The 141878-nt window shown below is 49.3% G+C and overlaps 4 protein-coding genes across 5 annotated transcripts in view; all 4 read left to right on the forward strand.

The window, feature by feature from the left end:
• The first annotated feature begins 47379 nt into the window (after positions 1-47379).
• Positions 47380-76758, forward strand: Slc25a33 (solute carrier family 25 member 33). Its single transcript, XM_021160437.2, has 7 exons — positions 47380-47636; positions 57893-58072; positions 64110-64187; positions 66178-66278; positions 67585-67651; positions 70808-71088; positions 76510-76758. The coding sequence occupies exons 1-7, from the start codon at positions 47581-47583 to the stop codon at positions 76707-76709; spliced, it is 963 nt and encodes a 320-aa protein (XP_021016096.1). The 5' UTR covers positions 47380-47580; the 3' UTR covers positions 76710-76758.
• LOC147004051 (glyceraldehyde-3-phosphate dehydrogenase-like) lies at positions 74164-75616 on the forward strand. Its single transcript, XM_085838569.1, has 2 exons — positions 74164-74969; positions 75178-75616. The coding sequence occupies exons 1-2, from the start codon at positions 74202-74204 to the stop codon at positions 75403-75405; spliced, it is 996 nt and encodes a 331-aa protein (XP_085694695.1). The 5' UTR covers positions 74164-74201; the 3' UTR covers positions 75406-75616.
• Positions 76759-83117: 6359 nt separating the features above from the next.
• Tmem201 (transmembrane protein 201) lies at positions 83118-105586 on the forward strand. The gene is made up of 11 exons (XM_021160550.2): positions 83118-83341; positions 89197-89317; positions 89914-90108; positions 91286-91462; positions 92726-93075; positions 93544-93747; positions 98520-98752; positions 101379-101450; positions 102004-102297; positions 102790-102927; positions 103919-105586. The coding sequence occupies exons 1-11, from the start codon at positions 83229-83231 to the stop codon at positions 104014-104016; spliced, it is 1995 nt and encodes a 664-aa protein (XP_021016209.1). The 5' UTR covers positions 83118-83228; the 3' UTR covers positions 104017-105586.
• A 15450-nt stretch (positions 105587-121036) lies between these two features.
• Positions 121037-141878, forward strand: part of Pik3cd (phosphatidylinositol-4,5-bisphosphate 3-kinase catalytic subunit delta) — a 54746-nt gene continuing 33904 nt past the window's right edge. The window contains exons 1-2 of one of the 2 annotated variants that reach the window (XM_085838570.1): positions 123840-124078; positions 125347-125524. The gene's annotated coding sequence lies outside the window, so the exon portion shown is untranslated. Of the gene's footprint in view, positions 121114-123839; positions 124079-125346; positions 125525-141878 lie in introns of those variants that run through there. The other variant, XM_085838571.1, reaches the window with a different exon arrangement.

Consider the following 141878-nt stretch of genomic DNA (forward strand, 5'->3'; position numbering starts at 1 on the left):
TGAGGGTCCTGGGTCCCCACCTCAGCACTGCCGGCTGACACATCACACCCCGGGCAGGAGCTGCAGAGACGGCTCAGCAGTGAGGAGCATTGCTGCTCGGGCAGAGGACCACAGTTTGGTTGCCAGGACCCAAGTCAAGTGGCTCACAACCACCTCTAACTCCAGTTCCAGGGGACATAACACCCTCTTCTGGCCTCTGTGGGCACTGGCGTTCGTGCACATACCCACACACATATACAACTTGAAAACAAATCAATCTTCAAAGAAAGAAAGCCAGGCGGTGTTGGCACACACCTTTAATCCTAGCATTTGGGAGGCTGAGGCAGCTGGATCTCTGAGTTTGAGGCTACAGAGCAAGTTTCAGAACAGCCAGGGCTCCATGAAGAAACCCTGTCTCAAAAAACTATAAACTAGAAATAATTTTTTAAAAAGGAAATAAAAGAAAGAACAAATGAATGAACAAAAGATAGAGAGAGAAGGAAGGAAGGAAGAAAGAAAAAAAGACAGACAGACAGACAGGAAGGAAGGAAGGAAGAGAGAGAGAGAGAGTAGAGACTGACTCCAGCCCCTCCTAGACCCAGGGCAGAATGAGGATCCTGGCCCAGGGTTTACAGCAGACTCGGTCTCAAAATAAATTCTTAGTTTCAGACTGCTCCTATTCCAGGATGCCCTTTGGTTCACAGATGTAGAGCCTCTGGGCCTCAGTTTCCCCATCTGTAAACCATCATTTTTACAGGCAAGAGGCAGGAGGGACTGAGTCTTGCAACGCTGATCCCAGAGCGCTTGCTCTTTGCAGCTGCAGCAGCTGCGTAGCTTGTATTCCAGAGTTTATGATCCCATTGCCCTCTGGGAAGTGGAAACCATTCACCTCGCCCCAAAAGCATCTAAAGTCTTGGCCCAAATGTCTGCTTGTCCTGCTTGTTGGCCCGAGTGCGCCGGGGAGGGGTGGGGACAGCTCCCTCTGGGCAATGCTGAAGCACTGGGCGGTACTGGGAGGCTTGCTGAGTGTTTGACAACCAGCATGAGGTCACTGCCCGCCTCCCTCTGGGGTGTGATGTGTCAGCGATGGCCATTGGCCTACATGCCATGACTCAGGGTGGTAAGCATTCCTCCTGAAGGCCTCAACCCAACCCTGCTGCTGCCTTCCCCAGCTGCAGACTCCGCCCTCTCCCTCTGGCTCTGTCCTTCCAGGGCTCCAGCCAGGAATGCTAGGCAAAACACTATGTCAGCTTGAGTGACTACCCTTGGAGACCCAGGGTGTTCCTTGTGCTACCTGGGTCCCCTGCAGGGTCACAGGCTGTTCTCTGAAAGCTCGCATAGATGCCTTGATGTTGCCCACAGTGTCCTCAGGAATGGTAGCACAGGGGATTCTGGATTTTAATGAGCATCTACTGCGTGCTCTAAGGCAAATGCTTGAGAGACAGCAATCTCCCTCTCAGGGATGCTGCCACCCATCACAAATTACCATAAACTGGGTGTCTGAAAACATCAGAAAAGTACCCCTTCCCATCAAGCCAAAAGGACAGAATCGAGGCATCAGCAGGTCTATGTTCTTTGCGACACACGACACTGCAGGGTTGGGAGGAAGCTATTCTGGCCTCTCCAGCCTGTGGAAGAACAATTTCCTCAGCTCATGGCTGTAACTATACTCTCCAGTCTCTGGTCTCAACTGGCCTTGTCTTCTCTCTTAGCCTCTGGGTCCAATCCTCTTCATAGGAAGACATCGGGGATGGGATGTAGAGGTCACGCAAATCCAAGATGACTGCATCCGAAGCTCTCTAGTCACATCTGCAAAAGCCCTAGTCCTGAAACAGGTCATTGTCATAGACATACTTGTGTCTTCCCTCAATATCAAAATGTATCAATTAGTAATAAATACACAAGCCAGCCACAATTTGCCAGGTGATCCCAGTCTCACTTGGTAGCTGGCTGGCAATTGCAGGTTGCCTGATTCTAGTCGTAATTACTAAACTCTCAGACCACCTATCACAATATAGTCGGGATATCTAAGAGAGGGTTGAAGAGGCAGCGTAGGTCAGACAGGCAGTGCTGAGGTTGGAAGCAGAGCCAAATGCAAGCCGAACAGGTCTGGGGGCGGGGGGGGGGGGGGGGATAGATGAGGGACGGGGGACGGTAGGGTCTGCGAGGGACTGGAAGGCTCAGAGCCATCAAACACAGGGTCAGCTTGAAGTGGGCTGAGTGCTGCAGGCAGGAAGCTGCATTTGAGCAGGAGACCAGGCTGCAGGCAGGAGGCCTTTGCCGCAGTAACTTTCATGGGCCAGTGACTCCAGCGCGCATGCGCGTTTCTCCCCCCCACCCCCCCTTCTGTTATAATCCTGGCTGAGGACTTCCATCTAGTAGGGGTGAAAAACACCTGTGGCTGCGGTTTCTAATATGCTTAGGTGCAGCCTTGGGTGTTAGTATTTACTGGCATAAATAATTACCAATCTGAGCTTCCTGGGGCCGATGCCAGAAGCCGGTGGCAGCTTACTGCTGTTACCGTGTGGAGTAGGCCAGGCATGGTGGTGGTGGTACATCCCTTTAACCCCAGCACTCGGGAGGCAGAGGCAGGTGGATTTCTCTAAGTTTGAGGCCAGCCTGGTCTACAAAGGCAGTTCCAGGACAGCCAGGGCTACACAGGGGAAACCTGTCTCAGGAAAGAGAGAGAGAAAGAGAGAGAGATTGAGAGAGAGAGAGAGAGAGAGAGAGAGAGAGAGAGAGAGAGAGAGAGAGAGGTGTGTATTATGTGTGTATTATGTATGTGTGTATGTGTGTGTATGTATGTGTGTATTATGTATGTGTGTATGTATGAGTGTATGTATGTATGTGTATATGTGTATATGTATATATGTATGATATGTGTATGTATGTGTATGTATGTGTGTGTATTTATGTGTGTATGTATGTATGTATGTATGTGTGTGTATGTATGAGTGTATGTGTGTATTATGTATGTGTGTATGTGTATGTATGTATGTGTATGTGAATTCCAAGTGTGTGTCTGTGTATGTATGTGTTTGTGTGTATGTATGTATGTGTGTATGTATGTGTGTATGTATGTGTGTATGTATGTATGTGTGTATGTATGTATGTGTGTATGTATGTGTGTATGTGTGTATGTGTATGTGTGTATGTATGTGTGTGTATGTGTGTATGTATGTGTGTGTATGTGTGTATGTATATGTATGTATGTGTGTATGTATGTGTGTATGTGTTGTGTATGTATGTATGTGTGTATGTGTTGTGTATGTATGTATGTGTGTATATGTTGTGTATGTATGTATGTGTGTATGTGTTGTGTATGTATGTGTGTATGTGTTGTGTATGTATGTATGTATGTGTATGTATGTATGTGTATGTGAATGCCAAGTGTGTGTCTGTGTATATATGTGTGTATGTGTTGTGTATGTATGTATGTGTGTATGTATGTATGTGTGTATGTGTGTGTATGTATGTATGTATGTGTATTATGTATGTATTATGTGTATGTGAATGCCAAGTGTGTGTACGCCCAAGGGAGTCAGAAGAGCGCATCAGGTCCCTTGCAGTTGGAGTTAGAGGGAAGCAAGAACTTCGCACTGCCAGTGCTCTGGAAGAGCAGTATAAACTCTTAGTTACTGTCATCTCTCCAGCCAAAGACTGCTGCTTTATAAAGTGAATTTAGCCCAGACTAGCCCTAGCCTGCTGATACATCATACAGTCGAGAGGAGCTGGAAGGAGACCCAGCTCAGTCCCCCTGTCCTATCCTGAGCTTCTAAGTGGCCTTGAATTGGGGGTCACTGCAGCTGTGACTCTCAATACCGCTTTGACATCTAAGGAGTCAGAGGAGGAGGTGGCACATTGAGAGTCCCTTGGCTATAGGTGGGGAGGCCAGGATTTGAAGATGGATGAGATCCTCGTTCTGTCTCCTTCAGAATCCACACCAGAGAGAGTTTCAACCCTGCCACCATCTGACAGGGCTGAAAGTGGGAGAAGCTATCAGCACCCAGAAGCTAGGGGTGGTCCCATCCCTGAATCTTCCTTTCTCTTCAGGTAGGACACAAGACCTCAAACAGATCTTATAAAGCCATAATGAGATTTTGAACCAATGTGCCCTCAGCATTGTATGGTGAGGTAGGCCCAGGAGACTCAGTGCAGGTGGGCCCAGGAATCCCAGAAGCCTCTACTGAGGTAAGACCTGAAGCTACAGCCGAGCCCTCCTCCAGCTCGGAACAGGAACCACGCACACAGTGCAGCCAAAGGGACTGTTTTGCATGCTCTCAGCAGATGAACCCAGCACTAGCCTGCTGGGGACCAGAAGTCCTGCCTCCACCAGCTTGCAGGGAAAGAGAGAGTAGGGTTCAAACTGGATTGAAACATCCATTCCTGGAGGCTCCTTCAGAGAGCCACCAACAGCTCTGAGTTCTGCCCAAACTCCAGTGTGCAGAATGTGCACAGGCTCAGAGAACGAGGTAGACCTGTTCCCTGCAAAATTCCAGCGTGACCTTGCCCAAACCAGCCCTTTCCATGGTGGCCTCACCAAGCACCCCCAGTGCCAACTGAGGCGGGAAACCAAAACCTCCAGTATCCCCAGCCAGCTGGAGTACTGTGGCCTGGATAGGTACAGTCCCTCCCGGACCTAAAGCCAGAAAGAAAACAGGTACCAGTGCTTGAGAGTGTCCCCAGAGAAGCACAAGTGCCACCTCTCCCCTGAACAAGATGTCCTTGGCACCAGGCTGAGCCTCGCTTCACCAGATCTCATGAAAATACACGCCTCTGCCTCTGGACAAAACACCCAGGCATTTCCGTGTCCCTGCAGTGGGCAGTGACCCTGCCAGGGCCACGCCCTGCATTACCCGGAGAGTCCCCTCTGGCCAAAACCCACAGTGAATCCCAAACAGCAATCGGAGAAGGAAAAAGTCACAAACCCCGTAGCCCCAGAAGGTGATGAGCACCCCAAGATGCCTGAGATGGGGGGGGGGCAGGGAGGATGGTTTCTTTTTATTTTGTATTGAGATGATAGTTGGTAATATAAAATTCACCATTTTAAAATGAATAATTTGGGGCTGGGGGTGTGGCTCGGAAGCAGAGCACTTGCTTTGCGTTCATGAGACCCTGGATTTGATCCCCAACACAAAGAAAGAGAGAAAGAAAGACAGAAAGAAGAGAAAAACGGGCTGGAGAGATGGCTCAGCAGTTAAGAGCACTGACTGCTCTTCCAGAGGTCCTGAGTTCAAATCCCAGCAACCACATGGTGGCTCACATCCATCTGTAATAGCATCTGATGCCCTCTTCTGGTGTGTCTGAAGATAGTGATAGTGTACTCACATGCATTAAATAAACAAACAAACAAATCTAAGAGAAGGAAAGAGAGAGAGAGAGTCTACAAGGTGAACAACTCAGTTGCATTTGACATAATTCAGAGCACTGTGTAAACCACCACCCTACCCAATCCTCCCAGAATTATCATCACCCCAAAAGGAAACCCCATCCTCATTAAGTGGTTACCTCATCACTATCAAGAGTCTCTCTGGAGTTTCTAGTCTGTATATCTCAGACAATCAAAACTAGAAGATGTCTCACCAGACAGCCCTGCTCCAGCCTGCTTGCACCTGCTCGCACTCACAGCCGCCACCCCCCCCCCGCCGCCGCCCCCATCGAAGCATCTTCATTTTACAATCCTTTCTTTCCGCTCACATGGCTGCCTCGCCCCCTCCCTCCAAGAGCAGCTCACACCTCACATCCTGTCAATCATCACCTTGGTCACCCGGGAGAAGTTAGTGACCCAACCTCAGCCCAAAACAACCTCAGCGCCAAGCCGGAACGGCCCGGCAAGGGGCAATGTCTGGATCCCTTATCGGCAAGCTTCTTGGGGTGCTGGGACAGAACTCGGGGCATTGTACACTTGTCAGCCACCCTACCTCTGAATATATGTGTGCGTGCACACACTTGGGAACGCACAGTGAGCATTGCGTGGTGTACAGGTGGAGGTCAGAGGACAACTTGTAGGAGTCGGCTCTTTCCTTCTGCGGTGTGCGTGATTCGAGGGATCGAACTCGGGCCACAGTTACCTTCATTTGCCAGCCTGGCAGACACCCACTGTTATGCACAGGGGTACCTACATCCACTCTGAGAAGCGTTTGCCGTCCTCTGTGTGTGCGTAAGCTACATGAAGCACGCATCTGTTGCTGGAGGAAGCAGGGTGGCCGTAGTTTCCAGCCTCAGCTTTACACACGGTTGTGAGCCCTTTTAACAGAGAGCACGCAGAAGATGGCAGAATGGCAAGGTCTAGTGCTGGATGGCCAATGCTATCTTCTAGGCTGCCTAGTGGCCATAATGCCCAAGCATATATACCGGGCCGAAAGATGGTCATTGTGCGTTTTGGTGGCATCAAATTTTCTGGAAATTTCTCCAGGAACAAGTTAAAATACCTAGGCTTTCTCCAATAGCAGATGAATACCAACCCTTCTCAGGACTCACGTGACTTCCAAGTCCTGCATTTTCTGGCGCATGGTGCAAGCAAGGCATGCTGCCCCGAAAGACCCAGTGAGGCCAGGTTGCCCTGCACAGCATCAAGGTATTGAATGGACCCCTCTACCTATGACAAGAAAAAGCAGATGGTGGTCCCCACTGCCCTCGTGTTGTGCAGGTGAAACCTCACCAGAAAGTTTGTTTTCTAGGGCATGTGGCTCATGAGGTCACCTGGAAGTACCAGGCCATGAGAAACAGAAGGGTTCCAATTCCAAAGTACCCATTATCAGAAGCAGCAGCAGCCTAGGAAGCAATGGAAACAACAGAAAAGAACACGGACGAGAAAATCAGTAAGCTCACAGCTCACAGAGACTCTCAGGACCAATGGACTCCCGTGAGCCTAAGACTCAGAAAAAAGGAAAGAAAAGCGCATTACCTCCATTTAGTTGGTGAGGCTTGAACTCATGGCCTTGCATATGCTAACACGTGCTCTGCCACCAAGTTACATCCCAGCCTTACCTGGTGTCCTTGATCTTCCCAGCATCATTCAGGCCTTATAGTCCATGCCTCTCATTTAATCTGGCACCCTCAGCTGCCAGATTCTGTGTACACTTGGCATGCATAACCACACACACACATGTACACACACCAGCACACACACATCACACAGAAGCACACACACACACTCGTGCGCACGCACCCTTCCCTGCCTTTGGGTCTTCTTCACTCTTGTCTCCACTTCCCAGAATGCTCTTCCCATCTCCCCACAGACCCATGTGCTTACTCAGTCTTCCACCCTCCAGTCAGGCATTACCTTTCCCATAAGCCTCTCTGACTAGGGCCCCACCTCTCCTCTATCAGCAGCCATGGCTATGAGCTCCTCACACCCCTGCCTGTGATTCAGACTCAGCCTTCCTTCATCTGTCCACATCCAGGCCCCCTTTCTCAGCCACTATAAAGGCTGCCTCTGCTGGTGCTGTCTCTAGCTGACAAGCTACCTTGTAGGCTTGACAGGCCGGTAGAGGACAGAGTGTCTTCCAGCTCCATCCATGTGACACAGGTACCCCGACTTCAGAGCGCACTCAGCAGAGGACTGACAGCGTTCATACAGAAAACCTTCAGGTCAGCCTGGCCCTCATGGGACCCCAACAAAGCATCCCCCTCTCTATTTACAGGCCTGTAGAAGCAGCTCCCAGAGTCACACGTGTCCCTTGGGATCAGCGTGGTGGCTTCCCCCACCCAGCAAACAAGATTTGACACCTGTCCTTGTGTGAACAGCTTGTTCCTGAAGGGAAAACCAAAACAATGAGTCAGACTCTAGGTAAAGGGCCCGCTCATTCTACCAGCGAGAGGGAACACGGTCACAAAGAGGACACCTCATGGCCCTTTCATAAACAACAGGCCAGAGAGAACATTCCAGATGGGGTGGGGACCTTCCGAACTCACAGGCTTGCTCGTGACTGTTGGCTGTGATGGGAGGAGGGACTGATGCAGCTCTAGAAGCAGGAGTGGGTCACGTGCCAAATGGTCTCTTCCCTCACACATACACAGGTGACTTCCAGGGAGTGACTCCCATGGGGTCCTGACTTCTTCCTGTCTTATTCATCAAAGGATCCCAGTATCCCAAATTTTATGTCACTGAGGGCTGGAGAGATGGCCCAGAGAGTGAAGTGCTTGTTGTAGGAGCACACGGACCTGAGTTGGGGCCCCCAATACCCATAGAAAAAGCCAAGCACAGTGGCTCCTGTCTGTAGCCCCAGAGAGGAGGAGACAGGAAGATCCAAGAAGTTCACTGCTCAGCCAGACTGGCTGAATTAACTAGCTCCAGGTTCAAAGACTGACCCTGCCTTAGCAATAACTCGGAGTGAGACTGAAAAAGACACCGTGTGTTGACCTCGGATGCATGCACACTTGCACACATCCATAAGAACACATGCACACACACCTAACACATATGAATATGCAAACACGCACACACACCACACAAAAGATGTCGGAAATGGTGTGCTAGGACTCGGCCAGCTGGCTCCCTTCTCAGCTGTCTGGTCCAGGCTCCCAGCTCATTGCGTATTGTCACATTCAGACTAGATCGTCCCCTCAGGCAATCCCTCACCTGCCTTCCAGGTGACTTTAAAGCCAGCCGTGTTGTCACGGAAGATTATCACAGATCTGAATTTGAACTATAGCACATTCAAAAAATAACTTTCCCCAACCATTAGAAACGATGTAAACTCCCCTTCATCTTACTGTTCTCTCCAAAACCAGAAACGGGCTGAATCTGGCCTGCAAGCCGCTGCTGACTGACAATGGCCGTAGCCCAAAGGCTCGAATCCAGACACAAGTCTCCACATGCTCTGCCAATCAAATCAGACATGCCCCCCCCCAAACCATGAAGTCCCACTTAACATCCACAATGCTTAATTTATTTCTCTCTTGTGAGTTCTTCTAGAACATTCTTCCTCCTTCCTTTTCGAAACTGGCTTTTTTTTTTTTTCACTCAAATCAAATGTCCCCAATTCTGGGAACTTCTGAGGTTCCCTATGGAGTCCGGATGCTCTTCTCATTTCTGCCTGAGTACCATACAGAGGACGTCACGATGCTTGCTGCACAGACTGCTGATCCTCTGTTCCTTGCTCTCTTCTGTCAACCTCAAAGCTCCCTGGGGATCCTTGTCACTCTACACACACAGCCTCGTCCGTGTTTGCAACATAAGAGATACTGGCAAGTGCTTGTCACAATCATATCCGCTCTCTCCGGCTCCTCCCCTTCTGTGTTTCCCACACTCTGGGACTGGCCACCTGAAACCTCGAGTCTGAGAGTCTTCATCCAACTTCACCTCCTCTGTCAATCACCCCACATCAAGACCTTCATACCATCCATGGGGACAACTCCCAGATTAACATATCCAGTCCCGGCTTGAACACCAAGGACCAGACTGTCATGGCTACTCTTGGCGTCAGCTTCCTAGTGACGGCAAATACACAAAGGGTAAGACACACAGCTGTCTGACAACTACATGAGGCTGGTCAGAAACACAGACATGCCTTGACTTCACGGGGTGGGGGAGAGATTCTAGAAGTAAAAGAGCTGGCCCAGCGGGGTGCAGAGTTGTGCCGGATTGTTCTAGAGTCATCTGAGAGAAGAGGGGGGTGCTTCTATTGAGGAACTGCCTTCATAGACAAACTGTGGGCAAGACTGTAGGGCATTTTCTTAATTAGTGATTGATAGGGGATGGCCCAGCCCTTTGTGGATGGGGCCATCCCTGGGCTAATGGTCCAGGGCTCTATAAGGAAGCAGGCTGAGCAAGCCATGAGGAGCAAGCCAGTAAGCAGCATCCTCCGTGGCCTCTGCATCAGCTCTGCCTCCAGGTTCCTGCCCTGCTGAGTTCCTGCCCTCCTTGCTGATGCTGTTGATGATGCACAGTTCTATGGAAGCTGAGTGAAATTAACCCTTTCCTCCCAAGTTGCCTTTGGTCACGGTGTCTCATCACAGCCATAGTAACCCAAACTAAGACAAGGTGGGCTCTTCTGTGGGAGCTTGGGAGTGGACTGAGGTAGTTTAAGAGGAATGTCCCTGTAGTCTTGGACATTTGAACACTTGGTGCCCAGTTGTTTGGATGGAATTCGTGTGGTGTGGCCTTGCTGGAAAAAGTATGTTACTAGGCTTTGAGATCAAACACCCCAAACCACTTCCAGTTTCCTCTGCTTCTTATCTGTGGTAAAGGAAGGGTTCTCAGCATCCTCCTGCCGCCTACTGCCATGTTCCTCCAGCATCCTCCTGCTGCCTGCGGCCATGTTCCTCCAGCATCCTCCTGCTGCCTGCGGCCATGTTTCTCCCGCACACTGGACTCACACCTCTGTAATCTCGAATAACCCTTTCTTCTGTAAATTGCCCTGGCCTTGGTGTGTTACCACAGCAGTGGAAAGTAAATAATACAAGTAGCATCTACCTGTGGTCCCAGCACTCTGGATGCTGAGGCAGGAGGATGAAGAACTCAAAGCTACATAGCAAGAATTATCCAAAAGAGAAAGGGAAGGGCCAGTCAGGTGGCTCATTGGATAAAGGCTTTTGCAGCCAAGCTCAATGACTTGAATTCCATCCCTAGAACCCGCATAAGGACGTTCACCCACAATTGCCCTCTGACCTCCCCAAGCACGGTGGTGCATGCACACACAATTAGAATTTGATAATTTGGAAAAACATGGTGCATGCCTTTAATCCGGCACTTGGGAGGCAGAGGCAGGCAGATTTCTGAGTTCGAGGCCAGCCTGGTCTACAGAGTGAGTTCCAGAACAGCCAGAGCTACACAGAGAAACCCTGTCTCGAAAAACCAAAAATAAGAGAAAAAAAATGGGGAGAAAGAAAGGGGAAAAGAGGAAGCAAGAACGGAGGGAAGGCGGGTAGGAAGGAACAAAAGAGTAAGTTAGGAAAGGGGGAGGGATGGGAGGATGGAGGGAAGGAATGGAGGGGGAAGAGGAGCCCAGAAGAACTGGTCAAATGCCTGTCAGTTGACTAGAGCCTTTAGTCACCCCTAGCTGGCCGTGCTGAACGCAGCTCTGACCAGTGTCTCCAGGCTAGAGTCCATGTATAACCTGGAGGGCCAGGCTGCAAAACCAACCAGTGCTTCCAAAAAAGCTTGAGAAGGAGGCAGTGTGTCTGGGATGAGCAGAGATGGGAGGGATGTTAGCCCCTTAGCATCTCCACAGCCCTCCTGGGGCCACTGCTCTCTTAAGTAGGCTCTGTGCCCAGAAGTCCTATCACTTCCTTTCCTAACACCTGCCAGCTAGGCTCCCCCACGCTCCCCACCCCCACCCCAGCCCCACCGCTCCTCTAAATCAACCCAGAGGCCAAGTCCTCTCATCTCGCCTCATCAGTGGGCCCTCCAGCCTCTCCATCATTTTTATTGCCTTTTCCTGGCAAAACTCCCTCCAAAATTATCAGCAAACTCCACATGGGAAGGCCTGAGAGAAAATCCCCCTGGTAAGGACTGTCTTCTCTCCCAGAGCGCTTTTCTCAACTCTAACAATCCTCCTCAGCTGATTACAGGCGCGATTTGGGCCAGATGGGAGGACCCGTGATTCCGTGATTCCCGTGGGCTTCTGCATGTCTGCGCCTGCATCCTCTCGCTCTCTTCCCCTCCTCTCAACCTGCAGCCTCCCCACCCCCGCCCTCCAATCACCCTCAGCATCGCTCTGTTCCTGCCCCAAGCACCTTCACCCTAGATAGCCAAGCCAGAGATCCTGAACCACAGGGCCCACCTGCTTGCTCGCCAGCATCCTAGGACGCCTGTAAATGTCTGCGGATCGTGCTCCACCCAGCCAGAGCGCTTTAGCACACGATCTCATTTCATCCAGAAAGACATTCACGGCTCCATTATAGGGAGGTGGGCACAGGTTCTGGCGGATTAAGTAACAGCAGGGCCTCGACCAGCTGGGCAGGAAGTAACAAGACTGCAGACCAAGGTCTCACCTTTCCCAGGGAACCCACAATCAATCCCTCAGTGCTGTCCCGGGGCAGCACGGAGTGTGTAGTGGGGCTCAGATCTAACTACTGCTGACTCAGCAGGTAGCAACCCTGAGCTCCCAGTCGCTGGTCCAAGCTGGGTTAATTACACTTTCCGGAAAGTATTCCCTGGTCTCCTTCCCATCTGACACCCTGGTTCTTACTGATTTGGGTTACAAATCTGATTCTACCTCTGGCCTAGAGAGGTTTTCTTCTTCTGGGTAGAGCTTTGCATTGCATTAACCCTTTAAAATTAGCAAGTCAAGGGCCAGCAACACCGCCCAGTAAGCAAAGGGTCTTTCTGCCAAGCCTGAGGCTCTGAGTTCAATCTCTGAGACATTTAAGGTCAAAGGAGAGAACTGACTTCAGCAAGTTGCCCTCTGACCTCCACATACGTGTCCACACGAGCGCACACAGGAAGGAAGGAGAAGTGTCATTAAAGTTACACATCTCGGCAGGCCAGTGAAAAGATCAGGGTCAAGGCCCTTGCGGCCAAGCCTGACATCCTGAGTTCAGTCCCCAGAACCAACCTTGGTGAAAGAAGAGAACTGACTCAAAGTTGTCCTAACGTCCACAGGTGTGCCGTGGCACACTCACACACACATTTGTACAGACACACATAACATGTAAAGATATAAATGTCTCAAAGTCATTAAAATTAAACAGGTCAAGCAAAAACATGTGCAAATATTATAACGGCACTATAACTATAAGTGATAAACAACTTAATATCCACTAATGAATGAGTGAGTACAGACCACACATACTTAGGGCATTACTCATCCTGAAAGGAGCTAATGCTCTGACACCTAACACTCGGGTGAGCTTTGAAGTCTATCTCGGAGAGAAGGAAGGCAGAAGCTGAGAGTCCCCCACTGTGTAGCCCACGGCTATGAAATGCTGAAATGCACAGGGTACACAGACCCACAGAGACAGAAGAAGGCACAGTGGTTTCTGGGGGCTGAGAAGGAAGATTCCCTAGAGGCGGGACTTCTGGGTCAGAGGTAACTCTGCTCAAGTCTTTGAAGCGCATCCAAATCCACGGAAAACCTAGCATGGAAGGATGCAGCTGACATCCTCGAATCCCCATGTGGAGATGGCAAGAAGAGATGGCTCAATCCCGGGAGGCTAGCACACGGGCCAGCTAACTCGCTTACACAGTGGGAACAACACAGACCCTGTCTACACAATGTATTCACGAGCGCGCGCGCACAAACACACACACACACACACACACACACACACACACACACACGCACGCACGCACTAAAGTGTACATTTTCAATAGATGGATTATATGATATGTGAGTTATACCTCAACAAAAGTGTTCTCCCTCTTGCTCTTCCTTCCCCCTCCCACATGGAAACCAAAGGTTCTCAAAGTGACGCTCAAAAAAAATAAGAAGAAAAAAAAAGGCAGCAGGAAAGCCCAGTTCTGCCAGTAAGTTGTCAGCCACCCCCGTTTCTCAGCTCATGGCCGCGGCCCTGACTTTGCAAGTTTTTGAGCAAACGGGCCTATCCTGTATGGATTAGCATGGTCTCGGGCGCCCCCTGGTGGGCAACACGCATTTACTCCATTGCCAGATGCGGGTGCTGGTTGCCTGTGGTTGACTGAATTACCCCTCAGTCATCTAAGCCTCTTTAAACACCAAGAACGCTAGTCCTGCCTCCTATATAACTTTTTAAAGTTTTTTAAATTTCAGGTATTTTTTAAAGCAATTAAAATAAATTTAAAACACACACACACACACAACTCTAGTCTCTTTTCACCCTGACCTCTGCCATCTCCCCCAACAGCGTCATCTTAAAGCTGACTCCAGAAAGCATTCTAGGCCCACTGTAACTATTTAATCACAAAAGATCAGGAAACCAAGAGACTCTCGCTGCCCTGTGAGAGGACCTAGGTTCAGTTCCCTGGGCCCACAAAATGGTGCTCGGTCACCTCTGACGCCAATTCCAGTGGGAACTGCTGGCCTCGGATCAGATGACAACTACATTCATGCTCGTACACACACATACACACACAAGCATACACACACTACACACAGAGACACACACTACACACATACACACACATAGCAACTGCATTCATGCTCACACACACACACACAATATAAAGAAACTGCCTTACTTATTACTGACATTAGAACCGGAGTCCAATACTGATACCACTGGACCGCCTCACCAGTGATAAAAATATTAGCTATTTTTTAATCTGTCAGCATCAGAATCTCCTCGTCTTTAAGGTCTCTGTCCACCTTCACTCTCTCACTTGGAACCTGTTGTTAGGATGAGAACTGTGTCTATTCTAACCCAGCCTTTGTCCTCGTGAACAATGGAGCAAGCTGACTGTTTCACGGTTAAAGCCAGGGGGGTTCAATGGTCCCCAGACCTCTGTTTATGTTACTTTTATCATTTAAAATTTTTTTTTTCCAAGCAGGGCTTCATGCAGCCCAGGCTAGCCTCAAATTGTCCATGTAGCCAAGGGTGACCTTGAACTTCTGATCCTACCCTCCATTTTCTGGGAGTGTAGGCTTGTACTACCATGTCTGGTTTTATGTGATCCCAGGGATGGAACTCAGGTCCCTTTGCATCCTAGACAAGCCCTCCCGCACCGAGATACAGTCTCCTAAGAATGGTTTTTTAAAACAGACATTGGGAGCTGGAGCAATGGCTCTGTGCTTAAGAGCCCTTGTTGCTCTTGCAGAGGACCTGGGTTAAGTTTCCAGCACTCACACAGTGGCTCACAATCACCTGTAACTCCAGTTTCAGGGGACCCAACACTGTCTTCTGGCCTCCAATAGCAGTGGATACATGTGGTATCCTTATATGCCTGCAGGCAAAGCATTCATAGCATAAAATTAAAATAAATCTTAAGTCTAAAATAAAAACAGAAATCACACAGTTGCTGTCATAGAGAAGTTACAAGCTCCACATCTTCTTTCAAATGATGTCAACCTGACACTTGTATCTAGATAACGCTGAGGTTTCTGAGCAGCTAAGGACTCTGTTGCTGGCATATGCCTTTAACCCCAGCACTCAGGAAACAGAAGCAGGAGGAGGATCTCTGAGTTCGAGGCCAGCCTGGTCTACAGAGTGAGTTCCAGGACAGCCAGGGCTACACAGAGAAACCCTGTCTCGAAAAACAAACAAACAGGGCTCTATTTTTGGATGCTTCTGGTGAGACAAAGGGGAGAAAAAACCCCTTCTCTGTCTCTCTCCTTCTTGCTCCCTAACTTGACCTAAGTCCTAGGAGCCTGTGACCCCTTCTCACTTAACTGTCCCTCTGCCCTGATTTCAATGCTCTGGAATATTCCCTTACCCCCAACCCTTGATCACCTACCCTGTACCCTGTTTCTGGTCACACCTCGATTTCCAAGGAGACATCAATATTCTTAAATCTACACATGAGGGGGGAGGGCATGGGGGACTTTTGGGATAGCATTGGAAATGTAAATGAGGAAAATACCTAATAAAAAAATATTTTAAAAAAAATCTACACATGACCACCTCTGGCGTAGTGGATGGGTTACTCAGTTGAGGTGTGATCCACTCTGCTGATGTTGGTTATGAGCAGATAAAGGCATGCTCCTTTAGACTATCCCCCACACGTGTCCATCAGTCTTGTCCTGTGATGTGAGAGGGAAGGAGAAAGCTGAGAGAAATGCAGCCAGGGCCCTGGGGACACAGAAACAAGCTTCCCAGACTGATGCAGTCCAGCCCTAAGTACCTCCATGGCTACCTTTCCTTTGCAGCCACCTGAGGACACAGTGGCGCCAGAAGGAGCCTCAGGGACCCATTTAGCCCTCACTCAGTGCATGTACTGGCCTCTGGGGGGCAGCTCGTGTTACCTCTGTGTTTCAGGGAGCAGAGATAGGGGAATGGGTTTATAGTGATTCAACTTAATGAGACTCCCAGTCAGCAAGCAGTGGGCCATGGACCTTAGGTCTCAACTGCCCTATCCAGGGGACAGAGACCACCTGTCCTTGCTTCTCAGTCACCGTCAGTCCTCTTGATTGTCCCTGTGGTGGTTTAAATAGGAATGGCTCCAATGGTCTCATGTGTTAGAATGCTTGGTTCACGGGTGTGACACTATTAGGAGATATGGCCTTGTTGGAGTCAGTGTGGACTTATTAAGGAAGTGTGTCACTCTGGGGGCAGGATTTGAGGTCTTCTATGCTCAAGCTATGCCTAGTGTGGCTCACAGTTTCCTTTTACTGAGGAGATGTAGAACCTTCTCAGCTCTTTCTCCAGCACCACACCAGCATGCCTGCCTGCCTGCCCTGCCTGCCTGCCTGCCCTGCCTGCCTGCCTGCCGCCATGTTTCCTGCCATGATAATGGACTAGACCTCTGAAACCATAAGCCAGCCTCAATTATAAGAGTTGCTGTGGCCATGGTATCTCCCCCCAGCAACAAAACCCAAACCGAGACAGTCCCCAAGCCTTTATCTAAGGCACCTCCCTTTACGCTTGGCTCCACAATTCTGGAACTAAGGAGGCCACACACACACCCTCAGCAACCTTCCCCTCTCTCCCTAGCCTCCAGGCTACTGACAAACTCCTGACTGAGTGCCTGGCTGCAAACTGGTACCAGACTTCCCTGGGTACCAGACTCTAAGAAAGAAATACCAAACCAGACTAACTCTAGTCCGGTTCTGTCCGCCTGTAGCTCTCCCTGCCTTCCATCCTCAGAGTTGATTCTGGAATCCCTTGCTGCACAAGGAGAGGACACTCTACTGAAAGCCTGGCTAGAAGGATGGAAACTGACTCCCCGTGCCTGGACACCAGTACTATGCTTCCTTCCCCAAGGAAAACATGCAGACCTCAGGCTGCCAGACTCCAGGGCATAGGAGGACTACCATTGGCCATACATTTCCCTGTGGTATAACAGGTACCCCTTATTCTTTCCCCCCACACCCTTGGAGTCGTATATTTTCATCCCCCCAATCCTCTCTGGTCCCCTTGTTACCCAGGCATCAAATGAAACTTGAAGAAATCAATCAAGAAATAGCTTGGCTTTGTGACTCCCCACCGCCTTCCCCGAGCCTTCCTCTGACAGCCCAGCTACATGAATCCCCCTTCCTCCGAGATCTGTAGAAAGACAGGATTCCCACATGCCTCGTGGGCCAGAACTTTCCTCAGAGACCGTGCCAGGCTGTGTCATCTGTCTGTCTGTCTGTCCATGGAATTAGTGACCTAATAGACGGTCCACCTCAGTGTCCCCCTTGAATCCCAACCCCCAACTTTTCAGCAGTGAAGAACTAGGGTTTGGCCGGTTAGCTGACTGGTTTTGTTTGGACTTTGGGGCTTTTGTTGGTTGCTCACTTGGGTCTTGGTTTTGAGACAGAGTGTGCCTATATAGCCCAGGCTGGCCTCGAACCTTTGATCCTTTGCACAGCCTCTTCGGTGCTGGGATTGCAGGCGAGCACCACCACACCAGGCTTTTCTGTTCTTTGTAGACTACTTTTTCGAGGCAGTTTTAGGTTCGCAGCAGAGAGCTGAACCCTCCGGAGAAACACAGAGTCCTGCACACTTCCAGCCCCAGCACCCCACAGCCATCTGCCATGCCACAATCTACACTGACAACATCAGTTATCTACCAAAGTCCAGAGTGCTTTGGGACTGGCTTTTGATGTCTGTGATGAACAGTTATTTTCATCAACTTGACCCAAGCTAGGGTCACCTGAGAAAGGAAACATCCAGAAAATGTCTCCATCTGACCAGCCTGTAGATGAATCTGTAGGACATTTTCTTGATTGATGATTGATACGTAATGGCCCATCTCACTGTGGGGGGTGTTGCCTTTGGTCGTGGTGTTTATCACAACAACAGTCAAACCAGACAAGCAGCGGGGGCTCCTAACGGCTAAGCCAGCTCCCCAGTGCCCTTCTGTAGATTTCCCTATGTGGATCTTGCACACCTTTTACAGATCTGTATCTTAATATTTCATTTTTTGAAGTTCTAATACAATTGGTAATAGTTTTAAGCTTTTTATTACATTTGTGCATAATTGGCAGGGGAGGGGCGGTGTGTGTGCTACAGCGCACATGCGCCCATCAGAGGATAACTTGCAAGAGTCAGTTCTCTCTTTCCACCGTGTGGGTCCTGGGAATCAAATTCAGGTCACAGCCTGTCTTAGTCAGGGTTTCTACTCCTGCACAAAACATGGAGACCAAGAAGCCAGTTGGGGAGGAAAGGGTTTATTCAGCTTACACTTCTACATTGCTGTTCATCCCCAAAGGAAGTCAGGACTGGAACTCAAGCAGGTCAGAAGGCAGGAGCTGATGCAGAGGCCATGGAAGGATGTTACTTACTGGCTTGCTTCCTCTGCCTTGCTCGGCTTGCTCTTCTATAGAACCCAGGACTACCAGCCCTGGGATGGCACCACCCACAATGGGCCTTCTCCGCTTGATCACTAATTGAGAAAATGTCTTACAGCTGGATCTCATGGAGGCATTTCCTCAAGGGAGGCTCCTCTCTCTGTGCTAACTCCAGCTGTGTCAAGTTGACACACAAAACCAGCCAGTCCACAGTCTTAGCTGTAAGTGCTTTTACCCACTGAACCGCGTCGCTGACCTAGTAGTAATATGCTTTTGTTGATGGCTTTTGGTGCCGCTTCTGGGAATTTGGCATCTGTCACTGGGCTCGAACAAGGAAGTCGGCTCAGCTAAGCATGTCAGAAACAGTGACCACGGGGCTTTGTTTACTGCTTTGCTGAATTACTGCCTTGTGTGATCTCTTTGCTGACCACTTAATTACTGTCCTGTGTGATTTCCTTATTCACTACTTGGCTTGATTGCTTTGTCTTTGATCTAAGAACTGACCATGTTTTTTGGATGTATCTAGACTATTTCAGCCTCAGTGCCGACTGGAGTCATGCTATAATTTTGTCTAATTGTCTTTCTTCTTTTCCAATCCTCACTCCCATGCTTTAGACCCTGTTGACTGACTGAGCTGTCTTGGTCATGCTTTCAATTTCAAATCCCACTTGTCTGATACATGCATTAGGAAGGTAATGACTTTATCTACGCATGCTTGCAGGGAGCCAAGCCAATCCAAGACTTCCTTGGAAGCCCGCATGACAAGACAACGGGAGCATCTCTTCCTTGGCCTTACCAGGAATGGATGAGGTGAGGCCTGTAACCTGCTGCAGCCAATGCCTCAGGGGAGTCAAGGTTGTCATGGTTTCTGGGGTCTGGACTCTTTCCCCTGGGAGGTAGTTATCAGTCCTTGGGCAGCTGTGTCTGAGGCATCCCGTGTTCTCTTTGCCAAGATTGTCTGACCTGTAGCTTGGCCGTTCTCCTCCCTGTAAATAGCATATGAGATGCTGTACTTAATCCTCCTGATCCCAGCTATTGCCTTTGTGTCTTCTCTGCTTCTTACCCTGGTCCTCACACTCAGCACCTCATTCGGGACCCTTATTCCTGCCGGTTTCAGGTCAAATGTTTGTCTTATAACCTTTCTATGCTCACTGTATTCAGTTTTTGCTAGTTATAGGAACTGGAGGAGGAGGAGGAAGAAAAGGAGGAGGAGGAGGAAGAGAAGGAATCTTTTATGCTATTTCCTTTCTTGTCTTATTGCATTGGTTGACACTTCCCATATGGTGTCAGACAGCAGTGATGAGCTGGCCTTGTGCCTGCTGTCTGCAGGAGAGCCACCAGCTTCTCGTCTTCCACTCTGGGATCGGCCATGCTCCGTCTGTGGATTTTTATTATGATGTTGAAGTTCCTTTTCATTTCTTAGTTGCTGAGCATTTTACCCCATGTAGTTTGTGGTTTTGCCACATGGTGTTTTGGTTTGGGGAGGTTTTCTGTCTGTTTGTTCTTTGGTTTTTTTTTTTTTTATTTGTGGTTTGTTTTTTGGTTTTTTTGTTTTGTTTTTTTATTATTGTTTTGTTTTGTCTTTTTCTTCCTTCAGTCTCTTCAAACAGTGGACTTTATTAATTGGCTTTCTAATACTGAGCCAGCCTTACATGCCTAGTAAACTCCCTCTTAGTTGTGGTGCTGGGTCCCTTTGCTGACACTCCTAGCCTATAATGACTTTCTAGCCTTGGGCTGAGCCCGTGACTGGAAGGATCGCCTTTTTCCCTCCACAGGCCTGTTTTCATTATTTCATTAAAGCCTAAGCCACAATGCACTGCTCTGCTGTACCTGGGCCTTGTCCCTGACTCTGCCAGCTTGAACCAGCTTGAACCAGCTTGAACCAGTCTAATCTTCCTACTGAATCCATACCCCTTACATTGTGCAATCTTGGTGCATTCTGGGCTCCATAGCAGAGCCCCCACCTCCACCCACACAAAGCCTTCTCAGAGCTTCTTATTGTTTTTTTTTTGTTTGTTTGTTTTATGAATACACAGTCGTTTTCTTCAGACACACCAGAAGAGGGCATCAGATCCCATTACAGATGGTTGTGGTTGGGATTTGAACTCAGGACCTCTGGAGCTCTTAACCGCTGAGCCATCTCTCCAGCACCCCCCCCCCTTCACGGCTTCTTACCTCTCTCTAACTCTGAGCAATTTGAGCTCTGCTACAACCCAGACCGCAGCAAGCAGCCTCCACAGCGCACACATTTCCTGGGAGACTGGGCTGATCCTTCATCCTGCTTCTGGGAATACAAAAAAGTAAACCAGATCCAGCCAGCCACTGTCCTCAGACCCTGCAGTGTTGTGGCAAAGAGATATGAATGAGTCACAGGGGAGTCAGGGTCAGATCCGAGAGGCAGGGAAGTACTGACACTTTTTGGACCCCACACAAAAAAATTAATTCCTAGACTGGAGAGAGACTCAGCAGTTAGAACACATAGTAGGTTTACTGTTTGGTTCCCAGCACCTATAGAAATGACTCATGACCACCCGTAATGCCAGCTCTGAGAAATCTGCCCTCTTCTGGCCTCTAAATTAACTGCATTGTGCTTTCATGCAAGCATGCACCCCCACCCCCACCCCTACCCATGCACTCAAAATTTTAAAAATAATAAATATTTTTAAAAGTTTCAACTGTGTTGTAAAGTCTGCCTGGGTGGTCTTTATGAAAAATAGTTCGTGATTTCTTTTGTGGAGGAGGGGGGCCCGTAAATGGGAAAATCCTGGCACCATCTTGAGCCGGTGCTGGAAGGCGCTTTCACTGAGGACTTCCTTCTAACTTGTAAATTAAGAACAAAGCTCCATTCTGCCCCTGTCTAAAGAAGGACACAGTTAGGGGCAGATGTTTTAAGGGTCATCCCCCACACCATGAGCCCACGTTTGATACTCATGGTCGATATATTTGTCCCAAGAGATAGTGGGATAAAAGGCAGACAGTGGTAAGCAGATGCTGACCCATTCATTGTTTGAGCTGGGATTTGTTCAAGTGCAGATTCTCACTGAGGGGAAAGGGGTGTGGAGAGAAAAATCACAGCATGAAACAAACAAGTCCTACCCCTGCTCAGACTCTTTAACAACTAGACCTGTTGCCCAGAGTGCATGACTGCAACAGGAACCACCCACCAACAAGAGTCCAGTGCCTTCCCCACCCCCAAGGGACTGGTGGCTCCCAGGCTAGCTGGGAGGAAGGCTGGGAGCAGAGAGAGGCAGCCCCACGTGACTTCCCGGGAGCCTGTTTGTTTATTCTGGTGAGACAGGCAGACAAACTCCCAGCTGGCCTGGGAACTGTCACAAAGCTAGAGTTACTTGCCTGGAACCTCATGTCCCTATGACCCCTGAACTCCAGGACTTGCATCTCTCTCTTCCTTTGTCATTTACCATTGTTGCTGTTGGCTTTTTGAGATAGGACCTCTCACTCACATGCAGATGGTCCCTTGTTGAAAGGAGCATGTGAGAGAAGAAGAGACAGCCGCCTAGAGTGTAAGACAGTCTATGACCTCCCAACATTACCACAGAGGACCAAAATTCCAACCACTGAGGGACACACTCAGGGCAGGGACCAGTTAACAGATGAGTCGAGAGTCACTAAATCTAGTTCTTTCCTCACCCACTGGTGACAGTGAGAAGACGATACCAGGGAAGGTGCCGTGCCTCACTGTGGAGGCTGCTCTACCTCAGGAGCTGTGTGGCACTTGCCTCAGACTGATGCTGCCAGGCTGGCTGCTTGGATCCTGTTCCTAACTCTGTAATAGTGTCTTCATCTGGCTGAGCCAGAGCCCTGCAGTGCTGTTGCTTGCAAAATTCTCTCTCTCTCTCTTTCCCTCTCCCTCTCCCTCTCTCTCTCCTCTGTTTGTGTGTGTGTGTATGTGTGTGTGTGTGTGTGTGTGTGTGTGTTAGGTGTCTTCCTCTCACTCTCTGTCTTCTCCTTTGAACCTAGAGATTACCATTCATCTAGACAGCATGGCCAGAAAGTTCTGTGATTGGCCTATCTCTGCCCCCCTAATCCCCAACACCCTCCCCCCAACCCAATGTTAGGATTATAGACAGGGACCATCGTGCCTGGCTTTTGCATAGTGTTGGGTATCTAAACTTAGGTCCCCATGCTTGCCCAGTGGCCATTCTACCCACTGAACCATTCCTAGTCCCTGCTTGGGTTGGTTTGTTTTTTTTTTTTAACAAAACAAAACAAACAAAACCCAGGGTTTTTTATTGGCCTAGAGCCTGCCAATCATGCTAGGCTTGGCTGGCCAGCAGTCCCAGGAACCCTATCTGCACCCCCAGCACACCAGAGCACCTAGCTTTTAACCATGGGCTCTGGGGATGGAGCCCAAGTCCTCCTGCTTGCAGCAAAGGCAAGCAGCTTGCCAGCTGGGCTATCTTGCCAGCCCTTTGCTCCCTCCTTATTCCCATGCAATCCCCTTCACCCCACAGCCTGAGACTTGGGGATACTTATGGCATGTCACTAAAGTTGCATACATACCCTTGGGTGAGCTTTCAGTAGGCCCTGTGCCAGCCGGCTGGAAGGACTCCAACCAAACTACTGTGTTCATGAAAGGGACTCAGACTCTGACTGAAGTCCTGGGGGGATTTATAGAAACACCTCTGTTATGAATAACTCTAACCTAAATGAATATTTCCTGGGGCTGGGGTATACAGCTCAGCTAGGCTTGGCTGGCCAGCAGCTCCAGGAATCCTATCCAGCGTGCACACCCTAGGTATGATCCCCAGCCCCAAAATTAATTAATTAATTAATTAATTAATTAACTAGTTAGTTAACTAATCAGAGGGTTTTGTTTGAAGTTGGGTTTTTGCTTAACAGTTTTATTGAGCTGTTATCCAGGTGCCCCGCAATTCACCAGTGTCCCTTGTAGCATCCAATGCCATCAGTATCTTCATGGAGTTACACAACCTCCACAGTCCATTTTCAAACATTGCATCACTCCTCAAACAAGCCATACCCCATAGCCATCAGCCCAGCATACTGCTCCCACCCCCCACCCCCACCCCCCTGTCTAGCCTTTGACGCTAAACCACTTTCTGTGTCTGTGTTTGTTCACTCCGGACATAAATAGAATCAGATATTATGTGGCTTTTAGTGTCTGCTTCTTTCACTTAGCAGATATCTTCCAGGTTTCTCCCACCGTGGCAGTCTCCGGAACATCTCTCCCTTAAGCTGAGTCATGTTCCGTTGGATGGTAACAAACCGCATCTTCTTTACCCATCTGTTCCGTTAATGGGCATTTGGGCTGCTTGGCTGTCTGGCTTCTAGGAACACCGCTGCCGTGAGCATTTCTAGAGGCAAGTTTTTAAAAGTACTGCTTCTCCTTTGCAATCACCAGTCAGGAATGTACCGAGGTCCTCAAGAGACTGGTTGGCAGTGCAGGGTGGCTAGGGGTATGAACCCCAAAGACTCACAGAGAGACGGGGGTTGGGGGGGCAGCTTAAGACTCCAGGGTCCAATGTGCTTGCAAGTGTGGGAACTGTGAGGAGTGCAGAGATGCCCCTGCCCATCCTCACTGCCCCCTCCAGCTCATGCCCTCCTGTCAGGGGGAACCTTGATGGTACCAGGCACTGGTGATTTGGGGATCCGCTGTATGAATGACTTAGGTCTGGTGGCATATGGTTGTGTAATTCATGGTCAGGTCTGTGTGTTACTGTTACATAGGCTTTCTTAGAAGCACCTCCAGATGCCGTCTGGTTGAGAGGCAGGACACTAGGTAAGTACAATATCACTACCTTGAACGTCATGCTCCTGTCTCCACCTCCTGAGTGCTAGGGTTAAAGGTGTGTGCCACTACTCCTGGTATATGCCATGCTGGGGATAGAACCCAGGGACTCTTGTATGCTAGGCAAGCACACTACCACCCTGCTACCACCAGGCCCCAATAATCTTTTTAAAGACTTTTAACTTTATGTGTACCGGTGTTTGGTCTGTGAACCATCAGCATGCAGTGTCCAAGGAAACTGACACTGGTGTCAGAGCCTCTGGAGCCGGAGCTACAGACTAGCTGCCATTTGGGTTCTGAGACTTGAACCCAGGTCCTCTGCAAGAGCAGCCAGTGCTCTTAACTGCTGAGCCATGTCTCCAGCCCCATTTTTAAATGAGAAAATAATCATATATTTTAGCATGTTGGTGATATACTGTTGCCTAACAAACTACTTCAGGATTTAGTAGACTAGGGGCTACATAGGACACAGTGTCCCCCGAAAAACAAAAAATCGGGCTGGAGAGATGGCTCGGTGGTTAAGAGCACTGACTCTTCTTCCTGAGGTCTTGAGTTCAATTCCCAGCAACTACATGGTGGCTCACAACCATATGTAATGGGAGCTGATGCCCTCTTCTGGTGTGTCTGTAGACAACTACAATAAACATATACATAAAATAAATTTAAAAATCTAAAAAAAGGGCTGGTGAGATGGCTCAGTGGGTAAGAGCACCCGACTGCTCTTCCGAAGGTCCAGAGTTCAAATCCCAGCAACCACATGGTGGCTCACAACCATCCGCAACGAGATCTGACACCCTCTTCTGGGGTGTCTGAAGACAGCTACAGTGTACTTACATATAATAAAAAAAAAAAAAAAAAAAAATCTAAAAAAAAAAAAAAGGATTTAGTAGACTAAATAGCAGGTATTCTTTTTTTGTTTTGTTTTGTTTTTCGAGACAGGGTTTCTGGCTGTCCTGGAACTCACTATGTAGACCAGGCTGGCCTCGAACTCAGAAATCTGCCTGCCTCTGCCTCCCAAGTGTTGGGATTAAAGGCGTGCGCCACCACTGCCCAGCATGGCAGGTATTCTAACAGATGACAGATCTACACATTGGCAGTTCTGCTGACTGGGCTGGCCTTTGCTGTTGCCTGGCCTGGGCTGGTGTGTCTGTGTTAGCTGCTGGGTTGGGCTGGGCTGCCTAGTCTAGCATGCTCACTTCCAAAGATGGAAGGGCAATCGTGGGGAGGGGTGGAGCTTCCTAGACCATGGGTCTGGTGTTTTCCAATGTTCGAGCCTGCTGCACAGACTTCTCTACTGAGGGGATCTGGATTCAGGTTGGAAAGGTTCAGTTATATCCATGGTCACTTAGAGCCGTGCATGAAAGCAGAACATTACGACAGGTGGCGTCTATGATAGAGAAGAGCTGTGCATGACACAGAGGACAAAAGCAACTTCTACCCAGAACTTAAGGCGTGAGCCACTGCCACCTGGCAAAACTCATTCTTTTCTTTTCTTTTTTTTTTTCTTTTTTTGTTTGTTTGGTTTGGGTTGGATTTGTTTGTTTATTTGTGAGACAGAGTTTCTCTGTGCAGCCCTGGCTGTCCTGAAACTCCCTCTGTAGCCCAGGCTGACCTCGAACTCAGAGATCCACCTGCCTCTGCCTCCCAAGTGCCAAGTGTCTGGATTAAAGGCATGTGCCACCACCATCATTGTTTCATTTGTGTATATGCTTGTGCCACAAGTGTGCAGGAAACCTTGGGTCCAAATCCCAGCATAAACCAAGCTTGGTAGTAGCAGAGGCTATACTCGGGTACATAGTGAGTTCAAGCCAGCCTAGACTACATAAGACAGACCCTGTCCCAAAACAAAAACAAAAACAAAAAAACAACCTTCAAACAAAAGGCCAGCCTGATCTACAGAGCATGCTTTAGGACAGCCAGGGCTACACAGAGAAAACCCTGGGTCAAAAAACAAAAAAAATAAAATAAAAACAAAAACAAAAACAAACAAACAAAAAAAGTGAAGTTGCCTAAGCATAGAACACTGAGGCCCCGCATGCAGTCCTAGCATTGCCAACTAAAAACAAACAGCTATCAGTTCTTAAGTCACTTTGAAAATGAGCGGAGACTGAGACTGGAGACAGGAAACTATTGATAAACACCACAGTGCTGGCTGGTGACGCCACGTTCCATGGGATCCAGAGTCCTGCACAGGTGTGCTGAGATCAAATAACAAGGGCACAGAGGACCTGACCTTAGCTCTCCCTGGCTTAAGCCAGGCGGGAAGTGGGGGAGGGGGGAAGGCTGGGGAGGTGGCTCAGCACACGTGGAGCACAGAAGATTAGGACCTGCACCTGTCTCCTGCAAGCTGTCCTACCTCCACAACATGCAGCTGGAGACACACACACACACACACACACACACACTCGATTGAGCTGGAAAGGTGGAAGAGCACAGGCTTCACCAGGGAGGACCCCTCCCCAGCATGGGAAGGACACTGACAGGACTCCACAGACCCATGGCTGGATGCCAGGGGATCAGAAAATGATTGATTTCCTCCTTGAGGACAAGCCCAGCATCGTGCAAATTAAAAACAAAAACAAAACAAAACAAAACAAAAAACAAATTAGGGCTGGCGAGATGGTTCAGAGGTTAAGAGCACTGACTGCTCTCCCAAAGTTTCTCAGTTCAAATCCCAGCAACCACATGGTGGCTCACAACCCTCTGTAATGGGATCCCATGCCCTCTTCTGGTGTGTCTGAAGACAGCGACAGTGTACTTAGATATAATAAATAAATAAATCTTTAAAAAAATTTAACTTGGCACCAGGGTGCAAATTTGTAATCCCAGCACTTACGATGCTGAGGCAAGAGGATCAAGAGCTCACAGTAGGTGTTCTCAGCCTTCCCTGCGCCACCCTCTAATGCCAGCCCAGTGCCGCCTCTCACTGGCCGAGCTCCAGCCAAAGGGCAGGGTGGGGGTGGGGGGTAAGTAAAGAGGTTCCCATACCATGGCTCCTACAAAGCAGACTGCCCCTAAATCCACTGGTGGTAAAGCACCCAGGAAACAACTGGCTACAAAAGCCGCTCGCTAGAGTGCGCCCTCTACTGGAGGGGAGAGGAAACCTCATCGTTACAGACCTGGTACTGTGGCACTCCGTGAAGTCAGACGCACTGAACTTCTGATCTGCAAGCTCCCCTTTCAACGTCTGGTGCGAGAAATTGCTCAGGACTTCAAAACAGATCTGCGCTTCCGGAGTGCAGCTATTAGTGCTTTGCAGGAGGCCAGTGAGGCCTATCTGGTTAGCCTTTTTGAAGATACCAACCGGTGTGCTATCCATGCCAAACGTGTAACAATTACACCAAGAGATGTAATGGAGAACGTGCTTAAGAGTCCACTATGAGGGGAAACATTTCATTCTCAAAAGAAATTTTTCCTCTTCTTCCTGTTATCAGTAGTTCTGATTTTTTCTATGGGATCAAAGGTACCTAAGTATGTGATTGCGAGTGGAAACATAGGGGACAGAATCAGGTATTGACATTTCTCCACGTTCATTTGTGTGTGAATTTTTAATATAAATGCAAGATGTAAAGCACTAATGCAAGCAAACTGTTTCAGTGAACACATTTCAACAGTTCAACTCTAGAATAATTATAAATAGACCTGTTAAAATTTTCTGGACACACACAAAAAAATTTCTGGACAATGCCAGCATTTGGATTTTTAAAAAATAAGTAAATTTCTTTTTTTTTTTTAAGAAGGGATTATTTATTTATTTATTATATGTAAGTACACTGTACTTCAGACAAACCAGAAGAGGGCATCAGATCTCATTACGGGTGGTTGTGAGCCACCATGTGGTTGCTGGGATTTGAACTTCAGACCTTCGGAAGAGCAGTCGGGTGCTCTTACCCACTGAGCCATCTCACCAGCCCAGTAAATTTCTTATTGACAGCAACTAAATGGTGTCTGTAGCATTTTTATCATCCAGTGGATTCCATCTACTCACTGTACTTTTCTTTTCTTTTCTTTTTTTAAGATTTATTTATTTATTATATGTAAGTACACTGTAGCTGTCTTCAGACACTCCAGAAGAGGGCACCAGATCTTGTTACGGATGGTTGTGAGCCACCATGTGGTTGCTGGGATTTGAACTCTGGACCTTCGGAAGAGCAGTCGGGTGCTCTTACCCACTGAGCCATCTCACCAGCCCCTCACTGTACTTTTCTAACTGAGTTGTCCTTCATGCAAGTACATGTTTTTAATGTTGTCTGTCTTCTGAGCTGTTCCTGTAAGTTTGCTATTAAAATACATTAAACTATTTAAAAACTAAATAGAGCTCACAGTAGCCTTCGCTATGCAGCAAGTGAGAAGAACCTTGGTTACTTGAGAGCCTGTCTTGAAACATCTCAAAAGGTTGACTGAGTAGCATGTTACATTATAGAGGCAGCCGCCTCTGGCTATGGGGAGCAAATGGTCTGTCTGTCTGGGCATGAGTGAAGCCATGAGGTTTGAAGAAACACATACCAACATTGTGTTTCTTTGCTTGTGTCCCCCTGGGTAAGTGATGAGTTTGGAGAGCTTGTTTAAGGAAGTCGTTGAAGTTAAATGCGGTCATAAAGCAAAAGAAGAAACTCCAGCAGGGCACACATCAGAAGGAAGGTCACATAAGGACGCAGAGAGAAGGCAGCCAGGAAGGAACCCCTCGCAGAATCCAGCCCTGCCCACCCTTGATCTCAGACATCAGGCCTCCAGTTCTCAGAGGAGGCACAAGGGTCAGCCACTGGAGCTCCGGTCTGGGAGAACACGTGAGCGGAATGGATGCATTATGTAACCTGCCGTTTCCAGCTCTGGGGACAGTGACGTTTACGTTGTTGACAGTTGTGTTCCTCAGCCAAGCTGGCTCTGGAGCTGTGAATGCAGAAATTCAGAAGCGGTTTCTGAATGTCCTGCGGCTCACCACTGTAACACAACTGTACGGTGTGAAATACTCTTTGAAGCCCCTTCCAGGCATTGAGAAACAGCGTATGCTTACAGCTTCCTGTGGGAAGCAGGCCATGGGCCCTAACTGACGTGTGTAGCTCAGGTGAAGAACACATGATGCTTAGCTTGGGGTGCGGGCGGGGGCTGGTTATTCAGCCTTCCTTTGTTTTGATCCTCCAAGATAATTGCTGATATCAAATATGAGTCGTAAAAAATATAAAACTTAAGTTGAAGCATCCCTCCTGGGAAATGATAACTAGACGTGACACCGGCTCACAGTCACTGTCCCAGATACTCTTCATAGGGGCTTGTGACCAATTCAGGAACAAAACACTTCTAAGGTATAGGTATGGGAGTGTGACCAGCGTAAGGGGCCAAGTCCCCGCCCCCTCGTGTTTAACAACCAGGATAGAAAAGCCAGCTTGAGTTCTCTATTCAGAGATTGGCTCATCTTGTGGTTGCCTGAGCAATGCTGGCACAGCCTCTCCTGGAAGATTATCTGACTCCCCATCCCCCTTCCATCCCCAGAGGGAAAGCCCTAGAGCAAAGGACAGCTGAAGGAAGAAACATCTCCTGGGACAGCAAGTTCCCAGGAACACTTGGGGCCCAGCCAGTATAAGCCAGTCTCTCAGAGAACAACAAATGAGGTGACAAAAGCAAGTGGCACGAAGTGGGTGCAGCCAGGCAGTGGTAGCACATGCCCTTAATCCCAGCATTCAGAAGGCAGAAGCAGGTGGATCTCTGAGTTCAAGGCCAGCCTGGTCTATAGGTCTATAGAGGTAGTTCCAGGACAGCCAAGGCTACACAGAAAAGCCCTACCTCAGACACACACACACACACACACACAGAGAGAGAGAGAGAGAGAGAGAGAGAGAGAGAGAGAGAGAGAGAGAGAGGCTAAACAGCCCCACTTTTACCTGGCTGGCATCTGTTGCTAGGTAACTGTTGGGCAGAGCCAGGAGGAAATGCTAACACCGGGAGTCTATCTTTTACTCAGGATACCTATCCAAATATTGATCTCACAGGTGTGCCCAGTAGTGCGCCCAGGGAACACTAGCTGGCAGGGCATCCTTTGACCCAGTCCAGTTGAAATTCAGTGTTACAAGAACCAAAGTGTACAGAGCCTTGTAGGTCACACAGCAGCACCCCCATCAGCAACCGGGCTTCTGGAAGATCTCAGACCTGGAGTGTAGATCCCTCCTACTTACTGACATTGACCCCAGCTGCTTCTCTCCCCTTAGTTCTTCCCCCCACCGCTCTCTGTCTGCACCCCCACCCCCACCCCGACCCCACCTCCACCCTTCAAACCCCCAACTCACCAGGCTTCAGCTACACTGGCCTGTGTCTTTCTACCTCTTACATAATCCCAGCTTCCTTCCACCTCAGGGCCTTCACACTTCCTGTTCCCACTGGTCAGACTCCCCAGCCTCTTACCAATGTAGTTTCTCTGCATCCTCTGTCTCAGCCCCATGTCAGCTCTGCGTTCTCCCCAAAGGGAATGTTAGCTGTTCACGGTGATTGCATCTTTACTGCCTTCCTACCTGCGCTGAATTCGAGTGTAATTTAATGAGCCTTTATTCCTTTGTTAGCAGTTGATCTCTACCGCTAGATAAAACTGCATGAGGGAGTATTTCTTACTCACACCGGAACACTGGATCTGGCATTGAGGAAGAATTCAGGTAGAAGCTATGTGTATATGTATGTAGAATGTGTGTGTGTGTGTGTGTGTGTAATGTGTGTGGTTTACATGCAAGTACACACACCTGAGTGTTTACATGTGTACAAAGGGAAACGTTGGGTGCCCTGCTCTCTCTTTCCATGACTCCCATGAGACAGGGTCTCTCGCTGAACCTGGAGCTAGGCTGGCAGCTAGCAAGTCCCAGCGATCCTCGTGCCTCCAACCTCCCTAGAATCTAAACTCAGGTTCTCATGGTTCTTACCCACTGAGCCTTTTCTCCAGTCCAATACTCCCCTACACATATGCACTCGTGTGCGGCATGTGCACACACACACACTCACACACACTTTTGCAGAGCTGGGGAATCAAATCCACTCAGAGCCTAGCACATGCTCAGTGAGAGCAGAGCCCCGCCCCTGCCCTATGGCCTACTTTATTCAGCAAAATGAAACCACGGTTTCCCAGTGTCTTTAAGGGCTGGCACTGGAGATAAGGTGCCCCTGTCCTGGTGGAACTCACAGGTCAGTGGGCAGGGCCTTGGGGCAGAGCCATGAAAGCTGCAAGGGAGGAGTGGCAGCGTCCCAAAGGAGCAGGAAAGGCCACTTCTAACCCTTAGGAGCCAAACCACACGAAGCAGGTCCTTGGTGCCTCGATCCCTTCCTCTGTGAATGGGGGACTGTGATAATGTGGCCTCTGCTTTTGTTATTGTGAGTGAATCCACATGAGACAGATATTCTCTCCATGTGACCAGACGCTGACCTGACAGGCCTGTCCCCTCCCCTTGCTTGTATCCAGAGTACCGGCTTCTTTCACATGGAAACCTCCTAACTCTGCCCTGCGTGCACTGCAGCCGTGCCAAAGCTGCGACTGGAGCCAGCTCTTTGGAAGGGCACAGACATAGATCATTTCTACGAGCTAATGAATTCTTTAAATCCTTGGGACTTAGCGGCCCTGGGCAGAGTGCTTTGATCCCCTCTTTCAGAATAACTGGGTCTAGAAAAATAAATACCCATGAAGGACTAGGACCCTGTGGGGGGTTGGGGGGGGCACAGAGGGCTAGCGATGTAGCCCGTGAGAGGAGTGGTTGCCTAGCATGCATGAAGCCCTGGTTCTGTCCCTAGCACTGCATAAACTGGTGCAATCTGTCATTTGTATGCTAGAAAGATGGAGGCAGAAGATTCAGAAATTGAAAGTCACCTTCGGCTAGATATCAAGGTTGAGCTCCGCCTGGTCTACCCAAGAGCCTTTCTTAAAACAAACAAGCAAGCAAATGACAATTGCTCATGGGAAAGTGTCTTGGTGAGCCTGAGGCTGTTCTGTCTCACCTACAACACAGGGACTTCTGTATGTGTCACTACCGGGGTCCCTGATTGGGACCTAGGACTTTTTACTTTGACTGCTTCAGTTCCTGGTCTGCCAAAGGGAACTCTTAAATGCCGCCCTGTGCAACTGCGGCGAAGCCACCGAGCAGACAGAGCCCTTCAGCCTTACCCACAGTCCTTACTTTCTGGTTTGCCTCTAGGCAAATGCTTAGCAGAATACGACGAGGATGCCCAGATTTCAGCACCAGTGGCTAGGAAAGCCAGCTGCCGGCAGTTGTGGATCTAGGATCGACACTTTGACTCTGTACCTCTAGGTTGGCCACAGCTGGAAAGTGTAACCGGGTCAGGCTTGGTTTTGGAGCCCAGCATCATCATCAGAAACTTTAGTGTTGAGGTGAAATATAAGCTGTGGCCTCTGACAACCTAGGCTCGGCTGTGATGTTCATATGGAACACCCAGGACAGAGCAGTCATTGGCCCTTCCCTCCTGTCTACAAGAACTATGCCCTCCTTTTCTGTGCAGGCCCCTTACTGGTTCCCGTCAGCCATTTGTCTCCCACAGAAGCCTTGGCTATCCCATCCTCAACCTCAGCTTGTCACTTAGAGTCACTTTACAGCCAGCTATTTCCCACCATCTCAGGCCAGTGACCCTGGTCTCAGGGTTGCCCTTTCTTGTCTGTGCCACCCACCCTAATCTCAAGAACCCAGCCTTAGGCTAACAGATTCCTTTTCCACATGGCCTCCAAGATGGTCTGTCTTGGTCACCCCTTGATCCTTCCAGAACTGCTCAGCAGTTTTCATTGCTCTTGGGATAGAACGGTAACCCCATGTTCTCTTCCTCTCTCTTTCTGCTATTCTCCAGCCCCACAGGACTCATGACTTGCCAGCCTTTCTCTCCAGGCTCCAGGCCTTACCCCAGGATGCTCTCTATCCCTGGGTCACTATCCCAACCCTTGCCAATCAATCTTCAGGTACCCCGTCCTCGGAGAGACCTTCCTAATGTCTCCCCAGAGGAATTCGATGACTTGCTGCCTTCAGACCTTTTGGGGCTTTTGCAACCTCTGAGAATCTCCATGAAGCTTGTGTTCTGGAGATCAAGTCAGATTTGTAGCAGAGAAAGGGGGCAAATCAGCATTCATTGTGTGCAGACATGAATTAATGGGTGAATGAATGAATGAATGAGATCTGTTCTGTTTCCCTGCTCCTCGGGGTTGGATGCTGCTGTGAATCTAGGTATCATTGTATCTCCAACACAAGCTAGCCATATTTTTTTTTAAAGATTTATTTATTTATTTATTATATGTAAGTACACTGTAGCTGTCTTCAGACACTCCAGAAGAGGGCGCCAGATCTCGTTACAGATGGTTGTGAGCCACCATGTGGTTGCTGGGATTTGAACTCTGGACCTTTGGAAGAGCAGTCGGGTGCTCTTACCCACTGAGCCATCTCACCAGCCCCAAGCTAGCCATATTAATGCCCTTGCTTCAGCATCCCTCAGAACTGAAGGCAGGCAGTCAATGATGGGTGCCAGGCTAGGGAGTAACAGGTCTTCTCCTGTGGTGGTTTGAATATATTTGGTCCCTGTCTTAGTTAGGGCTTTACTGCTGTGAACAGACGCCATGACCAAGGCAACCCTTATAAGGACAACATTTAACTGGGGCTGGCTTACAGGTTCAGAGGGTCAATCCATTATCATCAAGGCAGGAACATGGCAGCATCCAGGCAGGCATGGTACAGGAGGAGCTGAGTTCTACATCTTCATCTGAAGGCTGCTAGCAGAATGCTGACTTCCAGGCACCTAGGATGAGGTTCTAAAAGCCCACACCCACAATGACACACCTACTCCAACAAGGCCACACCTACTCCAACGGGGCCGCACCTTCTAATAGTGCTACTCCCTGGGCTGAGCATATACAAACCATCACCTTCCATTCCCTGGCCCCCATAGGCTTGTTCAAAATTTTGAGTCTATGGGAGCCACACCTAAACACAGCATAATGCAAAGTACATTTAGTCCAACTTCAACAATGTTAAAAGGCCAAAGTTCATGGTCTCTTCTGAGATTCATTTAATCACTTAACTGCAATCCCCAAAGCAGGACAGGTGGGCAAACTCCAAACTCTGTGTCTCCATGTTTGATTTCAAGGCAGTCTTCACATCTCCAACTCCTTTTTCATCTTTGTTGACTGCAACAAACTTCTTTTTCCTGGGCTGGTTCCGCCACTCCCTGTGCAATGTTCCTCAGCAGAGAGCCCACAGCTCTGGCATCTCAAACATCTTGATGTCTCCAAAGCAACTTTAATGTTACAGTTTCTTGTTTCAATATCTGGGATCCACACATGGTCTTCTGGGCTTCTCCAAAGAGCTAGCCTCACTTCTCCAGCTTTGCGGTCTGTAGCACTCTAAGCTTAGGTTGATCCGCTCCAGTGCCACTGCTGTTCTTGGTGATCATCCCATGGTACTGCATCTCCAATACGCGGGGGTCTTCTGCTGCAACTAGGCTTCACCAATAGCCTCTCATAGGCTCTTCATGGTGCCAAGCCTCAAATCCTTTGTGTGATCCCTTCAGTCCTGGGCTGTCAACTGTAACTGTAACTGTACCTTCACCAATGGCCTTCCATGGTCTCTCAGTGCCAAGCCTCAACTGCTCTTCATGACCCCTTCATGTTTTCAAACCAGGGAGTGGCACTATTAGAAGGTGTGGCCCTGTTGGAGTATTTGTGGCCTTATTGAAGGAAGTATGTCACTGTGGGGGTGGGCTTTGAGATCTCTGTGCTCAAGCTCTGCCCAGTGTGGAATTCCAGTCTCCTCCTGACTGCCTTCAGATCGAAATGTAGAACTCCCAGAACGGATTCTCCTTCAGCATCATGTCTGCCTGCATGCTGCCATGCTCCCCACCATGATGATAATGAACTAAACATCTGAAACTGTAAGCTAGCCTGATTAAATATTTGCCTTTTAAGAGTTGACTTGGGGGCTGGAGAAATGGCTCAGCGGTTAAGAGCACCGACTGCTCTTCCAAAGGTCTTGAGTTCAAATCCCAGCAACCACATTGTGGCTCACAACCATCTGTAATGAAATCTGATGCCCTCTTCTGGAGTGTCTGAAGCTACAGTGTGTACTTACATATAATAAATAAATCTTTAAAAATTAAAAAAAAAAAAAGAGTTGACTTGGAGCTGGAGAGATGGCTCAGCTGTTAAGAGCACTGACTGCTCTTTCAGAGGTCCTGAGTTCAATTCCCAGGAACCACATGGTGGGTCACAACCATCTGTAATGAGTATCCAATGCCCTCTTCTGATCTATCTGAAGACAGTGTCAGTGTACCCACATACATGAAATAAATAAATTTTTTTTTCTTTTTGGTTTTTCGAGACAGGGTTTCTCTGTATAGCCCTGGCTGTCCTAGAACTCACTCTGTAGACCAGGCTGGCCTCGAACTCAGAAATCCACCTGCCTCTGCCTCCCAAGTGCTGGGACTAAAGGGGTGTGCCACCACTGCCCGGAAAATAAATAAATCTTTAAAAAAAAAAAGAGTTGCCTTGGTCATGGTGTCTCTCCACAACATAAAACCCTAAGACATCTCATGTCAGAGCCACCATTCCTCTTGTGCTGAGGGTCCTCAAAGACCTTTTTGTCACTTGGTGTAGCAAAGATCCACGCTGAGAGCCAGGGAGCCCAAACTAGGAGAATAATGTGACTCACATTAACTGGGTGCTTCCTCTAGGTAATCCCAACAATTACTGATCGTATGTAATCCTTACTGTGCCCTAGGAAGTAGATGCTATTGTGGTCCATCTCATTATAGCTGGAGAAGCCACTGCTCAGTGGCTCAGTGGTGGGCTCAGAGTCCTCAGATGTGAACCCATGTGGCCTGACTCTCCAGGGGGTTGCTCACCCTCTATACCAGCTCAGCATCTCTCTGCAGGCCCAGACAGCTGAGTTCATTTCTGACTCTGGACAGGACAATGTACTTAAATACTCTCTCTCTCTCTCTCTCTCTCTCTCTGTGTGTGTGTGTGTGTGTGTGTCTCCCTCCCTCCTCCCTCCCTTTCCTCTTCCCACTTTCTCTCTCTTGTATGCACATTTCTTATATGAGTATGTTCGTGGGGGAGGGGGGGGGCGGGTTGCAGCGTGTGCATGTGTGTGCATAAGCCAGAGTTTAGAATCAAGTGTCTTTCTCACCCTTAAAAAGACAAACAAACAGACAACAGAGTCTCTTACGGAACCTGGAGCTGATGGGGTCCAGGCCGGATGGTTGATGAGCTCAAGGACTCACCCTGTCTCCACCCCCTTGGCACTGGCACTGGGGTAGCATACACACATCATCAGCCTGGCCTCTACATGGACACTGAGAATCCAGACTCAAGTCCTCATGCAAGCAGGCACCTTAATATGACACCTCCCGGCACCTAATCTCTCTTCGGCTTGAATGAAGGAGGATAATAAGAAGCCATGGGTGGTTGGGAGGCTCGCATAGATAAGGTGTATGAAGGGCTGCTGTGCTGTCAAGACTCCAGGCACAAGACTGAGGATCTAGCTCAGTGATGGAGTGCTCACTTAGCACAGGTGAGACTCGGAGGAGAAGAGTGCTCGGGAGTGATGAGCAGGGACAGAACGCTTGCCCCGTGTGCCTGGCGTTGAGAACTCACCCACAGTCGGTGTCTGGACATCAGATGAAGTGAAACAGATTCAGAGTCCTTTTTCTGCAGTTGTAAAACCCCAAAGTCACAAAGGCGAGAGATTAACCCTGTTGGCATCAAGAGGCGACCTGGCAAGACCTCCTCTGGCAGCACACCCTGACCTTTACCGGCCACAAAGCTGCTTAAAGCGTGCTTATAAAGTCCCTGCATGTGACTACTCAAAACACTTGCTATCTGAAAATGGAGTGCTGCCCAGAGTCAGACACATACGCTATCTGACTTCTGGAAAATCATTACAACGCAGACTTGTAAAGCACGGCCAGGCTTCTGCTGTCAGACACTCGCCCTGAGCTGTTCCCCTGACCGTAGCTTTGTGTTCATGATGCCCTTTGGACCATGGCTGGCATGCAATAGGATCTCTGTCTGTCTTTCTCTCTGTGTTGTCTGTCTGTCTGTCTGTCTCTGTCTCTTTCTCTCCTTCTGACTCTCTGTGTCTCTGTCTCTGTCTCTCTCTCTCTCTGTCTCTCTCTGTCTCTCTCTCTGTCTCTCTCTCTCTCTCTCTCTCTCTCTCTCTCTCTCTCTCTCTCTCTCTCTCTCTCTCTCGTTTCCCAAAGTGGTTTTTCTCTGTAGCCTTAGCTGTCCTAAAACTTGCTCTGTAGATCTGTAGATCAAGCTGGCCTTGAACTCAGAGATCCACCTGCCTCTGCTTCCTGAATGCTCCGATTAAAGACGTGCGCCACTACTGCCCAGTCAGTCCTTTCAGTCCTGTCTTCTTTTAAGACTATAACATTCTTAACATTTTTCTTCACAACCCAGCCTAGTCTCTTGTGTTTGAAACAAAAGTTTTTTTTTTTTAAAAAAAGATGTATGGGCTGAAGAGATGGCTCTGACTATTCCTCTGTAGGTCTTGAGTTCAATTCCCAGCAACCATATGGTGACTCATAACCATCTGTAATGGGATCCGATGTCTTCTTCTGGTGTGTCTGAAGATCGCTACAATGGTGTATGCACATACATAAGATAAATAAATAAATCTCAAAAAAATAAAAAATAACAAAGATTTATTTGCATGTGTGTGTGAGAGAGAGAGACAGAGACAGAGACAGAAACAGAGACAGAGACGGGGGGGGGGTGTACAACATATGCTTGCATGTACCTGTTAAGGCCAGATGAGGATATCAGATTCTCTGGAACTGACAGTTACAAGCCACCCAATAGGTCCTGGGACCAGAACCGGTTCTCTGCAAGAGCAACAATTGCTCTTAGCAGCTGAGCTGTTGCTCCGCCTCTAACACGGTCATTATTAATCGTCACTCTAAAGCATCAGCTAAAGGAGCCACCTGACCCAGCAGGTGGGGAAACTGAGGCAAAGGTGACTCTGGTCACAGAGCCTTGCCTCTGCAGCCTCTCAGAAGCTGAAGCCTAGACAATAGCAGGAAGAAGAAAGGAGACCTTTCCTGGACAGTACCTACCCACTGGCCAGCCTACAGACATGGGCACCGAGGTGCCAGCCAGTCCTTTGGGTGACCACTGAGTTTTCAACGTCATTCAACATAATAGGAAACACAAGTGCGGACTCTTAAACTTGACTTTATTCTAGAGGTGATTTCCTTCTAAGAAACAATCCGAACAGGAACAGGGGACTCTCAGAGAGCCAGGGAAAACAGGTTCCAGCCTGGCAGACAGAGGAGACTCACAGGCCACCCTGGCTTTCCCTTGCCAAGCAAAGACAACATTGGTCTTTCATTAACGAGAAAGCTTGGCTTGTAGAGTCTCACTAGGACCACAGCGGTGGGAAATCTGGTTCAGACTGGATCTGGTTCAAAGAAAGAGATGGGGGAGTGAAGAGGCCCAGCGTTTGCGTTTACCCCATACACACACACACACACACACCTCTGTTGCTACTCTCCTTGCCCCTGGATAGTAACCATTCTCACTGGCTTTCTCTCTGTTGATTATACAGGAAGCTACCAGAAGCCTCCAGAGAAAGAAATGACCCGGAGCCCTGCCTCTGGTGTTCACAAAGGAGCAATTCCTCACAACTCCCCACAAAGCAATGAAACCCCAAAGCCACTGCAGCGGTGGCGAGTTGTTGCCTGCCTGTGCCGGCAGTTTCTGCAGGAAAACAAGAATTAGAGAATTAGAGGCTTGAGAGACAGCAGTCAGGGGAAGAAGCAAGACGGAGCCTGCATCGGGTCACGGGAAGTCACTGGCCTTGGAAACCTGAGTGGGGAAGGACACTTTTCTTTTTCCACCCATCAAGTCGGGGTCAGCAAAGAAATGGATGGGTAACACATACTTAGTTTGGCATCTCTGAACTTGACCTGTGGTATATTGTCCACTTTCTATTTATTTATGTTAGCGGCTAAACCCAGGGCCTCGCGGGCACTAAGCACGGACTGTACCACACTGAGCTACACCCCACTCCTGGGCTAGTACAGGTAGCTGGCCTTGCTTTTTTTAAATCTAGTCTTCACTGAGATGCAACGTACACACAATAAAATGTATCTATCGTAAAGAGGACTTACTTGGGTGGTAGTGGGGACAGATTTCGAACGGTCCAGAATAGCCTCAAAATTGCGACGTAGTCAAGCATGACCTCGGACTCCTGATCCTCCTCTCCTGCCTCTCTGCTTCCTGAGGGCCGAGATTAGAGGCATGATCCAGCATTCCTGGCAAATTTACACTTTCTTTCCTTTGGATACAGGGTCTTTTTTTTTTTTTTAAAAAAAAGATTTATTTATTATATGTAAGTACACTGTAGCTGTCTTCAGACACTCCAGAAGAGGGCGCCAGATCTCGTTACGGATGGTTGTGAGCCACCATGTGGTTGCTGGGATTTGAACTCTGGACCTTCAGAAGAGCAGTCGGGTGCTCTTACCCACTGAGCCATCTCACCAGCCCTGGATACAGGGTCTTATGTGTCCTAGGTTGGCCATGAACTCACTGTACAGCAGAGGGTAACTCTGAACTCCTGGTCACCCTGCCTCTGTCCCCCAAGTGCTGGATTGAAAGCGTGTGCCTTCCATGCCCAGCCTCGGAGTGGAGCTTTCTATTGCTTTTATTCTCATTAGGTTTCTATAGCTATGTATCAGAATAAAGGACATTGTTCTCCACTCTTGGAAGTTTCGTTCAGCTTCTAATACGCTGGATGGTTTTACGTCAACTTGCTACACACTGAAGCCGTCTGAGAGGAGGGAACCTCAATTGGAAAATGCCTCCATAGACCAGGCTGTAGAATCTGGAAGGCAGTGGAGCTCACCTTTAATCCTAACACTCCAGAGACAGAGGCAGGTAGATCCTCTGTGAGTTCAAGACCAGCTTGGTCTACAGAGCTAGTTAGACAGCCAAGTCTCTACAGAGAAACCCTGTCTCACAAAACAAAACAAAACAAAACAAAACAAAACAAAACAGATCAGGTTGTAGCAAGTTTAGAGGGCATTTTCTTAACTAATGATAGATCTGGGAGGGTGTAGTACATTGTGTGTGGTTCCACCCCTAGGCTGGCGGTCTGGGTTCTAATAAGAAAGAAGGCTGAGCAAGCCTTGAGGAGCAAGCCTGTAAGCAGCATCCCTCCCTGGCCTCTGCGTCAGCTCCTGCCTCTAAGCTCCTGCCCTGTTTGACTGCTTCCCTGAGAGCTGTTGTGTGGAAGTTTGAAGGGAACAAGCCCTTTCCTCCCCAAGTTGCTTTTGATCGTGGTGTTTCAGCACTGCAATCGAAACCCTAAGTAAGACATGTAGTCAGCCTTTCCCATCCCCCACCCCAGGCAGTCAGCCACTCATTTGTCTAGTGGGAGTCAGTCCTCCCACCCTGCCATGTTATAGAAACAGAACCGCGGATTCTTTTACACCTGTTTCTTCCTCGCTTTCCGATTTTTCTTTTTCTCTCGCAATGCTATTATAATGAGATTTTTTTTTCTAAATTACGTTTGTTTGCATGTGCGTGGGCATTTGTGTGGTGTGGCACATGTTTGGGGGTGAAAGGACTGTTTGCAGGGCTGTCTCTCTCCCGACACTGTGTGGGCTCTGGATGCCGAGCTCATGCCATCAGACTTAGTGACAAGTGCCTTAACCTGCTGAGTCATCTTGTTGGCCCTAACCTGAGTTTCTTAAAGCTTCATAAGCCAATTATCTGCAAAAGGAAGTTTCTCTCCTATGTTGTCCTTAGTTCCTGTGACCTTGCTGAATTTACCAGTTCGTCAGAGTTGTTATAGAAATTCCCTGGGATTTCATAAGAGTTACATCATCTGCGACTGAAGAGACTTTGACTTCTCCCTTTGAGACAGACATGCGCAAACTCAGGCCTATTGCACAGAACGTCAATATCCAAGAGACCAGTGTTGAGGAAGAGACAGCAGAGCTCCCTGGGGTTGCTACTTCCCTGGACTGACATCTCCAGACTGCCTTTCAACCTTTGTAAAGGAAGAGACGTTTACAACGAGAACCGGGTTAGGAACTGCCTGCAGAAGCAAGCGCCCTAAGAATGTGAGTCAGTAGCCTGGTGTTTTGACACCTACTAGACGTGATACTCTCCTGGCAATCACCATAAATACAAGTACATGTGTATGTGCATATTTATATGCGTATACATGTTTGCATAGTGAAATATGATCATATCTACCCCATTTCCCCACTCCTATGTTCCTTCAGCCCCTTTCCAACCCCCTGCCCTCCCCTCTCTCTCATGCAGTCAGTGCTGCTTATGTGTGCGCGGGTGTGAGGTCATCCTCTGGAGCATGGGGAACCTGCCAGTGGCCTCATCCTAAGAAGTGAATGAGTCTTCCTCCCCTGGCGACGACCCACAGCCAATGGCTCCTCAGGAAAGAAGCAGAGGCTGGAGACCATCTACGATGTCTGTGCCAGTTTGTTGGCTAGTTTGGTGCGGTGCAGGTGGGTCACCACAGATGCTGTGAGCTGGCTGACGTTCCTGTCACATCCAGAAAACAACATTCCACGTCTCCCTCTTCCCCAATGCCCCATGGTGGTGGGGCTAATAGAGACGTGCCGTCCCGAGCTCTTCCTCTTTAGAACAAGAGACTCAGAATTCAGAGTGAAGACACACCCCGAGGATGGAAGAGAATGGGAATAAAGCAAGATGGAACCACAGCCACAACCTAGCCTATAATCTTTGTGTCTTCCATGTGTGTTCTTACCTGACTGTACAGGCTGGGACCCTAACCCAGTGCCGCGATGGAGAAGAGTTCGAGCTCACACCTTTGCTGCTAACCTTGGGGGATGGGCGGCCACATAAAGTATGACGTCAGCTGTAGGCTTGTTCCAGACAAAGTCTCATTAGCTCAGGCTGGCTTGGAATTCCTGATCCTGTAGCCTCTACCTCCTGAGTGAAGGACCACTGGTCAGACAGGTAGGCAGGGAGGAAGGGCAGTGACGTTCTAGGTAGATTAATATGCTCTCCACTTAGACAAAAAAAAATGGTGGTTAGCTTTCTTGAAGACAAGGGTTTGCTGCCTGTTTCCCTGCCAGGGAGAATTTCTCAGTGGCATTTTCAAAGGAGGGTACGCTAGATTGGTTTCCTATGCTGAGGACCGATCAGCTTCTCCTTCTTTGTCTAGATTACTGGCCCTGTGCTAGCCCAGACCAGCCAGTCCTGATGCAAAAGGGAGCCAGTCCCCCCCCAAACATAAGAATGTTTGTCTCTGAGATTAAACTCCAACACTACCTTAGGTCTCCTTCCCACCTAAGAAGCTGTCTCTCTATGTGCTTTGTTCTCTGTGTGTGTGTGTGTGTGTGTGTGTCTGTCTGTCTGTCTGTCTGCACATGCACTTCTGCTTTTAATAAAACTTGGCTGGCTAGGCCGGGCAGTGGTGGCACACTCCTTTAATCCCAGCACTTGGGAGGCAGAGGCAGGCAGATTTCTGAGATCGAGGCCAGCCTGGTCTACTGAGGGAGTTCCAGGACAGCGGACAGCCAGGGCTACACAGAGAAACTCTGTCTCGGGGGTGGGGCACTTTGGCTGAGGGAGCTGGAGAGATGGCTCCCTGGTTAACAGCACTGGCTGCTCTTGAAGAGGACCCGAATTCACTTCCCAGCCCCAACGTGGTGTCTCATGACCTTCTGCGATTCCAGTTCCAGGGAGCCTGATGCTCTTTTCTGTCCTCTCAGGGGATCTGGCACACAGGTGGTACACAGATATGCATGCAAGCAGAGCACCTAAACACATAAAATAATTATTTTTAATTGGCTGTGGCAAGACTTGGCTTTTCCCACTTTCTTATTTTTTACACAGACAGAGAAAAATAAGAGGTTTCTACAATCCTAGGCGACTCACCGCGACAGCAAACAAGGGCTAGGATTATAGGTGTGTACTGCCACGCCTGGCTTAGACAGCAGGAAGATTGCTGAGTCCTTTTTATGGAGAATAGTGTGCACTTTTGACAAACACTTTCTGTGTTTACTGACACTCTGGTTCCCCATCCACACTCTCCCTTTGTTCTGTTAATCTGCCGGGGTAAATACAGCTTCACGGGTCAGGATTATAAGCCATTTGCTCATATTTTCTGTAATTGCTGAATTTAATTGTGTATTTTGTTGTTTTTTTTTGTCTTGTTTTTGAGAAAAAGTTTTATATAGCCCAGGCTGGCATAGAACTCACTGTGTAACCAAGGATGACTGACCTCTTACATTCAGGAATTACAAACATATACCACCATGACCATTTTTATCTATCTATCTACCTATCATCTATTTTTATGCATATGTGTTTTGCCTGCATACATGTCTGTGTACGACTGTGTGCCTGGTGCCTTTGGAGGCCAGAAGAGAGGGCATTGGATCCCATTGGACTGGAGTTACAGGCAGCTGTAAACATAAACTGTACACGTGGATGCTGGCAATCTAACCTGGATCCTCTGCGAGAGCATCCAGTGCTCTTAACTGCTGAGCCAGCTCTCCAGCCCATGCTCGGGTTTTTATGCCATGCTGGATTCGATACACAATGCTTTGTGCAAGCACACTGCCACTGTCCCAATGCGAAGGATTTGTGTCCATTTCCATCTCTGCTGTACCCAAGGAGCCTGAAGTACTGATTTAAACAGTAGATGTGTTAAACAACGGAAACCAACAGCTCTTGCCATGTGGCATTGCTGAGCCAAATAACTTATTCACAGATGTCAACAAAAATTCCCAGACTTCCCTCTGAAAATGCTGCCTGAGTTCTTCCTTCCCAGCAAGGGATACACCAGGGAGTAAATTCAAGTGGTTCACAACCTCCTGCTGTAGTTCTGTAGTACAGGTGCTGTAGTCAAATCCTTTCAGGGAACAGGAGCCAAGAGGAACTAGAGAGACGCTTCACGAGGAGGCCAATCTCTGAGCTGGCTTAATACTTAGTCCAGGGACGAGGAAGGAGAGGTATTGTAGGTCCAGCAGGAACCTGCGCAGTGGAGGAAGGTTGGCATCCTGGAATCAGAAACAGCTCGTTCAAAAGCACAGAGGCATGACAGAGCGTTACATCAGCCACCAATTTAGCTGTTGACCTTGAATGGATGTGTCCTACTTGTCCATGAGAGGGAACAAAACAACAGGGCTGCCAACAACATGGGTTTGCAGTGATAGTGGACGTGAAAGACCTTGGGAAAGCTCTCGCCGGCAAGCTGCCTTGCTGACAAGCAGACTGGAGTCTCAGCTGTGTGTCCAGCTCAGCACTGCACTGGCAGGCCCAAGGAGCAGAAGCCAGGAGACTGGCTCTGCCGAAGGGTTAGAGCCTGGGTCCCAGCCTCAAACAGCAGCCAAGGAAAGGGGTGGGTTCCCAGGGTGGCACCTCCTCTGGTTTAAAATCCAGCCTAGGATGGGGCATGGCGGTGCTTGGGAGGCTGAGGTAGGCAGGCAGAGTTCTGTGAGTTCAAGCTTAGCTTTGCCCTTATAGAGAGAGTTGCAGGCTGGCCAGTGCTACATAGTGAGACCTTGTCTCCGGACAGACGGTCAGACAAATAGACAAGCAAACCCCAAAATCCTGCACAGAGAGGGACAACTCCCTTCTAGTTAACAGCCTGGCAGCACCCTGGTTAAGTTCCCCACTACCCTACAAGCCTCCTTTAACTGGGGCTGGAGAGGTGGCTCAGCCGACCCTTGGAGAGGACCTAAGTTTGGTTCCCAGCACTGATATGGTGGTTCGGGACTTTCTGTAACCCCAGATCCAGGGGACCTGACTGCCTCTTCTGGTCTTCTTGGACACTCGGCATACATGTGGTATATTTATACACATAATTTTTTTTTTTATTAAAAGACTTAAAAATCAGCCGGGCAGTGGTGGCGCATGCCTTTAATCCCAGCACTTGGGAGGCAGAGACAGGCAGATTTCTGAGTTTGAGGCCAGCCTGGTCTGCAGAGTGAGTTCCAGGACAGCAAAGGCTACAGAGAAACCCTGTCTCGGAAAAGAAAAAAAAAAAAAAGACTTAAAAATCTACTTCAGCTAAAGTAAGCTCTCATTTCCTAAGCAACGAAAGCGAAGGATTTGGTAGATACAGGAAAGACGAAGAATCTCACCTTATCCTTTCCTTTGTCCAATATTAGAGTGTAGCTGGTATGGATCCTTCCACACGGAGAGCTCCGCTCTACCACTGAGCTCTAGGCCCAGATTTGGATTGCTGCTATGCCCAGCTCTGCCTGGCAGCAATGGCTTTAATATAGAGCAATCACTGTGTTTGCAGATGACTGAGCCTAGCAGTTGTTTCTAAGCAATGCCCACTATCAAATACAGATTGGCCGTGTTTGCTCACAGTTCGCCTCCTACTCCAGTTTCCCTCTGTGTACACACAGGACGTCTGGCAGCTCGGATGGTTAAAGGTGGTGCTTCTCACCAGGTGTGGGAGACGGAAGACAATGGGTTGGTGTGTTCTGCATCCGAAGAATACTCTGGAAGGTAAAGGAGCAAAGGAGTGGCCTGTGGGGACAGCTTCCTCTCAGCTGCAGAGTTGGTGGGACACACACAGACCTGGAGTCCCTAGCCGGGGAGGGGGAAGGAAGGAAGGGAAGGGTGAGTTCCAAGACTTGTCAGAGCTAGAAATGTCAGAAGCAGACGAAGGGAGAAAGTAAAAAAGAGGAAAGAGAGGGAGGGAGGGAGGGAGCGAGGGAGGGAGGAAGGGAGGGAGAGGGAGAGAGTATGAGTCAGTTTAGAAGCTGACATTAATGGCCTTGGTGCCTGTGCAGAATAATAGAGTCACTACCAGGGCAGGGAACAGAAGAGACTGAGCAGGTTTGGGGGCGGAGTAGAATGATCAGTTCAATCTAGGACATTTGTTTATTAGTTCCCTGGGCAGTACTAGGTGGCGGGTACCGTGACAGGAACAATCTGTTAAGAACAACCATGAAGTGTAAAAACAAGGCCCCCACTCCCACGGAGCTTGCATTCCAGAATGGGACAAACAGTTTGAATAAAACAGAGTGAGTGCAGAAGCCCACGTGGAGTCACCGAAGCCATGTGACCAGGGTGCTGCCAGGGCAACCAGGCAAGGCCCAGCCAAGAGCCAGACCTGGAGGTAAGAAGATGCCAGGCTCACTATGGCAGTGATCCAGGATATTTAAGGGGAGGAGCGGTCTGGGTCACTCAAGTCCGAGCATCAGCGCACACAGTACAAAATTCACAATGCAAAATACATACCAAATATAATGCTATTTATAGAAAGATCAAGAACACACAAAGCACTAAGGGTATGCTAGAGGAGGGCAGGCTGTTTAGGTGAAGGGTTTTTTTTTTCCTATTTAAGCTCAGAGCTGTGAGATGTAATATGTAATCACTATACATGTTTATACATGGAAATATTACAGAATGAAATTCTTAAAAAGATCCGGGACTATACATGTTTATACATGGAAATATTACAGAATGAAATTCTTAAAAAGATCCGGGGCTCGGGGTAAATGTACTTGCAGCCAAATCAGATGACTTGAGTCCAATTCCTGGGAGCCATGAGGCATGGTGGCTCATGCCTTTAATCACAGCACTCAGGAGGCAGAAGCAGGCAGATCTGTGAGTTCGAGGCCAGTTTGGTCTACACAGTAAGTTCCAGAACACCTAGAACTACACAGAGAAACCCTGTCTCAAAAGACAAGCCAAACTGATGGATGATGGATAGGCAAAACTGACTCCTGCAAGCTGTGCTCTGGTCTTCACCATTAGACAGTGGCATGTGTGAACCCATGACATCCCTTAAACACACACAATAAAACCCACAAAAAACAGCTGGGTAATCTCAGCACTGGAGAGGCAGAGGCAAAAGGATCAATGTGAGTTCGAGGTTATCTTGGTCTACAAAGAAAGTTCCAAGCTGCTGGGCAGTGGTGGCGCATGCCTTTAATCCCAGCACTTGGGAGGCAGAGGCAGGCGGATAAAATGTGAATTTGAGGCCAAGCTTGGTCTACATGGCAAGTTCCAGGCAGTCCAGGACTGCACTGTAAGACTGTCCTAAAAACAAAACAAATCATACACACATAAACACAATTTTAAAAAAGAAGAAGAAGAAGGAGAGGTCTGGAGCATAGGGCATGGTTACGCACGCTGTTTCCAGCCTCTGAGAAGGACCAAGCAGCCTCGACCGGTTTGCAGGTCATCCTCTTATTATCCAGAGCAGCCCTTCGGGTCCTGACCCCGCCCCGCGTTGCAGGAGCGCCACGCCTACATCCACCTGCCGTCCAATAGGCGTACGGGATCCGGGCCCACACCTCCGCCGCGCCGCGCCCCGTGACGTCACGGCCCGGCCTCCGCCACGTGACGGCCGCGCGCTAGGCTCTGCCTAGCGGCTGGAAAGCGCCGCAGAGGCCGCTGACTGGCCGGGCGCGACGCCGCGGAGGGAGCCGGGCGCCTGGGCCTCCCGCGCGCATGGGCGCGTCGGCCGCTGCCTGAGGAAGGCAGCGAAGCCAGCGGAGCTCGAGACCTAGCGCGTCCCACGAGCCGCTGCGGCGGGCCGCGGAGCCGGCGCGGCCATGGCGACGGGCACTCAGCAGAAGGAGAACACGCTGCTTCATCTCTTCGCCGGCGGGTGAGTCTGGGGCCCGAGCTGCTCTCGCCTCAGCCCCGGCCTTCTCCCCCTGCGTGCCGTGGCCTTGGGAATCCGCGTTTCCCGTCTGTCGCGGACTGGGGTGAAGCCAGGGCGGGCAGCCCAGGAGGGTCGTGGCTTCGGCGTCCCTACCGCGGGGTCAGCCGGCACGGCGGCTTTCCACCCGGCGCGTCCGCGGTCCCATCCCCCACCCACCGGCCGCCTCTCGCCGTATTCTCCTTTTGAACAATTCCTGCTGGTGTGACTGTCACCAGGGGCGATCGCGCCGAGCCCCTGTGGTTCCGGCCTCCTGGCGTTTTCCTGATCACGCTGCTGTCACTCACCGCTGCAGAGGTGCGGATGCTGGAGGTCCCGGGGTAGCTAGCCCAGGAGGTACTGCGCTGGGTCAAAGCTGCGGGCAGGTGTCGCAGGGCTGCCCGTGGCCTGCCCTGCGGAGTACGGGGGGTTGGGGGGGGGGAACGGATGCTGGTCTGCACCACGTGGGAGGGTAAATAGGGACCTCAGAAGGTTGGTCAGTGCTAATCGATCCTAAAGCACCTTTCAGTGATTTTCAGTGGAGGAACACATCATGATAGGAGGATACAACTAGGAGCTGAATTAACCCTCTAAAAAAACAAAAGTTTGGGTTTTTTTTTTTTTAAATAGTATTTTTCTTTTCCTTTTGTCATAGCTGCTAGTGGCTTGGGACCCTTTTGGTGCTGTTTTTTCAAACGATCTGTGGAGCTGTGTCCCCAGCCCTGGGGTCATGAAGAGCTCTTTGAGATTTAGCCCAACTATTTAAGTTTTACGTAACATGCAGCGTTTTTCCTGTGTTATCATCTTCACTTGAGAACTGTAGCTGTGGTCTGGACCTAAACAGTTCCATATATTAGAAAGTAATGGTTGATGAAAGAGTTATCCAGAAAATAACGGTGATGAAAGGGTTTCTGGTGCCTTGGTCCTTTTACCTGGCAGGCTGGCAGTACCTTTCACCCGTCAGATAGCTTTAATGGTTGTGCCTAGGCAGGAGGAATTTCTTGTTCATCCATTTCTGTCAGGCCTTCATTCCTCCTATCCATGTCTTCATTGGTATTAGCCTTTTGAGAGTAAGCCTTAGAAGGCACCCTCACTTTATATAAATGTGTCATCCCTGGGAACTTAAAATCCGTTAGGCATATTTTTAAAGCCAAGAGAAATAAGTTTATACTCAATGGGTTGTTTTGTTTGTTTGTTATACTTTTTTCTTTTCTTTTTTAACTGAGTGGTCTCTTATGTTGTATGTGTGCCTGCTCTTAACTGGAGGAGTTTCAGAGTGGCCTGTGTTGAGGCTCACTATAGTTGATGGCCCTGTCTGGTTGGATTTCCCTGCACACCCTTCACAGTGCCCTCTGACTGCCAATTCCAGCCTCTTACGTTCTGATAGAGAATACTGCAAATGGGCAGTGAGGCTTGCGGGACTCATTAAGAGGCAGGGAGTTTATTAGTGCTGTGCCTGAAGCAGTGGTGTTTAACAAGTTCTGGTTCCTTCATTAGCCATTTAAGATCTCTGTGCTTGCAGATGAGAAAAGAAATGAACCCTCAATAAGATGCTTTCAGAGCTCTAATTGGATTTTAGCCTAAAACACCTTTTAAGGTAGAGCATGAAAGGAGTCGGTATAAAGAGGGCACAGACTATAGTTAAAAGTTGTCAGCCCCGGGGGGTCTGGTAAGCCCTTTCCTCTGTCGTTAGCTGGCATCTCTCCAGAGAGCTAAGTTCAATGCCTTTGAGAAGTCCGAGATCTTGCTTTTAAAATCTGTTGCGTTTCCCTTGTTTGTTGAATAATCATTGAAGGCTATGTTCCCAAACAGATTTAACGATATCCCTGATTATAATAATACAAACAAGTTTTGTTTTTTGGAGACAAGGTCTAGAACTCACAGAGATCTGTCTCTGCTTCTGCCTCCCAAGTACCACGATTAAAGATATGTGCCACCAGGTCCTGGTAATACAGTTCTACTAGATATCAGAGGCTTATAAATTAATATAACTAGTGAAAATCTATTTTAGATCCTGGAAAAAAAAAACAGACTGCACCAAAACAATTCATAGTCTTTTTTGTTTGGTTGGTTTGGTTTTTGGTTTTTCCAGAGAGGGTTTCTCTGTGTAGCCCTGGCTGTCCTGGAACTCACTCTGTAGACCAGGCTGGACTTGAACTCAGAAATCCGCCTGCCTCTGCCTCCCAAGTGCTAGGGACTAAAGGCATGTGCCACCACTGCTCGGCCAACTCTAGTCTTTAATTTTTTTTTTCTTGAAGGAACAAGTTTCTGGATTATTTCCAAATATTATTTCCTATATTAACATATTCTAGTCTGATTTTCAGTGTAGCATATTGCCCTCTGAGAAGAGAACAGAAAGGCCACCACAGACCAAAATCTAGAAATAAGCATTTTGGGAAAGGTTCCGAGTGTCTATATGCCCCAACCCAATTTTATACTAACTTTAAATATAAGATTGAGTTGTTTTTGTTTGTTTATTTTGTGTGAGCAGGTCTGGAATTCACCGTATAGCCCAGGCTAGCCTCACACTCCCAGCAATCCTGCCTCAGCCTTCTAAGTACTAGGATTCCAAGGCATGAGCCACATTGGCTGGCTGGCTAAAGCCCCTGCCTGCTCTTCACTTTGTTTCCTTTATAGTGATGTATTGATTCGCATTGTAGTGTATTTCTGAGTACCGCTTACCTTTAGTACATCGCTGTTTAATATTCAGCCCCAAGTTCATAGAGAGACCAGTGAGGGCAAATCCAATTTCTAAAGCCCATATGCGAGTGGGTGTCCGTGAATAAACACATCATCACAGAGTGAACGGCGTAATTTACAGCCAGCTCCTAAACACACCGATGACATCTTTCGAATCGCCACTTTGCCCCTTCTCGTGCACTAGAAATCATACCTGTGGAGATACAGCTGCTGAGCCAAAATATCTTTTAGATTTGATTTTATGTGTATGGCTGTTTTGTCTACAGCTGTATTTATGTATTCCATATAAGCCCTGTGCCCATCAGGGGCTAGAAGAGAGTATTGGATCCCCTTGAACTGGGTCACAGATGGTTGTGAGCTGCCATAATCAAGTCTGGACGAGCAGCATGTACTCTTAACCACAGAGCCACCTCTCTAGTCCCAAGCGGTCTCAGCATTTTCGTTTGCCTCCTAGCGTGTGCTGCATCTGTGTGGATGCGGTTCGTTCTGGCATTAACAGTACCTATAAGGTTTGTGCTTTCCTCAGTGTCAGTGTTGTCAAAGCACTCAGACATTGTTACTCTAACAAATAAAGATAGAACTTTAATTTTTTTCAAATCCTATTTTTTTTAATGATGATTCTTAAATGTTTTAACCTTCCTTGTAACCCACCACCCACCAGAGGTAGTGGGGAAAAAAGGATTGGGGGTCGGGGGTGGGGTGGAGGGGATCTTTGGAGCAACTCTGGTCTGTGCTGTCTGGAAATCAGCAATTCATATCACAGGTTAGCAGGCGGCAGCTGCTTGATCAACTCACAAACACCTCATTGGATACACCAGCAGTCCAGTTAGGTAGAGTCAGGTTAGCAAAGAGCAGTGACTTGACCTAGCAGAGACAGCCAGGCCTCAGCCTTGGCACAAGTCAGCCTTGGCACAAGTCAGCAGGAGAGACCAGCAGGAACACCAGGAGAGGTTCTTGGCTGTGCCTCTCAGGGAAGTGAAGATCGGTGAAGACGTGAGACCCACAAGCATTGCACAGCTACCTCTATAAGCAAGCCTAGCTTAGCCTTCATCACTGTCCATCAAGACCTATTTATACCCTCCAGTGTCCGCTCCAGTGAAACGTTCCTTCATGAGTCTGCCTTAGCCTTTCACACCTGTGTCCACTTTAACTACATGGTTTTTTTTGTTTTTTGGTTTTGGTTTTGGTTTTTTGAGACAGGGTTTCTCTGTGTAGCCTTGGCTGTCCTGGAACTCACTCTTGTAGACCAGGCTGGCCTCGAACTCAGAAATCCGCCTGCCTCTGCCTCCCAAGTGCTGGGATTAAAGGCGTGCGCCACCACTGTCCAGCCTTTAACTACATGTTTGCTCCAGCAAAACACCATCCAACCAACTTTCCAAAGAACCCTTAAGTTTCCACTTCATAAAGATTACCATTCCTTTCTGTGGTTTAAACCATCCTATTAAGAAAAACGGACAGGTGTAGTCTACAGAGCAAGTCCAGGACAGCCAGAGCTTCTGTTACACAGAGAAACCTCATCTAGGGGGTGTTAAGGGGGAGATGGAGGGAGAGGAGGAGTCCACTAGATTTCTCCGGAGTGGCCCTTCCTTGTGAATTGATTTGCCTTCAAGGGCCTGGGGGACTTGTGTTCTGGTAATAGTGACACCCTTTGCCTGCAGTGCTACCAAAGAATGGTGACTAGCTCTGCTCTGTGCTGGAGATGACTGGACAGCTGGATTAATCTATGGTAGATTCAGACACTGACAGTCGGCACTAGATACTTTCAGTCTTATTATTTATGGTGTGGCTTTGTGTATGTCTTACCATACTATACAATTACATGACCTTTAAAATATTTTTTAATAGGGGCCAGGAAATAACTTTATTAGTAGATTGTGTGTTCTTGGTTCAATCCCCAGCATACTCCAAAAAAAAGTCTTTTAATGGGAATATAGTAGATCCTTAAGGTCTGAAAATGTGTAGCCCATGATATTTTCAGAATATATTGTCTTCCCACAGATTATTGACAACAGCTGACAGGTGTACTCAGGCACTATGTTGCTATCAGTTTAATCCTGGTTACTTTGCAGCATTACAGAGATGGCTGTTCCCTTGTCTGGGACAGCGTAGAGACCATTCAACCTTACCTGCAGTCTGAGAATAGAGCTCACGGCAAAGCATTGCTAGCAGACACAAGTCCTTGGTTGCATCCACTGTACTACACAAGACCAACAAACAGTAACACATGCTTACAGGAATTATTAAACAAATATAATGAGCAATATTTTGATCAGGCTATGTATATACTATTGTGAATGTAATTGATGTCCTCATCTAGTATATTTGTATATATGAAAAGTATTTTTTGTTTTGTTTTGTTTTTTAATTTGGTTGGGAAATGCCCAATAGAATGGAAGTTTCTTCCTCCTCCTCCTCCTCCTCCTTTTTGTACAAGACAGGGTTTCTCTGTGTAGTCCTGGCTATCCTGGAACTTAACTCTGTAGATCATGCTGTCCTTGAACTTAGAGATCTACCTGCCTCTGCCTCCCTAGCATTTGGATTAAAGGAGTGCACCGCTACCCCCGACCCTCACTCCCACCCCCAGCTAAGGATGAAAGTTTCTTGGGCCCAGCAGGTTACAGCTACCAGTCAGTAGTAAACAATTTAATACTGACTTATTAACTTAACCGGGGTATCAGTTGTCGTGGTCTGAATTGTCCTAAATAAAGAGAAAATACTTTATTGCTGTGTTACGCATTAATATTTGCTGAAACTATATTGGTATAAGGTATGCTAATTTAGATTTCTCTTATTGTGGAAAGATATGGTTTTTCTTTATTTGGGATGCTTTTTTTTTCCTCCTTTTTTGGGGGTGGGGTGGGGGGTGTTTCGAGACAGGGTTTCTCTGTATAGCCCTGGCTGTCCTGGAACTCACTTTGTAGACCAGGCTGGCCTCAAACTCAGAAATCCACCTGCATCTGTCTCCCGGGTGCTGGGATCAAAGGCGTGTGCCACCATGGCCCGACTCTTTTTTTTTCCTCTTAAGATTTATGTATTTTCATTTTATGCGTATGAGTTTATGCGTATTGAGTGTTTTGCTTGCCTATATGTATGTACCCCGTGTGCATGCCTGGTGCCCACTGAGGCCAGAATGGAACAGGAGTTACAGAAACAGTTATGAGCCACCATATGGGGGCTGGGAACCGACCCTGGGTCCTCTGCAAGAGCAAGCAAGTACTCTTTCACCCCTGAGCCATCTTCCCAACCTTAGGAGGGAGTTTCCTTCCCAAATGAAATGGAATAGAGGACATAGCATATAAAGGAAAACCATCTACTTCCAATGGTTTGTGCCTTCGTAAAATGAATATGCAGTTTGCTATTGACAACCCATAAGCCTGATGTCAGATATTTAACTAAACTTACCAGAATATTGTATTGTATGCCAAAAGTAACTAATGTTCTTCAAGTAATGATTACTGAAGTATCAGAGGAGAGAGAAAATGGTTGAATTCCCACAGAGCAGAGGGTTGCAGAGTACCTGTTGGGATAGTTTGGGATAGTTTGTTGCTAGAGTCCATTTTGTACCTACGTATAGCACATGAGCGTGGAAATCAGTTACCACGAGTTGGGGAGTGGTTTATTGTACAGAGCACACTGGGGCCTAAGAGGTAGCTCAGTGGGCTTCCTGCTGAGCCCAACAACTTGAGTTCAAACCTGGAGACCCACATGGCAGGAGAGAACTGTGAGTTGTCCCTCTGACATCCACACATGCACAGCAACATGGCCACCCACCCCCACATTAAATAAGTAAGTGTGATACAAGTTTGTAGGCCGGCACAATGGTTCTGCTGACAAAGGCACTAGACCTGACAATCTGTTCAATATCTGGGACCAATGCGTGGTGGAAGGAGAAAACTGACCGATTGCCACATAAGCACTACATACACACACACACACACACACACACATGGTGGAAGGAGAAAACTGACTGATTGCCACATAAGCACTACACACACACACACACACAATATAAAAATAATAAACTTTTTTTTAAAATAAAAAGCACTTTGGCTTTGATTTCAGTGCCAAAGTGAGTGGGTATATGCTCAGGAAGCAGCATATTTTTACTGAAAATATATATGTAAAATTTCCCGATTATTGAAATTCTGAGGTGAGAGGTAATTTATGTACATAATTTAAAATTTTTGCCCTCTTCTTCGCCTGCTTTCCTTGTGGGACTGAGCAACTGCTAGATCCTTGGACTTCCATTCACAGCTGCTGCTGACCATTGTTAGGGAGTTGGACAACAGACTAAGAAAGGAATTCTAACTTCAGGAGGAGACAAGAGGAAACAGACATAGGAGAAAAGGCCTGTGAAAAACTTACCCTGTGAAAGAAATTAAATTAACATCCAGGAGGTGTCCACATAGTTATTGGGAATGTGACCTCCTACACAGGAGTGCTGAGTGCCCATTGGACGTTGTCTGCAATAGTAAACTTCCTGTGAGCTTTCTTGCAAAGTTTAGGTGTAGATTTAGGACTTGTAGCTGTAAGCAAGAGGAAATCTACTAGCCACTGGTTTACCTCTTGGAGCAAGCTCTCCACCGTCACTATGGAGCCCTGACTGCTCTCCTCCCAGTGATAACCATGTGGTCCCCTCACCTGCGTGCAGTTCCTCTGTCTCCGCCACTGAGTGGGTCTTGAGTTTCAGTTATGGGGCCAGCTTGAAGACACACCCATCTCTAGACCAGTCATTGCTCTAAGGGAGTTTATGATGAGTACCCTGGGCCAAATCACATGCTCTTCTCTGGACGACAGTGAGGTGGAGTACATAGTATCATGTTAATGGGTTTGAGTGAGTCAGAGTTAAAAGTAGAAATGGCCTTGGTCCCATTCATAGTGTATGGCTTAAGAGACAGACCTGGTTAGGATAGAAGGGCCATATGCTAGGAGGCTGCCAGCAATGCCACCACCCTGTTTTACACTGCCTCCAAGATGAGCTTTTTGTCTTGTTGTTTCGAATGGAGCTTTCCGGCTTTGACAGGGTGATTGCTCTCCCCTGTGCGTTTTAGGATGTTTAGCAGCCTACCAGTTTGCTAATGACATTACTTCAACAACCAAAAGTGTCTTGAGATGTGGTCAGATGTCACTGGGGGTGGTAGCAGAATTGCCTAGGCTAGGAACCAAGGAACCAAGTCTAAAATACTGGTCTCAGATTTTGATCACATGGCCCTAAGATTGCAATGTTCTTGCATTCCTCCATATGTTGGTATATATGTATATAAAGGTCAACTTTTTTTTGTTTAAAGACAAAGTCCTGTCTTAGTTTGGGTTTTACTGCTGTGAAAAGACACCATGACCAAGGCAAGTCTTATGAAGGACAACATTTAATTGGGGCTGACTTACAGGTTCAGAGGTTTGGTCCATTACCATCAAGGTGGGAACATGGCAGCAGTTCTCAAACTCAGAAATCTGCTTGCCTCTGCCTCCCAAGTGCTGAGATTAAAGGCATGCACCACCACTGCTCAGCCTAGAGTTCTACAGCTTTATCTGAAAGCTGCTAGCAGAATACTGGCCTCCAAGCATCTAGGATGAGGGTCTTAAAGCCACACCCACAGTGACATACCTACTCCAGCAGGACCTTCTAATAGTGCCACTCCCTGGGCTGAGCATATACGAGCCATAACACTCTCGTAGAACCTGGAGCTCAACAATTTGGCTATCTTAGCTGGCCAGTGAGCTTTGTAGTTCCACCTGTCTCTGCTTCTTCATTACCATGGTGAGGCAAGCATTTTACACGTGGAGCCATCTCCCCGATTCTTGCCCTGTATAGTTTTAGTGCCCTCTTTATTTTACACATTTGAGATATACACATAAAATATACATTAAGTTGTAAAAATTTAAGTAAATTTTCTCTTCATATTTTCTTTTAAGATTTATTTATTTTATGTATATGAGTACACTGTAGCTGTCTTCAGACACACCAGAAGAGGGCATCAGATCTCATTACAGATGGTTGTGAGCCACCATGTGGTTGCTGGGAATTGAACTCAGGACCTCTGGAAGAGCAGTCAGTGCTCTTAACCACTGAGCCATCTCTCCAGCCCTCTCTCCATATTTTCCTTTTAAAATTTTTATTTGTCAGTTAGGTGGTGGTAGCAAACATGTTTCTTTAATCCCACTTGAGATGCAGAGGCAGGTAGATCTCTAAATTTGAGGCAGGCCTGGTATATAGTGAGTTCCAGGACAGCCAGAACTACACTCAAAACAAAACAAAACAAAACAAAAAACAAAGACAAAACAATCTTTAAATTTTGGGAGTGTGTGTGTGTGTGTGTGTGTGTTAGTTACAAGTTTATGACAAATGTGTGAGTACCTGTGGAGACCTGAAAAGGGTATCAGATCCTCTGGAGCTGTTACAAGCTGCTGCATAGTGGATGCTGGGAAACAAAGTTTGATTTTTACAGTAAAAAAAGTTACAGTTATGAAGTATCAACAAAGTAATTTTATGGTTAGGAGTGACACAATATGAGGAACTGGATTAAAGAGTTGTAGCATCAGGAAGGTTAAGAATCACTGACTTGGGCTGGAGAGGTGGCTCAACTGGCTGCTTCCTCTTCCAGAGGTCCTGAGTTCAATTCCCAACAACCACATGGTGGCTCACAACCACTGGTAATGGGAGCTGATGCCCTTTTCTGGTGTGTCTGAAGACAGCTACAGTGTACTCATATAATGAAATCAATAAATCTTTAAAAACAAAACAAAAAAAAAACCCACTGACTTAGGAGATCAGAGGTTTAAATATTCCTGTCCAGCCAGATGGTTCATGTTGGCTATGACTTCCTGATGTCTGAACAATGCCTGAACATGCTCTGCTGAAGGGCCATGTGTTCCAGGGAGGAAAGTCCCTATTGTATGGGTGCTGACTTTAGATGGTACCTGGCATTGTCTCTGTAGCTAGCCCATCCAGCATGGTTTGTAGATAGTGTCGTGGAAGAGAAGGTGGAGAGAGGAAGTTTAGGATAAACAAATGTACTGCCTTGAAGAAAAGTGTTTAAGGTCGGTGTAGTGGCGCACACCTGTGACTCACTGCTCAGGACGCTGAGGCAGGAGAAGGTCTGTGAGTATAGCCCAGAGCATCTGCCTAGTTGAGCCTGAGATCATTCTTGTACCAAGAAGAAATGTGTTTAAAAGGAGTTCAATTTGCTGTGAAGGGCAGAAGGGAAGCTTTTGTGTGTTTTCTAGACGATTCATGGCGAGTCTCATGGTGAGATTGGATGAATATCCAGCAGTGGAAATTGGTTGCCGTACTGTGTGGAGTTTCAGAAGGATGGCACCAAAGTGGCCATGTGGAATCTGAGCTGACAGATCCTTGTGAAGTGGCTCTCTTTAGTTCTGGAGCCTCACCTAATATTTTTCAGTCCTTGAAGTTATATGAAATGAACACAGGTACTCTGTTTTAAAGAGGAAAAGACGAGATGTCAATCACATTTGCTGACAGATGTGTGCTGCCTTCTGATCCTGCTGTGGCCTCTCTCCTGCAGGTGCGGGGGCACAGTTGGTGCTATTTTCACATGTCCGCTAGAAGTCATTAAGACGCGACTGCAGTCTTCGAGACTAGCTCTTCGGACGGTATATTACCCTCAGGTTCATCTGGGGACCATTAGTGGAGCTGGAATGGTGAGACCAACGTCTGTGACGCCTGGACTCCTACAGGTTCTGAAGTAAGTGCAGCCCAGTCATGCAGGCCTTCCCTGGCACCCGCCTGCCCACTTTATACAGCCGTAGCACATGGGTGGAGGGAGGGCTCCGGGGATCAGGCTCAGGTTGTCAGGCCTGGTGACAGTTGTCCTTACTCACTGTGCCACTGTGCTGGTCAGATGGGTGTTTTGCTTGTTTGTTTTTGTTTTTAATTAATTAAGTCATTTTTTAAGTGTACATTGGTGTTTCGCCTGCACGGTGGAAGGTGTTGAGTCCCCTGGAGCAGGAGTTACAAGCGGTTGTTAGCCGCCGTGTGGATGCTGGGCATAGAGCCGAGGTCCTGTGGAAGAACTGCCAGTGTTCGTAACCACTGAGCCATCTCTGCAGCCCTGGTCAGATTTTTTAAAAGATGTTGCTGCTGAGGAGGATCAAGGTTTCAACACTGAGCGAGTGGATTCCCAAAAGCGGGTGGTTAGTAACAGGCACAGGAAGGACGCAGGCCGGGGTGTGTGAGGCAGCTCGGAGCTCAGTGAGGACAAACAAACAGCATCTGTGGTCCTCAGTGACTGGGAGAAAGCTTCCTGTTTGTCCACCACGAGGTGGAAGTGGGTGAACGCTCAGAAGACCGCTTCATATGCGGAGTTAACATTCACTCTATGTGAGACCCTGTTACCCAAACGCCCTAGCTGCCCGCTGGACTAGGCCTGTAAGGCAAATGTGAATGCTTCTCTTCTGCAAGTTCTATGGGATGTGTATTCTCCGCCTCTAGTTTCTCGTATCTCCAGTAGCCCCACTTACACGAGTTAGTCATCACAGTGGAAACCAAAGGAAAAGGGCACTTTGTCATTGAAAACTCAGGAGCCACTTCCACACCACACAAAAGCCAATACTTCACCACAGACCCACAGCAATGGTTGGTTGATACCGTCAGGGGCTGTGACATCACAAACTGCCACTTCCACATGAATATCCGTTTCTACTATGGTCAGGTCAAATGTTAACCATGGAGTTAAGTCAGGTTCTTAGGACCATGGTGCTGCCCAATTAAAAAGGTTGTGCGTGCACAGTCGTCTCGCTCACTTGAGCTCTATTTCTTTAGCCTGTTGTGTATGTTTTTAGGATGCTCCTGCAGCGTGGGCTTGCTGTCAGTGCCTTTCAGGTTTTAAAAGGATTCTATTGATTTTTCACCTCAGCCTTAAAGGTTAGTGTCTGGACCTCAGTTACTCCCATTTTCGAGAGGAAGACGTGCAAGTTAACGATTGCAGATGCCAGAACCGTGTTTATTGCACGTCCCACTTCTAGGACAGTTTGGTGTAGCTACGAGCAAAGTAAACCAAAACCACAACAGCTCAGCTCACAGCTGGGCTGTGGCCTCCTTCAGGTCCTGTGGAGATGTAGCTGGTGCTAGCCCAGAGATTCTTTTTATTATTATACATACACTGTAGCTATCTTCAGACGTGCCAGAAGAGAGCGTCAGATCTCATTATGGGTGGTTGTGAGTCACCATGTGGTTGCTGGGATTTGAACTCAGGACCTTTGGAAGAGCAGTCAGTGCTCTTACCCCCTGAGCCATCTCACCAGCCCCTAACCCAGAGATTCTAAGAGCAGGACCTCAGCCCTTTCATTAGCTGCTGCTTCTGCTTTCTTATTGTGGCTGCTGTCATACCACCTCACCTCCTGCTGTAGCAGGGTCCCAGGGCTCCCTCAGTGACAGCTGTCCCCCAGTGGTCTCATTTAGTCACCTGTGAGGGATGGGGTTTCTCACACATACCCCCTGCTGCCTATATGGACAGCATGAATGTCTTCAACTCACACCCAACAAAAGTGCGCAGACCAGAGCCCTTGCCCTGCTGGGCCCTGGGCCTACTTGGTTAAAAGAAGCCGTATTCTTGTAGCTTATAGTTCTGGGACCTTGGAGCCACTCTGGAGACTTCTCTCCACCCACAGTAAATCCTGTTAGCTCTGCTTTCAAAGTATAGGACAGGCTAGTGCTGTCCCGATGAAGGCGACATTGCCATGCCTGTGCTGCAGTGCTAGCACCCCTAGCTGCCCTGGCCTGAGATGTAGCCATCCGTACTCCTCACTCTGCTCAGCAGAGCAGCCGGAGGCCTCTGCTCACTTCCCTCCTCCAAGCAGCCCCTGGGCCTGCCGGCTCTTCACTCAGCAGTCCTGTGGCTCTACTGTTCCCCTCCAGCCTCCTTGTTACTTTAAAGGCACAGGAATGGGCATGGTGGCATACGCCTTTAATTTCGGCACTCAGGAGGTAGAGGCAGGTGGATCTGTGAATTTGAGGCCAGCCTGGTCTATACAGAGAGTTCCAGGACAGCCAGGACTACACGGTGGAACCCTGTCTCAAGAATAAATTATAAAAGCACAGGAACATAGCTAGCACAAGTCCCGTGTGCCAGACATTCTCTCTGGCTTTGACACCTTTGCAGGTGTATCCTGCAGTGACCTGGTTATTTAACCTGAGCTCCCACCACCCACTCACCCTCCACCCACTCACCCACTGACCCCCCCCCCCCCCCGCCTTCCTCCTTTACCACGGCTCCTGCCTCCGTCCTCCACAGCACAAGTTACTTATTACCTGATCTCTGTCTCCTCGCTCTCACCCCACCCTGGAAGGTGGGCGGGGTTTTGTTTTGAATAATAAAGTGTCCTCGGGCTCCTTAGAATGTCCCGTGTGACTGGATTTTTAGAAGTTGGGCAGGTCAGTAAAGGTCATGGGAATGGCTTGCTGGCCTCCCTCAATGTAGACGCGTTTGTGTTGCTGTCGTCAGTGAGTGCTTTCCGATGCTCTTTAAGGTAAGGTTTGCAGCAGGGTTTCTTTGTATGGTGATTCCCATCTGAAGAAAGCCTGTCCTTAGGCTGTGTGGAGGTTCTTGTGGGCAAGATCCCAAAGTAGTGAACAGTGTCCTGCGTGGCAGTGAGGACAGCGAAGGTAGCGGCTTTGTAGTCAGCCATCTAAGCCAAGCCCAGGGGTGATGCACTACCAGGACAAGCCCCAGACCTTTCCTGTATACCTGGGTTTAGTTCTGTTTTGTCAGGTATCTCTTTTTTTGAAAAAAATATTTTTAAGTGAGGATTTTAATTACTGAGGTACCTTATTGTTTTATATTTTAAGGTCTTTTTAAAAGTTTTAATAATTTTCAAATCTTAAATGCATGCCTGCATGTGTGTGCATACTACACATTCTCATAGGTGGCCAGAAAAAGGTGTAGAAACTCCTGCAGCTGGAGATTTACAGGCTGTTGTAAAGTGAGCTTCCTGACAGAGCTGCTGGGAACCAGCAAGAGCAGCGTGACTAACCCTGAGCCTTCTCCAGCGTCCTTTTTCAGTCTGAAAATTAATGTCCGTATCTTTCAGAAACTGCCTCGCTCAGGTAGATACTGAGATGAGGCACTTGTCTCTCCTGTGCAGCCCGGTCTAACCTGGGGACAGAGTGGTGGACTCCGTCAAGGCTCTGACTTCTTTTGACATGCTTTTCCAACATGAAAGGGCAGATGCCTGTGGGAGAGTGAGCCTGGCTCCTACATTGGTCTTTCAAAACTGTATGCTCTGTATGGTGGGAACTTGATTGTTCCAGAAGTCTATAAACACCCAGATAGGGCAGAAGTTCAGCTTATATAACAGGCCTGACTTGTTGCCACTGTTAAGCTCCTAACTATGGAGCCTGTCTTTCTTCAGCTCTTACAAGGCACAAGTCGCTTGAGGACACACGCTCCGCGCTGCATTATGGATGAGGGCTGCTGGCTTCCTAGAGCCAGGGTTCCCGTAGCTTTCTGAAATAGCTTCTCAGCGGCACAGGGCTCATTGCTGGCGATCAGTGAAGCCTGCACGCTGTCAGGTGGAGCAGCATTGGGATTGCTGGCACTCGCTTTGTCACTGGGTGTGGGCACCCCAAGGTGCTACCAGAGGCTTGTTTTGTTCAAGGAGCTTGGCCTGTTGGAAACAGTCCTCTCTTTGAGCAAGATAATAAAAATAAAGTGTTTTAATTGAAAGCATTAAGTTGTGCCTGATAGGAGCCAGAAGGCTTATTTTTGGCCTGTGACTCCGGTGAAACTCCCACGAATTTCATTTTGAAGCACTGTGTTCATGAAGGCCTAAGAACTGTTGGCTCTAGTCCTTGATTTTTATAACTTTCCATGCTATCACTTCAGCCTCAGCTGTGATGGCCTGCAGAAAGAGCTGTTGGTGCTGTTGGTTTAATTTTATTTGGTTGGTTGGTTGGTTTGGGTTTCTCTATGTAGCACTGGCTGTCCTAGCACTCAGAGACTCACCTGCCTCTCCTCCCAAGAGCTGGGATTAAAGGTGTGTACTAAGCCCGGCCGAATGCTGCTGCTGCTGCTGCTGTTAAAGAAACCCGTTTGTTTTAAAATAATTTCAAATAGTAGAAGTTATAAGAGCGGCACAGGTGACTTGCTTGTACCTGTTTTTGGACACACCAGTTTTTAACGTGTTACTGTCTTGCTTTGTCATTTTGACCCTGTGTTCATTCATAAACTCTTCCGAACCATTTGAAAATGAGATTCAACTCTCTTTTTGAATGTGCACATACATACACACTTAAAAGTAAGTTTTTAAAAAGCAATTTTTGGTAGACAGTGGTGGCACACGCCTTTAATCCCAGCCAGCACTCAGGAGGCAGAGACATGCAGGTCTCTGTGAGTTTGAGGCCAATCTGGTCTACAGAATGAGTTCCAGGACCACACAGCGAAACCCTTTCTCAAAAGAAAAAAAAAAAAAAAAGCAAAGAAAGAAATGTCATCTGTTCAGTCTGAAGTATTACACACATGTAACCCAGTACTTAGAAGTATTACACACATGTAACCCAGTACTTAGAAGTATTACACACATGTAACCCAGTACTTAGAAGTATTACACACATGTAACCCAGTACTTAGAAGTATTACACACATGTAACCCAGTACTTAGAAGTATTACACACATGTAACCCAGTACTTAGAAGTATTACACACATGTAACCCAGTACTTAGAAGTATTACACACATGTAACCCAGTACTTAGAAGTATTACACACATGTAACCCAGTACTGAGAAGTATTACACACATGGAACCCAGTACTTAGAAGTATTACACACATGTAACCCAGTACTGAGAAGTATTAGTCACATGTAACCCAGTACTTAGAAGTATTACACACATGTAACCCAGTACTTAGAAGGCTGAAGCAGGAGCATAGCAAGTTAGAAACTAGCCTGGACTACGTAGTGAGACTGTTTGCAGAAATAATAAAATCATAATAATATGGTGGGGCCCAGGTTGTAGAAACCTGAACCTGGAGTCTCCTGCATACAAGGTAAGTGTGAGTGTATATCTTAAGCCAGGGGTTTGCTGCCCTGAACTCACTGTGTAGTCTGGGCAGACCTTGAACATGTGATCTTTCTGTCTCAGCCTCCTGAGAAGGCGAGATTTCAGACTGAAGTAAGAGGAACTGAGAATTCGTCGGGTGTGGTGGCGCTCGCCTTTAATCCCAGCACTCGGGAGGCAGAGGCAGGTGGAGTTCGAGGCCAGCCTGATCCACAAAGTGAGTTCCAGGACAGCCAGGGCTACACAGAGAAACCCTGTCTCGAAAAAACAAAAACAAAAACAAAAAAACAAAAGAGGAACTGAGAAACAGGATCAGAGCTTTCTTTCCTAGACAGCGTTTGTAGCATTCCTGTCTGACTCTACAGCCTTCTGATGTTATAGTCTACAGAGGGAAGGAAGAGTCAGGGGGCTTCTAAACACTTTATTCCTTCAGGGCCACACTGTGAGGGTTGGCTTCTTATTGCCTTCCTCGGAGGTCTTGGCTTGATTTTGAGACAGCCTCATGTAGCCCAGCTAGCCTCAGACTCTATATAGCCAGAGATGACTCTGAACTTGTCATCTTCCCGCTCCCACCTCCCCAGGGCTGTGATTACAGGTCTATGCCGCTGCACCCTGTTTGTTCTGATGATACACTAGCGCTTCACATTCTCTAAACACTCACCAAAGCAGCCACCTCTGCAGCTATCGAAATCAAAAAGATTCTAAAGTGATGTCTCTTTCCTACTCAGATCAATCCTGGAAAAGGAGGGACCAAAGTCACTCTTTAGAGGCCTGGGTCCAAATTTGGTTGGAGTTGCACCATCAAGGTAAGCATATAACTGCCAAGGGAGTGAGCGAGCTCCCAGTTGTGCAGTGGAGTGACACTGCTGAATGGCTGTTTGTTTTGCCTAACCAAGTCTGACGTGAAGAAGCAGAGGCAACCGTGGGTTCCAGTCTCTGTAAGGGAGAGTTTCTTCCCTTGAGTGTGCTGTGGACCAGTCCCTGGGTGTGGAAATGCCCAGGGTTATAGTGCACACAGATCCCTGTCATCGGCTTTCTTAGCAAGATGACTTCCAGGTGACTCATAGGAACATTAGTCTGAAGGAATTCCAAAGGCGCCTAGGGTTTACTTTCTATAACATTACATCCTTGGATTTATTTTATTTATTTATTTATTTTTGGTTTTTTGAGACAGGGTTTCTCTGTGTAGCCCTGACTGTCCTGGAACTCACTTTGTAGACCAGGCTGGCCTCGAACTCAGAAATCCGCCTGTCTCTGCCTCCCGAGTGCTGGGGTTAAAGGCATGTGCCACCACACCCAGCTATTTTATTTTTTAAGATTTATTTATTTATTTAATATATGTACGTAGCCTGTAGCTGTCTTCAGACACACCAGAAGAGGGCATCTGATCCCATTACAGATGGTTGTGAGCTACCACGTGGGTGCTGGGATTTGAACTTAGGTTCTCTGGAAGAGCAGTCAGTGTTCTCAACCACTGGGCCATCTCTCCAGCTCATTGTCCTTGGTTTTTTAATTCTTTTTAAAGGCTTCGTAGAATCACACTATCCCTGCACGGAAAACTGTTGTCTCCATTCACCTTATTGATGAGAATACTGGTCACTTTCCAAATGTTTATTATCCATGCATAGATAGTGTCTCTGGATGAAGTCATGGGCAGTGCTAATAGACAGGAACTGTGTGTATAAAAAGGTCAAGTGGCAGTGCTGTCACGGGCCAAAGTCCTCTAATGATAGACTTTAAAGGGTTTCGTTGCCTTTTCTATTTTGAAATCTGGCCAAATTCCAGTGCTTTATTCTATAAAATAAGATTGTTTGCTTGTTTAGATAGACGATAAAGAGGTTTTCATCAAAAGGTTGTATATCTCAGAGTTACTCAAGTGGAAGAACAGAGAGAAGAGTAGAACAACAAAGGGTTGCACTGATTAGAACTTGCCCCTGTGGGAAATCTGTTACTTTTCTCCAATCCTGGTTTCTTGGAAGGCCAAATGACTTGGTAACAGGAATGGCAACTTCGGCACAAATGATTACTACCACCGCTGCCACCTCCAGCACCACTGCCGTCCCATCTCCCTTTCTTTCTTTTTTGTTGGGATATGGTACCAGAATTTAGTCCAAACCAGTGGCCTCCTGGGATCCTGTTCAGCAGTAGTCAGGATCCTTAGTTGATCCTTAGATTCTGTGATTGACCTGCTGTTCAGCAGAGGCAAAGAGAAGCAGCGCTCCTGCATCGCAGAGGTGAAGCACACCTCCCAAGTCACTGCAGTCAGTTCACAAGATGAACACAAGATGAAAGCAGAGCTCATTAAACAGTGCACCTGTAAAATGACAGTCTGCACTCCCACTCAGATGATTAGCATTCATCCAGAATAAAGAATGTGAAAAGAGCCAGGCAGTGATGGCCTACACCTTCATCCCAGCACTCTGGAGGCAGAGGCAGGTGGATCTATGAGTTTGAGGCCAGCCTGGTCTACAGAGTGAGTTCTAGGATAGCCAGAACAACACAGAGAAACTCTGTCTCAACAAACAAACAGACAGAGTGTGAAAGGACTTTTATGTGTGTTACCAAAAATCTTATTTCCTCTGTTATCCTGGCCATGGCTGTCAGCACTTAATTTCTGGAAGGCATGAACATCCAGGTGCAGTGGCAGCCTGGGTGTGAGTCCAGCCTCTTGTTTCCTTGCTGGCTAAGATTGTTACTCTCTTCTGTGGTCTCCTCTTTGGGATAGATGGTGCAGAGGGACCTGTATACTTTAAAGTGCAGTAATGCTTTAATGGTGTTCTCTTTTTGTCCTACCAGGGCTGTGTACTTTGCATGTTATTCCAAAGCCAAAGAGCAATTCAATGGCATCTTCGTGCCTAATAGCAATACTGTGCACATTCTCTCAGCTGGCTCTGCAGGTATGTTCCCTAGTGAGTGTTGTTTCGTCTTGCTTTCTTTTTTTTTCTTTCCAGGAATTAGATGTTAACTCCCTGCCTCTTTTGACCCTAAAACCATTTTTAAAGCTTTGTATTGGAGTTTGTAGAACATGACTATTAGCAGTTTATAAACAGATTTTACTTTTCTGTTCTTCATCTTCCTGATTTCCCTATTGAGTTGTAATGTGGAGTGAGAGCTGCTTTCTTCCTGATTCCCCAAGGTATCTGGGGTGCATCTGCCCTGCACAGCTCACTTGCACAGCAAGAATCAGGGTTTTATGTGTTGTGTGGTACTTGAGGCTGTACCTAAGGCCCTATGCCTCCAGATGGTCCGTTCTCTTCTGAGGAAGTCCCCACTGCAGAGCTTGCCCCAGGGAGTGTTTGTGAGAAAGCACTGGCTCCTAAATTGCTAGGAGAAGCCTCTGCCCTTCTACACAGAGGCTTCTGTCCATTTAAATCTAACAGAATGTTTAGAGAATTTAGACTAGCATTTTAGAATTTCTTCCTTCTGCTAACAGCCTGCAATGTGTCCACACCAATTTCCTTTGTTACTCTCAATAAAATTACTAACCCAGGTTCTGATCTTTAGTCAGAGAAAAGCAATATTAAGCAAACTTCTTAACACAAGAACAGTGATTTCCCCTTAATACTGAGCCCCGAGAAGGACAGTGGACCATTCCAAATCAGGTTGTGCCATGGCGAATTAGCCGTAATCCAGACCCTGTTAATCGGCTTTGTAATGCTTGTAAAATTAACCCAGAGGAACCCTGGGTAAAGGAAGCACGCCTTGAAGGAGCTTTTCAAGCCAGTGACCTCATTAATATGTAGAGGATACTAGCTGTTAGAGGAGAGCTGAGCATTGAGGTTTGGGACTGATCCAGTGTGTAAAAATGCTGCCAAAGGCAGACCAAAATAATGATTCCTGTGGGCCAATGGGCTTTTAATGTTTTTGTCCTTATATTTCCAAGTTTGAATTCAGGTAACGGAAGATTTAACATCCTTATTCAGGGTTAGCTATGAGTACAGATGAGCATGTTTAAAAACAAATTATCTCTGGACCTGCAGCTTCTAAGTTGGAATTTCAGATAGTTTTTGCCCTAGGATTGAAATGAACCGAAGTGATAGCACCACCTAGAGGCCAGAAGGACTGTGCTTGGTGGCGGCGGCAGCTGTGGCACGGATAGAGAGCAATTAACCCACTGCTTCTGCGCCCAGCCGTGCGGCCATTGCATCGGGATTGCATTCGCAAACACTGGCTATATCAGTGATGACTGTTTTTTCCCTCCAGCTTTTGTCACAAATACCTTAATGAATCCTATTTGGATGGTTAAAACGAGGATGCAGCTAGAACGCAAGTAAGTCAACAGTTCCTTCAGTACCCGGAGTCTCCCTGCTGTGCTGTGGACGGGAAGTAGGAGCCCTTAGCTGTCTGCCCTGGATTTCTCTCCATGCATATGTAGAAATGTCATTTGAGATCTATCCTGACAGCATTGTGGGGGGAGGAGCCCCAGAGAGCAAGGGAAGATGTACAGAAGGGCCTCTCCATGGTCCCAGCTTCCTTCCTGGGTGTTCCTCTCTGGGGTTCTTTGTGGAGCCCACTGTCAGGAGGGATGCTGTAAACTCCGCAGAGGCCTGGCTGTCCAGCCAGGACACCAGCGAGGGCACTTTGGACCTAGCCCCCGATGTCTCTGGTGTCCGTCCTGAATCTAAGCTGGAGTTCTTAATCGTGTTCCTTGAGTATTCTGATGGAACCTGCAAAATGTTTGGACTTTGGTTTTTGTTGAGACAGGGTCTTGCTGTGTAGTTCAGGCTGCTTCAAATTTACAGTCTTGCTGTCTCAAGCCTCCCCAGGCCTAGGCCTATTACCCTCGTCTAGAGTCAGGTTTTAAGGAAATAGAAACCAATTGAAATGAATTCATCAAATTTTAAAAACTTGTGATACAGTAATAATGATTCTTTTATATGTAAATCATATTTCTCAGCAGGCCAGCAACACCTGTGACTTTTCAAAGAACCAAGTATACTAAATAATGCCTTTTAATGTTCTGATGAATGTGGCAGAAAAATGTTTCTGTTTGTGTAAGACCACAGCTACTATTTCTGTGGGCTGCCACCCACACTCATACTTCTTGAAGGAATGCTAATTTCCAGTAGAAATTTGGGCTCTCCCAGGCTAAGTTTAAGGAACTGCTTGTATTGTGCTGTGTGGCCCAGCAATGTGAACCCTGGAAACACTAGCAGGCTCATCTTCCCTCCAGCTTCCTCTGAGGGAGAGGGGGAAGGCTGAGGTATACCTGCAGGGTGAAGGAGGAACCTGTCTGGCTCATCATCCTCGTGCCCATGCATGCCCTGATGAGGGTTTCCTGTCGCCACAGTCCATCTGCCTTCTGAAGTGCTTGCTAGAATCCTATGACAAGGGTCAGTTACTTCCAGGGTAACTCTTAAGTCCTGGCCCAAGCATTGAGACAGTTCTTTGTAGTTTCCAAAAATGCTGTGTGTGTCCTACATGTCCATGTTCCTGAGTGTCCAGTCCCTTGCCCCTCTTAACTATTGTGCTTCAGGCTTCTGGCCAGCCTTGTCTCCTGGAAGCCTCTGGCCTCACCTCAGAGCCAAATGTTCACAGTGTTCTGATATCACCGGTGGTTAGCAACAGATAAATGCATCTGTTGACCGAGGCCCTTTCTAATGCTTAGGACGTTTTAGACCTTTATTTAGGTGAGATCTGTGAATATCTGTGAGTATATATTGTTCCAGTGGTTGCCCCGGAAATTGGTCATGCCTTCCACCTTATAGCAGTACAGTCAATCAGCAAATAAGATTATAGTCTGGTGGGACAAGAGGTGTGAGGTGTCCAGCACTCTGGAGAATCCATAGTACACTGTAGGCTGGGTGGAGAGAATAGGAGAGCCTCTTGAGGCGGTGGCAGCTCCCACACTCTTCAAAGGAGCCAGCTGCAGGGATGGGGGGCAGGCACACAAAAAGGTTTGAGCAAGTAAACAGTTAATTCAAGTACAGGAGTTTAGTGATTTAGCTTAAATCTCCTCTCTCTCTCTGAGACAGGATTACTCTCTCTGGGGTTACAGGCATGAGCCACTGTTTATACTCTTGGTTCTAGGATCAACACCACTTTACTCTGTAAAACAACTAGTCTTCGTTGCCTCTCAAGCAGAGGACACCGTGTTATCAACAAGAGGAATGTGTGTAAAAGAAACAACAAAAGATGACTTCTGTTAATTTCCTTATAAAGTGAGCACAGAGACATAAGAATACTGAAAAACAGAGCATCTCCGGGTTACTATTTTTTTTTAAAAGATCAAGGCAGGAGTTCTGACTGACCCATCATGGGCTGGAGAGCTGTGTCACTGCTCAGTTCCCAACACCACACCAGCCTGTATTGTAGTTCCAGGGAAACTAATGCCTGCTGTGCATGTACACACACACACACAAATACACAATAGATACTTAAAAGTGAATGAGTAAAAGTATCAGGAAATGTACCTAGATTAAAATTCCATATGGGAGCCGGGCGTGGTGGCGCACGCCTTTAATCCCAGCACTCGGGAGGCAGAGGCAGGCGGATTTCTGAGTTCGAGGCCAGCCTGGTCTACAAAGTGAGTGCCAGGACAGCCAGGGCTACACAGAGAAACCCTGTCTCGAAAAACCAAAAAAAAAAAAAAAAAAATTCCATATGGGGCTGAAGAGATGGCTCAGTGGTTAAGAGCACTGATTGCTCTTCCAGAGGTCCTGAGTTCAATTCCTAGCAACCACATGGTGGCTCACAACCATCTGTAATGAGATACAATGCCCTCTTCTGATGTGTCTGAAGACAGCAACAGTGTACTCATAGAAATAAACAAATCCTTTTTTAAAAATCCCATATGACAAAACTAAGAAGAAATGTATGTGTAAACACATATAAACATATGTGTGTATATAATATGTTGTTGTTTTTCAAGGCCCTGGGTTCAGGCCTTAGCATGAACACAGATCACACTCCAGAGAGCAGTAGAAAGAGGGAGCCATTGGCCCGGCAGATAGCTCAGTGGTAAGCTCTTGTCTACAAAGCCCTGAGTGTAATCCCCAGTAAACCAGAAGGAAGACTGCAGCAACCTTTCCCCTTGGCATTCTCTCCTGTGTCATGGTGTTTGACCTTGTCTGCTTTCTGCTTAGCTTCCTTGTGTCTTCACAGCTATCCTCATGATGTGTATGCACCACACGGATGATTCCAAATGTTCCTCTGACAAGTGTTGTAGTGTTGTCTTCCATTAGCATTTTCTAAAATTGGGTCAGAGGCTATAAGCCTGCTTCAGGGACTATAGATTCAGGTGCCATCTGTTATATGACCTGTCAGGTTTCTCAGCTAATTGAACTGGCCTCACAGTGGGCCAGAGGTCAGGTGGCCTCAGAACAAGGACAGGTTTCTTGTCCTGTGTGGTTTCTGTGTCATAGCTGATCCCCTTTATGATTTGGTGTGGTACATCTCTCAGTGTGTGTTGTTGATCCTCCGACAGGGTAAGGGGCTGCAAGCAGATGAACACACTCCAGTGTGCTCGGCGTGTGTACCAGACAGAAGGCGTCCGCGGCTTCTATAGAGGGCTGACCGCCTCCTACGCTGGGATCTCGGAGACAATCATCTGCTTTGCTATTTATGAGAGCTTAAAGAAGTGTTTGAAGGACGCTCCGATCGTCTCCTCCACAGATGGAGCTGAGAAAAGTTCCTCTAGCTTCTTTGGACTCATGGCGGCTGCTGCTGTTTCTAAGGGATGTGCCTCCTGCATCGCTTACCCACACGGTATGTGCTTCTCTTTTTGCCTGGAGCAGTGAAACAGTTGTTGGCTTTGTCATTTGTCACTGTGTAGACTGAAATACAAACATAGATTGGGTGTCCCTTACCTGAAACACCTGGGACAGGAAATGCAGAGATTTCCAGCGTGGGGCATGGTAAGCATGGTGAGCATGTCTGATCTGGCCAAGGTGACGCTCTAGACTTTCAGATTGGAGATGCTCACTCTGTCCCTGCAGGGCAGAGCGACACAAGTCATGTGAATGGTGGCCTACTCTACCTTGCTCGGCTCCATCTCAGTGTCACAAAGGTTTGCTGAGCCAAAATGGGGGTCACTGAACCTTTGTTTTCAAAGAAGCCTATCTTAGTCAGGGTTTTACTGCTGTGAACAGACACCATGACCAAGGCAAGTCTTATAAAAAAACAACATTTTTTTTTTTTTTTTTTTTTTGTTTTTCGAGACAGGGTTTTTCTGTATAGCCTTGGCTGTCCTGGAACTCACTTTGTAGACCAGGCTGGCCTCGAACTCAGAAATCCGCCTGCCTCTGCCTCCCAAGTGCTGGGATTAAAGGCGTGCGCCACCACGCCCGGCAAAAAACAACATTTAATTGGGGCTAGCTTACAGGTTCAGAGGTTCAGTCCATTATCATCAAGGTGGGAGCATGGCAGTATCCAGGCAGGCAAGATGCAGGCAGAGCTGAGAGTTCTACGTCTTCATCCAAAGACTTGCTAGTGGAAGACTGACTTCCAGGCAACTAGGGTGAGGATCTTATACCCACACCCACAGTGACACACCCATTCCAACAAGGCCACACCTTCAGGTGGTGCCACTCCCTGGTCCAAGGATATACAAACCATCACATTCCACTCCCTGGTCCCCATAGACTTGTTCAAAAACATGAGTCTATGGGGGCCATACTTAAACATAGCATAATGCAAAATGCATTTAGTCCAACTTTCAAAGTCCTCATAGTCTATAGCAGTCGCAACAATATTAAAAGTCCAAAGTTCAAGGTCTCTTCTGAGATTCACTCAACTTAATTAACTGTATGTAATCCCCAAAGCAAGGCAGGAAACCAGCTGGGCAAACTCCAAACTCTGCATCTCCATGGCTGATGTCAAAGCAGTCTTCAGATCTCCACTCCTTTTTCGTCTTTGTTGACTGCAACAAACTGCTTTCTCCTGGGCTGGTTCCACTCCCTGTTAGCAGCTTTCCTCAGCATGTATCCCATGGCTCTGGCATCTTTAACATCTTTCAGTCTCCAAGGCAATTTCAATGTTACAGCTTCTTGATTCAGTGTCTGGGATTCCACTTGATCTTTTGGACTCCTCCTAAGGGCTGGCATCACTTCTCCATCTCTGTCCTCTGTAGCACTCTAAGCTCAGGTTGATCCACTCCACTACGGCTGCTGTTCTTGGTGATCATCCCATGGTACTGACATCTCCAATACACTGGAACGTTCCACTCCAACTAGGCTTCACCAATAGCCTCTCACAGGCTCTCTTCATGGTGCCAAGCCTCAAATCCTTTGCATGACCCCTTCAGTCCTGGGCCATCAACTACAGCTGAGGCTTCACCTTCTCCAATGGCCTTCCCTGGCCTCTCACAGTGCTAAGCCTCAGCTTCTCTCCATGATCCCTTCATTCCTTCACAAGCAGTACCACCTGAGTGACTCTTACACATTACCAAGTCCAGCCGCAGCATGAGGTACAACCTTGGGTATCTGTGGAACACAGCTTCTCTGTGCTCCCAGAAAACACTTTCCAGAAGATTTCACCTCAGTGATGCTGGTCTCTTCTTAATCACTGCTGCTAATTCCTTAGCTCCAGCTAACCAGCATCAATTTTCCCAGTAGTTCCTTCCATTCTTAACTCTAGAGCCAGAGCCACATGGCTGAAGCTGCCGAGTTCTGCTGCTTACAGGAACTAGAACATGATCCCCTTGTACTATTACAATATCACTAGCTTTATGTTTTCTAAATCCTTCACTGCCTAAGCTTGGCTATCCTAGTTCTTGCTCTGTAGATTGACCTTGAATGCAGAGATCAGCATGCCTATCTCATGGGATTAAAGGTGTGTGCCACCATGTCTGGTTCTAAATTCAGCTGGGTAGGGTCTTGCCCCAAGGTCCCACTCCCTTAATCTGTTATTTCCTAGAACACAAGATTTTGCTCCATTTCACTTCCTGGTACTCCTTTAATACTCGAACCATATCTTTTATATTTTTCCTTCTAAGCTTGCTATGCTTGTTGAAACTTCTCTTCATAAGACTTAACCAGAGAACAAAGTCTCTGCTGGGCTTTTTTGAAACTTCCTTTATCAATGCAATTAATGCAATTAATCCAAGTCTCTTCACCTTAGCCTCAGGCAGACTTTTCAGCCCAGGGCAAAAAGTAGAGACATTCTTCACCAAAATGCCACAAAAAACAGTCTTTATGCCACATTCTGAAATTCTTCTCCTTTGAAATCTCTTGGGCCAGGTCAACAAGGTTCAAATTACTCCCAGCAACAAAGTCTTCCATATTCCTACTAGGATGACCCATTAAGCCCCATTTAAAACATTCCACTTCATTCCAAATCCAAAGTCCCAAAATCCACAATCTTTCAAATAAAAGCATGGCAGGCCTATCACAGCAATACTCCACTCCCAGTACCAACTTCTGTCATAGTCAGGGTTTTACTGCTGTGAACAGACACCATGACCAAGGCAAGTCTTATAAAAAAACATTTAACTGGGGCTGGCTTACAGGTTCACAGGTTCAGTCCATTATCATCAAGGTGGGAGCATGGCAGCATCCAGGCAGGCATGGTGCAGGCAGAGCTGGGAGTTCTACGTCCTCATTCAAAGGCTGCTAGTGGAAGACTGACTTCCAGGCAACTAGGGTGAGGATCTTATACCCACACCCACAGTGACACACCCATTCCAACCAGGTCACACCTATTCCAACAAGGCCACACCTTCAGATGGTGCCACTCCCTGGTCCAAGGATATACAAACCATCACAAAGCCCAAATTAGGCTTTACTTAATATTCCCTGACTTAAGAAGTTATGCAGGGCTCCTCCCTGTTTCAGAGATAGCCGCATCTTCTTGTGCAGTGCCAACCTCGTCCCGTAGACAAAATGGTGAAGGTCGGTGTGAACGGATTTGGCCGTATTGGGCGCCTGGTCACCAGGGCTGCCATCTGCTCTCCACAAGGCAAAGTGGAGATTGTTGCCATCAACGACCCCTTCATTGACCTCAACTACATGGTCTACATGTTCCAGTATGACTCCACCCACGGCAAATTCAACAGCACAGTCAAGGCCGAGAATGGGAAACTTGTCATCAATGGGAAGCCCATCACCATCTTCCAGGAGCGAGACCCCGCTAACATCAAATGGGGTGATGCTGGTGCTGAGTATGTCGTGGAGTCTACTGGTGTCTTCACCACCATGGAGAAGGCCGGGGCCCACTTGAAGGGTGGAGCCAAAAGGGTCATCATCTCCACCCCTTCTGCCGATGCCCCCATGTTTGTGATGGGTGTGAACCATGAGAAATATGACAACTCACTCAAGATTGTCAGCAATGCATCCTGCACCACCAACTGCTTAGCCCCCCTGGCCAAGGTCATCCATGACAGCTTTGGCATTGTGGAAGGGCTCATGACCACGGTCCATGCCATCACTGCCACCCAGAAGACTGTGGATGGCCCCTCTGGAAAGCTGTGGCGTGATGGCCATGTGGCTGCCCAGAACATCATCCCTGCATCCACTGGTGCTGCCAAGGTCATCCCAGAGCTGAACGGGAAGCTCACTGGCATGGCCTTCCGCGTTCCTACCCCCAATGTGTCCGTCGTGGATCTGACGTGCCGCCTGGAGAAACCTGCCAAGTATGATGACATCAAGAAGGTGGTGAAGGGGCTGGTGAGATGGCTCAGTGGGTAAGAGCACCCGACTGCTCTTCCGAAGGTCCAGAGTTCAAATCCCAGCAACCACATGGTGGCTCACAACCATCCGTAACGAGATCTGGCGCCCTCTTCTGGAATGTCTGAAGACAGCTACAGTGTACTTACATATAATAAATAAATAAATCTTAAAAAAAAAAAAAAAAAAGAAGGTGGTGAAGCAGGCATCTGAGGGCCCACTGAAGGGCATCTTGGGCTACACCGAGGACCAGGTTGTCTCCTGCAACTTCAACAGCAACTCCCACTCTTCCACCTTCGATGCTGGAGCTGGCATTGCTCTCAATGACAACTTTGTCAAGTTCATTTCCTGGTATGACAATGAATACGGCTACAGCAACAGGGTGGTGGACCTCATGGCCTACATGGCCTCCAAGGAGTAAAAAACCCTGGACCACCCACCCCAGCAAGGACACTGAGAGCAAGAGAGAGGCCCTCGGTTGCTGAGGAGTCCCTATCCCAACTCAAGGCCCCCAACACTGAGTATCTCCCTCACAATTTCCATCCCAGACCCCCATAATAACAGGAGGGGCCTAGGGAGCCCTCCCTACTCTCTTGAATACCATCAATAAAGTTCGCTACACCCAAAAAAAAAAAAAAAGTTATGCAGGAGCCAAATGAAGACTCACTAAGCCTCTTGAGTCGGCGCTGCATACGTCCACTCTTTGCACCTTTTTGCTTCTTTGAATGTTGTTGTTGTTTTGTGGGGTTTGTTTGTTTGTTGTTGAAATCGTTTTTTCTATATCTAGCTGTCCTGGAACTCACTATGTAGGTCAAGCTGGTAACTCACAGAGATCCACCTGCCCTGCCTCCCAAGCCAGGAACACTTTTCCTGTCGGGATGCTATGGATTGAACATAGGGCCTTTTGAATGTTAAACACATGCTCTGCTGCTGAACTGCACCCTTATCCAAGATGCATGGATGAGATTGCTACTGTCCCACTAACCTACTTTAAAAACAGTTCATTATGACTTCAAACAATTTATGTTTTCAAAAGCCCCCTGCACAGCAGTGACAGATGCACCATATCTCAGGAACAAGGGTTAGGTCCCATTGTGTGCTGGAGCACCACCAAGACACAAAGGCAGGAAGAGGGGGAGACCAGCAGTGCCTCCTGGGCTCTGAGGTCTGCTCAACAATCGGGGCTGACCAGCACTGGGCCACCGTGGCTTTTCAGCTAGACAGAGTAGGGAGAGCCGAGGGACTCATGGGAGAAGAACACAGTCTAAGAAGAACTTACCTTTCTTTTCTTTTGCTTTTCTCAAGACAGGTCTCACTATATAGCCCTGGCTGTCCTGGTCTGTAGATCAGGCTGGCTTCAAACTCACAGAGATCTGCCTGCCTGAGATTAAAGGCATGTGCCATTGTGCCCTGCTAGAACTTAACCTTCCATTGTCCTTCTTGCATATGACTGAACTGTCAGGTTAGAGCCAAGATGACTCAGTAGACTTGGTGCCTTGACTTCTTCCCACTGTCTCTCCTGCAGAGGTCATCAGGACGCGGCTCCGCGAGGAAGGCAGCAAGTACAGGTCGTTCGTGCAGACCGCGCGCCTGGTGTTCCGGGAGGAAGGCTACCTCGCCTTCTACCGAGGACTGTTTGCTCAGCTCATCCGGCAGATCCCCAATACTGCCATTGTCCTGTCCACCTACGAGTTCATCGTGTACCTGCTGGGAGAGCGTGCTTAGTGACTGGGCCACATGGTTGTGCTCTAGAAGAATAAAACTGAAAACCCTAGAGATTTTCTTTTCCGTTGATGTTTAGTGTTCAAAACTGAAACAGCGAAGGCCATGGAATACCTGGCTCATGGCACCTGTTGGACATTTCCTTTTGGATTCTTGTTTCTGGAAGGTTGAAATTCATTAACGTTAATAGTTAATTATAACTTTCTTTTTTACCTTAAGAGGATTGAGGATTAAGGAGCAAGTAAATTAAATCATGCTATTTAATGTAAGTCTGTGCTGGGCTCGTGTTCTCTTTGTGCTTACTGTGCCATAAGCCGGCCACGGGGTCTGGCTGGGCGTGGGGAAGTGAGAAGCATGACTTGTGGGGACTGAGTGGTGGACGGGAAAGAGCGGTCACGCTTGGTGACAACTGAGCAAATGCTCCACAGCTTTCCCTCTGTGCATCTCCATCTCCCCCCTCCATGGTGGTAGGTTTATCTGTAATCTAAGTTTCCAGACACTGAATAGGGTGGGGGTGGGGGTGGAATGTAACTTCCCTAACCACCCCACACCCCAGACTGATCTCCAACTTTAATTCTCCTGCCTCAGCCTTCCAAGGGCTGAAAATGCAGATGTACACACTGGGCCTGACCTAGCTTGACAATAAAAACTGCTTTTAGCTACATTATAAATATTTTCCTGCATTTATCCTCTTTCCCGAATCTGAACCCAAAGCACTTGTAAAGAACCGCTAATCGGTTTACTTACCTCCTGGTAGCATTTCCAGAAGTGAAGCCTATGTGAGCTCTGGCACACTCTCAAGTGTGCAGTGCTGGCCTCACACAGTGTGAGGAGTGTGTTGAGCAGTGCCTGCTCTGCTGCTGAGCGATTGCCAGCCCTGGTGCAGACTTGTATTTTGACGGAGGACTGGTGGTGTTTAGATAACTTTCTTTTTAAAGATTTGTTTGTTTGTTTGTTTGTTTGTTTGTTTGGGGTTTTGTTTGATGGTTTGTTTTTGTTTTTGAGACAGGGTTTTCTCTGTGTAGTTTTGGCTGCCCTGGAGCTCACTAGGCTGGCCTTGAACTCAGAGATCTGCCTGCCTCTGGAATTAAAGGTGTGTACTACCGTGCCCAGGCAACCCTGAACTGCTGCTGCTCCTCTTCCTCATGCCCTGGTGGTTGGAATCGCTACGATGTGCCATCGCACTCGGTCTGGCTTTGTGCATGCTGGACAAGCACTCTTAGCAGCAAGCTACCTCCTCATCTGCTTCCTGTTCTAAAGGGATGTAACCAGGATCAAAAAGACCGCCTAAGGCTAAGGCAGGGGCGTAACTAGAAGCTCAGGGCCAGCCTGCTGGATTCCATGTAAGATCCTGTGTTCAGAAGAAGGCAGGCAGGAAACCATGAGCAATCATCTCTCCTTCACTTCCATTGTGGAACTTGAGCCTGAGTTCTACAGAGGTGGTGCCTGAGGATGCACTTCAGACGACTGACAGCTGTCCTCATACACACACCAAAAGAGAGCATCTGATCTCATTACAGATGCTTGTGAGCCACCATGTGGTGGCTGGGAATTGAACTCAGGACCTCTGGAAAAGCAGTCAGTGCTCTTAACCTCTGAGCCATCTCTCCAGCCCCAGATTCCTGTTTTTAATACCCCTAGTAAAGCCTGATTAATTTTATCATAATGTTTAAAAATTAGGTTACTTAATTTCTTTTGGTTTTTCTCTGTTTTTTACTTTATGTTTGTTCAAGAGTATATTTTTTTGTTCGTTTTTTTTTGTTTTGTTTTTTTGGGTTTTTGGGTTTTTTGTTGTTGTTTTTGTTTTTCGAGACAGGGTTTCTCTGTGTAGCCCTGGCTGTCCTGGAACTCACTCTGTAGACCAGGTTGGCCTCTGCCTTCCAAGTGCTGGGATTAAAGGCGTGCGCCACCACGCCCGGCTCCTGGTGCGCCCTGGAATTTAGGAGAGGGTGTGGGTTCTCCTGGGAGTGAAACTCGGGTCCTCTGCAAGAATAAGAAGAATAAGTGCCCTTGAGACAAGATGTAGTCTTGGCCTCAAAGTCCTTATGGAGCTGAGGGTGACATTGATCTGGTCCTCTTGATTCAGCCTTCCCCAGCTGCTGGGGTTACAGGTGTGTGCGACCACACTTGGCTAGACTGCTTTGTTTTCATTTGCGATTTTGGATAAATACATATGGTTTTATTTTGGGTTTTTTTTTTTTGCTCTGTTTTTATTTGAATGTTTATTTATAATTACTTCTGCTCTCAGACATTATGCAAAGCTGATATGGAACCTAGGGCCTTCTGCGCAAATACTAATTCAGCTGCATTACCACCCTCTTTACCTTTAAAGTGTCAACATAGACGCCACATCAGTATTGGTTACATCTGGGAACATCTTGGGCTTCCCCCCTGCATTAGCTAGCTCCTCCCATGCCTATTCCCCTCCCCATGACCTCCCTGACCAAAAGAAAAAGAAGAAGAAAGGGAAAAAGAAAAAAGTCCATTTCATGTTATCCATATACTCAGTGGAGCGTGGTCACATTGTTAGTAGCCGGCTCCCGAGACAGGGGTGAGTCTCCTTCTGCACCCAGGCTAGAAGCCACCAACTCAGGAGAACCTTGCACAGCTGGAGATGGGTGAGACCAGCTCCCCACACCCTTGCCACCAACAATGCTGCCATGCAGGAGGCCGGATGATCCACAGACATCAACACAGCCCCTGGCAGAATCAGGACCAGCGACCCACTCAGGACCTAAACATGGCTTTAGGTGGCTGCACGTGCCACCCACATCCGCATGCCCCCACAGCCCTGCAGCAAAGCTGGAGGACATCAGCCGCGCAGACTACCTATATCCACATGGGTCTCAGGCCTCATTGCAGCCCAGGGCAACAGCATGGACCACAGACACCAACATGGCATCACAGACCACCGTGGAGGAGGGCCTCCTCTCTGGCCTCTGTCGTTGACTAGAGCCAGGGGAAGCCTGTGTAAACTCCAGGCCGCTGCACAGCCTCACACCAACTTTACTGGGCAACAACGTGCTGTCACCACCGCCATCATGTTTCCAGTTGGGACTCTCTCCACAGCCTATGCACCACTCCATTTTCTTCTATCTTCCCCACCTTCCCATCACATATTTGTTTAACATAGTAGCACCTGCCAGCCAGTCACCCACCCCAAGCCACAAGGTTAGGAGTGACCTATGTGTCTTCCCAATAAATACATTTTTTTTAAGATTTTTATTTTATTAATATATGTAAGTACACTGTAGCTGTCTTCAGACACTCCAGAAGAGGGAGTCAAATCTTGTTGCGGATGGTTGTGAGCCACCATGTGGTTGCTGGGATTTGAACTCTGGACCTTTGGAAGAGCAGTCGGGTGCTCTTACCCACTGAGCCATCTCACCAGCCCCCAATAAATACATTTTATATGAGCTACTATAAGTAAATTTTCTGCTTTCCCTACACCAGGGCATTAAGTTAATATTTCCTCATTTCTTCCTCCTCCCTGCCCCCAAGACAGGGTTTCTCTGTGTAGCCCTGGCTGTCCTAGAACTCACTCAGAGACCTGCCTGTCTCTGCCTCCCAAGTGCTGGGATTAAAGGCATGTGCCAGCACCACCAGGCTCACCAAGGTACTGAAAAAACAGAAACTTCAATATCCAGAATGGAAAGGGAGCAGGCTGGAGAGGAAGGGAAGGAGGCTGCTGGATTTGAAGGAGAAAAGATCACTGGAGCTGTGGGGAAAGAAATCCCATCATTCCTTCCTTCCCAAGTTCAGTTCACGGGGAAAATATATATTTTTTTTGAAACAGGATAGCCTCAAATTTAGAGATTCACCTGCCTCTGCCTCCTGGGTGCTGGTATTGAAGACGCGTTTCACCACACCCTTTCCCTACAGATTCATTTTTATAACTTTTTTAGATTTATGATTTTATGTGTATGAGTGTTTTGCCTGTTACTTGCATGAATCGAAGCTGGTCCAATCAGAGCAGCAAGGCGTCTCAGTCTGTTACCTCTAAATAGGTACATCTATGTGCGCATGCATACAGTTCTGCCTTTAACAGCCCTCGCTTCATCCAGGCACCCGCCAAGCATGGTCCAAGGGGGCAGGTATTTCCCCATATAAGTAACTCAGGCAGCCTTGTCAGCAGTGAGACCAACTGTACATGGCCACCTTTCAGTGACGCGGCTGGCCTACAGGAATGTGTGTCCCTCCCACTGGATGCATGAATTAAGGAGAGCCAGGAAGCCATAAAGCCTGGTGAATGTTCTAACTCAAGGCTGGTAGCTAATGCCTGTGGTGGTCAGTCTAAAAGGTGGAGAGGTTTGCTTTAGCTGTGTGAGTAGCTCTAGGCTATGATTGATTGAGCCATTGTTTGGGGGCCTCTGGAGACACAGCTCATGATATCAGGTATACAGCACAGCAAAGCCATCTAGTGTCCTGGAAGCAGAAATGAGAGACTAAACTCCCATAGTCTCCTGCAAGACAGCCCCAGTGACTAAGGACTAGGCCTTGCCTCTTAAGTTTGTACCACTTGGGGCTAGAAAAATGGCTCATCTGTTAAGAACACTGGCTTTCCTTCTAGAGGATATGGGTTTGAGTTCTGAACCCCACAACATGACTGAGGACCATCAGCCTCCAGTTCTAGCACAGACCCAATAACTTATTCTGGCTTCAGTAGGTACCAGGCATCATAAAAGGTGAGATTTTCTGTTTTGGTGGTTTTGTGTTATTTAGTTTTAAAGTTTCTATCTGTGTCACCTTCCAGGGACTTCGCCAGCTGGACACCAAAACCTAAACACATGGGACTTGGAGGAGTTCTGAGTCTGAAATCTGGATCTGAAATCATTTTTCCTTCCCTTTGACTAAGACTTAGAGATGCCAATAGTGATGCAGTGCCTAAGATGGTGTGAGTGATGTTCAGGAAGCTCTTAGACAACAGCTCTCTGCTGGAGACCTTTCCTGGAATGCTGGCCGGGCACCCGATCCAGAAAGTGAATGGTGTGTGGGCGTGGCCACACATTGTGTGAGCCAGTATGCACTCTAGCCACACTCAGAGCTAATAGAAAGCAAAAGGATGATGGGAAAGGCCTTGTCTCTGATGTGCAAGGGACACCTTCCAGGCCAGACCCGGATGCCCCTGTGGGTTTACATTGATTCCCTGCACTGGACCTGCTCCTTCCTTCCTGACTGGTGACTTGTGGACAGCTGAGCTGGTAACAAAAGCAAGAGATTATTACAGTGACCCTCAAGCCGTCATTGCCCACAGAGAACTTGATCTTAAAGACACTCGTAAAATTGTGTGTGTGTGTGTGTTGGTGGGGTATTCTACAGAAACATAGTATGTAATTAGAGATACACTTTTTTTAAATTTTTGTTTTTTGTTTTTGTTTGGTTTGGTTTTTCAAAACACGGTTTTTCTGTGTATCAGAGTCCTGGCTGTCCTGGAACTTGCTCTGTAGACCAGGGTGGCCTTGAACTCACAGAGATCTGCCTTCCTCTGCCTCCCAAGTACTGAGATTAAAGGTGTGCACCACCATGCCCCATAATTTTTTGATTTTTTTTTTTAAAGAAGTCAAAGGCTTGTGCCACTACACCTGCCCAACCTGGTATAAATATTTCTTGCTAGAGATTTTTTGTTTTGTTTTTTATTTTTTTATTTTTTTAGGACAGGACCTCCCTACTAGCCCATGGATTGCCTGATGACCTGGAACTCACTGTGTAGTCCAAGCTGACCTCAAATTTACAGAAATCCGCCTACCTCCGCAGGGATTAAAGGCGTGCATCACCAAGCCTCAGTGAGTTTTTCTTGATCCCTAATTTAGCTCACGTAAATGCTGAAGCACGCCTGTAAGTGCCCCTTCCCTCGATCCCACTCCCCGAGGTAATCTATTTGAAGTGCATAGACTTCATCAAACTTGGCAACTATGAAAATTATCTACATTCGACTAAAGAAAAAAAAAAGGATAATCCCTTCAGGACCAATCCCCCCACACACTTCAGCCATTCATTCTAACGGCTGCATTATGTTCCGAAACATGCTATCCTGTGATTATTTAACCTCGTTTCCGTCTTTGGACGTTTGTGTTTGTGCAAGCTAATTTTCAACCACTGTGGCTTCTGGAGCGGCACAGACCGACTTTGGCCCAAGGCCAGGAAAGCAGGACTAAGTGGAGAAAGCATTGGCAAGGATTGGCATAAGGTAGCAGCACTAGGACCTGCAAATGCACGCGTGCGCAGGCAGCAGGCGCAGGCTGCAGGCGCAGGCGGGACTCCTTCCAGCTCTAGAGAGTGGCTTTCCAACTGTGGACGCTGGGGGGCGCGTCCGAGCCAGCGCCGAGGGCTTCCGTAGGCGCCCCGCCCACTCAGGCTCGCCCCACGCCGCGATTGGCTGCGCGGCGGGAGCGCGCCGAGTCAAGGGGCGGGCTCGCGCCGGCTACAAAGCGGCGAAGGTCACGGCGCGAGCTGGAGCGCGCGGGCCGCTGGGAGTCCCTTTTGCGGCCCGCGCCCCTTGCCCACCGACTCGGCCCGGAAGCCATGGAGGGAGTGAGCGCGCTGCTGGCCAGCTGCCCCACCGCCGGCCTGGCGGGCGGCCTCGGGGTCACGGCGTGCGCTGCCGCCGGCGTGGTGCTCTACCGGATTGCGCGGAGGTGAGTGCGCGCCCAGCTGCACGCGGCCCGGGCCGCCGCCCCGCCCCCGCGAGGCCACGGCGGAGTCCCAGGGGCGGACCAGGCCTGCTCGCGAATGCGGGACGCTTTCTCCGCCTCCGCCTTTGCCCTCACCCCCTAAAAGCCTCGTCGGGGGAGCAGCCGCGGGCCGTGGCTGGGGGAGGGGGCTGCTGCTTGCTCCTCCCTTCGAGGCCGGTGCTCCTGGCTGGACTGCCCTGCTGGGCCTCTGCCGCCCATCGGTTAGGAGGATGGGAGCTGGCGCTTGATGGTCTGTGTGCGATAGCAATAATATTCCTCGCGTAAGCTTTCCCCCGAGAAGCCTTGGAGCTGAGTACTTAGAAGGCACGTGTGAGCAGTAGCAGCCTGAGGCAGGAGCCTGCGCTCCACACATTTAAGGAACTTGTCCACTCAGAGGTGTACGCTGTACTCCTTGGACACATGTCTGGGATGGGCTTTGGGGTCAATACCCTGGCCTGTCATGGCTCAGAGACCACGCAGACCCCAGTACTCCAAGCTTGCCGTAGTCAAACCCCAGAATGGAGTCGTTTCTCCAGCAGCGTGAAAGAATAGCTCACCTGATCACATTTCCCGAGGATAGGAACATACACGCATTCGTGGGAGCCTCTTTGGGACAGCCGGGGATGTGCAGAGCTCCGGACTTGACCCTAGTCGCTGGATGACAAGGAGCTATGGTTTGAACTGGCAACCAGGGTGATGATGGGTCGCCCTCCTTAACCCTGCATTTCTTCTGCAGGAGAGGGCAGGCAAAAGTTGTTAGCGGTAGGTGAGTCACGAGGGGCGCCTAAGGAGGGGATGGATGTCAGCTGTGTCTGAAACCGGGGGCCACATCCCAGGCGGGCTGAGAGAGTGCCTGACTCTAGATCTCAACCCAAGCTTCCTGTCTTGTTCCCACCCAGTTTTTGGGAGTCAGAGGGACTGCTTAAGATCAGCCAACCCAAAAGCAGTCCCTCCTTACCTGGGCCTAGGGGAGCCTGGGCAGTCTGTTCATGTGCCAAGCAGAGCTTGCCCCAAAAGCCAGGCACCTCCTGGCTGCCTCTGCCAGCTCAGGATAGATGTGGCATTTGGCCAGAAGAGCAGAGCGGGACTTGTTGTGGCCAGGCCTGGCTCACTGCCTGTCACCCTTCCTGTCCTGCCAATGAATGCCTTGCCTCTGCTAGAGACAGGAATCTGAGTTCTTGGTGAGGTGTATGGGGGACATGTATTTCTTTTTGTTGTTTTTGTTTGTTTGTTTGTTTGCTTGGTTTTTTCGAGACAGGGTTTCTCTGTATAGCCCTGGCTGTCCTGGCACTCACTCTGTAGACCAGGCTGGCCTCGAACTCAGAAATCCACCTGCCTCTGCCTCCCGAGTGCTGGGATTAAAGGCGTGCACCACCACGCCTGGCGGGACATGTTATTTCTTTCAGGAGCATCCAAAAATCCCTTCATGCTTTTTTCATACTGACACCAGACTGCCCAGGTACCATGTTTGGAGCACTGCTGCTGATTGGTCAGAGCATGGTGTCTCAGGTGACTGTGTCTTTATGAGGTCTGGGTTTCATGTGGAAGTGAATCGGCCTCTCACAGTTCTGAAGCAAGCCTCACGTAGCAAGAAGCTGCAGCTTTCTTTCCCCTTCCCTGGAGGGGAAGCTGTGGCAGGCAGGAATCCTCTGTGGTGAAGAATGGGGGTTGAGTATGCCAGAGGAGAGCCTACAGGAACTTAGTTTTGGAAGGCCTTTAGGGGAGTGGGTGTTTTCAAGCTAATCACAGAGATGGCATAGGGCCAGGCTGTGGGAGCCGTGTGAAGAAAATGTTGCTGCTGCGTTCAGGTCAGCCCTTCCTGAGTTTTAAAACTGGCCAAAGTGGTCACAGAGAAGTTATCTAGAGCCCAAAGCCAGCCACCCCGTTACCTTACCCATGGAGTTTTCTTGTCCCAGTTACTGTAAGAATGAGAGCAGCTGCCATTCCTGTGCAGGTGACATGCACAGAGCACCTGTCATTCAGGAGCTGCGCCAATGAGGCAGGTGCTGCTATTCTGTCCATTTCGAAGCTGGGAAAACAGAGCCTGGAGGGATGCTATGCATCACCGGCTGTAGGTGGAGGAGCCCTGTCTCACACCCACACTGCCACACCAGCCAGAGCGGCTGCCCCGGACCTTGGGGTCTGGGGTAGAGGTCCCACATCCCACTCCTGTGCATCTGCTACTCTTCATGCTGCCACTCGTGTGTGACAAGATGTCCCTTTGCACACTGCACTTTGGGTTTTAGCACCCATCACTGTCGCACTTTCACGGCCTGTCTGTGTTTATTGAGATCATAGTTTCTGCGTTTGGAGATGAGGATACATATGTATACCCTCTCTCAGGTGTAGCGCAGAGCCTGTCCCAGCACTCAGAGGCCCTCTGGCGAGTACTCCTGTGTCTAAGCTCGCCTCAGCACTCACTGTTCCGAGCTGCCTGCTCCGTTGAGTGGCCACTTGATGTGTGCATTTTAGTTGGCCCTCTCCTGCCTTCTACCCTGCTGCTAAGGGCACCTGTTTCTGGGTGGCAGCATATGCCCTGCATGTTGGTGGCCAGCCCTAATGGCATCTGTTCCCTGCCACTCTGTGAATTGTGGTTCTTGTGTCACAGTCAGGCGGTACATTTTGCTCAGATGTCATCTCTGAAAGCCTTGCATGGTTCTTGATGGACTGAGTGTGTGGGATGGATGGGCATGTGTCTGTCCAGGGCTGGCTCTGTCCCCTGAGGGGTCAGTTTGGGGGTTCTCTGCTGCCGTGAGATTAGGCTGGAGATGGGATCTCCTTGGTCCAGGCTGTGCAGAGTCGCACTCAGCCCTGCTGCTACCATTGAAGCCCCGTCTGTACTCTTCCTCCTGGGTGAGGTCATACTTGGAAGAGCAGAAACGGAGCATCCTGTGAGGCTGAGCTTTCCCTGGACCCAGGAAACTAAGCTTGGTCCTCACAGGCAGAGCTTGTCAGGCTCTTTAGGAAGAGATAGGCACATTGGTCCCCCACAGACTCAGCACCCCACGAACTAAGCCCATCCAGTTCTCCTGTGTGACATAACATGGGCCCTGATTGATTCCTGGGCCAAAGAATTTGAAGTAGCTACCTATGCTGAGGTGTGGGGCAGGAGTTTTGCTTTTCCTAAGTGTCCTAGGCTGATGGAGAAAGAGACACCAGAGACACGTGTTCATGTTTCCTACTGTGTGCGTTCAGATCTCACGGAGGGGATATCAGGCATGCAGTTGCCCCTGGCCCCTTTGAATGATCAATCTACCGAGGCTCCCTTGGGTTCCCTTCAGCATCCCAAGGGTAAAACATGACAATGACCAGTTGGAGAGATGGCTTCCAGGTCCCTCACCCACCCATGGCGATGAATATGACCTAGGCTTGGTCATGGACCAAGATGCTGGCCTCTGCTGAGTCAACCTTCTCTTTTGTTAAAACAACATGCTATCTAATCACCTCCACTGTAGTCCCCAAATGTGATTTGTCATAGAATTGGGATTGTTGGCTTGAGGGAGAAAAGTGGACCAAGGGGTTTGCCAGGGAAGCTGCGAGGACCGTCCCTGAAACAAAACTGGGTGAGTTCTGAGGCCAGGACTGCCCAGTCTGCCCTGGGACAGTGTTGAAACTGTGAAGTGGCTGCTGGGGCTGTTTGCATGTTCATCCACGCTTTCTTTGGTTACATGGTACAGCAGCTGGTTGGTGCTAGAAGGTCTGAGATTCTGGCCAGCCGCCCTGCTGCTCCTGCCCACATACCTCTTGGGGCTGTCGGTGAAGGAGGTAGCTTCTGGTGGAGGGATCCCACCTAGCCAAGGCAGACAATGGTTGTTCTGGCCATAAAAGAACACCCCCACCACCAAGCATCCACCCTGGCAGAAATTAGCCTCTGGCCTCAGGGGAGGATGAATCCCCCGCCTTCCACTTGCAGATCAGGCCAGGAGCCATTTCCCTAGCAACGGAGCTGGAGACTCAGTGTGGAAATGATGGCTTCCTGGGTGGGCTGGGCTTCCTGGCAGACTTGCCACTCCAGAGCAACAGCCCCTGTTTGCTTGTCTTTGGGCTCTGAGCAAGCCCAGAAAGCGACCTTTCCCGTCAAATAGAACCAGGGCTAAGGAGTCCCAGGGCAGGTGGTGCTTTGCCTCAGACTCGGGGCAGGTGAGAGTGCACACTGCTTGCTGTGAGGCAAGCCTCGTGCATAATTACAAAGAGGCCTATAAAAGATGTACAAATTACCACAAAGCAAGTGGTTAATTACCCAGGAATGCCAAACGTTGGCACCCCAGCAGAGCACATCTCCATCCTGCAGCCACAGCTGGTGCCGCAGTCTCCTGTGTCCCCTTTTCCATTTGGGGGCCACCGAAGCTGTCAGGCGCCAGGTCCTAGCAAAGTCTGCGCAACCTATCTGAAAAATGAGGGACTGAAGTGACGATTCCAGCCTGTGCGGTTGTTATTGTTTTTAAACTGTGTGTGTGTGGTGGTGGTGGTGGGGGAGTACATAAATGCAGGTGCCCGCGGATGCCCGTGGCATCAGATCCCCTGGAGCTAGAGTTACAGGCGGTTGTGAGCCACCAGCCGTGGATGCTCGGATCCACGAGAGTAGTGGGTGTTTTAATTGCCGAGCCATCCCTGCAGCACTCTTCCTGCCATTAGACCTGAACTCCGGCAGCAGGAAGTGCACACCATGTCCCTGTCCCCGTCGCTGCCGTGTGTTGACATGGACTAGGCCAGGACTCTGTTCAGTACTTCCCAAGAGCAAGCCCCAGTGAGGGAGGTGCTCTTATTCCCAGCTGACAGGACACCCATCTGCACCCGCCCACAGTACGAGGAGGGAGTGGAGCTGATGGGCAGGCAGTGTGGGCTGGGCCAGGAACTAGAAACCCACTTCCACAGCTGTCTTCCCTCCTGACTAGAAGGCCTTTTCCATTACAAAACTCCTTGTGTCTTGTCATTGAGTCTGAGACATACAGAAGCAGCAGGCACCGTACCTGGTTCACTTTACAGGCCTGGCTTACACACTGCGTTTAAGTGAGACCCTCCTGAGCACATCTGTAAGGTCCACGGGCAGACCCACCCTTTTAGGATGCTTTCTAAGGAGCAGGGCCATCTGTGTGTGGTGGCTCACTCTACCTAAGTCTGGGCAATGCCCCTGAACTAGACATGGCCTCTGAGTGAGGACAGGGCAAAAGGGCAAGGTCGGGACACCAGGGCTCCCAGCTGGTGCCCTTCAGTCATTTGTTTCTAGATTCCTGGACTGGATTTGCTGGGCAGTTGCTGTGTGCCCTCTGCTGCACAGATCCCCAGTGTTTGGGCCAGGATTATCCTGCAGGCCCCACCTGTTGTGTGACCAACAAAACCCACTGTGGGCCTGCCCCCCCCCCTTACCCAAAAGGCTGGGCCCTGGCTGCACAGCTGTGACTTGTCTCCGCCCCTTGGCCTCCTTGGCTGGCTCTCTAGGATTTTTTTTTTTTCCCCTGGGAAGGACAACTCTCCAAAACTTGATTTCTATAAGTATCATCTCTACTGGCCCATTGCTTAGCTGCTATCCCTGACCTTGTGCTGCCCCCCTCTCTACCCTGCATTGTCTGAGACCCAGAACAGTGGGCGCTGGGGCTCTGGGTTTCCAGGTGGATACTTTGGAGCCTACAGAGCGGTGAGTGCCTCCTGCGAAGTACTTTGTCGGTTCAGTCATCCTGGGAGATAACATTTAAGAGTCCTTTCTCACTCCACGCCCTGTGGCTGGGCCTTCGTTTCCATCTTGGATGCCACTTCCTGCTCTTGAAATGTGATTTCAGATACCGAAGTCTTCCAGGCTAACTATTGTTCTTGGTCCTTAGGGTAAAGCCAACACACACGATGGTCAACTGCTGGTTCTGCAACCACGATACACTGGTGCCCTATGGGAATCGCAACTGTTGGGACTGTCCCCACTGTGAGCAGTACAATGGCTTTCAAGAGGTATGGGCTGTCAGTGGATGGCCAGTGCTAAGGCTGCTGCTGAGCTGGCCTGAGCTCACGTTCCACGCCACTGTCTTCTAACTCTGGTCCTGGCACTGTGTCTCCCTTTGAGGAGGAAGAGCAGGTTCAGGGAACCGTGGCCACTTGTCCTGTCTCCCCACAAGAGGGTGAGATTGGGGTTAGAGTCAAGAGCAGGGCAGGTCTGAGTTCAGGCCTACAGGTGCAGTATTTAGCTTTGTAGGCAGTTTGTTCTCTGTCACAGCCTTGATTGTATAGCCGCCATGGGAAATATGTGAGTGTCTGAGTGTAGCTTTTACTGACAGTTAGTAACAGACAGCCTGCCCACAGGCCAGCTTGCAGCCTGAGTGTCAGTGTGTAGTTCTAAGGGACAAGGGTGAGGGATGTGGGCAAAGGGTACCCCAGGGCCTGCCCTGAGGTGCATGCTGGGTAGCTTCTCAGCACCTAGATTTTTGGGGTTCTATGTTAGGCAGCATCAGAAAGGAATGTTGCTGCTCTTTGTGTAGAGAAAGCCAGTCTGCATCTGGAACCTCCCTGAGCGGGCCTGCGCTGACCAGGGCCTCTTCCTTCCTTCCCAGAATGGAGACTACAACAAGCCAATCCCAGCACAGTACATGGAGCACCTGAACCATGTGGTGAGCAGCGTGCCTAGTCCCCGGGACCCCGCACAGCCACAGCAGTGGGTGAGCAGCCAGGTCCTGCTGTGCCGAAGGTGCAGCCACCACCAGACCACCAAGATCAAGCAGCTGGCTGCTTTCACACCACGGGAGGAGGTGAGCACACATGGCTGGGTTAAGCCACACTGTCACCTGCCGCCCCAGGGTCTCACATTCCAGGGTGCGGCTTCCTTCACAGCCGGGCTGATCTTGTGACCACTGGGAGAACAACACCATGGAAACCAGAGCCTGCCAGGACAGACGGCTCTGTCCCTGAGGACAGACGGCTCTGTCCCTGAGGAAAGGGAGGTAGAGAGGCCTTGGGTTCCAGCTGCAGCCTTAGAGGGCAGCCTCCTGGTCTTATTCGTTAGTCAGCCCTGTTCACTGTGGCTTCCTGAGAGGAAGAGAGCCAATCCCACCTGAGGCCCAAAGATGCCTAGGAAAGATAGGGGACGGGAATGAACCAGGAGGCCAAGAGGGAGAGCCACCAAGATGGCTCAGGGGCAAAGACACTTAGCGCCAAGCTTGATTATCTGAGTTGGATTCCTGCAGTCCCCGGAGAGAACAAACTTACCCATGTTACCCTCCAGCCTCTGCTGACATGGTCATATATGTGCACTAAATGAGTGAGTCCATGTCGTGGTTGTTTTGTTTTGTTTTGTTTTGTTGTTTTTTGTTTTGTTCTTGTTTTTGTTGTTTTTTCAAGACAGGGTTTCTCTGTGTAGCCCTGGCTGTCCTGAAACTCGCTCTGTAGACCAGGCTGGCCTCGAATTCAGAAATCCACCTGCCTCTGCCTCCCAAGTGCTGGGATTAAAGGTGTGCGCCACCACACCGGGCTGTCCATGTCATTTTTTAAAGGGCTTTACAGAGAGGCCGTGAGAGGAGCATTGATGCTAGGTGACTTCTTGTTTACCCCAACGAGAGATCACACTAACCATTCCCTCCGATGCGCTCACTGTGTACCTTGCTGCATCTCTGAGGGAGCAAGGGATGGGCCTTGTATCCCGGGCTGCTGTGGAACTAAGACTCGTTGCTCTCTGGTGTGTGTTATACCTTCAGAATCAAGGAGAAGGAAGGCCCTGCTGCTTGGCTGTCCTTCTGCCAGGATGCAGAGTGTCAGCTCAGTGTCCCCACTTGAGCAGGCTGTGAGCTACAGAATGTCGGTACTGTCCCTGTGTCATGGCCTCCGCTCCTAGCCCTCACTCCTGAGAGCGCGGATCACCGTTTGCACAGGCAGGGCCGGAGTCTGAACCCAGTTCCCAGCCGTGATGTAGGCCCTGTGTCCACACCCCAGGGCCGCTATGACGAGGAGATTGAGGTATACCGCCACCACTTGGAGCAGACGTACAAGCTGTGCCGCCCATGCCAGGCGGCCGTCGAGTACTACATCAAACACCAGAACCGCCAACTGCGTGCCCTGCTTCTCAGCCACCAGTTCCGGCGTCGGGAGGCTGACCAGGCCCATGGGCAGGTCTGAGGCTGTGGGACATTTGGGTGTTGGGTGTCGGGGGGGGGGGGGGAGAGATGGTCTGGGAGCTGGGCCCTAGTGTGGGGCATAGTGCAGTGTACCAAGACTCCTTTTCTGGGAAACAGCTGCCTGGTGGCCCCCTGCTGTCACCAGCTGGACGCCATCTTCCTAAGGGCTTCTAGGATAGTGATGTGGCTGCTGCGTGCCTTACCTGCTCTGAGGCTGCCTTGCTGACCGTCTACTTTCTAGACACCCTGTATTCGTTCCTCATGGCAGCCTCACAATTCGGAAACCCAAGCACTGGGGCTCCTGGTCGCGGCTGTGGGAACCAAGGGTGGGGCTGAGATGCTTGCCAGGGGCTACACACACGATGCACACCAGTGCTAGGGGTCAGACCCAGGCGTGCATTACAGCGTTTAAGCAAATAGTCTGGGCTTTTAAGCTGTAATAAAGGAGTAAGCAGGACCGCAGCCTAGCAGTGGGAAGCCTATCTGCATGCAGAAGAGCAGTCAGAACAGCGAGTGCACAGCAGAGACTCCCCCCTCAAGGAAGCTCCTCCTCTACCTGGATGTGACTTCCTGTCAGATGTGGCATAGTTGGCCACTGACCATGAGGACACACTACCTCTGTCCCTACTCTCCTGTGTCTGCTCAAAAGAACAGGCGGCTCCTGTCCTCAGACCTCAGACCTTTGGTTCTTATTCTAGCTTCTTGGGTTTTAGTCTGAATAACTTAACAACAAAAAAAAAAATTTTAAGATTTATTTATTTATTTCCTGTATGTGAGTACACTATAGCTGTGTTCAGACACACCAGAAGAGGCCATCAGCTCGCATTACAGATGGTTGCAAGCTACCATGTGGTTGCTGGGATTTGAACTCAGGCCCTTCAGAAGAGCAGTCAGTGCTCTTAACCGCTGAGCCATCTCTCCAGCCCTAACAAAAAACTAATGAACTTTTTCCAGAGTTGTCGCTATATCTTACTGGCATTCTAGTCAAGTGTAATGGGAGTTGCTGATAAAAACTTGACAGGATGATTGAACGATCTAGAAGTCCCCATGTGTAGAAATGTTTCTCTAAAGGAGACAGCAGAGCCCCTCCCTCTCCCACAGACCTATCATAGTGAGGCAATAGCCTGGGATGAGGCAGTGGTCCCTGAGCATCAGAGCAAGGGCATGGAAACAGGACTGGCCAGCATCCCACATGTGGGCATAGGGTAGCTATTGGTGCCTTTCTGGCTTTTCACTGACCCATCTCTCCCTCCCTCAGAGTTTCAGTTCCTCGGCAGTGAAGGCCCCATTCCAGGTCATCCTGCTCCGTGCCCTGGCCTTCCTGGCCTGTGCCTTCTTGTTGTTCACTACACTGTATGGGCCCAGCGAACCCTTCACCCCGGGGGCTGCCTTGCCCCCAGCCCTACCTCCTGGGGGCAACAGTTCTGCGGCCTCGGACAACACCACTTCTCAGGCGGAGGGCTGGCAGCAGCTGCTGGGCCTATTGCCTGAGCATGCCACAGAGAAGCTACATGAGGCCTGGGCCTTTGGGCAGAGCCACCAGACCAGCATTGTGGCAGTGGGCCTGCTCACCTGCCTGCTGGCCATGCTGCTGGCTGGCCGTATCAGGTGTGTTGCGGGGCCTTGGGACTGGGTGGGCAGAAGTCTGCACAAAGCTTTGCTGCCTCCTTGGTGGTCCCCTACTCTGGGCTGAACTCTAGACAGGCCTGTTCAAGTTCTCCAGGGGCCAGGAGGACAGCGCAGAAGTACAGATGACAGTGACACTGAGCCGGTTCCTGCTGGCATCTGTGGCTGGGCCCAGTCATCTCACACATGTCTAAAGTCAGAGTAACAGACGCTGTGGAAGCTCAAGTGAGGGCAGTGCCCGCCTTGGTCCCAGGCCAAGTGATGGGCGTAGGAGCACCGACCTGCTTAGTGTTGGGCAGCCTGTGACTCAGAGGGTGGACTCAGACCCTCTGGCCTCACTGGCCTCTCATCTCTGAGCTGGGTCCAATGGAGATAGGGCGTGGCATGGGAACTGACAGGGAGGCTCTGTACTGTTCTCTGGGTACACACTCACCTTGCTCTCTCCTGCAGGCTCCGGCGGATCGATGCCTTCTCCACCTGCCTCTGGGCCCTGCTGCTGGGGCTGCACCTGGCAGAGAATTATCTACAGGCTGCCTCACCCGGCTGGCTAGACACACTCAAGTTCAGTACCACGTCCCTGTGCTGCCTGGTGGGCTTCACCGCAGCTGTGGCTACAAGGAAATCGACAGGCCCACGGAGGTTCCGGCCCCGAAGGTCAGAGAAGCAGCAGTGACTGCAGGGGGGAGGACAGGTGGCAGATGGGCCGGGCTCGGCCCCGCCCCTGAAGCTGGCAACTCCATCTTGTCTTAGCCATCCCGCTCCCCACCCTCTTAGCAGAGCCTTGAGTTCATGCTCACCCCCTCCGCTCGCTGTCTTAGCCATCCCGCTCCCCCAGTCTCAGTGCTCCTCAGGTGGCCTGTACTTGCTCACCACTGCCACCGCTTCTGGTCTGAGACCCTGTCATAGCCCCATAGCTTCCTGCCAGCTCTAGGCACCCAGTCTTGTCATTGCTTCCCCCTGGCTCTGAGTCCACAGTCGAGGGTGTAGACTGCTGCTGTACCCTTGTCATTTGCTTGACACCAGCCAGTTGACAAGCCATGGCCTCTGAGCATGGTGAGCTAGGACTAGAGCAGCCCGCTCATCCCTTGAACCTCCTGGTCCCTCCTTCCTGAGACTCATGGTCCCTCAGGGTCCTTCCCTGGAGTAGCAAAGGCAGTCCTTGGGTCCAGCCTGCCCTGGCTGTGTCTGTAAGGCAGGCTCCTCTCAAGTGGTCAGTAAGTAGAAAGCCCTGCAGTTCCTTATGGTCAGCAAGTTCCAATGGTCTGCCAGGTAGGAGGAGGATGGATCATCCTAGATCAGTAGCCGCTCCGCACAAACAGGACCCAACAGACTGTTGGTGACACCGGGTCATTGTCCCTTGTACCTCTCTAGCATTGATGGCTTCCTTGGAATAATTTTTGGAGGGTGCCAAGGTTTCTGCCCTCGGTTTCTCTGGGGCCAACTGCTGGCCCCATGTGGTCTCAGCCTCACCCTCTTCCCAGGCACAGCTTCCCCCAAAAGTTGACTCAGCTCAGGCCCCTGCTAACTGATGGGTTTTTGACAAATCCCTGTTGTCTCAGCCATCGGAGTGGGAAGTGCTGGGTCCTCTTCTAAGGCTCTGAGGTGCTGGCCTCAGTGGATTTGAGGACCACGAGAGGTGACACACTGGCAGTGAAGGTAATGGCCATGGGAAGAAGTCATTCATTGTCTAAGGATCCATCTGGACCATAGGCCCATGCTCCGCCCACCTGGATGCTGCCCTCTGGTGGCTCCCGGTTGACTCACACAAGTTGCTCCTGCCACTTGTCTGCTAACTTAAATCCCTCTAAGTGCTGCTCTTTCACCCTCTGCACCGGAGCCCAGGGAGGGCAGAGGAAGATTTCACACAAGTGAGTGTCCCATCAGACCTGACCATTCACTGGGGTCTTTGTGAGGTGGCTGGTCAGTCCTCCTTGGAACCCCATAGGGAGCTTGAGAGGCAAGCAGGCCCCACTGTGGTAAAGCTCTTTGAGGCCTCTATCCTCTGACCCTCCGTTATCAGATAGCAACCTGGGATTACTCAGCGTCCATGTGGTGACCTGCCAGTGTCAGGAGAGCAGGCGTTGCTGCAGGCATCGCAGGGCTCAAGCTTGCTCTGGATAAGGGTGTGGAAGGTCTCTGAAGTGTAGGTGAGGCCCTGGTTGATGTGGGCTAGTTGCTGCTGACCTTGTGGGGTACAGCTGTCTAAGAGGACGGGGAACACCTACCTGTCTCTTTCCTCCAAGGAACTGGCCTACGGGAAAAAAGATGTAACAGGCGGTGGGGCTGTTGTCTGCGCGTCCTCTCCTGTGTATTGTGGATCTCAAAGAAGCTGACAATATGGTGTTAATTTCTGCATTCTTGGCATTAGATAGAAGCCGGTGTGTGTGTGCGTGTGTGCATGTGTGTGTGTTTAAATTATTTATGATACACAGAGCCAGCTCTGAGCAGCCAGAATCCCTGCTGAGCCTGTTACCCTGCCTATGGTGGATCAGGATTCCTGGCCTTTTAAAGCGTTCCTGTTACTTTTTAACATTAATGGTCCTTTAAAGTTTTGTTAGTTGGAGAAAGCATGTTCTGGTGTCGCTGGCAGAAGCTGAGGAAATTCAGGCACCCTTGGGTTGTGGCTCGTTGACTGGGACAACCACTGGGCCATCCCCGATCATAGTGGGGTCATCCCAGGTACATAGAGGTGGCATCCCTGAGAAAGGAAGGAGGGAGACTGTACTCACGTCTGCGTCTCACGTCCCCACGCTGGGCCGAGCAGACTCCAGTAACACTTGCCCTGGAGCAGGCCACCCTCCATCCCAGGCCAGCCTGTCCATCCCGCCGTGTCCTCTGTCTGCGCCCAGTGCAAGCCTGTGTCATGTAGTAGATTGTGATTGTCCAGCGGCCCTAACAACTGTAACCACACTGGCCATAGATGCCATGTTCTGAATGCTGTGTTTTCAATAAATGCCTCCTGGGTCCTGCTCATTCCGGTTGGCACCAGGTACCGCGTCTTTTTTTCTTTCATGTTCTTCAGAAGGGCTTCTGTGCCACAAGGGAGGTGGGTTGGTTTGGGGTACTGCATTTGGGGTTGGGAGCAGGATGGGGAGCTGGTGCTGACGAGCAGTGCTTCCGGGCCCAGCTGCTCCTCTGACCTGTGGGTGAGGAGGAAGGCTTGAGCCTCCCTGGAGGAGGGGGGGTGGATTAGTGCGCATCGTCGGCCTGCTGGCCCTCTTCACAGGGAACAGAAAAGGAAGGAGACTCGCCGGGTAGGGATTGAGCATGCAGATATTCGGGGACCTCTCACTAAAGAAGCATTGGGCCCTTACAGAAGAGACTGCCTCTGGAACTGCCCAGGGCAGAGCAGAGCAGAGTCCAGCCCCTGCCAAAGCTTCCCCACCTTTGGGATTCACTCCTCTGCTGATGGTACTCTATATCACATCAAGAGGGAGACAGACCTCCAGAGCCCTCTCACAGTGCAGCCTGAGAGAGGCTTCAAACCTGGCAACAGTTCCCGTGCTTAGTGGCTAGGACTCCCAGGGTTAACCATGGCCGTGGCCCAAGGGCGAGCAGGGCTGGAGAGAGTGGGGACACACTAGCAATGCCCAGCACAGCTTTAGGTGCTGCGTAAGGATCCCCGCCTGGCTAGGACCTTCCATGCACTGCATCCCCCATTGCTTGCTGGTCGTTGGGGGCTGCCCTTTCCAGGGTCACCCTTGGCTCCTGGGTATGACAGGAATGGACACAGGAGACCTAATGTAGCATCCTATGCTGCCACCTGCTGGAAGGGCTTGGCCATGCCTTTGCTCCTGCTCAGAGACTGACTGACACCTGCTGCAACTTCACCAATAAATTCTCAGCAGTGCCCAGTGTCCTCCCACAGAGGCTCATACACAGTCAAGCATGTGATACCCAGGTTCCAGCCTCGCCTCTGCTGGCCCTAAAGTGCCTGGACGTGTTTCCCCTGGAACATTCATTGAGATCCAGCCAGACTCAGTTGTAATCCTGAAATGAAAAGGCAAAACAGCACACTTTTGGAGGGAGGGACATTTTGCTAGAAATCAAACCCAGACACACCCAACATGCATGGGCGTGCTCACACACACACCTGACAGTCTACCACTGAGATAAACCCCATTCCACAAAAAAAAAATCAACTTTACTTAAGACAGGGATGGTATCCCTCCTCAGTCTTTGATCAAGGAGTAGGGTTTCTAACAGCCCCCAAAAGGCAGCTCTGGGAGCAAAGTTAGGGTACATCCAAGAATGCCCCTCTGCAGTTTTGCTGTGCCCTGATTTCCTATGTCCCCCAGACACTGATCTGGAAGTTCTGGTGGCTTCACGGTCCTTTGCAAGAGACTGGGAAGGTCGTCTGGTTCCCTGAACATTCACCATCTGGCTACATACACCTCTCCTATAAAATTGAAAAGTGGGGAAAGAGGCGGGCGGGGCAGAGCTTGGCTAGCAGTAGCCCCCCACCCCCACCCAAGCACTCAGCCATGCTAGCATGAGTACCTTACCCCTGCTCACCACGGGGCCCGGCCCTGCCAGCCCGGTTCGTCGGCACATTGTCTGCTGGGCTCATTTGTCCCTTGGGACCGAGGTAAGGCCGGATAGCAGAAGCTCCTTCCAGACGGCAGACTAATATATTAACTGCCTCTGTCGCTCTCCCCTCTGTAATTGGGTGCCTTAATCGGAAGCATGGTTGACATTCTGGCCTGTGGCCATCAGGTTCTGTTGTGTGATTTGTCCTGTTCTCAAGTTAAAGAGACACTGTCACCTGTCTTTCGGGCAGCTTGGTGGCGGTCTTGGGTCTTCTCTAAGTTTGAGTTTGGCAAGTACAGTGTAAGAGCCTCTTCTGGGGACCCAAGGCCTGGTTGCCTCCCCCTGTGCTGCAGGAGACAGGCTCGTTATCACTAGCACAGCCCCATGGAGATACGACAGCATCTTCTGAAGTTCCAGTCCAGTTGGAGATCATCCCGAGTGTCTCTGGGCCCAGCTGCTCTGTTGGGAACTTGTAGGCAAAGAATGGGAGGTGGCCAGGAGAACCCCAGGTCTGCTGAGCCTAGCGGAGTGCCTGGTCTGGGGATAGGAACGTTTGCTTCAGGGCCAAGGGTGGATTGGCATGAAGCTGGCCAGGGTAACAGTGTCGCTTTAATGCCGAGACTCCCGGTAGACGTAGATTGCAGTGAGCCTGAGGGGCTGGAGGGGGCATGTGGGGTGGGGTGAGTCACGTTGGCATTTCCCAGCCACCCGCTCCTAATCAGTGGACAGTTGCCTCTTTGCTTCAACTAACGCACGCCTCCTGTGGGACCCTGACTCAGGCCCACCTCATACCGGGGGGGGGTGGGGTGGGGGGGGGGCGGGCCCATTGTGCAGGGGCTTCCTCCAGAACCTTCCTGATGCACTCTCCTCTCTTTGTGCCCCACGGGCCCTTGCAGGTACTTCTCAGGAGACTCTGCCAGCCTTTTCCCTTCCAACCCCAGCCTGGCTGTGCCCTACCCAAGTGTCACATCCTCGCCAGCATCCCTGTTCATCCCCACCCCACCTGGCTTCCTGCCTCTCACCAAGCAGCAGCTCTTCCGATCTCCCCGTCGGGTCTCCCCCTCCTCACTGCCAGGCCGCCTCAGTCGGGCCCTCTCGCTGGGAACCATACCTCCTCTGACCCGGACTGGTAAGACCTTGGAGCACTGATGACGGAATCGAGCTGGGGACGGCTGGCCTGGGATCTTGTGATGGGGCAGTACTGAAAAGGTAGTTGAACTCTGGCTGAGGAGATGGTCAGGGCCAGGCTCAGATCCAAGTGAACCCACTCAGCAGCCACGGTGACAAATCACATCCTCTTGTTTGCCTGCCCTGTAAAACATGGGCCTGTAGGAGACTGTTCCCAGTGGGTGGTTGTGTTATCGGAAATGATATGCTTAAAGGGCTCAGAAGAGGACTAGAGATGTAGCTCAATTGGTAGCGTACTTGCCTGGCATACACAAGGTCCTGGGTTCGATCCCCGATACTACATAAATGAGGCATGGTGGTATGTACCTGTAAGTCCAGCACGCTGAAGGAAGAGAGAGAGGAGAGTCAGAAGTTCAAGGTCCTGTTCAGCTACATAGCCAGTTTGATGCCAGCCTGGATCATGCAACACCACCCCCACACCTGTACCCCAGTATCTGTTGAGTCTCAGTAAATGAATGCTCTCTGAGGTTTACCATTTTCTACCTACCTACCTACCTACCTTTCTTATTTTGCTTTTGCTTTTTCCAACATATTTTTATTGATTCTTTGGGGATTTCACATCACACTCACTGCCCAGCCCTGCCCAGTCAAGCCCCCAAGTCTTGTCACCTCACTCAGAAAATAAAAAAAAAAAAAATTAAATTAAAAAATTTATATTTGAAGAATAGAGAAAAACAAACAAGTTGACCCTGGAGCACGGCTGCCTGCCCTTAAGTAGAGCTGAGCCCTTCCCTCCCACACACCCGCTGGAAGCCATCAGCTGTGGAGAGCGGCACTTCAGCATCCTATCCCGCTGTTTAAGAGTTCCCTTCCACGGCTTCCTGTTTAGAGTGCTACTCTTTTGGGGAGGCAGGGGGGGAGGGTTGTCACAGATGCCTTCCATGTCCCTCTTTATCACCTGTGCGTCTGCAGGCATTGATGTCACTGCATTGGTCATTACAGTCATAGGAGCTTGGTAGGGTTTGTTTGGGAGGGGGGGCTTTCTCCCCCCAAGACAGGGTTTCTCTCTGCACTCCTTGCTGTTCTGGGATTTACTGTATAGACCCAGGCTGGCCTCGAACTCAGATCCGCCTGCCTCTCATTTCCTGTTTTTCTTACTGGAAAATGTGTGCCTGAAGAACAGAGATTTTGTTTGGGTCAGTTGTATTTGATGGCTGCTTGCTCCTTGCAGAGCCTGAAGAGACCAAGGCCCAGCCCTTTCTGGGGCCTCTGTCTTGCCCCTCATCTTCCTGGTAAACCCCAGAGTTCAGTGCCATCCCAGGCTACCTAGAGAGTTCAAGACCAGTCTTGGCTACATAGCAGAGTCTTACAGGTAGGCAGGTAGACAGACACACAGATACATATATCCATACTTAGATACATACACAGATAGATACATACATACATAGACAGACAGACAGACAGACAGGTAATAAGAATTGGTAGATCAGTGACTCAGCGGTTAAGAGCGCATATGTGCTCCAAGGACCCTGGATCTGTCCCCAGCTCCCTTGACCTTCGGTTTACCACCTCGTGTTACTGCAGCTTCAGCATCTCCAACACCAGGGAGAGAGGCAGGACTTGCCCTGTGCAGGAGCAGTTCCTGGTCCGGTCCCATAGCTTCAGGCTCTGCCTACCACTCACCCAGCTGCCAGTGCTCCCCGACTCACGCCAACTGTGACGAGCTGTGTCCCATGGTGTTCCTTTCCCTGTCTGACAGGAGAGTCGTCGTGTACACTTTCTGGGGTGGTAAGGATTTACTCTATGCAGGAAGCTAAGGAGTCAGCCTTCAAATCAACTGGTTGCTGCTACCTTGCACCCTATTCTCATCAGGGTACAGAAAGAGGCCGTGAGTTCAGACTGGGTGGACAACTCAGTGGGAGAACACTTACCTAGGGGACACAGCCCTGGATTCCCCTCAGCATCTGACATAACAATGGCAACAGAATGAGGCATTGTGTCTGGGACTGTGCCGAGAGCAGATAGGACTAGTTGGCCAAGCACTCGCAGTGGCAGAAGTGTCTGCTTGTCTTAGAGACAGCCTAGACCCTGTGTCTTCTGCAGCTCCAGGCTGGCAGCTGACTCCTCCCCAGGCCCAGGGCACATTGACTGGGAGCAGCTGGGTTAACAGGTTCTGTCTCAAGCTCTTTGGGAGAGGAAGGTAGCAGTCCCAGTGACAGTTAGGGACAGCAGATCTCTCTGTTGAAGCGTGAGGTAGCAGCAGAGTTCATAACTGATTGACTCCAGTTCCAGGCAGTCTGGCACCCTCTTCTGGCTTCTTGGGGTACTGCACTTAGTGCACATGCATACCTGCCTGCAAGCTAAACACTCATAGGCCTAAAATTAAAATGGCACATTGTGTGGAAAGAAGGCAATGAGGCAGAGACCGAGACACCACTGCTGACTTCCTGTGACCCACTGGAGGCTTCGGTGTCTTCATTGGCAAAGTGGGAATGTCCCTTGCGTCCTGGGTGGCAGTACTTATTTTTATGAAAGCATTGAAGTTAACTGTGGCAGGGATGTGGGGACAGAGGGTGCTGGCTCGTCACCCTTAGGTCTATCTATGTTGCATTTCTCTTTCTGCACAGACTCAGGATACCTGTTCAGCGGGAGCCGGCCACCGTCTCGGGTGTCTCCAGCAGGGGAGGTTTCTCTTTCAGGTAAAGAGACAGAGCTGGCAGAGGGGACTGGAAAACTGTTTCCAGGCAACCCTGAGGCCACAGGCATCTGTATAATGTTAACTGTGAGTTTAGGGGCAGTGGGCCTGTGTTCAAACCCCAGCCCACAGCAAGAGACAAACAAATGTGTCTAAGCTTCCTCTGATGTGAGGTAGAGGACCATTGCGGGTTGGACAGTGTCATGCTGTGCCTGTGGATAGAGCCAGGCGCCGGCTGCAGCCCTAGCTCATCAGGCCAGCTGACCTCAGACCAGATATGAGTCTGCTCCTGCCAGAGCCCAGCTCTCAGCCCAGGGAGGTCTAAGGGGCTAGCCCCACCCTCACCCCTGCTCAGTTCCCGGCGGGGCCCGGCCCTTCCTCCCTCAGGTTCCTGCTTGGCTTTCCGCTCTCCCTAGCCTACACCTAACCTCCCTTCGTGAGCTGAGGGAACGCACCAGGTCCCAGTGGCGGGTGGCGAATGTCAGTGTCCGGTGCAGGTGCCAGTGTGCCTGCTGCTGTCACCACTCTCTCTCTCTCATTGTCCTCTCTCTCTGCAGATTACTTTTCTCTGCTGTCCAGCAGCTTCCCTGCTTCTCCCCTCCCTTCCCCAGCACCTTCCGTGGCCAGCTCCATGGCCTCCAGCTCTGGCTCCTTGCGCCACCGCAGGCCCCTCATCAGCCCTGCACGGCTCAACCTGAAAGGACAGAAACTGCTGCTGTTCTCATCCCCTGGGGAAGCGCCAAATACCCCCAGCAGCTCAGAGGAGTACTCGCCACCCAACGGCAGCCTCTTCATTGAGTCTCCCCAGCTGCCGCAGAGGAATGGCACTCGGGACACAAAGCGCACCATGGGTATGTGTGGGGCTGAAGCACACAGTAGGTACTGCCATGGGGGCTCTTGGCCCATCTTGGAGGTCGTTTTGTACAGTGGTAGGAACGTACTCTTCAGCACTAGACTGGTGGATAGCTGTATCCTTTCAGAGCCTGGAAACCTGTGGGGCATTGTCAGCCTGTACTTCATGGATGCTCTCGTTTTGCCCGCACCCTTCTACACTGACAAGCGTTTTTAAAAGTTAGTTGGACTCTGTTAAAACTCAGACTTTCACATGGGGTGTGTGGCTTCTGCTCTGGGCTATAAGTGTGCGTAGATTTGGCCACACGGGCTCAGTGATGCTCGCTGCCCAGAGGACATGCTGGTACCGCTCAATGCTCATTTGCTGCCCTGACCCTCTGCTGCTCTGAGAGGTGAGCAGTGTGACCTTGTCCAGGGCCTAGAGCAGAGCTGCAGGGATACCCGTGGGGTCGAGCTGCAGCACAGCAGGATGCTCACTCTTCTGTCCACAGAGATGAGGTCGATGGTGGCCAGAGACAGCGCCCGCAGTAGCCACTCCATCAAGAAAGAGGACGAGTCGTCCCAGTCCTCCACCTGCGTCGTAGACACCACCACCAAAGGGTGCTCAGAGGAGACCACTCCCTGGAAAGGTCTGTGACCCAGGGTGGGAGAGCCAGTCCCAAGCCCCCTTCTGGGGACAATGATAAAGCTACTACCTGTGGTAGTCCAAGCCCCCTTCTGGGGACAATGATAAAGCTACTACCTGTGGTAGTTCTTCTGGTTCATCTCCTCAGCTGGCCTAGCCCCACGTCAGATGTTCAGTAGCCATGGGTAGGTAGCCCAGGGCTCCTGTGCTTAGAGCAGACACTGGGGGTGCCTAGGTTGGCCCCACTAAGGAGAGTCTGAGCCTGCTGGGGTATGGGCCTGGGCCTTCCAAATGCTTCATGGTTGGGCAAGAGTGGACCAGCCCCTGGGTAGACCCTGGCTCCTTTCTTGCTGGACTACTGATAGGCAGCATATGAGACCATCAGTCAATCCCAGTGACATCCCCTGGGTGAAAAGGAAGGCAGGACACTGGATAGAGGGACAGGTCAGCCTGTGAGGTTTCCTGACTGAGGGTCTCAGTGCTGCCTGGGTCAGGTCTAGACTGTGTCTTGTGGCTTTGATGAGAAGACCTGGGCCTCGTTCCACCCTTGCTCATGTTGGTTTAAGCAAGGTCTTCTGTAGCCCAGGCTGGCCTCAGCCTCCCTAAACTGAGCATCCTTTGGCCTCTGCTGGGATGAAGGAAGGATGACTGACCATCATCCTGGCTTCTTCTGCACTCTTTAATCTCTGAGACTTGAGCAGGGTAGCCTCCCACCAACTCCCATTTCTTCCTTTGTGACATTGATATCTTGGTAACCCTGTTGTTGCTGGGTACAGGCAGACACAGGCCGCGTGGCCTAGGCCCATGTAGTCACATTGGTTCTGAAAAGAGGCCTTCAGAGAAGCGGGCCCCAGCTCCTCCATGCAGGGAGAACATTCCTGGAGGGATGCTGGGTGTGGCCTGGCCATTTGGAGCAGGCAGTTTGCCCTGGGGTAGGCCCTGCCTGAGGGTTAGGGTGCCAGCCACACTGCCTCTGACTTGTATCCTGCTTTCAGCTCGTGTCAGTCCCTCCCTGGTCCGGGGCCTCCTGGCTGTGAGTTTGGCAGTCAATGCTCTCTTCACCTCAGCCTACCTGTACCAGAGCCTGCGCTGACCTCCGAGCGCCCTTCCCGAGGGCAGCGCCAGGTGCAAGCTGCTTCCGACACTGGCGCTGAGATCCCTCTCCGAGGGGCTCTGTCTCTGCCTTGACCTCCTGGGTCAAGTCCCTGACCTCAGGATACCTGCTGTCCACCCAACAGACTGCAAACATCAATTGTGTTTGGTGCTGATACTCTGACCCCAAAACCAGGGATCTCTGACAGGCTTGCCAGGCCCCAGGGACACTACTGCTCCTGTAGCTCTGGCAGGGACCAACCAGGCTGCCTGTGCCCTTCTGTTGCCTCCGAGACACCAGAGGTCTGCTGCAGAGCCCCACCAAGAACCAAGATGAAGAAAGCCCCTGAGAGATGCACATGGAGCCTGGATCACTTCATCCTCACACCTGCCCCCTCCAGAGAGCCTGGCTCCCTGCATCAGGCAGCAGCCGCCCATCTCGCCCCAACTGTTGGCTCCAGGCAGGGCTGAGCAGCAGGGAACCTGGGGCTCAATAAACCCATGATCTCCTGCCTCACACACCTGTTTGTGACTTTCCCAGCAAGTAGCTCTGTTACCGAGAACACCAGAGCTCCCCTTGTCTCCCCCTCTCTCATCCAGGGTCCCTGCCTGACCCACCAGTTGCTCGTGAGCTGCACAGTTCAGATGAGACTGGACCCTCCCTTACTCCTGAGCCCTGCTCTCCTCTCCTCCATCCTGTCCCAATCTGTGTCCCCCTTGACCTGTGGCTCCAGGCCACCGGCATTGGTGCCTACGTGCCCAGCCACTGCCTGCTGAGGGCACTGCAGGCTTGCTGGAGCACGCTGGAGCACATCCTGTCCCATGAGGGAGGAGGAGGAGCGTTGGCCTAACACTGGCTGTTTCGATAGTGTGGGGGCTACATGTGCCTGTAGGGGTCAGGCCTTGGCCCTGTGCGTGTGTGTGTGTGTATGTGTGTGAGCGTGTGTGTGTGTGTGTGTGTGTGTGTGTGTTTGTATCATACCCCTGGGGATTCTTGGGGGAGGGGCATGGGGAAGGGAAGGGTCTTCACTGTCATTCAGGGATAAAATTTAACTTTATTTTTCTACACATCTGTTGCCAGGTGAGGCACATGCTTTGAAGCAGATGCCTCCAGCCCTCCCTGCTGGGAGGTGGTCTCTTAAGCTCTGGGTGCTTTTAGTACTTTTTTTTTTTTCTTTTTTAACTGTAGGGAAGCAGCCCTGACCTTACCTCTCCACTCCTGTCCCGGGAGCTCTCAATACTATCCTGGATTGCCTCATACCAGTCAGGGGTCAGGACTCTATGAGTCCAGCTGCCACAAAGGGTTCAGCTTGGAGGTGACACCTCTTTTGGTCTACATTTGTTCAATGGATGCATCAAGTTTCTAAATTTTATTTCCTGCCTAAAGAAACCAAATTGTCCCTCGGCATCCTTGTCTCCAGCCCTGAGGAAACGCCTAAAGAGAAGCTCTGGCCCCTCCCAGCAGGGCAGCCTGGCACCCTGCGCACCCAGGGGAGGGCTTTTATGTTTTGATTCATATATAAACACGATGTTATTTTTCTTTACAAAAGCAAAAAAATAAAAACCGTACCAACCTTTGACTTGTATCAGGATGTGTTTTCTTTGTTTGCTGGGCTAGCCCTCTGGGGGGAAAAATACCCATTCGATGGGGGAAGAGCTGTGTGAGGGGGTCCAGAGGATCTTCGGAGCCTGACTCTTGAAGGAGTGAGCTGATGGATGTATTGTCTGATTCTACACCCCGGGGGCCTGATGGCCAACAGGAAACCCAATAGACTGTGACAACCTGACATGGTATCACCTCCGCCTCCCCTGCCGCAGGCTGGAGAGATGGCCTATGTTCTTTCTGTTGCTGTAATAAAGCACCCTGACAGAAAGCAGGAGAGGGCAGAAAAGCTATCATTTCAAGACTTGAGGGGCATCAAGACCTGAGCTTGAAGACAGAACTGCGTGTTAGCCCGCATAGCCATTACCTCTGACCAAGGAAGTATGGGGATGGTGTTAGCTGACTGACAGGAAGGCTCATGCTCAGCTTTATGCAGTTCAGGAACCCCCAGCCTAGGGAATTGTGCTGCCCACAGTGGGTTGGGGTTACATAAGTTAAGACAAACCACAGACCTGCCCATGGGTCAACCTGATCTAGCCATTTCCTCAGTTGAAATTGTTTTTCCAGATTAATTCTAGGCTACGTCAAGTTGACAGCTAACCAGGGCCAGAGGTCAGCAAGAGACAAAACCCTTGATTCCCAAGGCCTCACAATAAATAGCCCTGTAGATCTGGCCACGAAGCTCAGAACCCAACGGCACAGAACAGAGCTGCCTAAACAGGTGGGAGGGCTACCACAATGCCCCCGTCTGCTCTGACTCCCCTTGAAAAGCCCATGCCTGGGGCTGAAGAGATGGCTCAGAGGTTAAGAGCACTGACTGCTCTTCCAGAGGTCCTGAACAGATTTCATGACCTGGAAGTCAGAGTAGGGAGCTGTACCCTCGTCAGCTCAAGTCAGGCCATCAGAGTCCCTTTCCCCACTGAGGTCTCAGCCCGATTATACATGCCATCCAAGCATATAGTGATGGGACAGCTGCCTGAGCTCAGGGTGTAGGAAGGAATGGGAATCCTCAGGTCACTAGAGTTCCCAGCTCTTTGGTCTCTCGGCCCTGCTGAGAACATCTACAGCTGAGCTTGTCCAGGGTCCCTGGGCCTCCCAGTAGACAGAGCCCAGGGGCCAGAGGCTCCAGCTCAGGCCCACAACTGCCTGCTCTCCAAATGCGGAGATGGATCCAGAGACCGCACCCCGGCCCTGCCCTGCCCTGCCCCACCCTGCCCCCACTGTATACTGTACACACAGACCTTGAACAAAAACACACCACAAATAGACACCAAAGTCTGAGAAAAGAGCAGGGAGCCCTGACCCCTCTGTGGGAAAAGCTGGCCAACCCCTGGTCAGTCATGAGCGTCTCTGGTCTGTTCTGCACACTGGGCTGCTGGGTGTGGCTGAAAGAAGACATAGTAAGACTAAGGTGCTGGCGTGATATGTGGTCCCCAAATAAAGGCTCTCACCACAGGGCTTTGCCTAACCCCACTGCATACCCACAGTCAGACTCGTGCTGACCCCCAGCTCCCTCTCCTATGGGGCCGTGGTAAGAGAGGTGGAGACACAGTCACCTGGGAACTCCTGGACCTCTGCTGTGGCCTCCTCTTCCCGTTTCTCTCCCCTCAACGGGTTTTGCCCCCAGTTCTTTAATCAAGGGACTGAGGGTGGAAAGTGAAGGTGAAGGCCACTGGGGACGAAGCCTAGGGCTCAGAGAAGCCAGACCGACCATCACAAAGCTGGCTAGAGAGGCTGCCGGAGGCTACAGGGCTTCCCTCCACGGCCTCTCTCTAAAGCTGTAAGTCTCCTTGATTCGAGAACAGAGCTAGGGATGCACTGTTGCAGACCCTTCTCTGGCAACAACAGGCTGAGGGAGCACTGTGAAAAGCACTGAGAAGGCGGGGTGGCGGGAGATGGCTCGGTTGGTAAAGTGCTTTCAGAGATGCATGAGTGTCTGAATTCCAAACCCACATAAAATGCTGGGTTCCACAGGCCTCAGTAATGCCAGTAGGAGGGAGGCAGAGACAGGCAGATCCTCGAGGCTCCGTGGTTGTCTGGCCAGCTTGACTGAATTGGAGAATCCCATGTTCAGGGAGAGTTCTCTTCTCTCCCTGAGGTAAAGCTAAGGTGAGGAGAGAGAGAGAGAGACAGACAGACAGAGAATGATGTCTGACACTGACATCTCCACATGCACACTCACACATGCACACACACATGTACATACACACATGCACACACACATGTACATACACACATACACACACATGTACACACACATGTACATACACACATGCACACACATGTACATACACATGCACACACACACACACACACATGCACACACATACACAGGCACACATACACGCACTCCATACACACAGAAGCAAACTCAGCCTCCTTGCTTTTGGGGGTATCAGGCCCCATCATCACCGAGTGTAAATTCCAGCTTGAAGGACAGAATTATCCCTGCAATGGCTAGAGGTGGCCTTTAATCTTCATATTCGTTAGCTACTGTCCCCAACCGGCCTATTCAAAATTACATCATTTTTTCATCCATCCACTCATTCATTCATCCATTCCATGGCATTCCTACACACTCACTTCCAGTGCTATTGGCAGGCAGAGAGCAAGTGACTAAGGACCACACTCTGATGGGTGTGTGCATGTGTGTGCATGTGTGTACATGTGTGTGTGCATGTGTGTGTACATGTGTGTGCATGTGTGTGTGTACATGTGTTCCTAGAGGGCATGTTCCATGTTCCTAGAGGGCAGCTGAGTCCGACACAGAGCTGCTGAGAGGACAGAGTGCTGCAAAGCAAGGGTACAACCAGGGACAAAGTGGAGTCCCTCTGGGGCAAGCGGTCAGCTGGGTAACATCTATGCCGGGGTCTAATTCTTCCGAGTAGCAGATGCAGAGACGGGGTACTGCAGACCACACATTGATCCTGGGAAGATCTGGACCTGCAAGTTCCCTGTCGGGGCAGCATCAAGAGCAGTAAGGGCAGATGGGGTGAGAGTTCCCGAGGGGCTGACTGTGTGAGCCTGTCTCATTTCTACCTTATTCTCAACTGCGGCCTCACTCGATGCACCATCCACAGGTCTGTTTCCCAGACCTCAATCAGAAACCAGCCCTTTCCCTGTTTCTGGACGACTGTTGATAAAGCCCAGTTCCCATGACCCCCCTGTCAGGCTCCGCTAACTTGCTGGAGCCCCTCTGAGAACTCTGGGAACTGTTCCCTGGCTCTTTCTGACTTGTAATAAAGGACTAGACGTGACAGAGACAGTGGAGAGACGAATGAATGGCCCAGGTCAGGGAGGGCACGGGGGACCCTGGCTGCACTGACCAGAAAGCGCTCAGAACACTGCCCTCTTGAGGTACAGTGTTGCCTAGCACCCAGGAAGCCCTAGCATCCCAGAAAGCCAGGGACCTGTAATCCTAGCACTTCAGAGGCCTAGGCAGGAGGAGCAATGTCCGCCTCAGCTCTGTAGTGAGTTTGGGGCCAGTCTAGGATCCATGAGATCTTTTCGCAAAACAAACGATGACAAAGACCCCCCTGTTCTCTTGAGGATTTATGTGGGAGCGGCTGGTGACATCTAGACCTTCTTCCCCTCTCAGTAAGCTGGAGGGAGGGCAGGGCTGAAAGTTCCCACCCTCTCCACACAGCTAGTTAGTTTCCCTTAGCAGCCAGCCCCATCCTCAGACTGTCCAGCAGCCCTCAGTCCTGGTCAGCCCTGGCCACAGAAAAACACCACTGCAGAATTTTCCAGGACATTAGGAGCTGAGTGCAGGCGACTGGACAAAGGTCAAATATGCATGTGACAGCATTACAGGTACTGGCTGCTCTGTCTCTGGTGAGAGCCAGAGACTGAGGCACCCTCAGACCTCTCACCTGTCCCCACTTGCTACACCCGCCTAGCTGACCTACCCTGGGTCTCTTCAACAGGTCCCAAGTCTACTTCTCTGGGAAGGACTTGATTGGCCTCGCTGGAATCTGAGCCTCCATTCTGGTCCAGTAAGTTATGGCCATGAGTCAAGTTTATCTGCTGGTTGCCCACCTTCTTGATTACAAGGGGGAAGAGTTGCCAAAAACGGGCCAGACGAACAGGCTAGACGCTAACTGTGTCCATGTGAGTTCATTCTGTTTTGGTCTTGCTTAACACACACATACAGACAAACAGACACACGCATGTCATCCACAATACACACACATATACAATGTACACACCAATACAAAACAAGACACATATATACACAAACATAACACACACACTTAATATACCAACAGACATACACAAATACACATATACACACATATATAAAATGCACAACATGAAAAACAGATACACCATATACAACACAGAGACACATACAGAAACACACAGCACACACAAACACACATATATATAACACAGAGAAACACAAACATAACAGAGACAAGCACATACACACACACACACACAGCACACAAGCAAGCACATGCATGCTTGTTCAATCCCTTTAGATTTCCTTTTTTTTTTTTTTTTGGTTTTTCGAGACAGGGTTTCTCTGTGTAGCCCTGGCTGTCCTGGAACTCACTCTGTAGCCCAGGCTGGCCTCAAACTCAGAAATCCACCTGCCTCTGCCTCCCAAGTGCTGGGATTAAAGGCGTGTGCCACCACGCCCAGCGAGATTTCCTTTTTTAAGAATGTCTCAGCCAGGGTTGGGGATTTAGCTCAGTGGTAGAGCACTTGCAGAGCAAGCGCAAGGCCCTGGGTTCGGTCCTCAGCTCTGGAAAAAGAAAAATAAAAAGAAAGAGAAAAAGAAAAAGAATCTCTCAGCCAAGCAGTGGTGGTGTACGCCTTTCATTTCAGCACTCTGGTGGCAGAGTAGTTCGATCTCTGAGTTCGAGGCCAGCCTGGCCTACAGAGTGAGTTCCAGGACAGCCAGGATTACACAGAGAAACCATTTCCAAAAACCAAAACAGGACAGAAAGAATGTCTCTAATTTAATAAGTTGCCTTGTATTCTCTTAATTTTTAATTACTACTTTATACAATACATATGGGTGTTTTTCTTGACTGTATGTCTGAGCACCACATGTGTACCTGGCGCCTGAGGAAGCCAGAAGATGGATTTCCTAGACCTGGAGTTACAGGTGTGAGCTGTCATGTCGGTGCTGGGGATTGAACTCAGGTCCTCTGGAAGATCAGTCAGTGCTCTTAACTGCTGAGCCACCTGTCCAGCCCCTCCTCTGCTTTTCTTTCTTTCTTTTTTTTTTTTTTCTTTTTGTTTTTTCGACACAGGGTTTCTCTGAATAGCCCTGGCCTCGAACTCAGAAATCCACCTGCCTCTGCCTCCTGAGTGCTGGGATTAAAGGCGTGTGCCACCACGACCAGCTCTGCTTTTCTAAGATATCCTCATTCCTGTTGCCCTTTTTAATGGCTCTGTCCTCAGCCCTACCTTCTGCCCCTGCTCCTCTCCTGTTTTGCTGTCCCTCCTCTAGGTGGCTCCCCAGGACTCCTCAGTGTATGAATGATCAGTCAGTTAACCACACCAGAGGCACAGAAGAGGTGTGGAAAGCTGTGCTCTGTTTGATGTGTTAGCTTATTTGGGCTCATCCTTGTCTTGTCAGGAAGCAAGGTTGCCCCAGGCTCCGCCCACAGGGAAGTTAGCCATTGTGGGACTCTCTCTAGCCCTGCCTGAGAGTTTCTTGGCCCGACTTTCTTGTAGAGCTGTGATGGCCACAGCCATTCGCTGCCTGGTGCTGGGACTTTGGCAGAGCCATGTCCCTAAGGTTGGGATGCCACAGTTTGCTTCTCAGATCTCCATCCATCATAAAGCCCTAGTGGATTACCTGAAATTTATACTTTGCTTCGTTATGTGTACAGAGCTCTGGTAGAACATGGTGGTATTCTTTTTGTTGTTGTTTTTTTTTTGTTTTGTTTTTGTTTTTGTTTTTTGAGGCAGGGTTTCTCTGTGTAGCCCTGCCTGTCCTGGAACTCACTCTGTAGATCAGGCTGGCCTCAAACTCAGAGATCCGCCTGCCTCTGCCTCCTGAGTGCTGGGATTAAAGATGAACACCACTGCCTGGCAGTGTTGGCACACGCCTTTGATCCCAGCACTTGGGAGGCAGAGGCAGGCAGATTTCTGAGTTCCAGGCCAGCCTGGTCTACAAAGTGAGTTCCAGGACAGGCAGGACTACACAGAGAAACCCTATCTCGAAAAACCAAAAAAAAAACAAAACAAACCAAAACAAAAACAGGAGACAGAGGCAGGTAGATCTCTCTGAGTTTGAGGCCAGTCTGGATTACAGAGCAAGATCCAGGAGCTACACGAAGAAACCCTGTCTAAAATAAAATAAAATAAAATGTGTATAGGGGCTGGAGAAATTCAGTGGCTAAGAGCACTGGCTGCTCTTGCAAAGGACTCAAGCTTGGTTCCCAGCATCTACATGGTGACTCACAACCACCTGTAACTCTAGTTCCAGAGGATCTGATGCGGTCTTCTGACCTCCATGTTTATCAGGTACACATGTGGTGTGTGTGTGTGTGTGTGTGTGTGTAAGCAGGAAAAACAGTCATAGCCAGAAGAATAAAATAAATACATATACTAACATGAAAAATTATGTGTATATATGTGTCTATGTAGCAATTCCTGCAAAGGCCATAGGAGAATGTCAGATCCCCTGGAGCTGAAGTTACAAGCAGCTGTGGACTGCCCAACGGGAGAAGCAAACTTGAGTCCTCTGCAAAAACAGAACTAGCTCCTAAGGTCAGCATTGTCTCTCCAGCCCCATCTCTGCAATTTTTATTTGGAGTCATACCTCTCGTCTAGGCCAACGCCTTGAAATCCTGTCCACTTGAATCTTTAGCCTTAAAGTGGGCAGGCCCCAGGGTGTGGGCCTCCAAGCAGTAGAGGAAGAGCCGTCAGCTCAAGGGTGGGATGGGGAAACCATTTTCCAGATGGGCGCGGAAGGCTTTCTCTTTCATTTCTTGGAAAATGACTTACTTCCTCATCCTCTGTCCGCCCTCCAGCAGTTTCCAGAAGGCCCCAGGCTTGCTGTCTAACAGGAGGAGATAGTTTACAGGGACCAGTGGTCAGAGTCATCAGCCCAATAATGGCTCTTCTTAAAGAAATCTGTTCCCTTGCAGGGTGCAGGGTGCCAGTTTAGGGTTCCACATAGGGTGTGTCTTCTGCCATGCAGCAGACATGAGGGTATTTGAACCTTAGTAGTCTTTGACTCTAGGTGGCAGGGGAAGAATATTCCTTTACAAAGTTAAATATAAACTGGCCAGTGGTGGTGGACTCCTTTAATCCCCACATCAGGGAGGTAGAAGCAGGTGCTGGGGTCTTGGGCTTACTCCACAAGCACTGTATAAGACCTACACCCCAGCTCTCTTTCTTTTTCTTGAACAGACAGAATAAGCCTGAACCCAGTCTTACAGCACCTAATAAGGCTGATAGACGTAAGTACAAGCCTGCCTATCTTGTTATTAAGTTTCTTAATGGTTGTCCCAACCTGGGAGTCACAGGAGGCCAATAATCCTAGCAGAGCTGGTCTGGGTACCATGTAATATGGGTGGCCAGCCTCCAAGCCAAGAACAGAGAATTCCCTACTGCCCCTTGCCTGGCCTCAAGTCAGGTAATTTCCTATTTTCTTTGGTTCTCATAGCATTCCCTGGGAAATTATAGATGGACTCCTGTCTCAGTTTGGGCTTTATTGCTGTGAAGAGACAGTATGACCATGGCAACTCTTATAAAGAAAAGCATTTAATTTAACCTAATCAGAGGTTTGGCCCATTATTAGTCCATTATGACAGGAAGCACGGCAGCCTGCAGGCCAACATGGTGCTGGAGAAGGAGCTGAGAGTTCTACATCTTGATCTGCAGGCAGCAGAAGGAGGCTGTGTCTGGATGTGGCTACAGCATAGAAGACAAAGCCCAAGCCCACAGTGACACATATCCTTCATCAAGGCCATACCTCCTAATAACGCTACTCCCTGTGGGCAAGCATCCAAACACACGCGTCTACAGGGGCCAGCCTCCATAGGCTTGTAGCCATAGCATAATGCAAAATGTGTTTAGTCCAACTTCAAAGTCCCCATAGTCTATCACAGTTTCAACAATGTTTAAAATTCTCTTCTGAGATTCATGCAGTCTCTTAACTGTCACCCCCTATAAAATCAAAATCACAGAACAGATCCTGTGCTTCCAAACTAGAACGGCCCCGGGGTAGACATTGCCATTCCAAAACGCAGGGAAGGGACCACAGTGGGGAAAACCCTGGACCAAAGAAGACCAAGGCCAGCTGGGCAAACGCCAAGCTTTTCATCTCCGTGCCCTGACGTCATGTCTCACACGCCTTTCAGCTTTGTCGTCTACAATATACGTCTTTCTCTTGGGCCGGTTCCACTCCCCGTCAGCAGCTCTCCTTGACAGGAACCCACAACTCCAGCATCTCTAACCTCTTGGGGGTCTTCAAGGCAATCCAGGCTCCACCTTCACAGCTTCATGCAATGGCCTCAATGCAGGGACAGCCCTGCCGCACAAGCCTGGCCTCTGCGGCTTTCCTTAGTCTCAGAGATTCCAAATTCTCCTTTTTCTATCATTGACTCTAAGGCCAGAACCACACGGCCAAAACTGCCGAGTTCTGCGGCTTGCTGGAGCTGGACCATGGCCCCCTTGTTCAATGACATCATCACCAGCTTTCTGCTTCGGATAGTTTCCTTCACTGCCTGAGCTTGGCTGTTCCTCTGTAGACCAGGCCAGCCTTAAAGTCAGAGATCTGCCTGCCTCTGTCTTCGGAGTGCTGGGACTAAAGCCGTGTGCCACTGCGCCTGGACCTAACCTGCTCTTTAATTCCTTTTCACAGGATGGAGGCTTAGTTGCACGGAGTCTTCCCTGAGGTCATCATCTCCTTAATTCCATTTAAGATCTATTTTTAAGGGGGCTGGAGAGATGGCTCAGTGGGTAAGAGCACCTGACTGCTCTTCCGAAGGTCCTGAGTTCAAATCCCAGCAACCACATGGTGGCTCACAACCATCCGTAATGAGATCTGATGCCCTTTCCTGGTGCATCTGAAGACAGCTACAGTGTACTTAGATATAATAATAATAAATAAATAAAAAAGATCTATTTTTAAAATATATTTATTTATTTTATGTCTGTGAATACACTGTCGCTCTCTTCAGACACCTGAAGAGGACATTGGACCCCCACTACAGATGGTTGTGAGCCACCATGTGGTTGCTGGGATTTGAACTCAGAACCTTCGGAAGAGCAGACAATGCTCTTAACTGCTGAGCCATCTCTCCAGCCCCCCATTTAATATCTTTAATCTGTTTATCTCCTTGAACAAAGGACTTAGCTCTCTTCCACTTCCTGGTGCCCCTTTAATCCCTGAACCACCATTTTCTTTCTTTCTCTCTACTCTCTGTCTTGTTCTCTGTCTCTGTCTCTGCCTCTGCCTCTCTCTTTTCTGAGACAGGGTTTGCCTGTGTAACAGTCCTGGCTGTCCTGGAACTCGCTTTGTAGACCAGGCTGGCCTTGAACTCACAGAGACATGCCTGCCTCTACCTCCCGAGTGCTGAGATAAAGGCGAGAGGCACCATGGCTGATTTGAAGAACATTTCATCAAAATGTTCTTCCTAAGAGTTCAGACAAGGGCAAAAGCTCTAGGCCACACACTATCATTTCTCTCCTCGGAAACCTCTTGAACCAGGCCCTACAGTTCAAATCACCCTCAGCACCACTGTCTCTCATGGTTCTGCTGGGATGGCCCCTTAAATCCAGTTTAAAAATTCCACTGCTGGGGGCTGGTGAGATGGCTCAGTGGGTAAGAGCACCCGACTGCTCTTCCGAAGGTCCAGAGTTCAGATCCCAGCAACCACATGGTGGCTCACAACCATCCACAACGAGATCTGGCGCCCTCTTCTGGAGTGTCTGAGGACAACTACAGTGTACTTACATATAATAAATAAATAAATCTTTAAAAAAAAAAAAAAAAAATTCCACTGCTGCCGGGCAGTGGTGACACATGCCTTTAATCCCAGCACTTGGGAGTCAGTGGCAGGCAGATTTCTAAGTTCGAGGCCAGCCTGGTCTACAAAGTGAGTTCCAGGACTACACAGAGAAGCCCTGTCTCAAAATAAATAAATAAATAAATAAATAAATAAATAAAAAATAAAAAAAAAAAATTCAACTGCTTCCCGAATTCAAAGGCTCAAAATCCACATTCCTCCTAACAAAAGCATGGTCAAACCTATCATAGCAATACCCTAGTCCCTGGTACCAACTTCTGTCTTAGTTTAGGTTTTGTGACTGTGAAGAGACACCGTATCTAAGGCAGCTCTTCTTATAAAGGACATTTAATTTGAAGCTGGCTTGCAGTTTCAGAGCTTCAGTCCATTGTCATCATGGTTGGAAGCAGGGTAGCCTACAGGCAGATGTGGTGCTGGAGAAGGAGCCGAGAGTTCTACATCTGGATCTGCAGGCAGCAGAGAGAGACTGGGTCTGGACATAGCTAGAGCATAGGGAGAGCTCAAATCCCACCTTTACAGTGAGACACTTCCTCCAACGAGGCCACAACTCCTAAGAGTGCCCCTCCCTATGAACTATGAACAAGCATTCAAGTATGCGAGTCTGTGGAGGCCATTCCTATTTAAACCAGCACAGCTCCCAGGTGACCCAAAGGCTATATCAACTTAGGCAGGAGGGCTCAGGGGTACTGAAAGTGAACAGAGCAGAGTTGGGACTGTGACATAGGCATGCCAATGCAGAAGGAGTGTCCCCAAGAAAGAATCTGGCCATGCCCACACACAGAGTGCTCCACTCTCATCCCTGTACAGGGTGTGTCACCGTGTCGGATAAGGAAGCCAACAAATGAATGTCCAGTGGCAACCTAATTCAATCAGAGCCCAGATTGCTTCAGCCATGGCTCTTGCAAGGCCCTGGAAGGAGCACTGTCAGAGGATTCACTGACCTGGGGGAGGAGGGCTTAGCCTTTCTTCCTCCCTGACTCCTTTTCTTCCTTCTTTCCTTTTTTTTTCCTTAAAAAAAAAAGTTTGTTTTTTTTTTGTTTGTTTGTTTATTGTGACAGGGTTTCTCTGTGTAGCCCTGGCTGTCCTGGAACTCACTCTGAGACGAGGCTGGCCTCCCAGGAGATCCTCCTGCCTCTGCCTCCCAAGTGCTGAGATTAAAGGTGAGCATCAAGGCCCCTGGCCATGATTTCTATTTCTGTTTTCCTTTATTTATTTTCCTTTCTTATCTCTATCTGTTTTTTTCTTTTCTTTCTCTAATTTTTATTATTCTTTTGCATGCTCTTTGTATTTTGCCTCTACTGTAGTTTCTATAAGGAAGTCACTAGGTCCTTCCCCCACCCCTGCCACAAGCATGCAGGCACGCACGTGTGCGCGCACACACACACACACATGCACACACACATACACACGCATGCACTCACACAGAGTTAGGCTCTCTGAGGCCAACACATATCACACGAATTATTCAGATTTCTTTTGTACAAGACACTTCTCTAGCCAGGCATGACTGCACGCACCTTTAATCTCCGCACTAGGGAGGCAGAGGCAGGAGGATCTCTGATTTTGAGGACAACCTGGTCTACAGAGTGAATTCCAGGCCAGAGCTAAAAAAACAAAAACAAAAACAAACAAACAAAAAAAACCAAAAAACCCTGTCTTTTGTTTTGTTTTGTTTTTTTCGAGACAGGGTTTGGCCTCGAACTCAAAAATCCGCCTGCCTCTGCCTCCGAGTGCTGGGATTAAAGGCGTGCGCCACCACACCAGGTGAGACCCTGTCTTAAACAGAGTATACCACAACAACAAGAGAGAGAGAGAGAGAGCAAAAGCAAGCCAGGCATAGTGGCACGTTTTAAATTCAGCTCTTGTAGGGCAGATGCAGGCAAATCTCTGTGAGCTCAAAGCCAGTCTGAACTACAAAGTAAGAATTAAGAAAGAAAGAAAGAAAGAAAGAGAGAGAGAGAGAGAGAGAGAGAGAGAGAGAGGAAGGAAGGAAGGAAGGAAGGAAGGAAGGAAGGAAGGAAGGAAGGAAGAAAGAAAGAAAGAAAGAAAGAAAGAAAGAAAGAAAGAAAGAAAGAAAGAAAGAAAGAGCTGGGTGTGGTGGCGCACACCTTTGATCCCAGCACTTGGGAGGCAGAGGCAGGCGGATTTCTGAGTTTGAGGCCAGCCTGGTCTACAGAGTGAGTTCCAGGACGGCCAGGGCTACACAGAGAAACCCTGTCTCTGTGTAGGAAAACAAAGAAAGAAAGAAAGAAAGAAAGAAAGAAAGAAAGAAAGAAAGAAAGAAAGAAAGAAAGAAAGAAAGAAAGAAAGAAAGAAAGAAAGAAAGAAAGAAAGAAAGAGTAACCTTTTTTGTTGTTACTATTTTGTTTTTTTAAAGTCCTTACCTCAGAGTGACCTCAGAGGGCCCTCTGGGCTCCTCAGCCTACAGAGCTAGATACTTTATCATTTTGGTCTTCATGGTTTCTTTTTTTCTCTTAGCATGCAGCCCAACACAGCTACAGAGTGGCCAAAGGCATCAGCATTAAACACCTGGGGTGGGGGGTGGGGGTGGGAGTGGGGGAGGGGGGGTGAGCCCTAGGGTGTGGGGAGGCCAGGCTCTGATTCTGGAGCTCTGCATTAGTCTCTCACCCCACCCCAAGTGTGTGTGCCCCAATTCCTGGACAAAGGAAACTGTAACAAGGTTTTTCAAAACTAACTGCTGGTGCCTGGCCTCAGTGCCAAGGGCAGGGCAGGAGTTAGCCGGTGCTTGCCCAACCCTAGCACAACTTTGGTCTTCAAGGGGTAGATGGGGAAACTAAGGCTGAAAGACTTCCCCGTGGCCACAGAGTGGCAAATGGTGGCCACTCCCCGGTGGCCTGGGATTTCAGAGTGTGTGTAGATCTTTTCATTTTGTTTTTACCATAGTGAGAACTGTGGTGGGGGTGGGGCCGAGTGTGTTAGGCAAGGGGTCGACCATCAGCTCTGTCCCCACCCCCACCCTTTTTTATTTCATATTTTGAGACAATGTCACTCTGCCTAAATTGCCCAAGCTGCCCTTGAGCTCACTCTGTAGCCCAAACAGGTCTTGAGCTTGTAATCCTCCTGCCTCAGCCTCTTAAGGAGCTACTATGGTAGGCCTAGACAACCAGGCTTTGTTGCTATTTTGCTTAAAACCTGCCGAACAGATGATGTGTCAAGAAAAAGAACCACTGGAGAGCAGAGCTGTCCAACCCTGCAATGTCCAAAGATTGTTCTAGAATAGCTAAGGTAATAATTACTCAAAATCAATCATTTCCCGGGGGTTCACTCTGCCTCACAGAGGGTGTTCTTAAATGTTTGTGTCTGTCGGGGGCACACACATGCCATGTCACACATGAGGAGGTCAGAGGACAACTGCAGATGTCTGCCAGTATCTTTCATCTTGTTTAGAGACAGTCTCTTGTTCACTGCGGTGTCGCCCAGGCTAGTTGACCCATGAGCATTTGAAATTCTCCCGTATCTACCTCCCATCTCATCTCGTGAACACGGAGGTTACAGATGTGCGCTCCGTTGTCTGATTTTTATGTGGGTTCTTGGGATTCGAACTCAGATCCTCGTGCATCACTGAGCCATCTCCCCAACCTACAATATAAGTATTCTATACATATTAATTTAATCCTGCCTGGTGGTGATGGCGCACGCCTTTAATCCCAGTACTCAGGAGGCAGAGGCAGGTGAATTTCTGAGTTTGAGGCCAGCCTGGTCTACAAAGTGAGTTCCAGGACAGCCAGAGCTATATATACTGAAAAAAAAAATCCTATGGAGTATTCTAAAAGTAAAACCGTATCATTAGCATTGCCAAATAACAGAAAGGAAGACCAAAGCACAGGGAGGATAAGTCACTTGCCTGAAGTTGCACAGCGCCACAACTGCATTTGGCTTTACAGGAGGTTCTTGCTCTGGACCAAAATGCAGCTATGCTTGCCCATGCTTTTCTTGCTCACAGGGTAGGGACACTGGGTAGTTTCTGCCCTGCCTGGAAGAACGGGAGCTCATAGTAGCTGCCCTGAGGTAACCCTGCCTGTGGGCATGTGTGGGTGTCCATGGTGAAGCCGCCGGCCGTTGAGCAGAACAAAGATACTTGCTGTTTGCTGCACCCTAGAGATGCTACGGAAGTTGGCTGTCTGCAGAGGGGAAGTTCTGCAGGAGAAGGCTCTTGGGAACCAAGGGTGCAGGCCTTTGCCAGCAGGCTCTCCACAGGGCAGCCCCCACCCTTCCAGACTAGGACTTCTTTCCGCTCCCATCAAATGGGGCCAGAGTGCTTCCGGTGGTATCCAGCTCCAGAAAGAAGCTCCACGTGAGCTCCTAGTGTGGCTTTGCTATGGCAAGTCCTTTTTGGGTTGCTTCAGATGACCCGCCATGAGCAGTTCGTTTTATTTACAGTTCAAAGGGAACCTGAAGTAGCTTCCTCTACCACACACATGACAACAGTTAAAAATAGAGAGAGAGATCAGAAACCAGAGAGGGGAAGAAGGCAGGAGGCCATGCTATCAGGAACTTGAGGAATGAGGACGGCTCTACTCAAATGTCAGATTTAGTTTGGTTTTTTTTGGGGGGGTACTCCGAGTGAAAAGGAGGGATACCCTAAGTTCCTGTGGTTAGGCTCGTACTTGGGTTTTTAGGAAGGTGGAATTTTCTTAGGCAAAGAGACTCACAGGGACAGCAAAGCAAGGTAGCAGGCTGGAGGAGCTGGGGAAAGTTGGCTGCTTGTTGACCGTGGCTCCTTAAAGTGACCGAGTGTCCCTTTTAATGATGAGACTTAATGATGAAGCTGATCGTCCTGGGCTGCTGTGGGGATCAAAGAGGACAATGTTAAAGCACAGGACTGGCGCGCGGCAGCATCTTGTACGGTAAAGGCATAAATTAGATCATTGTCACCCTTGCGTACCCATTCGAAATGGTTTTAGTATGTTTGTTTGTACACGTGTGTGAGTTTATACGTGTGTGTGAGATGATGGTGATGATGATACAAACGTGAAGTTCAGAGGACAGCTTTGGGGAGTCAGTTCTCTCCACCATGAGAGTTTGGGGGATTGGACTCAGATCTTCAGGGTTGGTAACAAACACTTTCATCCACTCCAGTTCCTAGCCAGCTTTTTGTTTGTTTGTGGCTTTTTGGGTTTTTTTGTTTTTTGTTTTTTGTTTTTTGTTTTTTGAAACAAGGTGTTCTGGTTAGTTTTATGTCAATTTGACACAAGCTAGTGCCATCAGAGAAGAGGGAGCCTCAACTGAGAAAATGCCTTTATGAAATCTGACTCTAGGCAAGCCTGTGGGGCATTTTCTCAATTAGTGATTGGTGTGGGAGTGCCCAGCCCATTGTGGGTGTGGCCTATCTTGAGCTGGTGGTTCTGGCTTCTCTAAGAAAGCAGGCCCAGCAAGCCAGTCAGCAGCATCCCTCCGAGGTCTCTGCATCAACTCCTGCCCCGTGTGAGTGTCTGTCCTGACTTCCTATGAAGATGAACAGTGATGTAGAAGTGTAAGCCAAACCAACCCTTTCCTCTTTTGTTTTTTTTCTTTTGGTTTTTCGAGACAGGGTTTCTCTGTGTGGCTCTGGCTGTCCTAGAACTCACTCTGTAGACCAGGCTGGCCTCAAACTCAGAAATCCACCTGCCTCTGCAACCCTTTCCTCTTTAAGTCGCTTTGGTCCTGATATTTCGTCATAGCAATAGTGACCCTGACTAAGGTTAGTTGGTACCAGGATAGTGGGGCGTTGCATTGACAGACCTGACCGTGCTTTGGGGAGGATTGTGGAAGACTTCGCTGAGAGCCCTGTGGACCCATGGCAATTGAGAATGTTGAGAGCAGTGCCGACGATGGAGGCCTGGCTGGCTTGTGGGATTTCAGAGGAAAGTTTAAAGGCTCTATCGGGGCTCTTTGGTGTTTTCAATTAAGATTCTGTTCTTCCGCCTAACTGGGGCTGAAGAGTCAGCTGTGGTTAAGGAGAAACTAGCAGCGCTGAAGTGAAACCTTTGTGTTCCTGGGACAAATGATGCCGGTCAGCTGGAGCTAAGAAATTAGCATGATTAAGAAGAGGCCAGCATCATTGGGATGAAATCTTCCAGGAACCGTTTCCTGAGAGCATAGAGAAGCTGTGGTTCAGAGGCAACCAAGGTTATACCTTGTACTGGCAGCCAAACTTGGTCGTGTGAGAGTCACCCGGGTGGTACTGGTTTTGAAGGCATGAAGGGGTCGTGGAGAGCAGCTGAGGCTTGGCACTGTGAGAGGCCAAGAGAGGCCATTGGTGAAGTGCAGCCTCAAGAGCCAACTGAAGGCTGGGGATTAAATAGGTCATACAAGCCAGTAAGCAGCGCCCCTCCAAGGCATTGGCATCAGTTGTCTGCCTCCAGACTCCTGTCCTGCTTTAAGTGTCTGTCCAGGCTTCCCTCGGTGATGAACAGTGATGTGGAAGTGTAAGCCATATTAAAAGCCTTTGGTCGTGGTGTTTCATTACATCAGCAGTAACCCTAAGATTCAGGTTCTCATGGAGCCCACGCTGGCCTTAAACTTGAACTTGCTCTACAGCTGAGGATGGCTTTGTACTTCTGATCCTCCTGTCTCTGCCTCCTGAGTGCTAGGAAGATAGGCACCTGCCACAGTGTTCAGTTTACGGAGCTGGGATTGAACCCAGGACTTTGTGCATGCCGGGCAAGCCACATCCCCAGCTCCCAGGAAGGCATTTTGGAAGGAGCAAAAATGTATCCCTCATCTGACTGTCTCATGAAGAGTTCTATCAGGAGCAGTGTTTAAATGGCAGCCTAGCCAAAAGCAGCCCCAGGACTGGTGCTGGCACAGTCTGTGGTCTTGGCCAGCACATTCCCTGCAGTGTTCTTTTCCCGTGGCTTTGCCAGGTTCTTCTCCTTGGCTGGGATAGAAACCTCTGACATCATCAGATCCCATAGGGTGAAAGTCAGGCTGTGAGCCTGGATGTCCTAGTGAGAAGGACATCTTGGAATAGACCAGACAGTTCCCTGAATGGGACCTGTCCCTCCACTCAACTCCTTTAGAGTCTCCAGTTATGTCTAGAGCCTGCAGCCTCCATCTGAGACAGCTGGGCCCATACAATAACTTGCACCAAGTCCTCTTTCCTCCCTAGACAGAAATGGAGTAGTTTCTGATGGTCCTGGTCCTGACCCTTCAGTCTCAAGAGAGGCTGGGAGCAAGGACCTGCCAGCCTCCAGCCATATCACACTGTGTCTTGTGGACCTTTCTAGAAAGCTCTAGAAAAAGCCCATTCCCAAATACCCTCTGAGACTCAGGCTGGCGGTCCTATTTGTTCATAGGAACAATGATAGCTACATCATGGGAGTGGGCTTGCTTCGTGGTGGAGCTGATTCTTAAGCATGTTGAAGGCCAAAATAATGATAATAGCAAGAGCTTTCTCTGGGCATGGCGGCTCTGGCCTTTAAACACATCATTTGAAAGCTAGACACAGGTGGATCTCTGAGTTCGAGGCCAGCCTGGTCTACATAATGAGTTCAAGGAATACATAGTGAGGTTTTTTGGTTTTTCTTTTTTTGTTTTAAAGTGCTTTAGTTCCCGGCCTGGGTTAGATCAAGTGAGTTGAGCCAGCCTCCCCCTCCCCAGGTGATTGAGAAAGGTAGGAAGCCCTGGTGATTACAGGGAAGCCTCGCCTCCATTGTCCACTCCATTTGTTTGTTCATTGGCTCACTATGTAGCCCTGGATGGTCTGGAAGTCACTCTGTAGAACAGGATGCCTCAAACTCACAGAGATCTGCTTGGCTCTCTGTCTCCCTAGTGCTGGGATTAAAGACTGTTCCACTACACCCAGCCAACCACTAGATGTTCTTGTTTGTTTGTTTGGTTGGTTGGTTGGTTTTTATTTTTTTGAGACAGGGTTTCTCTGTGTAGCCCTGGCTGTCCTAGAACTCACTCTGTAGACCAGGCTGGCTTTGAACTCAGAGACCTACGAGCCTCTGCCCAAGTGCTGAGATTCAAAGCTAGAGCAACCATGCCTGGCTAATGTTTTTAAAGGACCTTTGAGACTTGTAGGCTGTCTCTGTCAATCTTCTACACTGGCCTCTAGAGTGCCTAAGACAGTAGCTATTCACCCTGTCGTACTCTTAGCTTGTCTAGGTTTTGGTTTTGCTTTGTTGTTTTCTGAGTGACTGTGGTGATGCTCAGGGCTCTCCAGACCTTTATTTGGCAGTGTGCCTTTGCATCAAGAGAAGACTTTGTTTTTTAACAGAGCTGGGGTTCGAAGGCACCTGCTGGTGCTACCCTCAGGGCCCGCTGGGCCTGGGGCGGGGCTGGAGAGGCGCAGAGGACCAGTTGTTTTTCCTGTTATCTGTAGAAAGGAAACAAAGTGGGAAGTGGAGTGTGCGGACTGTCAGTAGGCGGGCTGTCCCGCTGCGCGCCCCGCCTCTGGCTCACTGGCGCCTAGCCTTGGGGCTGCCAGCTCCGCGGGCCCAGCTGCTGGACCGGTAAGTGCTCTCCATGGGATTTAGCGCAGAAGTGAGGAGAAGACGGGATCGGAAGGTGGCGAAGGGGTTCGGGGCGTTCTCTCACATGCTCCCAGCAGGCACAGCCAGTGCGCGGTGACTTTGGGCGCCTCCTGGCGTCTGGCAAGGGGACAGTGGATCCCTCCAAGCCGGTCTGCGGGGACCCAGGCCTGAGCTATCCTGGGGTTTAGGATGTCCCCTGTACCAGCATCTCTCTTACACCTGTCTCTGTGCGCCCCGATCTCCGGACAGGGGCTCTCCAGCGGGCAGTGAGGTCCGTGTTATGTTCTAAGCGTAGTCCGCTGAGGCTGAGCTGGAGCAGGATCTCCGGGTTTGGCAGTCCAGGCGTGGGGACAGGGGAGCGTCAAGATCCTCTGCACCCTGGCCCTGCGGTCCTCTCAGCCTCTTCAGGAAGGGTCAGGACTGGCTAGGAGCAGACACTGACGTTTCTGGGCCCTCCTTCTCTCTCTCTCTCCCCACTGCCTGTGCAGCTTGCCGCAGAGTTTTGGACCCAGGCGAGGGCTAGATCACTACAGATCTGTGGCTGAGCCAGGGTTACGGCGGCAAAACCGCCTCCAGCTTTGCATTTCCGGACTTTTAAAAAAAAAATACTCTTGCCGGTAAATCAGCCTGAATGGGGCTTCTTTTTTTTTTTTTTTTAAAGTTTAGTTTCCTGTTCTTATTTATACTTCCTCCTCTGCACCTCATCCTTAAGAGATAGGGAGACCAACATGACCTTATGTAGGTCCCGGGATAGGGGTACTTCTAAGGTGGCCGTCCACTTTCCTGGCGGACAGGTAGAGACTCCAGAACCCAGGATGGGGACTAATGGCAGAAGAGGTCATGGGTACTCTGGGGTGGGAGTAGAGGCTGGGGATAGGCTTTGCAATGTCAGGGTGTGAAGCGTCCACATACCGGGGCCTCATCTAGCTCCCTTAAAAATCCCTCCAGTTTGCAGATGGAATGTGGGGTCCTCTGAGCAGCCCATTGGGTTTAGGCTCTGCCAGGAGCAGGGACCTGCCAGCTTGCAGCCTCACCAGTCAGTGGAGCTTGAAGCAGCAGGACTTAAAGACCCCCCCCAAATGCTCTCTAAGACTTGGGACACAGTCTTCGGTGTATATGGGATGAGTGGGGGGGGGGAGTTGAGAGAGAGATTGAGGTTGAGATTCCCCAGTCAGGAGTGGCTCACTCCCTCCAAAGGGACTTGCAAAGTAAGGACATAGTCTCTGTTCTCATTCCTGACACCACAGGTTCCCAGCAGTGCTGGTGCTTGGCTGTAGAATTCTACCATAGGGACTTTCTCCTACAAACTTGCCCTGCTGACACAAAAATCTGCTGCGGGTTCCATCCCTTCTCTGCTCAGCTGCATCGGAACTGATGCTCACTAAGGTCCCACCAGAACTAGAGGCTATGCTAAGAACAAGGCAGGTAAGGAGACTACAGGCTTCTGGGGATGGGTGCAGGAGGGACTGGGGTCTACAAATAGAGGATCCTGAGTGGTTCTGGTTGCAGAGGGTTTGCTTCCTGCGTTTCTGTGTTTTTCTTCAACTGCACAGTAGGAGAGGGAAGTGAATGTACAATGTATGAAGCAATTCTCCCTTTGGCTGCTCTTTTCAAAATTACTGTTGTTTGGAGCAGTTCCCCAGTTCACCTCTGTGGGTCCAGAGCCCCAGCAAATGTCTCATTTAGATGGGACCTTAAGAAAGCTTCCGTGGCTCGTCAGGGAACCAGTGCTTCCCAAGAGGTCTGATAGTAGGGCTGGTCCGAAGGCGAGTGCCCCTGGAGGATGGGCAAGGAGAGAGGTCTGAACAGGGCACGTGTTACAGTAATGAATGACTAGCCTGGAGGACAGCAGGAGCCTGGCTTGTTTTGGCAGTGAGAAAAACACCAGCTTTATCTGGAATGGGCGCTCACTGCAGATCTCTGCTCAGTCCTGCTGTTCAGTGATCAGACTGAATGGTCATTGAAGTGGCTGGTGGAATTCCCCAGCCATCATAACAGAAACGCTGCCATTTTCAAGGTGGAAAAAAACCATCAACCGGGAACCTCCCTGAGCTCTCTTTGCACCCAAACACCGTGTGTGACTTTCTGTGGGGTGCGCCAGAATACAGCTCACTTTGCTCTCCCCCCAGGGCCAGGGCCGTCCCTGGGGCCTAAGAAAGTTCCCCTTCCGGTTGAATATGCATGCAAACCCTCAAGGCTTTGAGGATGGGTGAGGGTCAGGCTGCTGCTGGAGAAGGTGCTTGGGAAGGTGCTGGCTGTGCTCCATATGTGGCACACCGCTGATGGATGTGGCAGCTACAACCAGGAGCTCCACTCCGGAGGGGAAAATTAATTCCATTTTCAGAGAACTGGAGGAGGAGGAGGGTAGGGAGTACTGGGAGTGGGGAACTGAGGAGAGACCCAGAAGGGAGCACCTTGCTTGGGGTTCAGGTCCTATTGGGATGCTGTGTTGGTTCCTGTGGCAGCTGTACCAAAGGATCAACAGTTTGAATCCTTAAAAAACAACAGATTTTGGTTCTCCTGGCTGCTGTGTCCCTATGTGCCTTTTGTGTGTTCTAGCCTCAGTATCCATACTGATAACAGGAACGTTCGCTCACAATCATCTATTGACCTGTGTGTTAAATTGCACACAGCCAGCGGTGGTGGCGCAGGCCTCCATGCACTTGGGAGGGTGAGGCAGGCTGATCATTGAGAGTTCGAGGCCAGCCTGGTCTACAAACTGAGTTCCAGGACCACCAAGGCTACACAGAGAAACTCTGTCTCAAAAACAAACAAACAAATAAACAGATTTCTGTTCAGGAACCACAAGTTTGAAGTCAGAGTCACAGCAGGCCCGTGTCTCCTCCAGGACCTTAGTAGGGTAGAACTTGCCTCTCTGAGCTGCCAATGGCTCCAAGAGGCCCTGGCTCATAGGCCTCTGTCCTCATATGGCTATCTCCTCCCGTATGTGTGGTTTGTTGTGTCTCTTGTAAGAACCCTTGCAGCAGGAAGTCATTTTGAATTTCATTAGTTAAAGTCCTTTAACTAATTAAAGTCATTAGTCATAAAGTCATTCTTTAACTTATATATGCAAAAATCCTTTCTCAAGAGCTGGGGAGATGGTTTGGTGGAACACACTTTACCTGAGTTCTAGCCAAAGAGCCCTTGTTTAGAAACAACAATGGAAACCACCCTAGGTGTGTAACAGCCCCAACAGTGGGAATAACTACAAAGATTGGTGATAGATAAATACCTAACCTGTGAGCTCTAGGCCAAGGAGAAACCCTGTTTTGGTCTGGCGTGATTGGTCTGGCGTGATGGCTCGGCAGGAGAAGGGGCTTGCTGCTCAAAGATGCAAGCGTGATGACCCAGAACCCAGATTAATAGAAAAGGAGAAAACTGTCTCCATAAAGTTATATTCTGACCTCCATGTCTGTGCTGCGGCACGCCCCACACCATGCACATATGGAATAATAATAATAATAATAAACAATAATAATAAATAGGGGGCTGGAGAGATGGGTCAGTGAAGCATAGCACCTATTGCTCTTCTAGAGAACCAGAGTTTGGTTCCCAGCACCCACCTGGGGCAGCTCATAGAATCCTGTAACTACCCCGTCCACAGGAGCCAATGCCCCTTCTGGCTTCCACAGGCCCTGAACTCATGGCGTATACTCTCAGACACATCCATATCAATTTTTTAAAAAATCTTCTGGTTTTTATTTCTTTCTTTGTTGGTGGTTGTTTGTTTTTCGAGACAGGGTTTCTCTGTGTAGCCCTGGAACTCACTCTGTAGACCAGGTTGGCCTCCAACTTCGAGATCCACCTGCCTCTGCCTCCCAAGTGCTAGAATGAAAGTTGTACATCATTTCTACCCAGCCAAAAAAAATTTTAGAGCCGGGCGTGGTGGCGCACGCCTTTAATCCCAGCACTCGGGAGGCAGAGGCAGGCGGATTTCTGAGTTCAGGGCCAGCCTGGTCTACAAAGTGAGTTCCAGGACAGCCAGGGCTATACAGAGAAACCCTGTCTCGAAAAACCAAAAAAAAAAAAATTTTTAAATATTAAATAATAATACCCTATCTGCCAGGTGGTGGTGGTGCACACTTTTAATCCCAGTATCCTGGAGGCAGAGGCAGGTGGATCTATGTGAGTTCAAGGCCAGCCTGGTCTGCAAAGTGAGTTCCAGGGTATCTGAGGCTATACAGAGAAACCAAAAATAAATACATAAATAATACCCTGTCTTAAAATAAGGTGGACAGTGTAGCTGAGGATTAGTAGTACCGGGGTCTTTGTCCAGCCTATATACAGGGGTGTGTGCACACACACACACACACACACACACACACACACACACGTGTACTTCCAAACACATTTTTTTTTTTCAATCAATGGCGAGATTCGAGGGCAAAGGCACCCTTGAGAGCCACCGGCCAGCTCACCAGAGCAAAGGGAGTATTCTGTATAACTTCCAAGGAAGAAGCTGGTGTTGTCTTCCTACTCCTGCCCTGCCCTGTCTCTTCTGCAGGGTGACCTTAGGCTGCTATTTCGGTTCCCAGTGATCTCTGCTGAGCTACTGTCCCAAGTATCCCTCCTGCTTCCCTTTCCCTGGCTTTTCGACCGGCATCAGCTTTCTAGTGTACCCTTCCGTCCTTCTCTTTCCTGTACCCCTCTCAATCTCGGCACCTGCTAGCTTGGTGCCTTCTCTATGGCCAGAGGAGGTGACAGTAGCTCCTCTCTTTGCGGCTGAGTCCCCCCATGTCTTCCGTGGGGACTGTAATTTGCCTGATAGAGATTTCCTGAGATGTGGCGTGTGGTCTTTGAAGGGAATTGGGGAGCCCCCGTTACTGCCTGCAGGAAGCAAGAGGGACCGTGATGACATCAGAGGCTCTCTCGACTGTACATGAGACATTGCTTTTCTTGTTGTGGAGACTGGAGCAGTGTGTTCTTAACAGGGGAGGGAAAGCATACCCTGTCGTTGACACTTTGGGAGGGGATGACAGCCCCACCAGGGTGAGGATGCAGCAGTCCCTAAGCAGGGCAGGGCAGGGCAGGGCAGGGCAGGATTACTCCATAGTGTGTGGAGCCCAGGCTTTTCCTGGGAGCCAAGCTACCTTGCTGAGAGTGGCAGCCTCCAGCACAGAACTAGGTTTCAGCTTCATCTGCTCTTTAAAAATAATTTTGCGGGCTGGTGAGATGGCTCAGTGGGTAAGAGCACCTGACTGCTCTTCCGAAGGTCCGAAGTTCAAATCCCAGCAACCACATGGTGGCTCACAACCACCCGTAATGAGATCTGATGCCCTCTTCTGGTGCATCTGAAGACAACTACAGTGCATTACATGTAATAAATAAATTAATTAAAAAAAAATAATTTTGCTGGACCGGGCAGTGGTGGCACATACCTTTAATCCCAGCACCTGATAGAGACAGGTGGATCTCTGAGTTCGAGGTCATCCTGGTTTAACAGAGTGAGTTCCAGGGCACCCAGGGCTACACAGAGAAACCCTGTCTCGAAAACAAACAAACACCCAAAACAACAACAAAAAAGTTCTTCTTGTTTTTAAGTTATTTGTATGTGTATGTGTGGATGGGTAGTGCTGGCACGGTATCCCCCGTAGAGCTAGTGTTAAGGTGATGTGAGCCGCCATGTGTGGGTGCTGAGACCTGACCGGTTCCCTCCAAGAGTGGTATGTGTCCTTAACCACTGAGCCATCTTTCCAGTCTTTTTTCTTCTTGCTGAGTAACCTTGGGCTAACTGCCTAACCTGAACCTCAGAGGCAATATCAGTTTTTAGAATTTCATGAATGGGTAAAGGAACCAGACACAGCAAGACAGATGTTATCTGAAATGGAGCCAGGAGAGACCTCTCTACCCCAAACGTGAACTCCCCCTTCCCCACCCACTTTAGCCCCTGATAACTGCTCTCTTGTCTTTAAGACCTTGACAACTCCAGCTACCTCATGTAATTCAATAATATCGAGTAATACGGCCTCATCTTTTAGACAGGGTCTCCGGGAGCTCAGGTTGGCTTCGAACTGACTACATAGCCGAGGGTGGCCTTGAACTCCTGATCTCCTTGATGATAGGCTTCATTCACCATGCCCACCTAGGCAAGTGGTTTAGTGTTTGGCTGTGTGTGTGTTTGTGTGTGTGTGTGTGTGTATGCATGCATGTGTATTTAGGTGGACACTTGTGGAGGCCAGAAGACAACACAGCTGTCTATCATTCTTTCTCCTTTATTCCCTTAAGACAGCATCTCAGCCAGGCAGTGTTGGGCGCACCCCTTTAATCCCAGCACTCGGGAGACAGAGGCAGGCGGATCTCTGAGTTCCAGGCCAGCCTGGTCTACAGAGGGACAGGCAGGGTCCCTCGATGAACCTGAGACTGGGCATTTCTATTAGACTCCCTGGACACTGAGCTTGTGGGATCCATATCTCTCTCCCCACCAACAGCAGGCTTGTGGGCACTCTTACCCGTGGCCGGCTTTGACGTGGCCGCTGGGAATTCGAGCTCAGGTGCTCCTGTTTGCACAGTGAGCACTTGTACCCACCGAGCCGCCTTCCTAATCCCCTGTAATTGATTTTTTGCATTTTGTAGCCTAACGGTTTTCTAGGTTACTTCCTACCCTAGTGGTCCTTTGTGTGGCTCGCGTCTCTAAAGCAGGGATGCCGGAGGCTCTGAGGAGACCTTCAGGGAGAGGGGCTCATGCCGCACCCACCCCACAGTCCCTATCCCCAAATCTACAACTAACATTTTTCAGGCACGTGGCCTTTCTCATACTCTGAAATGATTACATCAGAGACAACGTGTTTCTGTCTCTAGAAGCTAAGTGGCTATACAACAGCTCCAAGACCCTCTCTATCCCTGAATATCAAGGAGAGACTTGTCTCGCTAACCCTCTTAAAGGTAGTCATTTACGATGTATTTCTGTATTGCTGGCTAGTTTAAGGAGCTTGCCTTCTGGAGTGGGTTGAGTTCACATTACAGCCTTGTCCTCTCTCCTGGCTGGGTGGCCTCTGGAAGCTTGCTTGACTCCTCAGGTGTTCTGTTTCCTCTGTAAAATAAAGCTGATGGGATCAGCTCCAAGGTAGAGTAGTAAGTAAGTGAGGCGAATTAGGTTAGAATCGCTTAGCACGCAGTGCCTGTCAGCTGTTCCTAATTATCATTTGCTTCAAGTCGCCGGTTTGCTCTCAAGATTCCTCTTGCTCGAACAAGGAGAAATGGTAGACCCTTAGACCCTTAAGCCAAAGGGAGACTGACTGACTTCCACGGAGACATCAGCTGCCAAGGAGGTCCGTGATCTTAGAAGACAGGCCGGCAAAGCCTTTCTGTCCAAATGGACTATCCCCTTGGTTCGACCTTGGCTGCCTGGCTGGACTTGGGTGGTGGTGGTTCTGGGCCATGGAAACAAGCCTGTGGTGGGACAGTGTGTGCCTTCCAGAGTAGATGAAGGGTTCTGCTGCAGCCTGGATTCCCCTGTGGTCTTGCAGCCTCTGAGGTGTGGAAAGTACAGATAAAGATTATGACTGGCTCTTGTCAGGAGCAGAATTCATCTCGGGAACTGTTCTACTCTTTGCACGCACACACCTCATTGTGCGGTTTGAGAAACCCAGGTCGGGGCTGGGATGTTAGTAGGTGGGGTGTCTGCCTAGCACGCCAGAAGCCCTGCATTTCTTCTTCCCACCACTGCATAAGCCTGGCACGGTGGCGCACTCCTGTAACGCCAGAACTTGGGGCATGGACACACAGGAGGATCAGAATTTCAAGGTCACCCTTGGCTACATAGCCAGTTTGAAGCTGTCTTAGGTTACAGGAAACCCTGTCTCAAGATAAAAACAGAACAGATAAACTAAAGCAGCCCTAGAAATGACCCAGGGACTTCAGAAACCAGAATCTGGGACGTGGGCACCTGGCTTTTTGCCCACGGTGCTGTTTACTGAAGGACCCCCACCCCCTCCGCCCCCAACACTTTGTTTGTTTGTTTTGTTTGTTTTGTTTGTCTTCTGTTTTCACTGCTAGGGACAGACCTCAGGGCTTTTTGCACATTCTAGGCAAGCTGTCTGCTACCGAACCACACCCCTAGCTCTCCTAAAGCCCTTTATTTTATGTTCAAAGGATCTTACTTTTTAACTGTGGGTGTGTGGGTGGGTGGATGAGTGGGTATGTGCCCTGAAAGGCCAGAGGCATCACATCAGAGGTGGAGCTCCAAGACAGCTGGGAGCTGCCCGACACAGTTTCTGCGGACTGAACTCTGGTCCTCTGCAAAAGCAATATGTACTCCTAACTACTGAGCCATCTCTCCAGCCCACTGAAGCCTTCTAATGGCCCCTGATTCCATCTCAAGTGGGCCAGGGCAGCCTCAAGTGGGCAGGGCGTACCACACGATGTATGCGCAGGTGTGCAGGTGTTCCTCTTTGAGGCTGACCTGTTGCAATTAAAGGAAGTGCATAAAACCAGGATCTTGTTCTCAGATAATCTGCTTCATGAGAAATTTCTTCAGGGGGAAACCCACCAAATTCCCCTACTACCCCCACTTACTTCTCCATGTAAAAGCATTCCAAACAAAAAAAAACAAAATAATCGACTTTCAGAGTCGATAAAAGGACAGTGTGTGCCTCTGCTTCTGAGGGCTCCCGCTTCAGGGGTGAATCACCCTCCGTGGGCTTTACCGCCTGTTGTGTGCCATGACAGATATTTGAGTGAGACAACGCATCTGTCATTTGGAAACCAGTGAAGTGTGATTTGTTTTCTTCAGCCAAGTAAGGCACGAGTGGTCTAACGAGTGGCCGTGGCCTAAGACACTCCAGGTTTCAGGTGTCTGGTGGGCTTGGTGGGCTGTGCTTGGCAGAAGTGGATGGAAACAGCTTCTCATTAGTAGTGTTTAGAGCAAGGACCTCGGAATTAAACAGATGAAGGCTAGCAATTTAGCTCAGTGGGACAGAGCATTTGCTAAGCGTGTCTGAGGTCCTAGGCTTGATCCTTAGCATTGAAAACGAGAGAGAGAAAAGAGAGAGAGAGAGAGAGAGAGAGAGAGAGAGAGAGAGAGAGAGAGAGAGAAAGAATGAATATTAGAGCTGGTGGAATTGCTCAGTGGTTAGGGGTGCTTGCTGCCAAGTCTTTTTTGTTTTTATTTATTTTTTTTAAAATTTTTTTTTACATTTATTTATTTATTTATTATATGTAAGTACACTGTAGCTGTGTTCAGACACACCAGAAGAGGGCATCAGATCTCATTACGGGTGGATGTGAACCACCATGTGGTTGCTGGGATTTGAACTTCGGACCTTTGGAAGAACAGTCTGGTGCTCTTATCCACTGAGCCATCTCACCAGCCCTCTTTTTTGTTTTTAAAGATTTATTATTAAATCTAAGTACAGTGTAGCTGTCTTCAGATGCACCAGAAGAGGGAGTCAGATCTCGTTATGGACGGTTGTGAGCCACCATGTGGTTGCTGGGATTTGAACTCAGGACCTTCGGAAGAGCAGTCGGTGCTCTTAACCACAGAGCCATCTCTCCAGCCCACTGCCTAGTCTTATGACCTGATTTGTTCCCTAGAAATGCATGATGGGAAGAGAGGATGTTTTCCCATAAGTTTTCCTCTGACTTCCACTGGGTCAGTGGCATCCTCATGTCTGTACACACACACATGCATACACATAGATAACTGTAATCTTAAAAAAAAAAAATTGGACTGGTGGGCTGGGCATAACAGCAAACACCTGTAGTCCTGGCACTCTAGAGGCCGAGGCAAGAGGATCACAAGTTCGATGCTAACCTAGGCTACTTGGCAAGAAGCAGGTGGTTCCTATACTTAGATACTTAACATGTTATGTGATCTTGATGAGTGTGAAAACAAGATTTCATCTGAAAAGCTGGGACTCCACTAGTCTGTCCTGAGGATCAGACCTAAGTGAACCTTGTGCAGCTTCCGGACCCATGAAAAGCTCGAAATTTTCCGCTACTGTGAACTCTGAATCTTAGCGGCCCACAGTGTGGGAAGGAGTAGGGTTCGATTATCAGCCTTTTGTAACTCGATTGTGTGCCTGAGATGATGTCCGCCTCTGTAGCTGTAAGGCATGGACGGACTGCTTCAGAAACGGCCACCCGGGACCCCCGAGCACGAACGAGACTGTGGGAAGAAGCTGGGGCACTGGCGGAGCTGGCAGGAACCTCGATCCCGATGGACCAGTCTTCTCCGACTTTCCCAGCCGCTTCTCCGGCCAGAGATGTTCTGTGTAATCCCAGTCCCTGACCGAATTCCACCCTCACCGTGACCTTGCTTTGAAGCTTCGAGCCCTATTTTAAAACTGACATTAATTTTACATTCTCTTCCATGATACGTGTATGTTTATTTTACTATAGAGAATATTTCTCTCTACTTTGAGGCAAATTGCTACTCCGGAGAGATGTTTATGCGTTCTTCTGTGGCTTCCTCTGCTCCCAGCAAGTGACACTAATCTTAGTTTGAGAACATGAGGATTATGAATGGGAGACAGAATTTTGACCAAAATAAAAGAATATATATATATATTTTTTTCTCTCGTGTGTAAGCGTGTGGGATGTGTGCACATGTATGTACACAGGTTCTCACGGATTGGGGTGGGGCTGTATGCACGTGCAAATATGTGAGAGCCTCCGTGGCAGCCTGGGGTTTCTTTCCGGAGTATTCTCAAATGCTTTTCACTTAGTCACATTGAAACAGGCTCTCTCAATCGAACCCAGAGCTCATCCGCTGGGCAGTCTGCTTGCTCTGGGGGAGTCTCCTGCATTTGCCTTTTGGCCACTGAAATTACAAGGCAGCCTGCGATGCTGGCCCGCCATTTACATGGCCTCTAGAACCCAAACTTTGGTCTGTGAACTTGGGAGGCAAACTCTTTACCTGCTGAACTATCTCCTTAGTCCAAGAAACACAGCTTATTTATTTATTTATTTATTTTAAGATTTATTTCTTTTGCCGGGCGTGGTGGCGCACGCCTTTAATCCCAGCACTCGGGAGGCAGAGGCAGGCGGATTTCTGAGTTCGAGGCCAGCCTGGTCTACAAAGTGAGTGCCAGGACAGCCAGGGCTACGCAGAGAAACCCTGTCTCGAAAAACCAAAAAAAAAAAAAAAAAAAAAAAAAGATTTATTTCTTTTATGTATATTGTGTGTGTTTCCACATGGGTTTGTCTGACCCATACATGTGCTGGGTGCTGGAGGAGGCCTGAGGGCATTCACTGTATCCTCTAAGCTGGAATTACAGGTGGTTGTGAGTGACTTTTTTTATCAAGCCCTGGTGATGAGGTTGGCCACTGTGGCCCCACAGCCCCAGTGGGAAACAGAGGCACACAGAAGCTGACCCGATCTTACAGGTTCTGGGGGCCTAAATGGCTTAGAGACCTGTTCAGGGGAAGGAAGGAGACATGGAATGCTTGCCAGGGAGAGTCAGGCATTGATGGTAAATGATAGATGACAGATGCAGAGAGCCCTGTGTCCCCAAGACTTTTCTTCCTTTGGTCCAGCGAGTGTAAAGTTGTATACAGAGGGTCTCAGGAGACTACGAGGAAGGGACCATGTAAGACAGATGGAGGAAGAAGGGACTGAGTGTGGATAGTCAGCCTCGGGTCAAGGAACTGAAGCCCTTGGTAATGGGGACCGATGCTCACTACTGAAGAGAGGGGGAAGAAGTAGAGAGTTTGGGAACTTGTGGGATTTGGGGATTGTGGGCGGTGGGATTGAGACAAGTTCTCACCGTGTAGCCTCAGCCGGCCGGGACCTTTTCATGTAGGTCAGTTTGGGCCCCAAACTCATGCCACCAAGCCTGGCTTGAGAATTAGACATTTTTTGTTTTGGTTTTTCAAGACAGGGTTTCTCTGTGTAGCCCTGACTGTCCTGGAACTCACTCTGTAGACCAGGCTGGCCTCGAACTCAGAAATCTGCCTGCCTCTGCCTCCCAAGTGCTGGGATTAAAGGATTAATTAGAAGTTTTAAAAGATACTAAATACTACAAGGGTATGGATGGAGGTTGGAGTGGTCACATCTTCTAAGCATTATGGACTTAGGTCTTCTGTAGTACATATTAGACACTCTATAAATGCACATCATGTATATATATACATATATAAAGTAAACATATATTTACTATTAAATATATTTAAATTTTAATTATTATATTATACATAATAAATACATATAATCTTTATAAATATTACATGTGTAGAAATCATAGCCATCAGTGACATTTGTACATGTATAGTATATATTTTTACATAGATTTTTGATTCAAGTTACTAATAAAAACTTGGAGCATATAAATAAGAAAAAAAAAGTACAAAATAAAGATAGACATAGGCTTGATTCCCCAGGTAGGTACTACAGAGAAACATGACTCTCACACAGGAAATAGCCCAGGAGATGATGGTCCAGGAACCACCAGGCTTGTTCTAGAAGTGGCTACCCTGCTACCTCTGCACCAGCTGAGGGCCATCCCGGCACTCTGTGTCTCCCCTTCTGTCGTTAAACCTGGGTGACTGATCCCTGTGTACCGCCGGGGAGCTAAGGCAGCCTCTAACCTCTTTCCACAAGAGCATCTTCTCTACTAGGATTCCCGGGGCCACGCCCCTCTCTAGATGTCTGTGGATTTTATTTTCCTTTATACTGAGCTGAAGAGCCAGGTTGGACATTTCATTTTCGTTATCCATAATAATGTTTGGAATGGGCCTTCCTAGCGGGTAAGGAGGTTGGTAGCTCCTACTGCAGCCCTGAGTTGCTGGGATATTATGAAGTGGTCCCCCCCACCCCTTCCTTCGGTCTTGTCACACAACTTCTAAAAATCCTTGGAATCTGCTAGCTGCTTCCCTAAGGTGACTTAGGAACGGGGCTAGTCACTGGAAAGACTTTACATATAATCAGTTGTTTGGTTTGTTTTTTACAAACCTTGGGCTGTGACTGTCTCAACAAGCTAGATGAAGCCACCCATCCCCCATCACACCAATTAAGGAGGAGTGGCAAGATGTGTTCAGGGTGGCTACACCAGGGACAGGAACAGACAGAGGTAGGACCCCATGTCCATTCATCTGGAAGGCATTGATGCACACTTTGTTTAAATGGGAAGGGTGCACACAGTAAGAAGTCCTGGCCGGGTGTGGACTTCAGGGCCATTGTCTCAGCTCCTGTCTTGCAAGGTGGTCCGATGAGGTCTTTATTGCCCAAAGGGACAGGGCGGCTCTCAGAGGATAGCTCTCTAGGGCACAGCCTCACTCTCGTGGGTAATTGCCCTCATCTAGAGGGTGCAGGAAGGAAACAAGGAGACAGGTCTGAGGTTTTGCTTCTCCTGGAATCCAAGGTGACTGCAGCTTTAGGACTTTTAGCTCTGTCTTCAGCCAAAGAAAAGAATGCACAGGGACACAAAAAACGAGGCCTAGCCGGGCGTGGTGGTGCACGCCTTTAATCCCAGCACTCGGGAGGCAGAGGCAGGCGGATTTCTGAGTTTGAGGCCAGCCTGGTCTACAAAGTGAGCTCCAGGACAGCCAGGGCTACACAGAGAAACCCTGTCTCGAAAAGCAAAAAAAAAAAAAAAAAAAAAAAAAGAGGCCTAGATGCCGGGCTTTCCTTTAGACAACACTTTTGTTTTGTTTTTTGTTTTTTGAGACAGGGTTTCTCTGTATAGCCCTGGCTGTCCTGGAACTCACTTTGTAGACCAGGCTTGCCTCGAACTCAGAAATCTGCCTGCCTCTGCCTCCCGAGTGCTGGGATTAAAGGCGTGCGCCACCACCGCCCGGCTTTTTTTTTTTTTTTTTTTAAACAGCAGTTTCTAAACACAAGTTCCAGGCTAACCAATAACCAATAAGACCCTGTGTTGAAAACAAACAAACAAAAAACACCAAACAAACAAACAAACAAACAAAAAAACCAAAACCAAACCAAACCAAACCAAAAAAAAAAAAACAAAACAAAAAACCCAAAACAAAAAACCCAAAACCCATAAAGAAAGACTAAAACCCTAAAGTACAGTGTTTGCTTTTAGATGGCTGAGAATGGCCAATCCTGGGGCGTGGCATCCCCATTCGGGTGTGAAATTCCACGCCTCTCTGTTCCCTACTCTCTCAGGCACTCCTGTGGGAAGCCTCTGGGATGTCATTGGCCATGATCAGCTGCGGGCTACCGCAGAATCCATTGGCTGGCTGGGGTGTGGGCAAACTCATCACACCTCAAAAGTCAGGAGCTTGATGTGACAGTGGTGTGGGGGAGACAGTCTGTTCACCCCTTTAAACCCAGTCAACCTTGAAGTGGGTCATGCCATCCCACAGAGGTTGCAGGGGCCATCTGCTCTCCTTGGGTGGCCCATGAGGCAGGCTGACTTGAGAGGATACAGTCTCTCACGTAACGGTCACGTATTGTACGTAAAACCAGCACCAGTACAACTTGCTGAAGCTTTGGTGGTTGAGTTTGATTTGATTTGATTACTTATTAGTTTTTGGATTTATTTATTTTCTGTGCATGTATGTATTTTGAGTACATATATGTGCAACATGTGTGTGAAGGAGGTGCCCACAGAGGCTAGAATTACAGGCAGTTGTGAGCCATCATGTGTGTGGGGGGGAGTGTGTGTGTGTGAGAGAGAGAAAGAGAGAGAAGGAGAGGGAGAGAGAGGAAGGAGGAGGAGGAGGAAGAGGAGGAGGAAGGGATATTTAGATTATAGCACCAGGCTAAGATCAGGTTTTTAACTCAGGTCTGACCCATAACACTCCCTGCTGTCTGGTATTAACAGCAGGTTCTTTCTGTTATTCCGTAAGTCACCTGCTCTCTAAGGACAGCTTTGTTTCCTGTGTTTAGCTTAATTTTTTGCTAGGTTCTTCTTCTTCTTCTTCTTCTTCTTCTTCTTCTTCTTCTTCTTCTTCTTCTTTTTATTTTATTTTATTTTTTAATCACCTCTCACTTGGTCCTCAGCGAAAATTAGGTCCAGAAACCCACCCCAGTGCCTTTTGGGGAGGAACTCGCATCATTATTCAGCAATTTATCCTGGCTTTTCCCTCAGTAGGAATCACAGCAGGCTCTTCCCCCAAACAGAGCACTTCTTCCATTCATAGCTGACAAGAAACTCAGGTTCACAGGCTCCCGGTGGGAACCTGAGCCTCCCCTGTGAATACCTGTGGAAGCTGTTTGAGTGAGCCATTGATCCTTGCTCCTGAGCCCAAGGTCACCCCCTTGTGCTGCTTGCTGTTCATGTCCTGGGCCAGGCAAAGAGCAGTGGATTGCTTAGCAGGTGTCTTCAAAGCCAGGCCTATTCCAGAGCCGCGTTCCTGGAAATACTAGTGGCGGGGGTGGGGGGTGGGGTGGGGGGTGGTGTTGGGTTTTGTTTTTGTTTTTTGGTAGAATCGTGACAAGATGAACAACGCCAACACAAGCATCATTTTCCCTGGCCTGCCCACCCACTTCCTTGCCCTGAGTCACAAACTCTGGGAGTCTCAATTAAGACAGACCTGTGGTCAGAGCTTAGGGACTTTTACCCCAGAGGAGAGGGAAACTTCAGGTCTTAATTAACTTGGCTTTTTTAACTACAGTTGAGTGACTTTTTGAATTAACCGGAGGGTGAGAATTCAAAGCTTAATGAAACTGTGTGAAGTGGAAGGAGAGAGAGAGTTTCTTGTAATTAGGTAAAAAGATCAAGAGAAGAGAGCAGCACCGGGTGGGCAGGCCCCCCTGGTCCCAGGTACTCAGAGAGCTGCTATAGCAGGATCAGGATTGCTGACACTCAGAAATTAAAAACCAGCCTGGAAAACGCTGCAAAGACCCTGTTTCTAAACAAACAAAACAATACAATACATCAAGGGCACAAAGCTATAGTGAGATTATGTGAATATATGTAAAAAAGCTTTTCCCTTTGCGGGGGGGGGGGGGGGGGGCGGGGCGGGGCGAGAACCGGGGTTTTGTGTCACCTTGACACAAGGTAGAGTCATCAGAGAGGAAGGAGCTTCAGGTGAGGAAATGCCTCCATGAGATCCAGCTGTAGGGCTGTAACTGAATTAGTGATCAATGGGGGAGGGCCCTGCCCATGGTGGGTGGTGCCATCTCTGGGCTGGTGGTTCTGGGTTCTATAAGAAAGCAGGCTGAACTAGGCAGGGGAAGCAAGCCAGTACACTCCTCTGTGGTCTCAGCATCGCCGGCTCCTGCCTCCAGTTCCTGTCCTGGTTTCCTTCAGTGCTGGACTACAATGTAGAAGTGTAAGCTGAATAAACCCTTTCTTCCCTAATTTGTTTTTTTGGTGATGGTGTTTATTGCAGCAATAGAAACCCTGAGGCGAGCTGGTACCAGGAATGTGACAGACTTACCTTGTTGTTTTGAGGAGGACTGTGATAGGGCTTTGGAACGTTGAGCTAGGGAAGTCACTAGTGCAGATGATGGAGGCCTGGCTTGTGATGTTTCAGAGGGAAGCAAAGATCCCACCAGGCTTTTGTGTGAAGAATTTGTGATTCTGGGCATCTGGGGCTGAAAAATCACCTGTGTTTAACAAGATACCAGGACTTGTAAAGTGAAACCTTTGCTTTGCTGGGATACTCAGTGCTGGTCAGCTGAAGCTGAGAAATTAGCAGGGATTAAGAGACCAAGGACTGGAGAGATGGCTCAGCAGTTAAGAGCACTGACTGCTCTTCCAGAGGTCCTGGTTCAAATCCCAGCAACCACATGGTGGTTCACAACCATCCATAATGAGATCTGATGTCCTCTTCTGGGATGTCTGAAGACAGCTACAGTGTACTTACATTAAATACATAAATAAAATTTAAAAATTTAAAACAGAAGAAGAGACCAGCATCACTAAGGTAAAATCTTCTGGGAGGTGTTTCCTGAAAGTCAGCAAACAGAAGCTCTGCTCTAGAGGCTGGCAGCCTAACTTGGAGAGTAAGAATCCCCCAGGTGGTGCTAATTTTGAAGGTGTGAAGGGGTCCTGAAGAGCAACTGAGGCTCAGCACTGTGAAAGGCCTGGAGAGGCCATTGGTGAAGGTGCAGGATTGAAGGGGTCATACAGAGAAACTGAGGCTTGGCACTGGGAAGAGACCCTATGAGAGGCTATTGGTGAAACTGGAGCCCAGTTGCAGCATGGGACCACAGCAGTTTTGGAGATGCCAGTACCATGGGATGACCACCAAGAAAGAGCATCAGCAGCAGTGGAGTGAGCTGGAGCCTAGAAAATAAGCAGTGTGGGCTGTGGGGGTGGGGGTGCCAAGGGGAGGACTGGAGAAGTGACCCAAGCCCTTTGGAGGAGCCCAGAAGATGGTGACTGGATCCCTGACATTGGATGGTTGGAGATTGGTTTTGTTTTGATTTGATTGTGACTATGCCCTGATTTTTTTTCCCCTTTTAAAATAAGAAGGTATTTTACTGAAGCCTACAGTTGAAAGAATTAAATACAGTTGAATTAAAAAAAAAAAAAAATCTAGCCGGGCGTGGTGTTGCACGCCTTTAATCCCAGCACTTGGAAGGCAGAGGCAGGCGGATTTTTGAGTTTGAGGCCAGCCTGGTCTACAAAGTGAGTGCCAGGACAGCCAGGGCTATACAGAGAAACCCTGTCTCGAACAAAAACAAACAAACAGATTGGATATTGTTAAAGGGACTGAAATTTTAGAGTGTTTGATTTTGTAAAGACTAGGACTTTAAACTTTGGGATGAATAAGAAAGGAGGGGTTAGCCGGGCGTGGTGGCGCACGCCTTTGATCCCAGCACTCGGGAGGCAGAGGCAGGCGGATTTCTGAGTTCGAGGCCAGCCTGGTCTACAGAGTGAGTTCCAGGACAGCCAGGGCTACACAGAGAAACCCTGTCTCAAAAAAC

This window comes from Mus caroli, unplaced genomic scaffold, assembly GCF_978045245.1.
Source record: "Mus caroli unplaced genomic scaffold, Mus_caroli_1 scaffold_6, whole genome shotgun sequence".
NCBI classification, from domain to species: domain Eukaryota; kingdom Metazoa; phylum Chordata; class Mammalia; order Rodentia; family Muridae; genus Mus; species Mus caroli.

Bases quoted from the DNA above. Each gene is read 5' to 3' on its own strand.
- Slc25a33 (XM_021160437.2), top strand. From the start codon at position 47,581: ATGGCGACGGGCACTCAGCAGAAGGAGAACACGCTGCTTCATCTCTTC. The intron at 66,279-67,584 runs GTATGTTCCCTA...TTTTCCCTCCAG, and splicing joins TCTCTCAGCTGGCTCTGCAG to CTTTTGTCACAAATACCTTA. The intron at 67,652-70,807 runs GTAAGTCAACAG...ATCCTCCGACAG, and splicing joins AGGATGCAGCTAGAACGCAA to GGTAAGGGGCTGCAAGCAGA.
- LOC147004051 (XM_085838569.1), top strand. From the start codon at position 74,202: ATGGTGAAGGTCGGTGTGAACGGATTTGGCCGTATTGGGCGCCTGGTC. The intron at 74,970-75,177 runs GTGGTGAAGGGG...AAAAAAAAGAAG, and splicing joins AGTATGATGACATCAAGAAG to GTGGTGAAGCAGGCATCTGA.
- Tmem201 (XM_021160550.2), top strand. From the start codon at position 83,229: ATGGAGGGAGTGAGCGCGCTGCTGGCCAGCTGCCCCACCGCCGGCCTG. The intron at 90,109-91,285 runs GTGAGCACACAT...TCCACACCCCAG, and splicing joins CTTTCACACCACGGGAGGAG to GGCCGCTATGACGAGGAGAT. The intron at 98,753-101,378 runs GTAAGACCTTGG...CTTTCTGCACAG, and splicing joins ACCTCCTCTGACCCGGACTG to ACTCAGGATACCTGTTCAGC.